General features: G+C 43.7%; 1 protein-coding gene across 1 annotated transcript; it reads right to left on the bottom strand.

The window, feature by feature from the left end:
• Window positions 1-30,690: 30,690 nt before the first annotated feature.
• Window positions 30,691-112,047, bottom strand: LOC117360394. Its single transcript, XM_033944105.1, has 6 exons — window positions 111,880-112,047; window positions 107,762-108,034; window positions 107,534-107,680; window positions 34,946-35,675; window positions 30,938-34,336; window positions 30,691-30,767 (listed from the first exon to the last, which is right to left on the bottom strand). The coding sequence occupies exons 1-6, from the start codon at window positions 112,045-112,047 to the stop codon at window positions 30,691-30,693; spliced, it is 4,794 nt and encodes a 1,597-aa protein (XP_033799996.1).
• Between the last annotated feature and the right edge of the window lie 23,313 nt (window positions 112,048-135,360).

The raw sequence follows: 135,360 nt of genomic DNA, 5'->3' as shown, positions 1-135,360 counted from the left end.
ACTCACTATCCTCTTGCATTCGAGACAGAGTGTCAACATTCACACTTAACTTGCCAGGGCGATGCAAAACCTTGAACCTAAACGTTTGCAGAGCCAAGTACCACCGTGTCAGCCTTGCGTTGTTATTTCGCATCGTGTTCAGCCTATTCAGGGCTGCATGGTCGGTAACTAAGGTAAATTCTCTTTCCTGCAAGTAGTGTTCAAGGGTTTGCATAGCCCATTTGGCTGCCAGACATTCCAACTCCACCGTCGCATAACTCCTCTCATTAGGATGTAACTTGCGGCTGAGGAAGAGGACTGGATGTTCTACCCCTTGAACCTCTTGGCTTAATATCGCCCCCAGCCCCGTTCCAGACGCATCAGTTTGTAAAATTAATGGTTTCTTAAAGTCGATTGCTATGAGCACCGGGTTAGTGCACAAAGCTTCCTTTAATTCTGTTAAGGCCTGCCTTCCCTCATCCTTCCAACGCAAGGTGTCCGGACTATTTTTTTTTAGCATGTCCGTGAGGACTGCGGCCTTGGTAGAGAATGCTGGAATAAACCTGCGGTAGTACCCTAGGAGTCCCAAAAACCCCCTCAACTGTTTTTTTGAGCTAGGGATGGGGTATTCCTTTATACAGTGTACCTTGTCCACTAAAGGCCTAATTTGCCCTCTGCCTACTACATACCCTAGGTATTTCACCTCCTTTTGCCCTAGATAGCATTTTTTTGGATTGATTGTAAACCCTGCCTTTCTTAGGGACTCCAGTATCGCTTGCACATGCACCAGATGTTGGGCCCAATCCTTAGAGAAAATCATGATGTCGTCAAGGTACGCCTCTGCGTAACTATGATGCCCCCTTAGGACCTCCGTGATTCCTCTTTGGCAAGTCGCAGCTGCCCCATGAAGGCCGAAGGGCATGCGCCTGAATTGGTACAGCCCGTGGGGTGTGCTAAAGGCAGTCTTTGGTCTGGCCGATGGGGATAGCGGGATTTGCCAATACCCTTTCGTTAGGTCTAACGTGGAGAGAAATTGGGCCTGACCCAATCGGTCCAAAAGGTCATCCACCCGGGGCATGGGGAAGGCATCAAATTGCGAGACCTCGTTTAACTGACGGAAGTCGATGCAAAATCTGGGTGTGCCATCAGCCTTTGGAACAATAACAATCGGGCTGCTCCAAGGACTTTATGGTTCGATCACCCCCAGTGTTAGCATCTCCTCCACCAGCTTGTGAACCAGTTCTTTCTTTCCCTCTGTGAGTCTATAAGGCTTCACCTGGATTACCTTCCCTGGAGTAGTGACTATCTCATGTGTGACTACTTCGGTCCGCCCCGGGATTGGTGAGAATACATCCCCAAAAGCCTGTACCAAAGTCTCCAGCTGTCTGGCTTGACTGGTGGACAATTCAGTCCCAATATTGACCCCTTCAGTTTGGGCCATGTCCGCTATTTGTGGGCCCAGGTCGTCATCGGATTTCTGCTCTGCCATCATAGTTAACGTTTCCCGATCCCTCCAGGGCTTCAAGAGATTTATGTGGAAAGTCTGAACGCGGTTTGCCTCATCCCTGACTTTATAGTCCACCTCATTCACTCTCTCTATCACCGTGGAGGGCCCCTTCCACTCTGCTAGGAATTTATGAGGGTCTGTGGGTATCAGAACCAGGACCTTATCTCCTATTTCCAAGTGGCGAACCCGAGTCCCCCTATCATAATACCTTTTTTGTTTTTCTTGACACCACTCCAAATTCTGTTTGCCCACCTGGGCCACCTGCTCTAATCTTTTCCTAAGTTGGGCTAAGTAGGACACTACATTCATATCCTCGCTTTCCTGTGAGCCCCACTGGTCCTTAACCACATCCAGTATTCCCCTTGGGACTCTCCCAAACATCATCTCAAAAAGGCTTACCCCCAAGGAATCCTGCACTCTCTCAAGCGCTGCAAACAAAACCAATGGCAGAAAAAGATCCCAATCTCGCTTTTCGGATCCCGCCACTTTTTTAATCATTTGCTTTAATGTTTGATTGAACCTTTCCACCATCCCGTTAGCCTGGGGATGATAAGCAGCCGTTCTAAGGTGGCGGATCCCGAACCCTTGCCAAAACTTCTCCATTTCTTTTGACAGGAAATTACTTCCTTGGTCGGTTAAGACCTCCCGAGGGAACCCCATCGTACAAAAAAGGTTCATTAATTCCCTCATAAGTATCGAGGACGTTGTTTTCCGTAACGGGAAGGCCCAGGGATAACAAGTGGCCACGTCCATCACCACCAAAATGTAGCTATATCCCCTTGGAGTCTTCTCTAATGGACCCACAATATCCATAGCCACCCGGGCCCAAGGTTCTCCTACTCTGGGTATAGGTATTAACGGGGCCTTAGCTGGTCTATTCAATGAGAGCTTTTGACATGTGGGACAAGATTTGCAAAAACTTGCTACATCCTGAACGAGGCCTGGCCAAAAAAATCTTTGGGAGACCTGAGTTTCCGTTGACTCAGTCCCTTTGTGACCAGAAAGCGGATGATCGTGAGCTGTTTCTACTATTATCCTCCGGAAACCCTGAGGAATTACTAGCTGTTCATTGTTGCAATTGGAGTCCTTCCCCAATGTGAGTCTGTATAGTAACCCTTGTTTCACCTTAAAGCCCACTGGGGACCTAGGGGTTTGGGAAGCTTGTTTCCAGAACTCTGCCAGAGAGGCATCCGCTTTCTGCTCTGCTGCGAAGGTAGGAAATACCTGTGTCACCTCCTTGGGTAACCAGGGAATATCCTTGCCTGTGCTAACCTGTTTCAGAGCCTGGCTCCGTTGTTGCCTTTGTCTGCGGTTCTGTGCCCTAGAGCTTCGATTCGGCCTCTGGGTTGCTTCCCTTATTACCTCCCCACTAAAGGGAAATATCTTCCCCAGTTCCTCCTCTCCGGCTGAAGTACGGGGTCCCTGGGATCGAGTGCTCACTAGGCTTTGTTTAGGTTTGAGATACTCCTCTAACCCCTTCCAATCCCGACCCAATATGAGGTCGTAGGGTGCGCCGGGTACTATGGCTATCTTGACCCGGTCTACCCTATCCTTATTCAATATGGTCGTGGTACGAAGAGGATACCTTACCCTGGCTCCATGTACGCACTTAATAACCACCGATTCTCCCTCCTTATGCTCGGCTTCGGAGGGAAACAATTTCCTATAACATGGGGTAGACATCATGGATTGATCCGCTCCTGTGTCTACCAGAGCAGCCACCATTCTCCCTGCAACTGAGACTGTAGCTCTATAAGCTTCCGGAACCTGGGTATGTATTCCTTGAGTTACCATTAGCTCTCTTTTAGAGTTGCAGAACTTCTGGGTATGCCCTATTTTCCCACAACGATAACACCTCGGGGTTTTCTCAGGGACAGGCTCCTTCGCCCTAGGATACCCTGTAGTTCTCCTAGGCAGGTCCTGACCTCGGCTGTCCTTAGCTTTTCCCAGGCCTAGTAGGGTGGTTGTCTTTTCCTCCTCATAGGCGCCCTGGGCGTCCAAATAGGCTTCTGCCACCTCTAAGGTCTGGGCTAGGGTTTTGCAGCCCTGTTTCTGCACCCAGCCCCTCAAATTCTTTGGAGCGGATTGCAGAAACTGCTCCCTGATCAACTCCAATACAATAGCCCGGGCATCCCCAATCCATGGACTAAGCCACCGCTCAGCCAGCTTAGACAGCTTTTGAGCAAGTGCCTTAGGCCTTTCCTTATCCTGCATAAGGGTTGCTCTAAACCGCTGGCGGTAATGTTCCTGGGTGTAGCCTAAGTACTCTAGGATATGTGTTTTCACCATTTGGTAATTGTTAGCTACCTCAGGGGCTAGTGTCTGATAAGCAGACAGGGTTTCTCCTGCAAGGCATGGGAGTAGCCCTACCGCCCACTGACCCTGAGGCCAACCAGCAGCAGTAGCTACCCTCTCGAATGCGGATAGGAACTCATCCGGAGCATCCGCTGGTGTGATCTTGCACAGATTCAGTGTGGCTAGAGGGTTAGCTGCTCCTGAGGGTTGTGGTAAATTACTATGTCCAGGCTCACTGCCTGCAGATGTCGATGGGTTCTGCAAAATTCTAGACAGTACTTGCGTTTGCTCCCCCATCGCCAGCACCATCTCGTCGTGTTGCCGCCGAGATAGCTCCTGGGACCGATACCATAACTCTTGGTTGGTTTTTAACACTGCTTGTAAGTCCTCGCTTTGCTTCTGTCGCTCCGCCGTCAGGAACACTATCAGCTGTTGCTGGTCCATCGTGCCGGGTAACCTACAAGAAACAAAGAGAGAGACCAACCCAAGTGCGGTACCACTATATAAGGGTAGTCAACCTCCCTCACCCCCCTGGTCAAGCCTCTTACCAGAGCGTAAGGTGAGTCTTCGCCTTTTGTTTGTAGGCCTCCTTGGGCCCCAGTCGTATAGCTGCGTTTCTGTCCTCTTATCTTAGCTTCCAGCTCCCCTTGGTCCTCTTCCGACCCCGGTTCACCGTGAGCTAAACAGGCTCCCTCTGGTCACGAGCTTCTTCGGTGCTTCCGGCGGAAGACTCAGGAAGCAGGCCCTCCAGGACAGGAACCAATACAACAAACTAAAATAATAAGCTAAAACAACAAATTAGCTCCAAAGTCCAAACTTTCTTTTTTTTTTTTTTTCCCAAATATATTAATTTTTTTTTTTCCAAAAGTTCCACCAGTGTCCAGCAGGAGGCGCTCTATCCAACTTCTGACACCATATGTGACAGAGCTGGTACCTGTATTTTCCGGAACCCGGTCTCTGCTCACCCGAGCGCAACTCTGGCGTGCTTCCGATGAAGGAAGGAAGTCCTGCTGGTATATCCTCCAGACCTGCCACTTATCCTCACTCCAGGAGCATGTCTTCAGGCAGTCCAAGGTTTTCTCCCCAATCCATGGGTTCAGACAGAGCTGGCTGGTTGGCAAAAGGGTCAGTGTCAGCTTCCTGCATTATCACATCCTCACAGTCAGGAACATAATCAGGAGAGACCCTTCCCTGAGCTGGCTCAGGGCCAACTAACTTTCCTCTCCTCAGAGCAGCCTCTATATTGTTCAACCGAACACACCCTGCTCTCTGAGGGGGAGGAGTTACCTGCACTGTTTGCTTAGTTTGTCTTGGGTTTTTCATTATGGGTCTCAGCTGAGAGTGAACAGGAGGAGGAGGTTCCTCTGAAGCTCTTCTGAGCTGTTCTGCTCCCCTTCCTCTACTCCCTGCAGTTCAGCCTGCTTTAAGTTAAAGGGAAATCCAACTTTTCCCTTGGGACTAGTCACAATCCTATCCCCGTGGTTAGCTCGCTGTATGACTGGATAGGGTTTAGTCACCGGCAGCTCTGGGATGAGCGGAGCCCCAGGGGACGGATTGTGACAACCTGCACTTACTTGGTAGTTCATTGTAAATTAAGTTGCTTTGTAGATCATTTTAAAAGTGTTTGGAGGCATGGGTGTGGCTATAAGGGGAGATGAGGAGGCCACAACAGCTAAATTTATAATGTACAACAAAGTCAATGCATATTTTCCTTATTTCTCTCTAGCTGCTTTGTGGTTCATGTGTACACTTAGCTGCTTTGTAGTAAATGTGTACATTTAGCTTCCATTGTGGTTCAGTTGTATATTTAGCTTTTCTTGTGTTTCAGATGTACATTTTAGGTGTTTTCTGGTTCTTGTGTACGTTTAGGTGCTTTGTGGTTGATGTGTACATTGAGCTGCTTTGTGGTTCAGTTGTTTATTTAGCTTTTTTTGTGTTTCAGATGTACATTTTAGGTGTTTTCTGTTTCTTGTGTACGTTTAGGTTCTTTCTGGTTCTTGTGTATGTTTAGGTGCTTTGTGGTTGATGTGTACATTGAGCTGCTTTGTGGTTGATGTGTACATTGAGCTGCTTTGTGGTTGATGTGTACTTTGAGCTGCTTTGTGGTTCCTTTCTACATTGACCTCTTATTTCTCTCTCTACCTCCTCTCTCTCTTACCTTGCTACTCTCTTGCTTTGCTACTCTCCTACCTCCTCCATTAACAATTCTCCTGCCCTGGCCTAAAAACTGTACTGATTTTTTCAACTTTGTTGTTCATTCGAAATTTAGTTGATTTGTAGTTCATTTTAAAAGTGTTTGGAGGCATGGGTGTGGCTATAAGGGGAGATGAGGAGGCCACAACAGCTAAATTTATAATGTATTACCAAGTCAATGCTTGTTTCCTTATTTCTCTCTCTACCTCCTCCCTCTCTTGTCTTCTTACGCTTCTGCCTTTAAGCATACCCCATTAACAATTCTCCTGCGCTGGCATTATACCTGCACTTACTTGGTAGTTCATTGTAAATTAAGTTGCTTTGTAGATCATTTTAAAAGTGTTTGGAGGCATGGGTGTGGCTATAAGGGGAGATGAGGAGGCCACAACAGCTAAATTTATAATGTACAACAAAGTCAATGCATATTTTCCTTATTTCTCTCTAGCTGCTTTGTGGTTCATGTGTACACTTAGCTGCTTTGTAGTAAATGTGTACATTTAGCTTCCATTGTGGTTCAGTTGTATATTTAGCTTTTCTTGTGTTTCAGATGTACATTTTAGGTGTTTTCTGGTTCTTGTGTACGTTTAGGTGCTTTGTGGTTGATGTGTACATTGAGCTGCTTTGTGGTTCAGTTGTTTATTTAGCTTTTTTTGTGTTTCAGATGTACATTTTAGGTGTTTTCTGTTTCTTGTGTACGTTTAGGTTCTTTCTGGTTCTTGTGTATGTTTAGGTGCTTTGTGGTTGATGTGTACATTGAGCTGCTTTGTGGTTGATGTGTACATTGAGCTGCTTTGTGGTTGATGTGTACTTTGAGCTGCTTTGTGGTTCCTTTCTACATTGACCTCTTATTTCTCTCTCTACCTCCTCTCTCTCTTACCTTGCTACTCTCTTGCTTTGCTACTCTCCTACCTCCTCCATTAACAATTCTCCTGCCCTGGCCTAAAAACTGTACTGATTTTTTCAACTTTGTTGTTCATTCGAAATTTAGTTGATTTGTAGTTCATTTTAAAAGTGTTTGGAGGCATGGGTGTGGCTATAAGGGGAGATGAGGAGGCCACAACAGCTAAATTTATAATGTATTACCAAGTCAATGCTTGTTTCCTTATTTCTCTCTCTACCTCCTCCCTCTCTTGTCTTCTTACGCTTCTGCCTTTAAGCATACCCCATTAACAATTCTCCTGCGCTGGCATTATACCTGCACTTACTTGGTAGTTCATTGTAAATTAAGTTGCTTTGTAGATCATTTTAAAAGTGTTTGGAGGCATGGGTGTGGCTATAAGGGGAGATGAGGAGGCCACAACAGCTAAATTTATAATGTACAACAAAGTCAATGCATATTTTCCTTATTTCTCTCTAGCTGCTTTGTGGTTCATGTGTACACTTAGCTGCTTTGTAGTAAATGTGTACATTTAGCTTCCATTGTGGTTCAGTTGTATATTTAGCTTTTCTTGTGTTTCAGTTGTACATTTTAGGTGTTTTCTGGTTCTTGTGTACGTTTAGGTGCTTTGTGGTTGATGTGTACATTGAGCTGCTTTGTGGTTCAGTTGTTTATTTAGCTTTTTTTGTGTTTCAGATGTACATTTTAGGTGTTTTCTGTTTCTTGTGTACGTTTAGGTTCTTTCTGGTTCTTGTGTATGTTTAGGTGCTTTGTGGTTGATGTGTACATTGAGCTGCTTTGTGGTTGATGTGTACATTGAGCTGCTTTGTGGTTGATGTGTACTTTGAGCTGCTTTGTGGTTCCTTTCTACATTGACCTCTTATTTCTCTCTCTACCTCCTCTCTCTCTTACCTTGCTACTCTCTTGCTTTGCTACTCTCCTACCTCCTCCATTAACAATTCTCCTGCCCTGGCCTAAAAACTGTACTGATTTTTTCAACTTTGTTGTTCATTCGAAATTTAGTTGATTTGTAGTTCATTTTAAAAGTGTTTGGAGGCATGGGTGTGGCTATAAGGGGAGATGAGGAGGCCACAACAGCTAAATTTATAATGTATTACCAAGTCAATGCTTGTTTCCTTATTTCTCTCTCTACCTCCTCCCTCTCTTGTCTTCTTACGCTTCTGCCTTTAAGCATACCCCATTAACAATTCTCCTGCGCTGGCATTATACCTGCACTTACTTGGTAGTTCATTGTAAATTAAGTTGCTTTGTAGATCATTTTAAAAGTGTTTGGAGGCATGGGTGTGGCTATAAGGGGAGATGAGGAGGCCACAACAGCTAAATTTATAATGTACAACAAAGTCAATGCATATTTTCCTTATTTCTCTCTAGCTGCTTTGTGGTTCATGTGTACACTTAGCTGCTTTGTAGTAAATGTGTACATTTAGCTTCCATTGTGGTTCAGTTGTATATTTAGCTTTTCTTGTGTTTCAGATGTACATTTTAGGTGTTTTCTGTTTCTTGTGTACGTTTAGGTTCTTTCTGGTTCTTGTGTATGTTTAGGTGCTTTGTGGTTGATGTGTACATTGAGCTGCTTTGTGGTTGATGTGTACATTGAGCTGCTTTGTGGTTGATGTGTACTTTGAGCTGCTTTGTGGTTCCTTTCTACATTGACCTCTTATTTCTCTCTCTACCTCCTCTCTCTCTTACCTTGCTACTCTCTTGCTTTGCTACTCTCCTACCTCCTCCATTAACAATTCTCCTGCCCTGGCCTAAAAACTGTACTGATTTTTTCAACTTTGTTGTTCATTCGAAATTTAGTTGATTTGTAGTTCATTTTAAAAGTGTTTGGAGGCATGGGTGTGGCTATAAGGGGAGATGAGGAGGCCACAACAGCTAAATTTATAATGTATTACCAAGTCAATGCTTGTTTCCTTATTTCTCTCTCTACCTCCTCCCTCTCTTGTCTTCTTACGCTTCTGCCTTTAAGCATACCCCATTAACAATTCTCCTGCGCTGGCATTATACCTGCACTTACTTGGTAGTTCATTGTAAATTAAGTTGCTTTGTAGATCATTTTAAAAGTGTTTGGAGGCATGGGTGTGGCTATAAGGGGAGATGAGGAGGCCACAACAGCTAAATTTATAATGTACAACAAAGTCAATGCATATTTTCCTTATTTCTCTCTAGCTGCTTTGTGGTTCATGTGTACACTTAGCTGCTTTGTAGTAAATGTGTACATTTAGCTTCCATTGTGGTTCAGTTGTATATTTAGCTTTTCTTGTGTTTCAGATGTACATTTTAGGTGTTTTCTGGTTCTTGTGTACGTTTAGGTGCTTTGTGGTTGATGTGTACATTGAGCTGCTTTGTGGTTCAGTTGTTTATTTAGCTTTTTTTGTGTTTCAGATGTACATTTAGGTGTTTTCTGTTTCTTGTGTACGTTTAGGTTCTTTCTGGTTCTTGTGTATGTTTAGGTGCTTTGTGGTTGATGTGTACATTGAGCTGCTTTGTGGTTGATGTGTACATTGAGCTGCTTTGTGGTTGATGTGTACTTTGAGCTGCTTTGTGGTTCCTTTCTACATTGACCTCTTATTTCTCTCTCTACCTCCTCTCTCTCTTACCTTGCTACTCTCTTGCTTTGCTACTCTCCTACCTCCTCCATTAACAATTCTCCTGCCCTGGCCTAAAAACTGTACTGATTTTTTCAACTTTGTTGTTCATTCGAAATTTAGTTGATTTGTAGTTCATTTTAAAAGTGTTTGGAGGCATGGGTGTGGCTATAAGGGGAGATGAGGAGGCCACAACAGCTAAATTTATAATGTATTACCAAGTCAATGCTTGTTTCCTTATTTCTCTCTCTACCTCCTCCCTCTCTTGTCTTCTTACGCTTCTGCCTTTAAGCATACCCCATTAACAATTCTCCTGCGCTGGCATTATACCTGCACTTACTTGGTAGTTCATTGTAAATTAAGTTGCTTTGTAGATCATTTTAAAAGTGTTTGGAGGCATGGGTGTGGCTATAAGGGGAGATGAGGAGGCCACAACAGCTAAATTTATAATGTACAACAAAGTCAATGCATATTTTCCTTATTTCTCTCTAGCTGCTTTGTGGTTCATGTGTACACTTAGCTGCTTTGTAGTTGATGTGTACATTGAGCTGCTTTGTGGTTCAGTTGTTTATTTAGCTTTTTTTGTGTTTCAGATGTACATTTTAGGTGTTTTCTGTTTCTTGTGTACGTTTAGGTTCTTTCTGGTTCTTGTGTATGTTTAGGTGCTTTGTGGTTGATGTGTACATTGAGCTGCTTTGTGGTTGATGTGTACATTGAGCTGCTTTGTGGTTGATGTGTACTTTGAGCTGCTTTGTGGTTCCTTTCTACATTGACCTCTTATTTCTCTCTCTACCTCCTCTCTCTCTTACCTTGCTACTCTCTTGCTTTGCTACTCTCCTACCTCCTCCATTAACAATTCTCCTGCCCTGGCCTAAAAACTGTACTGATTTTTTCAACTTTGTTGTTCATTCGAAATTTAGTTGATTTGTAGTTCATTTTAAAAGTGTTTGGAGGCATGGGTGTGGCTATAAGGGGAGATGAGGAGGCCACAACAGCTAAATTTATAATGTATTACCAAGTCAATGCTTGTTTCCTTATTTCTCTCTCTACCTCCTCCCTCTCTTGTCTTCTTACGCTTCTGCCTTTAAGCATACCCCATTAACAATTCTCCTGCGCTGGCATTATACCTGCACTTACTTGGTAGTTCATTGTAAATTAAGTTGCTTTGTAGATCATTTTAAAAGTGTTTGGAGGCATGGGTGTGGCTATAAGGGGAGATGAGGAGGCCACAACAGCTAAATTTATAATGTACAACAAAGTCAATGCATATTTTCCTTATTTCTCTCTAGCTGCTTTGTGGTTCATGTGTACACTTAGCTGCTTTGTAGTAAATGTGTACATTTAGCTTCCATTGTGGTTCAGTTGTATATTTAGCTTTTCTTGTGTTTCAGATGTACATTTTAGGTGTTTTCTGGTTCTTGTGTACGTTTAGGTGCTTTGTGGTTGATGTGTACATTGAGCTGCTTTGTGGTTCAGTTGTTTATTTAGCTTTTTTTGTGTTTCAGATGTACATTTTAGGTGTTTTCTGTTTCTTGTGTACGTTTAGGTTCTTTCTGGTTCTTGTGTATGTTTAGGTGCTTTGTGGTTGATGTGTACATTGAGCTGCTTTGTGGTTGATGTGTACATTGAGCTGCTTTGTGGTTGATGTGTACTTTGAGCTGCTTTGTGGTTCCTTTCTACATTGACCTCTTATTTCTCTCTCTACCTCCTCTCTCTCTTACCTTGCTACTCTCTTGCTTTGCTACTCTCCTACCTCCTCCATTAACAATTCTCCTGCCCTGGCCTAAAAACTGTACTGATTTTTTCAACTTTGTTGTTCATTCGAAATTTAGTTGATTTGTAGTTCATTTTAAAAGTGTTTGGAGGCATGGGTGTGGCTATAAGGGGAGATGAGGAGGCCACAACAGCTAAATTTATAATGTATTACCAAGTCAATGCTTGTTTCCTTATTTCTCTCTCTACCTCCTCCCTCTCTTGTCTTCTTACGCTTCTGCCTTTAAGCATACCCCATTAACAATTCTCCTGCGCTGGCATTATACCTGCACTTACTTGGTAGTTCATTGTAAATTAAGTTGCTTTGTAGATCATTTTAAAAGTGTTTGGAGGCATGGGTGTGGCTATAAGGGGAGATGAGGAGGCCACAACAGCTAAATTTATAATGTACAACAAAGTCAATGCATATTTTCCTTATTTCTCTCTAGCTGCTTTGTGGTTCATGTGTACACTTAGCTGCTTTGTAGTAAATGTGTACATTTAGCTTCCATTGTGGTTCAGTTGTATATTTAGCTTTTCTTGTGTTTCAGATGTACATTTTAGGTGTTTTCTGGTTCTTGTGTACGTTTAGGTGCTTTGTGGTTGATGTGTACATTGAGCTGCTTTGTGGTTCAGTTGTTTATTTAGCTTTTTTTGTGTTTCAGATGTACATTTTAGGTGTTTTCTGTTTCTTGTGTACGTTTAGGTTCTTTCTGGTTCTTGTGTATGTTTAGGTGCTTTGTGGTTGATGTGTACATTGAGCTGCTTTGTGGTTGATGTGTACATTGAGCTGCTTTGTGGTTGATGTGTACTTTGAGCTGCTTTGTGGTTCCTTTCTACATTGACCTCTTATTTCTCTCTCTACCTCCTCTCTCTCTTACCTTGCTACTCTCTTGCTTTGCTACTCTCCTACCTCCTCCATTAACAATTCTCCTGCCCTGGCCTAAAAACTGTACTGATTTTTTCAACTTTGTTGTTCATTCGAAATTTAGTTGATTTGTAGTTCATTTTAAAAGTGTTTGGAGGCATGGGTGTGGCTATAAGGGGAGATGAGGAGGCCACAACAGCTAAATTTATAATGTATTACCAAGTCAATGCTTGTTTCCTTATTTCTCTCTCTACCTCCTCCCTCTCTTGTCTTCTTACGCTTCTGCCTTTAAGCATACCCCATTAACAATTCTCCTGCGCTGGCATTATACCTGCACTTACTTGGTAGTTCATTGTAAATTAAGTTGCTTTGTAGATCATTTTAAAAGTGTTTGGAGGCATGGGTGTGGCTATAAGGGGAGATGAGGAGGCCACAACAGCTAAATTTATAATGTACAACAAAGTCAATGCATATTTTCCTTATTTCTCTCTAGCTGCTTTGTGGTTCATGTGTACACTTAGCTGCTTTGTAGTAAATGTGTACATTTAGCTTCCATTGTGGTTCAGTTGTATATTTAGCTTTTCTTGTGTTTCAGTTGTACATTTTAGGTGTTTTCTGGTTCTTGTGTACGTTTAGGTGCTTTGTGGTTGATGTGTACATTGAGCTGCTTTGTGGTTCAGTTGTTTATTTAGCTTTTTTTGTGTTTCAGATGTTCATTTTAGGTGTTTTCTGTTTCTTGTGTACGTTTAGGTTCTTTCTGGTTCTTGTGTATGTTTAGGTGCTTTGTGGTTGATGTGTACATTGAGCTGCTTTGTGGTTGATGTGTACATTGAGCTGCTTTGTGGTTGATGTGTACTTTGAGCTGCTTTGTGGTTCCTTTCTACATTGACCTCTTATTTCTCTCTCTACCTCCTCTCTCTCTTACCTTGCTACTCTCTTGCTTTGCTACTCTCCTACCTCCTCCATTAACAATTCTCCTGCCCTGGCCTAAAAACTGTACTGATTTTTTCAACTTTGTTGTTCATTCGAAATTTAGTTGATTTGTAGTTCATTTTAAAAGTGTTTGGAGGCATGGGTGTGGCTATAAGGGGAGATGAGGAGGCCACAACAGCTAAATTTATAATGTATTACCAAGTCAATGCTTGTTTCCTTATTTCTCTCTCTACCTCCTCCCTCTCTTGTCTTCTTACGCTTCTGCCTTTAAGCATACCCCATTAACAATTCTCCTGCGCTGGCATTATACCTGCACTTACTTGGTAGTTCATTGTAAATTAAGTTGCTTTGTAGATCATTTTAAAAGTGTTTGGAGGCATGGGTGTGGCTATAAGGGGAGATGAGGAGGCCACAACAGCTAAATTTATAATGTACAACAAAGTCAATGCATATTTTCCTTATTTCTCTCTAGCTGCTTTGTGGTTCATGTGTACACTTAGCTGCTTTGTAGTAAATGTGTACATTTAGCTTCCATTGTGGTTCAGTTGTATATTTAGCTTTTCTTGTGTTTCAGATGTACATTTTAGGTGTTTTCTGGTTCTTGTGTACGTTTAGGTGCTTTGTGGTTGATGTGTACATTGAGCTGCTTTGTGGTTCAGTTGTTTATTTAGCTTTTTTTGTGTTTCAGATGTACATTTTAGGTGTTTTCTGTTTCTTGTGTACGTTTAGGTTCTTTCTGGTTCTTGTGTATGTTTAGGTGCTTTGTGGTTGATGTGTACATTGAGCTGCTTTGTGGTTGATGTGTACATTGAGCTGCTTTGTGGTTGATGTGTACTTTGAGCTGCTTTGTGGTTCCTTTCTACATTGACCTCTTATTTCTCTCTCTACCTCCTCTCTCTCTTACCTTGCTACTCTCTTGCTTTGCTACTCTCCTACCTCCTCCATTAACAATTCTCCTGCCCTGGCCTAAAAACTGTACTGATTTTTTCAACTTTGTTGTTCATTCGAAATTTAGTTGATTTGTAGTTCATTTTAAAAGTGTTTGGAGGCATGGGTGTGGCTATAAGGGGAGATGAGGAGGCCACAACAGCTAAATTTATAATGTATTACCAAGTCAATGCTTGTTTCCTTATTTCTCTCTCTACCTCCTCCCTCTCTTGTCTTCTTACGCTTCTGCCTTTAAGCATACCCCATTAACAATTCTCCTGCGCTGGCATTATACCTGCACTTACTTGGTAGTTCATTGTAAATTAAGTTGCTTTGTAGATCATTTTAAAAGTGTTTGGAGGCATGGGTGTGGCTATAAGGGGAGATGAGGAGGCCACAACAGCTAAATTTATAATGTACAACAAAGTCAATGCATATTTTCCTTATTTCTCTCTAGCTGCTTTGTGGTTCATGTGTACACTTAGCTGCTTTGTAGTAAATGTGTACATTTAGCTTCCATTGTGGTTCAGTTGTATATTTAGCTTTTCTTGTGTTTCAGTTGTACATTTTAGGTGTTTTCTGGTTCTTGTGTACGTTTAGGTGCTTTGTGGTTGATGTGTACATTGAGCTGCTTTGTGGTTCAGTTGTTTATTTAGCTTTTTTTGTGTTTCAGATGTACATTTTAGGTGTTTTCTGTTTCTTGTGTACGTTTAGGTTCTTTCTGGTTCTTGTGTATGTTTAGGTGCTTTGTGGTTGATGTGTACATTGAGCTGCTTTGTGGTTGATGTGTACATTGAGCTGCTTTGTGGTTGATGTGTACTTTGAGCTGCTTTGTGGTTCCTTTCTACATTGACCTCTTATTTCTCTCTCTACCTCCTCTCTCTCTTACCTTGCTACTCTCTTGCTTTGCTACTCTCCTACCTCCTCCATTAACAATTCTCCTGCCCTGGCCTAAAAACTGTACTGATTTTTTCAACTTTGTTGTTCATTCGAAATTTAGTTGATTTGTAGTTCATTTTAAACGTGTTTGGAGGCATGGGTGTGGCTATAAGGGGAGATGAGGAGGCCACAACAGCTAAATTTATAATGTATTACCAAGTCAATGCTTGTTTCCTTATTTCTCTCTCTACCTCCTCCCTCTCTTGTCTTCTTACGCTTCTGCCTTTAAGCATACCCCATTAACAATTCTCCTGCGCTGGCATTATACCTGCACTTACTTGGTAGTTCATTGTAAATTAAGTTGCTTTGTAGATCATTTTAAAAGTGTTTGGAGGCATGGGTGTGGCTATAAGGGGAGATGAGGAGGCCACAACAGCTAAATTTATAATGTACAACAAAGTCAATGCATATTTTCCTTATTTCTCTCTAGCTGCTTTGTGGTTCATGTGTACACTTAGCTGCTTTGTAGTAAATGTGTACATTTAGCTTCCATTGTGGTTCAGTTGTATATTTAGCTTTTCTTGTGTTTCAGATTGTACATTTTAGGTGTTTTCTGGTTCTTGTGTACGTTTAGGTGCTTTGTGGTTGATGTGTACATTGAGCTGCTTTGTGGTTCAGTTGTTTATTTAGCTTTTTTTGTGTTTCAGATGTACATTTTAGGTGTTTTCTGTTTCTTGTGTACATTTAGGTTCTTTCTGGTTCTTGTGTATGTTTAGGTGCTTTGTGGTTGATGTGTACATTGAGCTGCTTTGTGGTTGATGTGTACATTGAGCTGCTTTGTGGTTGATGTGTACTTTGAGCTGCTTTGTGGTTCCTTTCTACATTGACCTCTTATTTCTCTCTCTACCTCCTCTCTCTCTTACCTTGCTACTCTCTTGCTTTGCTACTCTCCTACCTCCTCCATTAACAATTCTCCTGCCCTGGCCTAAAAACTGTACTGATTTTTTCAACTTTGTTGTTCATTCGAAATTTAGTTGATTTGTAGTTCATTTTAAAAGTGTTTGGAGGCATGGGTGTGGCTATAAGGGGAGATGAGGAGGCCACAACAGCTAAATTTATAATGTATTACCAAGTCAATGCTTGTTTCCTTATTTCTCTCTCTACCTCCTCCCTCTCTTGTCTTCTTACGCTTCTGCCTTTAAGCATACCCCATTAACAATTCTCCTGCGCTGGCATTATACCTGCACTTACTTGGTAGTTCATTGTAAATTAAGTTGCTTTGTAGATCATTTTAAAAGTGTTTGGAGGCATGGGTGTGGCTATAAGGGGAGATGAGGAGGCCACAACAGCTAAATTTATAATGTACAACAAAGTCAATGCATATTTTCCTTATTTCTCTCTAGCTGCTTTGTGGTTCATGTGTACACTTAGCTGCTTTGTAGTAAATGTGTACATTTAGCTTCCATTGTGGTTCAGTTGTATATTTAGCTTTTCTTGTGTTTCAGTTGTACATTTTAGGTGTTTTCTGGTTCTTGTGTACGTTTAGGTGCTTTGTGGTTGATGTGTACATTGAGCTGCTTTGTGGTTCAGTTGTTTATTTAGCTTTTTTTGTGTTTCAGATGTACATTTTAGGTGTTTTCTGTTTCTTGTGTACGTTTAGGTTCTTTCTGGTTCTTGTGTATGTTTAGGTGCTTTGTGGTTGATGTGTACATTGAGCTGCTTTGTGGTTGATGTGTACATTGAGCTGCTTTGTGGTTGATGTGTACTTTGAGCTGCTTTGTGGTTCCTTTCTACATTGACCTCTTATTTCTCTCTCTACCTCCTCTCTCTCTTACCTTGCTACTCTCTTGCTTTGCTACTCTCCTACCTCCTCCATTAACAATTCTCCTGCCCTGGCCTAAAAACTGTACTGATTTTTTCAACTTTGTTGTTCATTCGAAATTTAGTTGATTTGTAGTTCATTTTAAAAGTGTTTGGAGGCATGGGTGTGGCTATAAGGGGAGATGAGGAGGCCACAACAGCTAAATTTATAATGTATTACCAAGTCAATGCTTGTTTCCTTATTTCTCTCTCTACCTCCTCCCTCTCTTGTCTTCTTACGCTTCTGCCTTTAAGCATACCCCATTAACAATTCTCCTGCGCTGGCATTATACCTGCACTTACTTGGTAGTTCATTGTAAATTAAGTTGCTTTGTAGATCATTTTAAAAGTGTTTGGAGGCATGGGTGTGGCTATAAGGGGAGATGAGGAGGCCACAACAGCTAAATTTATAATGTACAACAAAGTCAATGCATATTTTCCTTATTTCTCTCTAGCTGCTTTGTGGTTCATGTGTACACTTAGCTGCTTTGTAGTAAATGTGTACATTTAGCTTCCATTGTGGTTCAGTTGTATATTTAGCTTTTCTTGTGTTTCAGATGTACATTTTAGGTGTTTTCTGGTTCTTGTGTACGTTTAGGTGCTTTGTGGTTGATGTGTACATTGAGCTGCTTTGTGGTTCAGTTGTTTATTTAGCTTTTTTTGTGTTTCAGATGTACATTTTAGGTGTTTTCTGTTTCTTGTGTACGTTTAGGTTCTTTCTGGTTCTTGTGTATGTTTAGGTGCTTTGTGGTTGATGTGTACATTGAGCTGCTTTGTGGTTGATGTGTACATTGAGCTGCTTTGTGGTTGATGTGTACTTTGAGCTGCTTTGTGGTTCCTTTCTACATTGACCTCTTATTTCTCTCTCTACCTCCTCTCTCTCTTACCTTGCTACTCTCTTGCTTTGCTACTCTCCTACCTCCTCCATTAACAATTCTCCTGCCCTGGCCTAAAAACTGTACTGATTTTTTCAACTTTGTTGTTCATTCGAAATTTAGTTGATTTGTAGTTCATTTTAAAAGTGTTTGGAGGCATGGGTGTGGCTATAAGGGGAGATGAGGAGGCCACAACAGCTAAATTTATAATGTATTACCAAGTCAATGCTTGTTTCCTTATTTCTCTCTCTACCTCCTCCCTCTCTTGTCTTCTTACGCTTCTGCCTTTAAGCATACCCCATTAACAATTCTCCTGCGCTGGCATTATACCTGCACTTACTTGGTAGTTCATTGTAAATTAAGTTGCTTTGTAGATCATTTTAAAAGTGTTTGGAGGCATGGGTGTGGCTATAAGGGGAGATGAGGAGGCCACAACAGCTAAATTTATAATGTACAACAAAGTCAATGCATATTTTCCTTATTTCTCTCTAGCTGCTTTGTGGTTCATGTGTACACTTAGCTGCTTTGTAGTAAATGTGTACATTTAGCTTCCATTGTGGTTCAGTTGTATATTTAGCTTTTCTTGTGTTTCAGATGTACATTTTAGGTGTTTTCTGTTTCTTGTGTACGTTTAGGTTCTTTCTGGTTCTTGTGTATGTTTAGGTGCTTTGTGGTTGATGTGTACATTGAGCTGCTTTGTGGTTGATGTGTACATTGAGCTGCTTTGTGGTTGATGTGTACTTTGAGCTGCTTTGTGGTTCCTTTCTACATTGACCTCTTATTTCTCTCTCTACCTCCTCTCTCTCTTACCTTGCTACTCTCTTGCTTTGCTACTCTCCTACCTCCTCCATTAACAATTCTCCTGCCCTGGCCTAAAAACTGTACTGATTTTTTCAACTTTGTTGTTCATTCGAAATTTAGTTGATTTGTAGTTCATTTTAAAAGTGTTTGGAGGCATGGGTGTGGCTATAAGGGGAGATGAGGAGGCCACAACAGCTAAATTTATAATGTATTACCAAGTCAATGCTTGTTTCCTTATTTCTCTCTCTACCTCCTCCCTCTCTTGTCTTCTTACACTTCTGCCTTTAAGCATACCCCATTAACAATTCTCCTGCGCTGGCATTATACCTGCACTTACTTGGTAGTTCATTGTAAATTAAGTTGCTTTGTAGATCATTTTAAAAGTGTTTGGAGGCATGGGTGTGGCTATAAGGGGAGATGAGGAGGCCACAACAGCTAAATTTATAATGTACAACAAAGTCAATGCATATTTTCCTTATTTCTCTCTAGCTGCTTTGTGGTTCATGTGTACACTTAGCTGCTTTGTAGTAAATGTGTACATTTAGCTTCCATTGTGGTTCAGTTGTATATTTAGCTTTTCTTGTGTTTCAGATTGTACATTTTAGGTGTTTTCTGGTTCTTGTGTACGTTTAGGTGCTTTGTGGTTGATGTGTACATTGAGCTGCTTTGTGGTTCAGTTGTTTATTTAGCTTTTTTTGTGTTTCAGATGTACATTTTAGGTGTTTTCTGTTTCTTGTGTACGTTTAGGTTCTTTCTGGTTCTTGTGTATGTTTAGGTGCTTTGTGGTTGATGTGTACATTGAGCTGCTTTGTGGTTGATGTGTACATTGAGCTGCTTTGTGGTTGATGTGTACTTTGAGCTGCTTTGTGGTTCCTTTCTACATTGACCTCTTATTTCTCTCTCTACCTCCTCTCTCTCTTACCTTGCTACTCTCTTGCTTTGCTACTCTCCTACCTCCTCCATTAACAATTCTCCTGCCCTGGCCTAAAAACTGTACTGATTTTTTCAACTTTGTTGTTCATTCGAAATTTAGTTGATTTGTAGTTCATTTTAAAAGTGTTTGGAGGCATGGGTGTGGCTATAAGGGGAGATGAGGAGGCCACAACAGCTAAATTTATAATGTATTACCAAGTCAATGCTTGTTTCCTTATTTCTCTCTCTACCTCCTCCCTCTCTTGTCTTCTTACGCTTCTGCCTTTAAGCATACCCCATTAACAATTCTCCTGCGCTGGCATTATACCTGCACTTACTTGGTAGTTCATTGTAAATTAAGTTGCTTTGTAGATCATTTTAAAAGTGTTTGGAGGCATGGGTGTGGCTATAAGGGGAGATGAGGAGGCCACAACAGCTAAATTTATAATGTACAACAAAGTCAATGCATATTTTCCTTATTTCTCTCTAGCTGCTTTGTGGTTCATGTGTACACTTAGCTGCTTTGTAGTAAATGTCTACATTTAGCTTCCATTGTGGTTCAGTTGTATATTTAGCTTTTCTTGTGTTTCAGTTGTACATTTTAGGTGTTTTCTGGTTCTTGTGTACGTTTAGGTGCTTTGTGGTTGATGTGTACATTGAGCTGCTTTGTGGTTCAGTTGTTTATTTAGCTTTTTTTGTGTTTCAGATGTACATTTTAGGTGTTTTCTGTTTCTTGTGTACGTTTAGGTTCTTTCTGGTTCTTGTGTATGTTTAGGTGCTTTGTGGTTGATGTGTACATTGAGCTGCTTTGTGGTTGATGTGTACATTGAGCTGCTTTGTGGTTGATGTGTACTTTGAGCTGCTTTGTGGTTCCTTTCTACATTGACCTCTTATTTCTCTCTCTACCTCCTCTCTCTCTTACCTTGCTACTCTCTTGCTTTGCTACTCTCCTACCTCCTCCATTAACAATTCTCCTGCCCTGGCCTAAAAACTGTACTGATTTTTTCAACTTTGTTGTTCATTCGAAATTTAGTTGATTTGTAGTTCATTTTAAAAGTGTTTGGAGGCATGGGTGTGGCTATAAGGGGAGATGAGGAGGCCACAACAGCTAAATTTATAATGTATTACCAAGTCAATGCTTGTTTCCTTATTTCTCTCTCTACCTCCTCCCTCTCTTGTCTTCTTACGCTTCTGCCTTTAAGCATACCCCATTAACAATTCTCCTGCGCTGGCATTATACCTGCACTTACTTGGTAGTTCATTGTAAATTAAGTTGCTTTGTAGATCATTTTAAAAGTGTTTGGAGGCATGGGTGTGGCTATAAGGGGAGATGAGGAGGCCACAACAGCTAAATTTATAATGTACAACAAAGTCAATGCATATTTTCCTTATTTCTCTCTAGCTGCTTTGTGGTTCATGTGTACACTTAGCTGCTTTGTAGTAAATGTGTACATTTAGCTTCCATTGTGGTTCAGTTGTATATTTAGCTTTTCTTGTGTTTCAGATGTACATTTTAGGTGTTTTCTGGTTCTTGTGTACGTTTAGGTTCTTTCTGGTTCTTGTGTATGTTTAGGTGCTTTGTGGTTGATGTGTACATTGAGCTGCTTTGTGGTTGATGTGTACATTGAGCTGCTTTGTGGTTGATGTGTACTTTGAGCTGCTTTGTGGTTCCTTTCTACATTGACCTCTTATTTCTCTCTCTACCTCCTCTCTCTCTTACCTTGCTACTCTCTTGCTTTGCTACTCTCCTACCTCCTCCATTAACAATTCTCCTGCCCTGGCCTAAAAACTGTACTGATTTTTTCAACTTTGTTGTTCATTCGAAATTTAGTTGATTTGTAGTTCATTTTAAAAGTGTTTGGAGGCATGGGTGTGGCTATAAGGGGAGATGAGGAGGCCACAACAGCTAAATTTATAATGTATTACCAAGTCAATGCTTGTTTCCTTATTTCTCTCTCTACCTCCTCCCTCTCTTGTCTTCTTACGCTTCTGCCTTTAAGCATACCCCATTAACAATTCTCCTGCGCTGGCATTATACCTGCACTTACTTGGTAGTTCATTGTAAATTAAGTTGCTTTGTAGATCATTTTAAAAGTGTTTGGAGGCATGGGTGTGGCTATAAGGGGAGATGAGGAGGCCACAACAGCTAAATTTATAATGTACAACAAAGTCAATGCATATTTTCCTTATTTCTCTCTAGCTGCTTTGTGGTTCATGTGTACACTTAGCTGCTTTGTAGTAAATGTGTACATTTAGCTTCCATTGTGGTTCAGTTGTATATTTAGCTTTTCTTGTGTTTCAGTTGTACATTTTAGGTGTTTTCTGGTTCTTGTGTACGTTTAGGTGCTTTGTGGTTGATGTGTACATTGAGCTGCTTTGTGGTTCAGTTGTTTATTTAGCTTTTTTTGTGTTTCAGATGTACATTTTAGGTGTTTTCTGTTTCTTGTGTACGTTTAGGTTCTTTCTGGTTCTTGTGTATGTTTAGGTGCTTTGTGGTTGATGTGTACATTGAGCTGCTTTGTGGTTGATGTGTACATTGAGCTGCTTTGTGGTTGATGTGTACTTTGAGCTGCTTTGTGGTTCCTTTCTACATTGACCTCTTATTTCTCTCTCTACCTCCTCTCTCTCTTACCTTGCTACTCTCTTGCTTTGCTACTCTCCTACCTCCTCCATTAACAATTCTCCTGCCCTGGCCTAAAAACTGTACTGATTTTTTCAACTTTGTTGTTCATTCGAAATTTAGTTGATTTGTAGTTCATTTTAAAAGTGTTTGGAGGCATGGGTGTGGCTATAAGGGGAGATGAGGAGGCCACAACAGCTAAATTTATAATGTATTACCAAGTCAATGCTTGTTTCCTTATTTCTCTCTCTACCTCCTCCCTCTCTTGTCTTCTTACGCTTCTGCCTTTAAGCATACCCCATTAACAATTCTCCTGCGCTGGCATTATACCTGCACTTACTTGGTAGTTCATTGTAAATTAAGTTGCTTTGTAGATCATTTTAAAAGTGTTTGGAGGCATGGGTGTGGCTATAAGGGGAGATGAGGAGGCCACAACAGCTAAATTTATAATGTACAACAAAGTCAATGCATATTTTCCTTATTTCTCTCTAGCTGCTTTGTGGTTCATGTGTACACTTAGCTGCTTTGTAGTAAATGTGTACATTTAGCTTCCATTGTGGTTCAGTTGTATATTTAGCTTTTCTTGTGTTTCAGATGTACATTTTAGGTGTTTTCTGGTTCTTGTGTACGTTTAGGTGCTTTGTGGTTGATGTGTACATTGAGCTGCTTTGTGGTTCAGTTGTTTATTTAGCTTTTTTTGTGTTTCAGATGTACATTTTAGGTGTTTTCTGTTTCTTGTGTACGTTTAGGTTCTTTCTGGTTCTTGTGTATGTTTAGGTGCTTTGTGGTTGATGTGTACATTGAGCTGCTTTGTGGTTGATGTGTACTTTGAGCTGCTTTGTGGTTCCTTTCTACATTGACCTCTTATTTCTCTCTCTACCTCCTCTCTCTCTTACCTTGCTACTCTCTTGCTTTGCTACTCTCCTACCTCCTCCATTAACAATTCTCCTGCCCTGGCCTAAAAACTGTACTGATTTTTTCAACTTTGTTGTTCATTCGAAATTTAGTTGATTTGTAGTTCATTTTAAAAGTGTTTGGAGGCATGGGTGTGGCTATAAGGGGAGATGAGGAGGCCACAACAGCTAAATTTATAATGTATTACCAAGTCAATGCTTGTTTCCTTATTTCTCTCTCTACCTCCTCCCTCTCTTGTCTTCTTACACTTCTGCCTTTAAGCATACCCCATTAACAATTCTCCTGCGCTGGCATTATACCTGCACTTACTTGGTAGTTCATTGTAAATTAAGTTGCTTTGTAGATCATTTTAAAAGTGTTTGGAGGCATGGGTGTGGCTATAAGGGGAGATGAGGAGGCCACAACAGCTAAATTTATAATGTACAACAAAGTCAATGCATATTTTCCTTATTTCTCTCTAGCTGCTTTGTGGTTCATGTGTACACTTAGCTGCTTTGTAGTAAATGTGTACATTTAGCTTCCATTGTGGTTCAGTTGTATATTTAGCTTTTCTTGTGTTTCAGTTGTACATTTTAGGTGTTTTCTGGTTCTTGTGTACGTTTAGGTGCTTTGTGGTTGATGTGTACATTGAGCTGCTTTGTGGTTCAGTTGTTTATTTAGCTTTTTTTGTGTTTCAGATGTACATTTTAGGTGTTTTCTGTTTCTTGTGTACGTTTAGGTTCTTTCTGGTTCTTGTGTATGTTTAGGTGCTTTGTGGTTGATGTGTACATTGAGCTGCTTTGTGGTTGATGTGTACATTGAGCTGCTTTGTGGTTGATGTGTACTTTGAGCTGCTTTGTGGTTCCTTTCTACATTGACCTCTTATTTCTCTCTCTACCTCCTCTCTCTCTTACCTTGCTACTCTCTTGCTTTGCTACTCTCCTACCTCCTCCATTAACAATTCTCCTGCCCTGGCCTAAAAACTGTACTGATTTTTTCAACTTTGTTGTTCATTCGAAATTTAGTTGATTTGTAGTTCATTTTAAAAGTGTTTGGAGGCATGGGTGTGGCTATAAGGGGAGATGAGGAGGCCACAACAGCTAAATTTATAATGTATTACCAAGTCAATGCTTGTTTCCTTATTTCTCTCTCTACCTCCTCCCTCTCTTGTCTTCTTACACTTCTGCCTTTAAGCATACCCCATTAACAATTCTCCTGCGCTGGCATTATACCTGCACTTACTTGGTAGTTCATTGTAAATTAAGTTGCTTTGTAGATCATTTTAAAAGTGTTTGGAGGCATGGGTGTGGCTATAAGGGGAGATGAGGAGGCCACAACAGCTAAATTTATAATGTACAACAAAGTCAATGCATATTTTCCTTATTTCTCTCTAGCTGCTTTGTGGTTCATGTGTACACTTAGCTGCTTTGTAGTAAATGTGTACATTTAGCTTCCATTGTGGTTCAGTTGTATATTTAGCTTTTCTTGTGTTTCAGATGTACATTTTAGGTGTTTTCTGGTTCTTGTGTACGTTTAGGTTCTTTCTGGTTCTTGTGTATGTTTAGGTGCTTTGTGGTTGATGTGTACATTGAGCTGCTTTGTGGTTGATGTGTACATTGAGCTGCTTTGTGGTTGATGTGTACTTTGAGCTGCTTTGTGGTTCCTTTCTACATTGACCTCTTATTTCTCTCTCTACCTCCTCTCTCTCTTACCTTGCTACTCTCTTGCTTTGCTACTCTCCTACCTCCTCCATTAACAATTCTCCTGCCCTGGCCTAAAAACTGTACTGATTTTTTCAACTTTGTTGTTCATTCGAAATTTAGTTGATTTGTAGTTCATTTTAAAAGTGTTTGGAGGCATGGGTGTGGCTATAAGGGGAGATGAGGAGGCCACAACAGCTAAATTTATAATGTATTACCAAGTCAATGCTTGTTTCCTTATTTCTCTCTCTACCTCCTCCCTCTCTTGTCTTCTTACGCTTCTGCCTTTAAGCATACCCCATTAACAATTCTCCTGCGCTGGCATTATACCTGCACTTACTTGGTAGTTCATTGTAAATTAAGTTGCTTTGTAGTTCATTTTAAAAGTGTTTGGAGGCATGGGTGTGGCTATAAGGGGAGATGAGGAGGCCACAACAGCTAAATTTATAATGTACAACAAAGTCAATGCATATTTTCCTTATTTCTCTCTAGCTGCTTTGTGGTTCATGTGTACACTTAGCTGCTTTGTAGTAAATGTGTACATTTAGCTTCCATTGTGGTTCAGTTGTATATTTAGCTTTTCTTGTGTTTCAGATGTACATTTTAGGTGTTTTCTGGTTCTTGTGTACGTTTAGGTGCTTTGTGGTTGATGTGTACATTGAGCTGCTTTGTGGTTCAGTTGTTTATTTAGCTTTTTTTGTGTTTCAGATGTACATTTTAGGTGTTTTCTGTTTCTTGTGTACGTTTAGGTTCTTTCTGGTTCTTGTGTATGTTTAGGTGCTTTGTGGTTGATGTGTACATTGAGCTGCTTTGTGGTTGATGTGTACATTGAGCTGCTTTGTGGTTGATGTGTACTTGAGCTGCTTTGTGGTTCCTTTCTACATTGACCTCTTATTTCTCTCTCTACCTCCTCTCTCTCTTACCTTGCTACTCTCTTGCTTTGCTACTCTCCTACCTCCTCCATTAACAATTCTCCTGCCCTGGCCTAAAAACTGTACTGATTTTTTCAACTTTGTTGTTCATTCGAAATTTAGTTGATTTGTAGTTCATTTTAAAAGTGTTTGGAGGCATGGGTGTGGCTATAAGGGGAGATGAGGAGGCCACAACAGCTAAATTTATAATGTATTACCAAGTCAATGCTTGTTTCCTTATTTCTCTCTCTACCTCCTCCCTCTCTTGTCTTCTTACGCTTCTGCCTTTAAGCATACCCCATTAACAATTCTCCTGCGCTGGCATTATACCTGCACTTACTTGGTAGTTCATTGTAAATTAAGTTGCTTTGTAGATCATTTTAAAAGTGTTTGGAGGCATGGGTGTGGCTATAAGGGGAGATGAGGAGGCCACAACAGCTAAATTTATAATGTATTACCAAGTCAATGCTTGTTTCCTTATTTCTCTCTCTATCTCCTCCCTCTCTTGTCCTTGCTACACTCTTGCCTTTAAGCAGACCCCATTAATCATTCTCCTGCAGTGGTATAAAACCCGCTCTGATTTGATCTCACTTTGTAGCTCATTTGTACACTTAGCTGCTTTGTGGTTCATGTATACATTTAGCTTTCTTTGTGGTTCAGTTGTATATTTAGCTTGTTTTGTGGTTCAGATGTACATTTTAGGTGTGTTCTGGTTCTTGTGTACGTTTAGGTGCTTTGTGGTTATTGTGTACATTGAGCTGCTTTGTGGTTGATGTGTACATTGAGCTGCTTTGTGGTTCATTTCTACATTGACCTCTTATTTCTCTCTCTACCTCCTCCCTCTCTTGCCTTGCTACTGTCTTACCTCCTTCATTAACAATTCTCCTGCCTGGCCTAAAAACTGTACTGATTTTTTACAACTTTGGTGTTTATTCTAAATTTAGTTGCTTTGTAGTTTATTCTAAAAGATTTGGAGGTGTGGGTGTGGCTATAAGGGGAGATGAGGAGGCCACAACAGCTAAATTTATAATGTATTACCAAGTCAATGCTTGTTTCCTTATTTCTCTCTCTACCTCCTCCCTCTCTTGTCTTCTTACGCTTCTGCCTTTAAGCATACCCCATTAACAATTCTCCTGCGCTGGCATTATACCTGCACTTACTTGGTAGTTCATTGTAAATTAAGTTGCTTTGTAGATCATTTTAAAAGTGTTTGGAGGCATGGGTGTGGCTATAAGGGGAGATGAGGAGGCCACAACAGCTAAATTTATAATGTACAACAAAGTCAATGCATATTTTCCTTATTTCTCTCTAGCTGCTTTGTGGTTCATGTGTACACTTAGCTGCTTTGTAGTAAATGTGTACATTTAGCTTCCATTGTGGTTCAGTTGTATATTTAGCTTTTCTTGTGTTTCAGATGTACATTTTAGGTGTTTTCTGGTTCTTGTGTACGTTTAGGTGCTTTGTGGTTGATGTGTACATTGAGCTGCTTTGTGGTTCATTTGTATATTTAGCTTTTTTGTGGTTCAAGTGTACATATTAGGTGTTTTCTGGTTCTTGTGTACGTTTAGGTGCTTTGTGGTTGTACATTGAGCTGCTTTGTGGTTAATGTGTACATTGATCTGCTTGGTGGTTCCTTTCTGCATTGATCTCTTATTTCTCTCTCTATCTCCTCCCTCTCTTGTCCTGCTACTCTCCTGCCTTTAAGCACACCAATTAACAGTGGTTGAGGTCGCAGGCTGTATGATTGTATTTTTTGTAGAGTTTGTCTTGGTTGTGCCATTGTGTGTCTGGGAAATCTGGCCAGTTTCTGTCTGCTCCCTTGGTCTCATTTTCTTTAGGTATTATTGAGATTTCGTTGAGGTGGTTTGGGGGTCCCAGTGAAGGTGTTTCTGGCTGTTGATATTTTGTTTCTGAAGAATTCAGCCGATTAATTGGCTGTGGGGGGAGGGGCATTTTTGGTGGCCAGGTAGGGTTTGATGTCTGTGAGTTCCTTTAGTAGTTGAAAAGTTTTTTGGTGTCTTGGACTTCTATGACTATTTGATTAGTGTAGTATGCCTTTCTTTTTTTCTTTTAGATTTTGTTTGCATTGTTTGTTCAGTATTCTCCAGGTTGTTTTAGTGTGTTCTCAGTTGATTTTTCTCCATTCTCTTTCAAGACGTTTGCATTGTCGTTTGAGTTTCAATAGTTCATTGTCAATCCATTTATCTGAGCGTCTGCAGATTCTGGTCTTTTTCTGCGGTTGTGTCGTGTCTTCAAGGATGGATGTGCTTAGGGTGCACCAGTGGTTAATGATGTCCTTGGGGTTTCCATCTTGTATCATAGTGTTTACTTTGTTCTAGAATTTAGGTGGGTCACTCTTTTTGTGTGCTTCGTATGTTCAGCTTTGGTTATTTTGTTTGGTTTTGCCCTGTGTCCAGTTGAGTTTGAAGGTGTGCATGTATACGTATTTTATTGATGTGAATTCAGTTTTAGTGTTGTGTGAAATTTTTGGGTAGATTAGGGTATCTGTTTGGGGGTTGGGTTTGATCCTGGGATGGTTTTGGGAGGCGTTTGTGAGTCTTCACCCCCAGAATCTGGGGGATTCTGTGGTGCATGAAGGTGGAGCAGTCAACCACGTTTATTACTTTACTTAAGGAATAGTTTGAACATTTTCTGGTTTGCTAATGAGTAGTTGGTATTGCAGGAGGAGTTCGGAGTATGTTTGGTGTTCTGTCACTTATTTCTGCCCAATGGGATGATCAGTAACCCTCAGAAAGGCACCCAGACAATATAAAGCTTAAACAATAACACTTTATTACATGCATAGATAAATATTAAAATAGAATAACATCACCGTATTTCCGGACATCACTATCCCTCACAATCTGGAACCCAAAGCGATTGATAGGAAAGGAGAACCGAACCCGGGCTGTCCCTTGTTGCAACGTAACTGGATTCAAATTCTATGGGCTGAGTTTTTCTCTTTTATAGAGAAAAACTGCTGCCCTCTTAGTAAGACAGCCGGTTCTGTTCTTTTGTTATCTGTTTTGACAACACCCAGGTCAAAAGAGGTCAAGATAGCAGATACTTGTCACTGTCTTTTTGATGTAGTTTCCCATCTGTCTTTACTGATGATCATCTGGTTTTACTGTCCTTTGAAGATCAATGAGGTCAGGATGTTAGCTCCTGTGGAGATCAAAGAGGTCAGGATCTCAAATAAGCAAGGTTATTGCAGAGACCATCTGGTCTTACTGTCCTGTGGAGATCAAAGAGGTCAGGACGCAAGGAGGTGTTGTAGTTTTATTGTCTCTTTGATGCTATCCAGTTGACACTTAGACAAAGGAAGTCAGGATCTCAAATAAGCAAGGTTATTGCAGAGACCATTTGGTCTTACTGTTCTTTGGAGGTCAGGATGTCAGGTAAGCAGACTTGAGGATTCATATCAGTAATATGTTCTGAACATGTCAGTAATATGCTGAGGCATAACAGTCCACCCCTGGATCCTTAAGTCTGTATCTCCGAATAAGAAGTCATCCGAATAGAGGGATAGAGTGTTCGTTTGTATACACAATAGGTAAATCCACAATTAAGAAATGTTAACATAAAGATAACTAAACAAATATAGATTAAGGGATGAAGAAACACTTTTCTTGCTGTAGCACTCCACCCGGTAAAAGCATCCCACCAATGGTGTGCAGTAGTAGCTTCAATATGATCTGCCACTGAATGCAAGTTAGTATTTAAAAATTCAGTATCTATTTTATGCTGTAGCAAGGTAAGGTTACGTTGCTGGTTTGCTTTATTTAGAATTCCTATATTTTGCATAGCTTTCTTTACAGAGGGTAATAAAATAATTGGAGTAATTACATCGGCAAAAGAAAGATTAACATTTACATTTGATATCCAGGGTTCATAAAAATGATAAGTTGCATTATTTGCCCACTGCAACACACTAACATTCTGTAAACATACTGAAAAGGGAGCTTGAATAGCAGGAATCACAAGTTCAACAGTACTGCTAGCAACACAGACATATTTATGTAATATTTCTTGTATAAAAGTGTAACCTTGAGGTTGAACAGTCCATTGGCACAGATTGTAGGTATGTTGTAGAGAACATGGTTCATAGATCGCATAAGAAGATGGACAAACTTGTCCATGTTGAATTTGTTTACAATTTTTAACACGTATGTTTTGTTCTGTTCATCTATTTGTTGCCCATAGTAAGTAGGAAACCATAATTGGGGTCCTAATACCAAAGGCATCACAGTGAAAGGACACATTATGGTAGAGTTCCTTACATCAAATAACGTAAGCAACCCTTCACAGGAGAAATCAGAACATTGTTTTATATCAAAATTCCACCATGTTCTATCTAAGGGCGTGGTTTTATTAAATAATACAAAAATCAATGAGGTATTTCGTAATTGTAACTGCTGGATAAAATTAATTCTTTGTTGTATAAAAGACAAAACACGAATCTCACAAATAGTCCAATGTAAGGCTGAAGAAACATTACTATCTAAAGTATATTGCTGTATTATAGTATCATTAACAACATGTAACATTAACTGATCATATCGTAGGGTTAGTTCATGATTATGTACAGTATTTGGCATCCATTTACCTTCCCATCTAAATACATCCGCTACTCCGGAGCCAAAAGATGCTTGTTTGCCAGCCAGTATTTCAGAATCAATAGTATTTACAATACCTAATGTAGTTCCCGCCCCCCCTAATAGTTGATCCAGCCAACTTCGGGTCCTACATTTGGGTAGAATAGGAAAATTAATTTTCCATTCATATATCATTTCCTTATGTTCTAAACTGGTATTTTTGCATTCTCTAATATTTCTTACTAAAGAGGCATTTAATGAAATAGGATTAGTATGGATAAATGTCATAATAATTACCATGTCAGTGCGGTTTTCAATTTTGGTTGCATTCCTACAAATTAGTCCCTGTGCCCTGTTAATGGGTAAGGATAAATTCCAAAATGTAGTGCTAGTAAATTTTTGTGTTTGTATGATATCTCGAGCCACTTGTTTACTAACTATATTTTGGGGGAAAGTATAGTTAGTACATTGGATCCCAGTGTGATTTCGAATGGTAATGCTAATTACAGAGGCATTCATCACCCAAAAAGGAGTTTTATAATATTTAGTGAACCCGGTATCTGTGTCATATCGAATGACAGGAGAAGGAGAAAATGTAAAATTCCAAATGTTACACAGGGAGTTTTCGCTGCATGTGAAATTATCTTGTTTTCTCATTGAAGTAGCATTTTTCCACTGAATCATGACGACAGTGGTTGGACGGTCACTCTTCACTGGCATTATTGCAGTTTGTCCGTACCATACCAAAGATAGAATGGTGATACACTTCCATGTTAGATCCTGTGGAAAGAAAAAGAATCTTTATTCTCTCCTAAAACATTGGTCTCGAGGAGCGAAGATTGGACGTTCATAACCATCCACTAGTATTTGTACAATACTATCTTTCCCTGCAGCTATTACGGTGGCTCCTACTATTGGTTGGAGTGGTTTCTTCCACCAGATTCTCATACCAGCTTTAATTACATTAGCTGCCCCAAAGCCTGGTTCACTTCGGCCATAATGGTGCAGGGGTTTATCAATTAACTGTGGAGCTTCCATTTTAATTGCAATAGTTATCAATTGTGCAACACGATCCCCCTTTTGGAGAATGATAGCTTCTTTTCCAAGGTTTAATAACAATATTCCAATTTCGCCCCGATAGTCTGAATCAATGACACCCCCCATTATAGTTACACCTTTAAGAGCCAAACTTGATTGCGGACAAATCTGTCCATAATATCCCTTTGGAATTAGCACCCCCAAACCAGTTTGAATAGGTTTCACTATTTGTGGATCTAATTTGCATTCATTAGGGCAATATACATCTAGTCCAGCAGATCCATCAGTGGCCCTTATAGGAAGCTGTACTCCAGGTCTAACAGTCCAAAACTGGAGGGTACAAATTTTGTCACTTGCTTCAAGTGTGGAATACAGCATCCTATTCAGGGGTGTAGTATGTGAAGCTATGGGTCTATTGTTCAAAATTTGTAAGGCTTCAGTTAAATTTTCCCTCCACCTACGCAATGACTGATATCCTAATCTCTTTAATTGGGTTTTTAATAATCCATTCATTCTTTCTATCAGTCCTGAGGCTTGTGGATGATAGGCTACATGTAGTCTCCATTGAACATTGTTATCATTGATCCAATCCCTAATCATATTACCTGTAAAATGAGTCCCCCTGTCTGACTGTATTTCTAGAGGGTGTCCGTAATATAAGGTAATTAATCCTAATGCTCTAATTGTGTTTTCTTGATTGGCTTTCCGGCAAGGATAAGCCACTAACAACCCTGAATAGGTATCTACCATGGTACACACATATTGACACCCTTTAGACAATGGTAGAGGGCCTATATAATCTATTTGCCAAATCTGACCTGGTAGCCTGCCTCTGGCTATTTTCCCAAAAATTGGGGGCATCTGCTGCGCTGATGTGAGAGCTAGTTTACATAAATGACAATTACTGATTACTGTCTTTACCATATCTACAGTACAATGTATTCCTCTATCATGTGCCCACCTAATAGTTCCCTTCTCTCCAAGGTGTCCGGACTTTTGATGTGCCCATGTTGCCATGGCCATTTCGGAAGCAACATCTGTTTCCATGACCACAACGTGCGGGGTGGAAGAGTTTTGTTCTTCTGCCAACTCTGTTTCAGTGAGTTTGGATGCGCTATCTGCAATAGAGTTGAAAACAGTGTCAAGCGTATCTTTCACCACATGTGCATCTACATGGTACACTGTTATTACGGTAGTATTGGCCCATTCCAGAATATCTTGCCAAAGTCTGGCTCCCCAGACTTCTTTATTATGAATTGTCCAATTGTCCTTTTTCCATTTCATCATCCAAGTTGTCATTCCATTTGCTACTGCCCATGAATCAGTAAAGATATGGCATTGTTGTCCTTGTTCTAGCCGTATGGCCTGCCACACTGCATATAGTTCAGCATATTGTGAGCTCTCTCCTTTTCCAGTGGTTGTTAGCAGTTGCTTTGTGACTGGATTAAAGGACACGCCCTTCCAATGTCTCAGTTGACCCTGGTATTTGGAGGAACCATCTGTAAACCAGGTATGCTTTTGTTGTGTCTCAGTTAGTTCTTGATATGTCCTTCCCCACCGAATGGGACTTTCACATATGTCGTCCACTTGCATTGGGGTATCTTCTGTGGGCACATTAAATACTTTTTCATGCAGCATCGTTACTCCATGTAGGCCTGACTTAGCCCTCTGTTGGATGTACCATTTCCATTTTATGATACTCTGTTCCTGGGCATGTCCAATACGATGAGTTTTTGGGTCACTCATGATCCATGTCATAATGGGTATTTCTGGTCGTATCATTACTTCGTGTCCTATGGTCAACTGTTCTGTTGCTACCAAAGCCCAGTAGCATGCTAGCAGCTGTCTTTCAAAGGGTGTGTATCGGGTCCCAGTTTCTGGGAGAGTCCTATTCCAGAATCCCAAAGGCACTCGTCGTCCAGCTTGCTTTTGCCATAGGCTCCAATTAGCATATCGCTCCTGTACACTCACTTGCAATTCTACTGGACCCTCCTTTAATGGCCACAAATTCATGGCTTGCTGAATAGCTTCCTTTGCTCTCTGGAAAGCCTGCTCTTCGTGTTCAGTCCAGACAAAATCATATTTTTTTCTTGTGATTTTGTACAGAGGAGACAGGATTTGCCCCAAGTGTGGAATATGTTGCCTCCAGAATCCAAAAAGGCCAATAAAGGCCTGGGTTTGTTTCTTACTTTGGGGAGAAGGGAAGTTTACAATTTTCTGTTTAACTTTCTCTATCACTTCTCGACACCCTTTTGACCATTTAATTCCTAAAAATACCACTGTTTGTGCTGGTCCCTGTACTTTCTTTGGATTTATTTCCCACCCAGCCTGTCTCATTGTTTCTACTACCAATGCCAAAGCATCTGCAACTTCCTTTTCTGTATTACCCTGGATCAAAATGTCATCAATATAGTGTGATAGTTCTACTCCTTCAGGTAAGGTACAGTTATCTAAATGCTCTGCTATAATCTTGTGACAGAAAGTGGGACTATGTAAATACCCTTGTGGTAGTCTGGTAAATGTATATTGTCTCCCTTGCCAAGTGAATGCAAATTGTTCCTGACATTGCTCCACTATAGGAATAGAGAAAAATGCATTGGCTAAATCAATAACTGCATACCAAGTACCAGTTCGTGATTGAATTTGTTCAACCAGTGTTATCATATCGGGAACAGCGGCACTTAAAGGTGGCGTGTGTTTATTCAATTCTCGGTAATCTACTGTCATTCTCCAACTTCCATCTGCCTTATGGACGGGCCATACAGGATTATTGAAGGCGGAGGTAACTGTTTTTATTACTCCCGCTTTCACCAAATCCTGTATTGTATTGGTAATTTCTTCGTGCCCTCCCGGAATGCGATATTGTTTCATGTTTACAATTTTTGTGGAGATTGGTACTACTATTGGAACAGGTAATTTTCCCACCACTACTGATCTTATAGGAATGGCTGGTGATTTGCCAAAACTATAAATTCCATCAGAAAGCTGTAAGGTTAGCCCTTTCAGAATATCTATCCCTATTATATACTCAGGAATCTCGGTGATCAGTACAGTATACTCCCAGATTGGTAATTGTCCAATTTTTAATCTCAGTTTTGTCTGTACTGCTTGAATAATTTTCCCCCCCAATCCTGCTATTTGTATTCTAGGGCCCCGAAATTTTTTAGGGTTCCCATATATAATAGATGCCTCCGCCCCAGTGTCCACTAGAGCTTGTACCTTTTGCTCCCCAGATTTCCAATAGATATTTACCTCGACATGTGGACGCTGTTCTAATTTGGTCCAAGCTAACACTGAGGCTTGGCATTCACATCATTGATCCTCCCACCACTTCCACCCTTTTAAATCAGGATAAAGAGTGGAAGCAGTTTCCGCAGGAGGAGCAGTTGGCACCGGCACATCCTCACTCTTGTTTACTTGGGCTTGAGACATAGATTTATTTCCTAATCCTCTACTTTTGTACATTTTCCATAAAGTCTCTGTATCTTTCCCATCTATTTCTTCCTTCTTTACCCCATCTTTTATTAATGCCAAAAACATATCCCTTCGGGATACTCGATTAGCCCTGTTGGAATTGGATTGTCCTTCTCTCTTTTTATCAAAAGTAGTTTGAGGTCCCCAGTCTCCCAGATCTCCTAACTGTCGGACCGCTTCCAAGACTTCCAAAATAGACCTGTCTGTTTGATTGATCAACAGAGTCATAATTACCTGTTTGTATGCCGGTGCAGCATACCTGATAATTTTATTTCTCATGGATACAGTAAAAGGTAATGACATATATGTGTCAGCGTGACCTATTACTAAAGCTACCTTCATAGCCTCTTCCTTAATTCTCATTTGTGCATCTTTCAATGTATACCAAACTTTATCATTGGAAGGCCAGTCAGATTCAAGGGGATATCGCCTCGTGACACCCTTACCAATTACCTCTAATAAAGACCATTGGTTGTAATTTGTCGGATCGGGATCCTCCCGTAGCGCATCTTGTACTGCTGCTTCTTGACTAATTCGAACAAATTTAGGGGCATCTGTGGCATCTAACATAATCCCTGCTGTGCCCAACTCCTGTACCCGAATTACCCATTGTATTAGTGGCTCCCCGGGCCGCTGTGTAAAGCGTGCCATAATATCCATGACTTCTTGCTGAGTAAAGTCCTCCATAACATCATTTCTAGTTAGATTTTCTCCTGTCTGCAGATTTCCCTGTAATCTTCGTCTTCTTACTGGTTTTGCTTCTAAGCTTTCTGCCTGCTTTCCTTCATTACATATATCCTCCTCACTGGTATTAGAATTGGAATCCCAAATATCCCCATCCCATTTATCTGGATCCCAATCATCCGGAGGATGGGAAAGCAAAGTCCTAACCTTTTTGGCACTCACTTTCCCCCTCCGTTTTTTGTATTTATATTGAGCACAACGCACAGCTGCCTTTTCGGCTACATTTTGATAGGTGTTCACCTTATCCATTAACAATTTATTTTGACATTGTAGCATTGTGATGGCATTCTGTTGCTCACACATTTTCTTTTCCAGCTCCCCTAACTTTGATTGTAACTCATGTTTAGCTTCATGCAACTTCCTCCATGCTGCTAAAATCATCCATCCTCGTCTAGAAATTCCCTCTCGCTCTTTTCCTTTTGTAATTTTTACCTTTTGTAAAGAGGCACATAATTCATGTGGATCCCCACTTCCAAAAGTCCAGGATTCACATAATCCTGCCTCGACAGACCACTCAGTGGCTACTAATTTATAAATGCTGTCATCCCAACCCGGAATGGAGAGGTTGGGGGCCTGCCCCTCAACCCCATGTTTCATCTGGTGCCTTTTTGACCACATCGATCAACCCCACTCCCTGGTACCAATTTGTTCTGTCACTTATTTCTGCCCAATGGGATGATCAGTAACCCTCAGAAAGGCACCCAGACAATATAAAGCTTAAACAATAACACTTTATTACATGCATAGATAAATATTAAAATAGAATAACATCACCGTATTTCCGGACATCACTATCCCTCACAATCTGGAACCCAAAGCGATTGATAGGAAAGGAGAACCGAACCCGGGCTGTCCCTTGTTGCAACGTAACTGGATTCAAATTCTATGGGCTGAGTTTTTCTCTTTTATAGAGAAAAACTGCTGCCCTCTTAGTAAGACAGCCGGTTCTGTTCTTTTGTTATCTGTTTTGACAACACCCAGGTCAAAAGAGGTCAAGATAGCAGATACTTGTCACTGTCTTTTTGATGTAGTTTCCCATCTGTCTTTACTGATGATCATCTGGTTTTACTGTCCTTTGAAGATCAATGAGGTCAGGATGTTAGCTCCTGTGGAGATCAAAGAGGTCAGGATCTCAAATAAGCAAGGTTATTGCAGAGACCATCTGGTCTTACTGTCCTGTGGAGATCAAAGAGGTCAGGACGCAAGGAGGTGTTGTAGTTTTATTGTCTCTTTGATGCTATCCAGTTGACACTTAGACAAAGGAAGTCAGGATCTCAAATAAGCAAGGTTATTGCAGAGACCATCTGGTCTTACTGTCCTGTGGAGATTAAAGAGGTCAGGATCTCAAATACGCAAGGAGGTGTTGCAGTTTTATTGTCTCTTTGATGCTATCCAGTTGACACTTAGACAAAGGAAGTCAGGATCTCAAATAAGCAAGGTTATTGCAGAGACCATTTGGTCTTACTGTTCTTTGGAGGTCAGGATGTCAGGTAAGCAGACTTGAGGATTCATATCAGTAATATGTTCTGAACATGTCAGTAATATGCTGAGGCATAACAGTTGGTTGTGTTATATTGGTTTTATGTATTTTTTTGAAGAGTAGGGTTTTTGTTTCTTTTTTGAAGGTTTTGTAGTCTGTGGTCGAAGTCAGCAAATTGGTGAGTTGTCGGTCCAGTTTTGCTGCTCTGGTGGCCAGTAGGTTGTCATACATTTTTCTTCGTTTGACATTTTTGGTTGGTGGGTGGGTGAATATTGTATGGGTTCTGCTGTATCTGGTTGAGGTGAATTGAGTTAGTCTATTGTTCCAGTAGGTAAGGCTGTCTCCGTTTATAGCTTTGAATAGTAGGCAGTGGAATTTGAAGTGCACTCTGGCTTATATTGGGAGTCAGTGTGAGTCGTGGTACGCTTCTGTGATGTGGTCGTATTTTTTCAGTGAATAGATAAGTCTTAGGGCTGTGTTTTGTATTGTTTGAAGTTGTTTTATCGCGGTTGCTGGGCAGGGGAGATATAGTATGTTTTAGGAGTCAATTAGGCCAAAGATCAGTGATTGAACCACGCGTTGAAATTGTTTTCTGTCGAAGAATTTTCGGACTTGTCTTAGATTTCTCATAGTTGCGAATGATATTTTTATTATTTGTTGATTGGTGGTTGCATGGTACAGCCTCTGTCTATCAACACTCTGAGGAGTTTTAGCATGGGGTGAATGGGGTATGAGATCGAGTTTATTACTAGGTTAGTCAAGGTTGAGGCTTTGCTGTTTTCTAGGAGGATAAAGTTTGTTTTGTCAGGTTTAAGTTTTAGTTTGTGTACTTTCATCCATGTTGCTATTGTTTCAAGTGTTCTGTGTATTGTGACTACCATAGAGGGCTCAAGTTGATCAAAGAGGAGGAGTATGGTGATGTCATCTGCTTAGGAGGTAATGCCTAGTTTGTCTAGGTATGAGCTTAGGGAGGCAATGTTTAGGTTGAAGAGTGTGGGAGGCAGGGGTCATCCTTGGGGAACTCCACATGGGTTGGACCATGGTTCAGATTTTTCTTTCTGTGTTGTCTCGCGATGTCCATGAGTGTTCCTAGTCGGGTCTCCGTGCTATAGTTGGTTATGAAGCCAGACTGTGTGGGGTAGAGTAGGTTGTGGTTTTCTAGGTATACATTTAGGGCTTTGGCTACGAGGCCTTCCATTAGCCTAACGTAAAGTGGGATTGAGGCTATGGGTCTGTAGTTGGATGGTTGGTCCGTTGCTCCTTTGGGGTCTTTTAGGATCGGAATTATGATGATTTCACTGAGGTCTTGTGGGAACTGTCCATCTGTGAGTAGAATTTGTATCCATTGTAGGAGTAGAGTACGGAATAGCGTGCTGGAGGTTTTCAATAGGTATGGTGGGCAATGGTTAAAGTCACAGGCTGCGTGACTGTATTTGTTGTATAGTTTGTTGAGGTCTGACCATTGTATAGGTGAGAAATGGGACTAGGTTCTGTCTGCTGCTACTGATTCTTTCTCTGTGGGGGGAGTTGAGATCCCTTCTAGGTGAGTAGGTGTTCCATTAAACGTGGCTCTAATATTTGCAATCTTATTTTTGAAGAATGTGGCTAATAAGGTGGCTGAGGGAGGGGGGAGTTGTTATTGGTTAGATGTGGTGTGGTGTCTGTGAGTTCTTTTAGTAACTGGAATAGCTTTTTTGTGTTTTGAGGTCCTTCTATTTGCTTTGTGTAGTATGTCTTTCTTTTTTCTTTCAGCTTTTGTTTGTATTTTTGGTGTAGTGTTCTCCATGTTTTTTTGTGGAATCTTGGCTACTTTTTCTCCATTTTCTTTCTAGTTGTCTGCATTGCCTTTTGAGTTGGAGCAGTTCATTGTCGAACCATTTGTCTGATTTTCTATGGATTCTGGTTTTGGATTGTTCTGGGGCTAGCTCATCTAGGATTGCTGTACTCAGCTGGCTCCATTGTGAGATGAAGTCTTTGGGGTTGTAGTCTTGGATTATGGTGTCTGTTTTTATCCAGAATTCGGTGGGGTCAATGTGTTGATGTGAGTTGTAAGTTATTTTTTTGTGTAATTGGTTTGCTTTTGTTTATGGTCCAGTTGATTTTGAAGGAGTACGTATAATGGTCAGACCAGAGAGAGCAGTACCAGTTTGATGTATGGATTTCTGGTTGAGAGGGCTGTTGGGACATGTAGGCTGCAATGTCAAGTTGGTATCCTTTTTCATGTGTGGCTTGAGGGTCTAGTATCTTGCATGTTAAGGCCTTGAGGCATGATAATAAGTTTTCAACTTGTTTGTAGGATTGGTTTTCGAGGTGGAGGTTTAGGTCTTCTAGAATTAAGTTGTAGGTTGTCGTTAATGAGTTTTGGTATATGAAATCTTCGAATTTTGGTTTTGCTGTGTTCCAGTTTCCTGGAGTTATGTAGCAGAGCATGCATGTTAGTGTTCCTTTGAGTGATTTGCTTGAGAGTTGACAAGCTAGCAGATCCATGTATGGGGTTGTTGTTTTGTCTTGTATTTTTAATTCTAAGGTGGTTTTGGCTATGATGGCAATTCCTCCTCCTTTTTTATTCTCTCTGCAGACCACTATTATTTTGTATTTTTTAGGGCAGACTTCTGTTATTCTGGGGTCTGAATCTGAGGTAAGCCAAGTTTCTGTGAGGAAAAGGCAATCTATGTTTTTTTCTTCTATCCAATTTTTTATGTGTTCTGTCTTGGGGCCTATGGCTCTGATGTTCACGTATGCACATGTGAGAGTGGTGTAGTCTGTTTGTGTAATTTGAGTAATTTTCAGGCAGATGAGTGATCTTTGGTGAGGTTGCGTTTTGGTCTTGTAAGGGTTTGTCGGTCTTCTTCTTGTAGTTTGTTTGGTGGGTTGGTAAGTATAGGTCTGATAGTTTGTGTTTCTGTCTATTGTGAGCCATCTGGTTGGGTGGGTGATTCCCTTGGAGTTTAATATAGTTGGTATTGGGGAGATGTTGTTTGCTGTTGCCTTCCAGTTGGTTAGGATTAGGGTGATCAGTAAGATAGCTTGATATTTTTGTGGTGTCGTTTTCATTGTGGCGCAGAGAGTGGTGGGTATTGTAGTTGAGGGAAATGGTGGGGAGGATTTTTTCCTTCCTATCTTTGTTGAGAGTCGTTTTCTGGTGTTCTGTGGTGTTGTAGATGGATAGTGTTGGAGTGTGGCTTCGTGAGGGCTGGTTAGGCAGGCTTGAGAGGGTTGTGTTTTGGTTGCTTCTTGGTCGCTTCGCAAAGGTGCTCGTTAAGGTGCCTTTGACGTGCGCCTTAGACAGTGCGCCATTAGGGGCTGAACTTTTTATTGGCTCAGCGGTGGAACGTCGGGGGAAGGGGCAGAGTACGCTCCCACGCTTTCAGGGTTCCTTCTTCTGCTCCTGGTGAGTTGGCAGGTCCAAAAGGAAAAAAATATATATATATTAACTTTTTCCTATCGTGTGTCCCAGATGACGAGACATTCCAAAAAATGTCATTGCCATCGTATGTCCCATGGCATGGGACATACAGTACACCTTCTACCTATCATTTGTCCCATCTATAGAAATTGCCACGAAGAGAAGGTAAGGTGAAGGGAGGGAGATGCAAAGCTGCACAGCCGGCGGGAGAGAGGGGGACTACGGTCATTGCGCATGCTCACTCCTTTAACTGCGGAGACAAGACCATTCACCGCTCCATGGGGCAGTGAATGGCCTTGTCCCCGTACTCACGTTGACCTTTTTTTGTCACTGTTTCGGCGGGTTACCCACAGCTAACCGTGGGTAACAACCACCTTGTCATTCTCTAGCCAGAACCTGTCAGGAGAGCAAGTTCCTTTAGAAAGTTCAGTCAGCTCTCAAGCTGCTATACGCCCAGTGAACTGATAGGGAGCCAGATAGCATGCAAACCTGTGCCTCCACCCCCACCCCCCAATCTGGCACCCATCTTCTTCCCTCTGCTCCTCCCATAGTCTGGCATCTGTCTTCTTCCCTTCCATCCTTCCTTCCCTCCCCAAGGTGGTTTTTAGCATCTCTCTCCTCCTTTCCTCCCCTCAGATCTGGTATCTGTCTCCCCAATCCAGCATGTACCCTTTTTTAATTTACCCTCTCCTTCCATCCAGTATGTGCTCCCTTCTCTCCTCCCCACTTCCCTTCAGTGTCTGTTCCACTATCCCCCCTCTCCACTTTCCTTCATCTTCTCCCCTGTCTCTCCTACCCACTACCATGCAGCGACTACTCCTCCCTCATCTCCTCCTCTCTCCACCCTTTCAGGGTGTTCCCCTCTCTCCTACACACTTCCATGAAGTATCTGCTCCCCACTCTTTCTTCTCCATTTCCCTTCAGCGTCTGTTCCTCTCTCCCCTCCCCCTCTCTCTCCACTTCACTTCAGTGCCCTTTGCACAGTCCAGCAGCCCCCTCCCTCCCAATTGCCGCAGTCCGGGCATCTCCTTCCCTCCTTCCCTTCACCTTCGCTGGCAAATTTTTTTTTTCTGTCTCCGAGCAGCCCGAGCATTTCCTCAAGTCGCATGTGGCTGTCCTGAAACTTCTCCTCTGATGCAACTTCATGTTTCCATTATTGTGATGGCTTGGGAAAATCCACTACTTATTCCTAGGATAAACAGCATAAAATCTGTTTTACTACTTGGGATCTAGCTAGGTTCTTGGGACCTGGGTTGGCCACTGTTGGAAACAGGATACTAGGCTTGATGGACCTTCGGTCTGTCCCAGTATGGCAATTCTTATGTTCTTATCAATTTCTTTCACTGGGTGACCTAAGAGCTGGATCAGGAAAGGGCACTATTGGCCAGATTCAGTAAATGGTGGCAGGAAAAATTCACACTCAGTGTTGTTCTATAACGCTTATACCTACTGAAACCTGGTATAAATCCTGGTGCTCAACCTGAGCACACAGCTCCCATATTATATAACAGTGCGTGCAATTCCTTGGAATGTCCCTGACCCACCAATGCCTCTCTTATAGCCATGCCCCCTTTTGGGTAGCACATGAGAGGATTTGGGCATGAATCTTTATAGAATCATACACAGCTAAATCCACATGCAAATCCAAATTAGAGTCAATTAAAGTCAATAATTGATTTTAATGGCTTTTTAATTTATTTGCACACAGATCTCAAAACTGCACCCAATTTGGGGTGCTGTTTATAAAATCCACGGGTATATGTGATTAATTTTGAAATTCTTAAGGCCTTTGATGTGAATCCACACAGATAAGACATAAATAAAATGATGCGCTTTGTAGGGGCCCAAAAATGGCTGGCTGATAACTGATTAAGAAACAAGTGACAAAGTAGAGTAACGAAGGGAGTTCACTTTGAGGAAAAGGGTGTTACCAGTGGTGTGCCACAAAGATCTGCCCTTTATCTGATTCTTTTCCTATTTTGCACATGATATTGTGGAAGGAAAAGGTTTGCCTTTTAGCTGTTGATACAAAGATATTCCACAGACTAGAGACACTGTGGGCTGGATTTTGTAATTGGCACTTAACAAAAAAAGGTGCTTAAAGTTAGGCGCCTATTGCACATTAATCACACTTAGGCACCCATTATTGAATCATGCTTAGCGGTGCCTAACTTAAAAAAACTTAGGCACCTGTAATATAGGCTGGGGTTTTAAAGGGCTACAGTAAGCACCTAAGGTAATTCAATAACAGGGTGCCTAGTTAGAGCTTATTCTATAAAGGAATGTAGGAACCTACTTCATTTTATATAATACTAGCCTAATCGAGTATATATGTATCTAAAATATACTTTAGGTACGGATACTTAAACCAGCTATAGAGCTGGCGTAACTGTGAACGCTTAAATACTAAAATTATGCATGTGCTTTATAGTAGTCTATAAGGTACACCCATAAATGGGCATCCCATCCATGCCCTGCCCAGGCTCTGTTCATAGGAAAAGATTTACAGAAGGATGCTTAGGCAGAAATTTGGTGTACATAGGCACATATGTGCACACATTCACATATGCAAGTATATGCTAGCATTCTAAACATTTATTTGCATAAAGCATGCAAAAAATGTTAGCGTCTTTTATAGACTTGCCCACTAAATTACATATGGTTAAAAAATTCAGGGACAGCTTTAAGACTGCGTAACCCAGTGAATCACAAACTGTGTGCCACGGCACAATAGTGTGCCGCAGCAAGAATTTGGGGTGTGCTGTGGTGAGATGGGAGCTCTCACTGCCCTCCTCTCTAACCCCCCCCCCCCCCCGGCAATGGAAGGATTTCCAAAACCTGGCAGTTTGAGGGCCGCGTCTGGAGGGCCTCTGAGCATGCACGGACATTGACGTGATGTCACGCACATGTGGTGACATCACCAGTTAACATCCATGCATGCTCAGAAGTCCTTTAGATATGACCGTGGGTTTGAGATGCCGCGGTGGCAAAAGTTTGCGACACACTGGTGTAACCAGTGCTGATAGCCACTATGTTTAAAGAAAAGGCCAAAATGACTCCAGTCTAGGTAAGGGGAATGATGGTGCCTGGGAAGGAGAGAAAGGAGGCACCTGGAAAACTGAATGCCTCAAGAGCTAAGGTACAATAAGTTTTTGCCTGAGAGAGCTTACAACCCTTTACAGCCTATTTGAGCGCCTCAGTAACTTAAGAACATAAGAAATGCCTTCACCGAATCATCCAGTCCGGTGACCCTCACACGCGGAGGCCAATCTAGATGTTCCCTGATGAAGATCTTATTTTCTCATATCCCTCAATGTGATTTGCAAGGAGGTGTGCATCCAACTTGCATATGAATCCCATAATGGAGGTTTCTGTCACTACCTCCTCCGGGAGAGCATTCCAAGCGTCCACCACTCGCTGTGTAAAACTGAATTTTCTGACATTTGTCCTGGGCCTGTTGCCCCTCAATTTCAGTCTATGACCTCTCGTCCAAGTCACATTTGACAACGTCAATAATGATGCTTCTTGCTCTATTTTGTCGAAACCTTTTAGTATTTTAAAAGTCTCTATCATATCCCCTCTCAGTCTTCTCTTCTCAAGGGTGAACAAGCTTAGTTTTCTGAGGTGTTCTTTGTAGCTCAAATTTCCCATACCTTTTACTAGCTTTGTGGCTCACCTCTGCACCCTCTCCAGCAGGGTTATATCCTTCTTTAGGTAAGGAGACCAGTGTTGGACACAGTATTCCAGGTGTGGTCTGACCATTGCTCTGTAAAGCGGCATGACGTCCGCCGATCTACTCATAATACCCTTCCCTATCATGCCCAACATCCTGTTCGCTTTCTTTGCCGCCGCTGCACATTGCGCCGATGGCTTCAGGGTCCCTAAGGTCTCAAGAAGCATCAGTACAGAAGCAAGATTTGAATGCAGATCTTCTGAATCTCAGCCAAAGGCAGCAGCAAGGGATGGGCCATTAGGACCAGGACCCAAACAATTCTTTATTCCAAGCAGTAATACTCATCAAGGAGCTTTAAGGGTTGTGCCAAAGGCTGGTTTCTTTGGCCCCATTCAAAAAGGTGTTCTGCTGCCTTTGGTCTCAACCACTAAGTCACCTATTCTCTCCTTATCCCTAGCCTCTGGAATAGAAAATCATTCTAGCTGGTCATTTCCTACATTAATTGTCAAGTAGAATTTGATGTGTATCATGGACTTGCATTTGCCCATTTGTTTTAGTAGAATAAAAATGTCAAAGGAGCCTGTCTTCTGATTTATATTTGCTACTTAGTAAGTAAAAATGAGAAAAATGTTCTTAACAGCAAATTGAAAGCTCAAGAAAAGTATTAGAAACTCATTTAAACTGCATGTCTGAGAAGATGTGGGTAATTTGTCTATTTGAGCAAACTATTGCTCTGATACCTTTTAGTTTAGATGAAGCGCTTCACATCTTCATCTAAGTGTCAGCATCCAAAATGCTTCCACACGCACAGTGAAGGTTATGCAAATACGTCAATTTTCGATTTGACAATGAATTTGCATGAGTCACAACAGTATGAACAATTTACATTAACTCAAAATCCATCAGATCCATCTCATTGCCATGAAAGCTGAGTGAATCGGTGGAAATCTAAAATGGCAACTCGTGCCTCCTGTTGCAATACTGTTTAAAGTCGCCAGTGAACAAGATCCACAAGCCAGAATCGCTACACATAATGAGACCTATTTTCAAAATAATTTGTCTGAGTGAAACTGTTTGAAAATTGCTCTTCTAAATGCAGTGAGTAATGTGAGTATATTTTTTGTCACAGTGAAAGGACATATTCCTGGGGGTTTGGATTGAAAGAGGAAATGTACATGTACAGATTTACATTTTAAAATATTTATATGTACTTTTCTAGTACAATTCTAGAAATAACAGAGCAATTTACAAAATTACAATTAAAAGGAAAAGAAGAAAAAATAAACAAGATTAAAAATGTTCTGCAGATTGCTTTGTTAGTAAACCCTCACAAGACCAGGTTCACCTAACTGAAAAGAAAAGGCTTTATCAAAGAGAAAAGAGACTTCTAAATTTCAAATAAGTCGATTCAAAACGTACTGTATTTGGAAGAGAATTCCAGAGAGAATGGTGAAACACAGAAAAAATCTTTCTCTAGTTAATTTATAATGAACTGCATAAACAGAAGGAATTTGAAGATGCTGATCATTCCAAGAATGCAAAAGTCTCAATTGACAATAAGAACTAATAAGAGAAGAGAGATAAACTGAACTATTATTATAATGAATTGTTTTAAAAGTTAAAACATGAATTTTAATTTGAATATGAAAAGGAATTGGAAGCCAATGATGTTGAAGATACAATGGTGTAAGACGAGCAAATCGAGAAGCATTAGAAAAAAGACAGCCATATTTTGAATCATTTACAATCTATGAATCTGAATCTTTAAAAGACCTGCATAAGTACTATTGCAATAATCCAATTTTGATAAAATAAGAGAATAAATAATGATCTTTTGTGAATCTAAATTAAGAAAAGAATGAATCGAACAAAATTGTCTTAAAGAATAAAAACAAGAATAAAAACAGCTGAAATATGATGTTCAAAAGATAATCTCTGATCCAATATTACACTTATATATTTAGATTGTGTAACTAAACAAAGAGGTTTATTGAAGACAGAAAGACTTAGGGCTCCTTTTTATCAAGCCGCGCTAGTGGGGTTAGCACGCGTGACTTTTAATCACGCGCTAACCCCCGCACTGGTCAAAAAACTACCGCCTGCTCAAGGCAGGCGTTAGCGGCTAGCGTGGCCGGCGGTTTAACGCGCGCTATTACACGCGTTAAACTGCTAGCGCGGTTTGATAAAAGGAGCCCTTAATTTCGAAGCAGGATTCTTACCAGTAATCCAACAAGCCAATGATTTTGATAAATTAAGAAGTCTATTATTATTTTACCAAACAGAAATCTGGTCTAAAACTAAAATTAGCAGTAAAATGTCAGGTCTGACAATATAATGACAGAGAGCAAGGTTAGTGAGTAAATGGAAATGGAAGGGGATTGAGAGGTGGAGAGACAGGTAGGAGAGATGGGGATGTGGGATTAATAGCATTGTAAGGGGAGAGGTTCGCCCCGGGCATCGTCTTGTTAGGGGTGTCTGCACCCGTCCTCCTCTCCGTCCCCCTGCTCCTTCCTGCCCCCCTCCCTGCCACGTGCATGCACCACTTCCCTTCCCTCACACCTCTTTAATTTTCCCAGCACAAGCAGCATCATGAACTTGCAGCCTGTGTTGGTGTCGGCTCTCTCTGTCATTTCCAGGTCCCGTACCTATGAAGTGACATCGGAGGGAGAGCAGATATGATACGGACTGCAAGTTCGTAATGCTGCTCACACTGGGAAAATTAAATATATGGGGGAAGGGAAGGGGATGCGTGCACAGCAGGGGGGTCAGGAAGGAGCGGGGGGCAGAGAAGAGGGTGGGGCAGGGGCGCCATCACCCCAGGCACCACTCACCCTTGCTATGCCACTGCGTGGGTTGGCAGGGGCCTGCAAGGTATGGGCGTGGGGTGAGAAATAGGTTAGTCAGAGAAGGAGGGCAGATTAGGTTAAGGTAGAGACAGGGACACAGACAAGTAATCGAGCACTCAGTAACTGCAGTTATTCAGACAAACGCTTGGCTCTAGCTCTCCAACTCAACCAGATTGCTAGTGGGTCAAAAGACTCACCTTATGCACTTTTAAAATGGGTGTAACTGTAGGCATCTTTGAGCATGCTCAAATAAATCATCTTGGTATCCAGTTTCTAAGCACGTTCACACCATGGTCACGTCATGCCCACGTAACACCCATGTCTTGGACATCTTTCGCTGGGCATCCAGCACTCCTGGATGTATGTTTGTTTTTTTAAAAATATTTGATTATGCGACTTAGATGTTTCCTGCTTGCCTGGATATCTAAACTCTTTCTGTGACAGTTTAGGACGTATTTATGTTTTGAAAATAAGCCCCATAGTGCTTTCACATACAGATTGCAAAACTAACACAGAACACTTTAGCATATCCTGAATTAAGCCTTTTTTCCTACATTAACTTGTATACAGCTTAGATAAAGGGCCCCTAAAAGTCAAAATATTTTTTAATGAATATTTGAAACAAAACAAACAAAAAAAAAAAACTCAGAAAAATCAAAAAACAATCTGAAAAAATTTTGCCAATATATATTTTTTTTTATCTGGCACAAACTGCAATTCATCTGGTTCAAAGGGCTGTCACTACAATAGGTGGCAAAGCATGAAGAAAGCCAGAATTACATGGGAGGGTGGCTTCATAGGATTATTGCCCCATGTTGGACAGGGTCCAGTTCAGTTCAGCAGAAAGCCCACAGGGAACAGAAAAGCCGTACTGAAATACCTATGAAAAGACCCTTTTACTAAGTGACCAGCATTAGCCCCAACACAGTCTGCAAAAACCTGAGGGAACGGCACAGATTAGGGAGTGAAGAGCTTATGTGCATGACAGAAGAGCGGGACTTGGGTATGATGGTATTTGATGAACTTAAGTTGGCCAAACAGGTTAAAAAGGTGATGGCGAAAACTAGAAGGATGCTAGGTTGCATCGAGAGAAGTATGGCCAGTAGGAAAAAGGAGGTATTGATGCCCCTGTATAAGACTTTGGTGAGACCTCATTTAGAATATTGTGTACAATTCTGGAGGCCGCACCTTCAAAAAGATATAAAAAGGATGGAGTCGGTCCAGAGGAAGGCTACTAAAATGGGTTGTGGTCTTCATCATAAGGTGTATGGGGACAGACTTAAATATCTCACTCTGTATACTTTAGAGGAAAGTTGGGAAAGCGGAGATAATGATAGAGACGTTTAAATACCTACATAATGTAAATGCACATGAGTTGAATCTCTTTCATTTGAAAGGAAACTCTGCAATGAGAGGGCATAGGATGAAATTAAGAGGAGATAGGCTCCGGAGTAATCTACGGAAAAAATATTTTACAGAAAGGGTGGTAGATGTATGGAACAGCATATTTTTTGTTCTTTGCCATACAATTACATTAAACTATTTTTCTTTTTCTGTTTTTATAATCCCTTTGACTGTAAGACTTTTTTTGCAATAATATATCCATAAAGGATTTTAGGAAGGTTTTGGTTTTTTTAATTTCTGAGACCCTTTTCCTTCACATATATTTGTGTGCAGTGTTATAGTGGCATGCGCTTTCAAGGGATAAACTTCTAGTTGCTTGATCATTTCATATTCCCTCTTTATCTCAATTATCGCAAATGCTTTCTAAAGTACAGGTTACTTCTTGGCATGGCAGGATTTACCAATAGGCCAAGTAGGCACGTGCCTAGGGCCTGAAATGGTCAGGGGGGCCCGATGAAGGAGGGCATCAACATTGTTTTTTTTCCAAACGGCGATGGGCCCCTCCAGAATCGATTGGCAATGCAGGCCCCCTCCCGATCAGCAAAGGTGGCCCCACCCCGATCAGCAACGCGGCACCCCCATCGTCGGAAAGTAAGATAAGCAAGCAACGCGGGTAAGAAAGGCAACAAGAACTGTAATTGTGCAAGTGGTGCTGCTTGCCCAAAGCTTCCCTCTGATGCAGCTTCCTGTTTCCGCCTGGGCGCATGGTGGGGTGGGGTGGGGCAGGGGGCCTAGTGTACTTGTGAGCCTAGGGGCCCTCGACAAATTAATCCTGCCCTGCTTCTTGGTTAGATCCTTTTCCTTTTAACTGGTTGAAAATACCAAGGCATGGACTACTACTGCTCATCTTACACTAAAGCCCTTTTCTATTAAACTGCGCTAGCAGTTTGTAGCGCAGATAGCCGCACTGAATGGCCCGTGCTGCTCTCGACGCTCATAGAGTTCCTATGAGCGTCGGGAGCAGTGCGGGCCATTTAGCGTGGCTTTCTGCGTTACAAACTGCTAGCGCAGTTTAATAGAAGAGGGGGTTAATTAATATGAGCCTTTCTACAGGTTATGCACCTTTGGAATAGAAAAGCTGTACATCCAGTCAGTGGCCACATGCACCCCCCACTCCTCTTTCCCTGTACCTTTTTGGCTTCTTCAGGGTGCCTTTTGAAGTCACTTCCTAGGCGGGTCCCAGAAGTTACTTCAGAAAGCACCGACGCTGGCAGCTACCTCGCGCCGGGGGAAGGCAAGGGGTGTGTGCGGGGAACGAGTGAGCAGGGAGGGCAGGGCAGAGAGGAGGAGGGGTGCTGCCGCTGCTGCACCCTTAGGAAGACTACTCCTGGGGCGGCCTGTACCCCTGGCACCCTCCCCTTACTATGCTAGTGCATCCAGTTATTAAAAACTCAGCTTTATCATCCACTCAGCTTGATAATTATCATCCTATATCTAATCTTTGCATTATTTCAAAAATAGTTGAAATATGTGGTATTTGAACAGCTTGTGAAATTTGTTGAAGATACTTTAGTATTACATCCATGTCGGACAGGGTTTCAAAATACCCATTGTACAGAGATCACTATAACAGCTTTGAACAGTGCACTGCATGCTTCACTAGATGCTGGAAATTTAATTCTTTTGGCCTTAGACCTTTCTGCGGCTTTGATTTGATTGACTATGAACTTCTTATTAAATAACTTAAATAACTGGAATAAAGGTTTGCTATTAAAATGGTTTGAATCATTTTTGAAAGAACATTTAAGGGTTTTACTTCATCTACATCTATTTCACCTCCGTTTAAGTTGACCTGTGGAGTTCCTCAGGACTCTGTTCTATCTCCGTTATTATTTACTATCTTTTTAAGTCCACTATTGACTATAATCCAAGAAAAGTATATTAAGGCATTTGTATATGCAGATGACATCCTACTGATCTTTCCGGTTGCCCTGCGTAATATAGATTTAGCCCCTCTTCAATCCTCTGTGTCTATTGTTGCAGATTGGTTGGCATCTCATGGTCTAATTATTAACTCCCCCCCCTTTAAAATAACCCCACTACTTGTTGGATTAATAGAATGGTAAGATCCTATTAAATTAAATTTCGCTATTTAGGAATCCTTTTTGATAATAAACTTTCCTTTGAACAGCAGATTGGCCAAGTATTTAAAAAAGGTAATTATTGGCTTAGATGTATTCGTTCAATCAGTAAGACCGTAGACTTTGACTATTCATACATTAATTCATGCCTTTGTAATATCAAGATTAGATTATTGTAACTCAATATATTGCAGAATCAATGCAGCATTTTTACGTAGCTTACAGACATTACAAAATTCAGCAGCTAGGCTTATATTCAAGGCTAAAGTATATATCATATTATTCCTCTGTTCATAAGTTTATATTGGTTGCCAATATATTATAGATCTAAATTTAAAATTCTTTGTATCACTTTTAAAGCTTTACATTATTCAGCTCCACCATGCTTGGCTGCTGTAACCATTCCATATACTCCAACACGTACTTCACAGTCAGTTGACTCTCAGAGACTAGTACTCCCTTCACCGAAAATGGCTCATTCTGAATCAACTCGTGATTCTGGGTTTTTTTCTTTTTATCTCCATTTCTTTGGACTGACCTCCCACAAGTTATTCAAAATGAACTTTCATTTCCAAAATTTAAGTCTATGGGCTCCTTTTACAAAGCCGCACTAGCGGTTTTAACGCACGCACCAGATTAGCGTGCGCTATAGCGCAAGCTAGCTCAAAATCTACCACCTGCTCAAAAGGAGGAGGTAGCAGCTAGCCTGCGCAGCAATTTAGCGCGCACTATTCTACTCGTTAAGGCCCTAGCACGGCTTTGTAAAAGGAGCCCTATGTTGAAAACTCATTTTTTAAATTGGCATAATTTTTAGATTGTTAGTGGACATGGGAAGATTACATTCTGAAGATCACATCCCCCTTTTACAAAACCGTAGCATAGATTTTAGCAATAGCAGCTCTGATGCTGATAGGAATTCTATAAGCATTGGAGCTTGTTACCACCGCAGCCAGTCCTAAAAATCAAGTTACGATTTTGTAAAAGTGGCAGGTTGGAGGTGGGGGGGGTTAATATTTACCGTATTTTCACGCATATAACGCGCGCGTTATACGCGTTTTTACCTACAGCGCATACCCCTCGCGCGTTATATGCGTGAGCGCGGTATACAAAAGTTTTTAAACATAGTTCCCACCCCGCCCGACGCCCGATTCACCCCCCCAGCAGGACCGCTCGCACCCCCACCCCGAACGACCGCTCGCACGCGCTCCCACCCGCACCCGCATCCACGATCGGAGCAAGAGGGAGCCCAAGCCCTCTTGCCCGGCCGACTCCCCGACGTCCGATAAATCCCCCCCCCCGGCAGGACCACTCGCACCCCCACCCCGAAGGACCGCCGACTTCCCGACAATATCGGGCCAGAAGGGAGCCCAAACCCTCCTGGCCACGGCGACCCCCTACCCCCACCCCGCCCGACGCCCGATTCACCCCCCCCCCCAGCAGGACCGCTCGCACCCCCACCCCGAACGACCGCTCGCACGCGCTCCCACCCGCACCCGCGATCGGAGCAAGAGGGAGCCCAAGCCCTCTTGCCCGGCCGACTCCCCGACAATATCGGGCCAGGAGGGAGCCCAAACCCTCCTGGCCACGGCGACCCCCTACCCCCACCCCGCACTACATTACGGGCAGGAGGGATCCCAGGCCCTCCTGCCCTCGACACAAACCCCCCTCCCTCCCTCCAACGACCGCCCCCCCCAAGAACCTCCGACCGCCCCACCAGCCGACCCGCGACCCCCCTGGCCGACCCCCACGACACCCCCACCCCCCTTCCCCGTACCTTTGCTAGTTGGCCGGACAGACGGGAGCCAAACCCGCCTGTCCGGCAGGCAGCCAACGACGGAATGAGGCCGGATTGGCCCATCCGTCCCAAAGCTCCGCCTACTGGTGGGGCCTAAGGCGCGTGGGCCAATCAGAATAGGCCCTGGAGCCTTAGGTCCCACCTGGGGGCGCGGCCTGAGGCACATGGTCGGGTTGGGCCCATGTGCCTCAGGCCACGCCCCCAGGTGGGACCTAAGGCTCCAGGGCCTATTCTGATTGGCCCACGCGCCTTAGGCCCCACCAGTAGGCGGAGCTTTGGGACGGATGGGCCAATCCGGCCTCATTCCATCGTTGGCTGCCTGCCGGACAGGCGGGTTTGGCTCCCGTCTGTCCGGCCAACTAGCAAAGGTACGGGGAAGGGGGGTGGGGGTGTCGTGGGGGTCGGCCAGGGGGGTCGCGGGTCGGCTGGTGGGGCGGTCGGAGGTTCTTGGGGGGGGCGGTCGTTGGAGGGAGGGAGGGGGGTTTGCGTCGAGGGCAGGAGGGCCTGGGATCCCTCCTGCCCGTAATGTAGTGCCGGGTGGGGTTAGGGGGTCGCCGTGGCCAGGAGGGTTTGGGCTCCCTTCTGGCCCGAACAACTAGCGGGGGGGGGTTCGCAAGAGCCAGGAGGACTTGGGCTCCCTCCTGGCCCAATATTGTCGGGGAGTTGGGGAGTCGGGGGGGCAAGAGGGCTTGAGCTCCCTCTTGCCCCGATCGTGTCGGGGGTGCCGCGGTTGGCTGGGGCAAGAGGGCTTGAGCTCCCTCTTGCCCCGCTCGTGTCGGGGGTGCCGCGGTTGGCTGGGGCAAGAGGGCTTGAGCTCCCTCTTGCCCCGATCGTGTCGGGGGTGCCGCGGTTGGCTGGGGCAAGAGGGCTTGAGCTCCCTCTTGCCCCGATCGTGTCGGGGAGTCGGGACCGCTAAGAGGAAGCAGCAGGACTTCTACATGATGGGGGGGTCAGGAGGCTGTGGGGGTGCGAGCGGTCCTTCAGGGTGGGGGTGCGGGTGCGGGTGGGAGTGCGTGCGAGCGGTCCTTCGGGGTGGGGGTGCGAGCGGTCCTGGGGGGGTGAAGGGGGAGAGGAGAGTCGGGCGGGCGAAAGGAGAGTCGGGGTGGCCAGAGGAGAGTCGGGGCGGGCGAAAGGAGAGTCAGGCGGCGACGGGAGAGTCGGGCAGCATGCGCGGTATATGGGTGTGCGCGGTATATAAAAATTTCTGTACATAAATGTGTGTTTTTTGCGCGCTATACCCGTGTGCGGGTTTTACACGGGTGCGCGTTATCTATATGAAAATACGGTAGTTTAGGTCTTTCCTTTTGATAATGGCATTCTTTTCTTGTTTAATTGTTTTTATTCACTTTTGTAAGCCACATTGATCTGTTGTAAATTGCAGGAGATCAAATATTAATAAATATATAAAGTCATGTGAAATAATTAGGACACTCCATGAAATATTCAGTTCTTTCTTAAGAAATGTTCACATATCAATTTCAAATCTCTTTTTATTAATTTATTTTTGGAAAAGAAAGTGATGTAATTGCAGGTAAACAACAAATATTTTCCTTGATTTACTCATGAAACAAAATCTATTCACAAAAATGTGTATTCTAACTGAGGAATAAATTAGGACATTCTCACTTATCCCCCTACTTAAAGTGGGGCAAATCACATGCAGGTGTATCACATCAGGTGCACAAGATTAGAACATCGTTACTCAGCATTTTGATGGAGGTTTGCCCTACTTAAACCTCAGGCATTTAGTTTGGTGTGCTCATGACTGCTGTGGTGAGAGTGAATACCATGGTGAGATCAAGAGCTGTCTGAGGTCTTCAGAAAGAAGATTGGATCAGCTTATAAGTCTGGTAAAGGATTTAAAAAGATCTCGAAAGAATTTGACATTAGTCATTCCCCAGTTTGGAAAATAGTGTACAAGTGGAGGACTTTCCAAACAACTGCCAACATGCCCAGGTCTGGCTGTCCAAGCAAGATGACCTCCAGAGCAGACTGCAAAATGCTAAAAGAAGTCGCCAAAAGCCCTAAAATGTCATCATGGGAGGTGTGCATGGAGGAAACCTTTGCTCTCTAAGAGAAACATCAAGGCCAGACTGAAGTTTGCCAGAGAAAACGTAGACAAATACCAGGACTTCTGGAATAGTGTACTATGGACAAATGAGTCTAAAATTTAATTATTTAGACACTAGAAGAGGGCTTGTTTGGCGTACACCAAATACAACATTCCAGGAAAAGAACCTCATGCCAACTGTGAAGCATGGAGGTGGAAATATCATGGTTTGGGGATGCTTTGCTGCAGAGGACCTGGCCAGCTTACCATCATAGAATCCACCATGAATTCTACCGTGTATCAGAGGGTGCTTGAGGAACGTGTGAGGGGAGGTCCACCGATGGATCAAAAACTGGCTGGCGGACAGGAAACAGAGGGTTGGAGTAAAGGGCCATTACTCAGATTGGCAAAGGGTCACGAGCGGAGTTCCACAGGGGTCGGTGCTGGGACCACTCCTGTTCAATATATTTATTAACGACCTGGAGGCGGGAACAAAATGTGAGGTTATTAAATTTGCAGATGACACTAAATTATACAGCAGGGTCATAACCATGGAGGACTGCGAAGACCTCCAAAAAGATCTGACAACACTAGAAGAATGGGCCAAAAAGTGGCAAATGAGCTTCAACATAAGGAAATGCAAGGTCATGCATATTGGGAAAAAGAACCCGATGTTCACTTACAAGATGGGGGGATCACCGCTAGGGGTGAGCAACCTTGAAAGAGACCTGGGAGTGATGGTGGACGCAACATTGAAGGCGTCACTCTGCTCTCAAACATGCCCCCAGTACAAAAAAATTATATTTATTTTTTTAGTGTGTGGGAAGCATGTGCCATCCCCTAAACAACCATGGAATGCTTAAGCATACCCCAGGGTTGTGATTTTTAACCTGTGGTAGGCATGCATTAGTGCTTACTGCAGCTTAGTAAAAGGACTCTCAAATTTAAATAAAAAATATTGAATTAGAAGTCTAGTTGATTTTTATTTTCTTGGGATTTTTTTCAATATTACATAAAGACATAATATACGCATAATTAGCCAATAAACCCGAAACAGAGCAATATAAAGTAAGAAATCTCAACAAATATCAACCTAATTAGTTGTGTAGGCTTTTAAGTAATCAGCAACTGGAAGTGAACTGTTCTATGTATAGGGGAAAATGTTTTCACATTTAAAATAAATGACTAAACGATACTGAAATATCAAACAAATCATATTTAATGTGCTACAGCCCATCTGTCTGTGCTAGAAATTGAATAATTTAGTAGATTATAAAAAGAAATCTACTGAGCTGTTATCGTGAGGATTAAGGCTTCTCTTACAGAATGTGTCAACTAATTATGTTCCTTTTCTAATCAATCTATGTCTAACTTCAAATATCAAGATGTAGAGTAGAAATATGCTTTTGTTTGGACTGAAAAGGACAATGTTAATGACATTTCCTGTTTTGTTTCAATTTGCTTTAAAAAGAAAAATGGCATTTTGTTTGGTTTTGCTCATTTTGTTTTAAAATATTCAATGATAACCTGCTACAAAAGAAAGAAAGAAAGAAATCAGAAGAAAACGTCAAAAAGCTTTCACAGGTTCCTCCTCATCTCTCTCTCCAAGCTTCTCTTACATAGCATATGTGATCCTATTTTTCTCATTAAATTATCCATACAAATCATAAGAAAATGCATGTGGGTAGTTTTTCTGAAATTATATTTTGTGCTTTTTAGGAGAGGACTGTTTTTCCTTTTAGTGGCAAGATCCAGCTATTTTGCTATTTTTTGGGGTTTTTCTTTCTAAATTAATTCATTTTAAATGAATAAAATGAAACATCAACAACCCGAAAATGAAATGAAAATATCAACATTTACAAGTGCATATTTATACGTAAAGGGAATATATCTGTATGACCTAATATTTCAAAAGACAAACAGGAGAAACTGCCTTCACAGCAGTGAGGGGCACGAAAACAACAATGAAGGTGACCAGATGGTGCTCAATCCTTTTTATTATAAAACAGACTCAGCACATAGTAACATAACACAGTAGATGACGGCAGATAAAGACCCGAATGGTCCATCACTTGATTCAATTTAAATTTTTTTAATTTTTTCTTCTTAGCTATTTCTGGGCAAGAATCCAAAGCTCTACCCAGTACTGTGCTTGAGTTCCAACTGCTGAAATCTCCGTCAAAACCTACTCCATCCCATCTAAAACCTCCCAGCCATTGAAGCCCTCTCCAGCCCATCCTCCCCCAAACGGCCATATACGATCATGTTTCGGCCCAATAAGACCTGCCTCAGGAATCTAAGAAATGAGACGTGTATTAAAATTATACAATTATATCAAGAAATCTCCACATAAACAAAACACACACATATACATAAATGAATCCATAACATACAAATGGCAATAATTACATAAATATACAGTGTATATATCAAAATACACATCTCATTTTTAAATATTTAGACATTCATGAATGTATGTTATGGATTCATTTATGTGTGTGTTTCATGTGGAGGTTTCTTGATATAATTGTATAATTTTAATACACATCTCATTTCTTAGACTCCTGAGGCAGGCCTTCTTGGGCCAAAACACGATCATGTCAAGTCTGTTTTATAATAAAAAGGATTGAGCACCATCTGACCTAATATTTCAACATCAACTTTTATAACTGTTCTATTCCATACATACGTTTATTTAACGTGCTCATCTAGCTCAGCATTTTACAAAAGGGATTAAGGGAATGCACCCCTTAATCTTCCACTGCTTATGTTTCCCTCCCAAAAGAAAATTAATAAAGATTATAGCCTCTTTTGGCAAGTGTTGGCTATTTTTCCTATGATATGAAACATTGGAAACTCGCTGGACTAAGGGCTCCTTTTACTAAGGTGCGCTAGCGTTTTTACCGCGCTGCTGCATTGCCGTGCATGCTAACCCCACTCTACATGCCAAGAACTAATGCCAGCTCAATGCTGGCATTAGTGTCTAGTGTGTACGGCAATGCAGCGCTCGCTAAAACCGCTAGCACAGCTTAGTATAAGGAGCCCTAAGGGGTAAATTCTCTATTAGTACGTCTAACATAGGCGTGCTTTAGACGTCCGGGAAATGCAAGTGAAACGGAAACGGTACTTAGGCGTGCGGTAGACGCCCCTACAACCTCTTCGCGCAAAATAGATGCAGGTTTCTGAAACGTCATTAAGACGTCTCCAATGGACCCGTGATAGATGTGGGTACGGTTTTGTTTTTTGTTTTTTAAATTATACTTTATTTATACTCTTTATTATCACTCATTCAGCATTGTAAGTATAAGATGATGAAAAAGATAACTAAAACACAGTATACCATTTTGTAAACTATATATTAGTTGATCTAGCAATATCAGTGAGGTAGGGAATGGCAGACAGAGAACACTGCTGTGTTGTATCTTTTTCCTCTAGGATATCAGAATTGTACAGTTTACCATTAATACAAGGAAAAAAAATATGTTATGTTTCAAAGGAGAACTAGAAGATGAAACGTACCGAGTGGGTGTTGAACTTACATTATCAGTATGGAAGGTGGGAATCCGGTAGATGTATGCTACACAGAAAGCTGTACAGAAATGTCATACTCACCTCCTATTAGAAGTGGAAAGGATAGGACTTTGAATACCATATAAACTTCGTTTAAGTTCCACAAAGACTGGCAGGAAAGGCACCCTAAGTCATCCAATAAGCTTTCTCTCGATTTCCCAGAGACATTATTTCAGAGAGGATAGTTTAGAAGTGATATCTTGCTCGAAAGAACACTCTCCTGGTCTTAAAACATTGCAACAATCAGCTCATTCTTCAGAACAAAGGTAAATCCCATAACTTACACTGGCCCAACTTAGAAACAGAATCAAAACACGGATTAGACTTGAATGTGGCTTCTAGTTCACAGGAAGAGAAAGTAGCAAGCAGCACAATGCTGATCTCATTGTGACATCATCAAGGTGCACCTGGAAGGTAGATATGCCACAAGTAAAAGACAAGCCGGGAGTTGAACTCACAACCTACAGATGATCGATATAGTGCTTTTACTCACTGACCTACACCTGTGTCTCTGGTTCCCCTGTCATAGCATACCTTAGTGATGTGCTAAAGTATACTCTACTTAGCTATCATATCACAGTCAGTTGAGGCAAAAGACTGGTAGCTCAATGGTGTAAAGCACCGTTGTCACGGATGCAACACCCATATTCTTAAGTATGGTTCAATAAATGTAATACAGAGTCAAAATTATGCTGTTTATTTTATCAAACCCAAGCTCAACTTTGTAATGTATTGTGTATAGTCTCGCTAATGTGTTTGTGATGAAAATAAGATGCGATAGGTGTATATCCTATATAATAAAATCCTAGCCGCGCATGCGCACATACCTGCGTGCTTCTGTGATCTCTGCTCTGTGATCAGTAGGTCTGTGGCCAGCAGGAGTGCAGATGCAGCAGCCAGGCGACTCCCCCCTCCCGCCCTCACTCACCACCAAAACCACCACCGCCAAAGCCTCCTCCTTCTGCCCAGCCGGGAGGAGGGCTCCGAGTCGCTGAAGACTGTCCCAGATCAGCTTACACGGTCCCTAAAAAATGAACCTTTTCATCTGAGGCGCAAGGCTGCGGTGACCTCCCTCCCCCGGCTCACTAAGGTTTCGTCTTAAGAAATTCAAATGCGTTGTTGAAAATGCAAATGACTGTGCTCTGTCATCCTAGACACCCCTGCAACACCCCAACAACACACTCCTGCAGCATAAACCCCTCATGTTATAATCAAGTAAAAGACAAGCCGGGAGTTGAATTCACAACCTATGGATGATTGGTACAGCGCGTTTTACTCACTGAGCTACTGAGCTACTTAACTCTAGCCCTAACCCTAACCATAAAGTAGCGTCTGACGTCATAGAAGCCGTTAGAATTTTGAAATCGTTTTGGACGTTCATTGGGTGTTCTCAGATCAAATACACCTGTAGATACTTGCAATGATTATCCCTTGTCAAAGCTTGTACGTAAAGCCATTTCTGGAGACTCCCATTCCCAAATCCCCAACATAGCTCAGTGCTTAAAAGCACTGCATGTATCTTCCAAAGGTCAGGAGTTCAAGTCCTGACTAAGGTTACTAAAGACATAATATTATTTTTTTTTCCACCCACCCAAACATGCATAGCTAAGCTAAACTATGTGAACCTCACTTCCCAATCTTCATTTATTTAATTTATAACTTGTCGTGTTTGGGGGAGGTGAAGTTTCATTAGGTTTACATGGTAAGCATCTAAGCGTTCTGCTATACTTTTTTGTATAACAGCGATATCAGCATGGTTTAGGATGTAATCAACAGTGTTGATGTAGTGCAGATCGGCCGCTGCAAGCACGCCCAAGCGGCACAAAAACGTCATCGCGTTGTTTTGCGTTGTGATGTCATAGAATCGCCTGTTCTTCATACTCAGTTATTTCTCATAAAATGGCTGCCAGGAGACAGCCCAACTTCAGCACTGCTGACAGTAAACTCCTGGCAAGGCTGTTTTTGGTGCGCGAGCACCATTATTTTGTGATGCCGGGACATCGCAGGACATACCTGCAATATAGAGAGTCCTGGACCCGCCTGACCCGGCGGTACAATCGAAGAGCCTCATGTGCCAGGGAAGTAAGTATTCCAAGTCAGGCCCTCACAAATAATCATGTCAAATGTAATGATGATGGAAACCTGTCTCAATCAAATTGTCATGTTTTTGTGGGTAAATCTTGATTCCTTTTAAAAACTACAATTGTGCATAATAAATCTTTTACATTGAATACTGAAATTAAAGCACATCCCAAAGGAGCAGTAGTAGGATTTCAAATGACAAATTCAGCTCCTAGAAGGCATCTATTCCATTCACAACATGCACACAACTAATTTTTGGGTCACGAGCTTCGCATTTGTAATAGAAACATCTTGAAATCAACTTTGCCAAAGGAAAACAAATATATTAAAGTGCTTCTATGTCATTTCAAATACCTTCACCTTTCCTGTATCAATCTGCTGGTCTAGGGAGATAGTGGCATGATGTTTAAAGTGACAGCATCAGTACCCTGACGTCAGGGGTTTCAAGCCACGCTGCTCCTTCTGACCAAACTATTTTAATGCCCCTGCTGCATGATTGTAAGCTCACCAGGACATGCTGTAATGTGGGGCAGTGCTGATAGGCTACAGCCTCAGCACCCTGGGGTTGTGAGTTCAATCCCACACTCCTCCTTGTGATGCTGGCCATGTCACCTCACCCCCCCCCCCCCCCCACTGTCCCAGGTACAGTAGAGAGATAGCGATGCCTCCAGCACAGAAAGGGGAAAATGCTGGAGTACATGAATACATTCATGTAAAACATGTGGCAGAAGGGGGTGGAGGCAGGCAGCAAAGCGGATAGGGGCTCTTGGAGGGCAGCATACTCCATTTATATGTGCTTATAGAGGTCAATACTTAAGTAAACATGTTATGCCACAGTGCTAGATGGCACTCATCATATTCCCTCCCTCTCTGTTCTTTCTCTCTCTCTCTATTATCCAGGTTGAGGATCTCAGGAAAAGGGGGCGGCTGCTGAGGGGCCAGGAGTGGGCCTTCCTTGAGGGGGTGATGGAGGAATTGCGCGCTGAAGCCGGTGAGTAATGAGTCCAGCGTGTGTTTCTTTGTGATCAGCCTACCAGAATAAATAGATGAAAATGCTTGAGTAGCTGTAAACCATTCTTAATCATAAAATCTGCAGTAAAGCTGCTATTGTGATATCATGTCACAATGGCTTTATGGTGTTCTACTTGCCTCACTTACTTACGCTACATTTTGATGTTAACAGTGGAGTAGGTGCTTTGCATCCTGTTATTAGCATTTGAAGAAAATAACGTAGTAAAGAATGTCATGTTCAAAAGTGTTGTGGACATATCTGACTGTATCCTATTTCTCTCTTGTCAAGCAGCAGCGCAGGCACCCCCTCAGGAGGCACCGCAACTAATGGAGGGAGCCCCACCCTGGTCCTCTGCGGAGGAGGAGGAGGAGGAGGAGGGGGGATTATTCTCCCTGGCAGCCCTCAGGACCACCCACACCGCCTGCCCCACCACTGCCCCCTGGACCTCCACCGCCTGCCCCACCACTGCCCCCTGGACTGCCTGCCCCACCACTGCCCCCTGGACCCCCACCGCCTGCCCCACCACTACCTCTAGGAACCCCACCACCATCCCCTGTTGGACCTTCCCCTTCCCCCACCCATAGCCCTTCCCCTCACTCTCCTGCCCTTCCTGTTCCTGATCCCATCCCACCCCCTTTCCTTGCTGTTCCCCCCCAGGAGCAGCCCGACCAGCCTCAGGAGGGGGCGGGCAGGGAGATGGAGCCCTACTCTGCCCTCTTGGAGGAGGTGCAGGTATTGAGAGGGTGTGTTGAGAGGATGGAACATGCCCTCTTGCGGCTGCTAGCCGAAAGAGGGCATGGTGCCAGCAGCCATACACCCTCTCAATAACTGCACCTCTTCTGCCCCCCTCGCCTGAGGTAGCTCAAGCTGCTCTTGGGGGGCACCCACCCTCTTTCCCTGCGTTATGTGTTATGTAAATAGTTATTTTTTTCAAAAGTTTAAATTTTTTATATTTGAATTAAAAAAATTGTTTATAGTTTAAACTTTCCTGTGTGGTTTTAACCTTGTAGCATCAGCAGTTTAGTGGACAGAGTCCAAGGTAGATAGGGGTTCAGGTGGGACTGCTGAATGGGCCCTTTTCAATATAACAACAAGGTGACATATAGAAAGTTTGACAATCTTTATTGGGGTCTGTCATTCATTCTATTACCTGCTAGCCACTCTGATTTCAAATCATTGCAGAATCTAGGAAAGAAGCAAGTGAATGCAAGGGTATATGACGACATCTCAGCTATGATGTGCAAAGTAAGCCAGTCCCTGTTCCAAAGTAAATGGCTACATAAGGAAGAGAATATAAGTCACTGTGGTAGATTTGTTGTTGAGGAATAGGGTTACTGCTAGTAAGAGTTGGCTCCACACCAGGAGAATCCAAATGAGACATGTGGGTTTTTCTTCCTTTCACAGAAGGTGATGGAAGTAAAGGCCAGATACCTCAATCTATCCTCCTGGTTCTTGAGCTGCACTATTTTGGTTAAGCAGGTGTGGAAACCACAAAGATGCTCACAGCTGCACTGCTCTCAGTAATACAAAACTCCATCTGACAATACTGCAATTGCCTGTCTAAGACACCTGAAAAGAGGAGAAGCTGATTTACACAAGGTTCACAAACAGGGGGTTCAACCCCCAAGGTCCATATCTGTCCTCCCTTCCCTGAAGCAATGTGTTAACCTCATTTATGTTGAGCTGCTTAGATGTCACCGTGGTATAGTTGTTAAAGCAATAGCCTTAACTCGCTGATGGTGTGGGTTAATATCACCTGTAATCCTCCACTGCTACTGTTTAGAACTCATGTGAGGGAATAGACTAACTGAAAACAAAAAGTTTGTGTGCATATAACAGCAGGAATGCGTGCCATGGTGTTCTATGAGGCCAACATTATCAATTTACTATTGTTCCTGAAAGTCATCAAGGATACCTGTGTGAAGAGAACAATAGAAGTGTGAAACATGTTAGCTTTGTGAACATTTATTTCACTCATCAGAAGAGTGACTCAAGTGAAGAATAGTAGAGTAAGCAAATAAAGGTTACCATATATCATTCTCACCTACAACTGTTTGGCTAGGTGCAAGCTGGTGTGCTGAGCTGCTTGTCTGGTTTTCTGTCTGGCAAACACATAGGTGATGAGCAGAGTTAACCTGAAATGAAGAATAGAGAGAAACTGTTAACAAAGACCTATGTCTCCAAAATTAAACACTGAAGTTGTGGCAGAACACACACCTAGAAGTAACAGAGGTGCTAGCATACCTTTAGACTCCTTATTAAAAATGGCAGCCATTAGGCACTCATTAGAAGTTTTCCACCTGAACCATGTACACTGATTGGATGTCCACTGAATGGCAGTGTTTCCCCCCCCCCCCAACACACCCAACCTATTCTTATCAATGAGTTAGTACACAGAACCATTCCTCACCTGATTTTAACTTGCCTGTAATTTGACTCTACAAAGAATTAACTTTAGCTCTATGAGTAAACCCTCTCAGATGTATGAACACATCCATTTTACTTACATATCCATATTTCTACCAGCAAAATTTCTACCAGCATGGTCTTTATCAGTCTTCTCAGTCATTTTTGTCAGCCCTGTGGAATGAAGAGTAAGAGTGGGCGCCGTTCGGGTGCGGTTCCTTGGCCTGCTTCCTAACCACGCCCATCACACCTCATTGGCTGTCCTATGGGGGGGTGTTTGAACGTGTTCTACAACTAGCCTGAAAAGATGTCTTCACCTTACAACATGGCTCCAAAACGGAAATCGAATTTCTTGCATGGAGAGTTGCAGATATGGAAAATGGAGGTGGGGCAGACCATGACATTATGAAAGCAGGGAGTGGTGGGTGTGGGCATCTGTGTGTAACCTGACCTGGCCCCTTCTTTTCCCTAACAATTGATTCCCCTCCACACTTAACACAAAACCTAAGTCCTCAACAATCCCTCACACCAACACCCAGAAAAATCCTTAAACTAAAGAAATACAGTTAATGGGGATGGGGAGGAGTGTCAAAGGCAGAAGGGAGTATAAAGGAGAACAGGCAAGTCATAGCACAAAGTTTCATCATTGAGGAAACGGAACACCACAAACACCAACTCACATGAGGGGGTCTTACATAGGAAAAATGGCTGTGCCAAAGCTTTCTATATACTAAAGCACGCCTAATTAGCATCTGACGTCATAGGAACCGTTAGAATTCAAATCTAATTGGATGTGCATTGGATGTCATTTTGCAATATACAGCTGTAGTGACGTTGTAGTCATTTCCTTCACATCTCTAAGCTTTGATACGAAGCTCTATGTTCTAAACAAAGTTACCTCTATAGCTCTATGCCTTAAGGCATTGCTTTTCATCTTCCATACATCAGGGGGTTCAAGTCTTGAGTAAGGTTAGCAAATAGGTTATATTCATTTCTCAGCCAGGACACCTGGTAACTCTTTAGCCTTGCCTTTACATATCAATATTTTGCTTCAGCTTTTATTATGTGCAGTCCATTGTCTAATATTTAATGCAACCTGTTCTCTCTCATGCTGAACACCCTCCCCCAATAAACAATAATATACAACTGCAGTGTTTTGTCTCACCAAACTGCTATAAGCACAAGAAAGCATTTGTAGCTCAACACGGTAATGCTGTTCCAAGCTCTGACCTCTGAAACTCCCTGGTTTGACTCCCACCTTTGCTCATTTTAATAAGGTCCTAGTTTTTTCCTATTAGCTCTTATAACAGGGTCTACATGGTGGACTTTGCCATTTGTAAGGTGCACATTTCCCTTTCCAGGCAAACCTATTTTCAACTTACCATGGCTCGGACATCCTAAGCAGTGATGAGAGGAAACCTTTCCTCTGACAGCAAGATGACATTTGTGGATCGCCTGGTTAATGTGCTCTTCACCATTTCAGAAATGTATACTTTACCATGATAAAAACTAACAAAGTATGCCATGTTTAAAAGGAGAAATATAAGATGAGTTGAACTCAAATTCTTAGCATGGAAGGGGGAAAAGTTTATTTTTCTGCTACACAGCAAAGTTGTACAGTAATGTTATATTCAACTCCTATAAGAGTGGAAAGCATCATCAAAGTGCACCTGGAAGGTAGATATGCCACAAGTAAAATACAGGCTGGGATTTGAACCCTCAAAGCCCGGAAGATTGGTAGAGAGTGCCTTTCCTCACTGAGCTACAGCAACTTTTGCTCCAATGTCTCTGGCTCCCTTGTTATATCATATCTTAGTGAAGTGCTAAGGGAAAAGGAGTTTAGCTATAATGTCATAGTAGGCTGAGACAAAAGAGTGGTAGCTCAATGGTTAAAAGCGCTGATTTCACTGAGCCCCAAACCCATATTCCCAAGTGTGCTTGAATGCATGTGAGGTGAAGCTCCATTTTTCTCACACGCTAATCTTCATTCTAAGCACTGTACTAATGCATATATGACTGTAAGTAATCTGTTCTGTTTAGGCGTCATACCGGAAAAGTGGTGTTTTTTTTGCCCTTACCGATCAGCGTCATTTGTGCTGCAATTCTTTAATACATAGTTGATATTTGTTTTCTACTTGAAAACCTTCCAAATCTTTAGGCATTCCTTTGGTTAAACTTATTTGAGTTCATCCTGATATGATAGCTAATGAGCATAGACAGCTCAGTCAAGTATGATATGAACGGGTGGTGAGATGGACCTTAGTAGAAGCAGCTGTAGCTCTATGTGTTAGGCGCCACCTGTGCTCCTAACATCCAGAGGTTGTGAGTTCTACACCCAGCACATCTTTTAATTGTGGCATACTACTTTGAAGGTGCAGATTGATGAGGTCACAATGAGGTCAGTTTTGTGCAACTGAAGACCTCCATTTTGCAATGAGGGAAGCTTGAATGTTAAGGTGTGTATCTGTTTATTCTCTTTTTAAGTGCTGATAATGTGTGCTGTTTTTTCTTTGCTTTCAAAAGAGAGCCGATTGCAGTGCTGTTTGTTGAGAAAAAAAGGGGGTTGTAAAAGCCATGTGTAAATTATATTATTGTTTGGGCAGAAATGTGGTTTGTTATCCATGCAATATAATGTGTTCCATTGTTATGGTGTCATTATATTTATTAGGACAGAGAAAAGATGAAAATTACCTATTCAAACTCACTATTGGAATTATTGATGAAAAAACACAGCAGACGTCTGCCTCGCGTCTAACAAAGAGCCGCAATTACGATAGTTGAAACGGCATTGAAATCTAAGTTAGACCAGGGTTTCTTACGTCTACATAATACACGATATTTGGACGCAGTTGCTCGCTCAGGTAGCGCTCATCTAGCGTCCCCATTTGGCACGCCCACGGAACGCCCACGGAACGCCCACGTCCAGAGCTGGAGACGGGACTATGCTTTCTATAGACGTCAGTTCGTCAACTACGTCTTAGGGACGTCTATGTGTCGTTTATTTCCCAATTAACATTAATTAAGACCCTTAACTCCGTAATTATTCACTTACATCGGACGCCTAAAGCACGCCTAAAATAAACGCAGTAATAGAGAATTTACCCCTAAGTGTATAGTCCTTGATGGAGACTATATTGTTTAACTTGTGTTTTTTTACCAAACTTTTCAAACCACCATATATGTTATATATGTACCATAGGCAGTGGAATGCTGTTTTTTTTGGGGGAGGCCAAAAATTCCTCCCTAGCCAGCAGAATCCTGCGGCACAGCCTATCAGCTCACAACTCTCCCACCCACATCATTTGAGTGTGCCCTACTTTTAAATAAACCCTCTCCACATGTATCTTACTATTGAACCACATCATCCAGTGATCATTGGTTGCAAGAAAATCAACCACTGTAACATCAAAACCACTCCCCCCATTTGTAACCACTAAGTCCAGTATGGCCCTGTCTCGCATGGGTTCCATTACCAATTTCTAGAACAGTTCTCCCTATAGAGAATCCAGGATTTTCCTACATCTAGTTAATCTTCCAACTGGGATGATCTAATCAACATTTAATAGCAATATCTGTACTTTTCCCAAAAGAACTCACACTGAAGCAACATCACACATCACTAGAATCTTCAGAATGCGAATAGGGTAGCATAACCTATCTTGGTAGCAAACATCATAGATCCCACATTTTCTTTTTACTAGTGAATGTAGAATATTCTGAAGATCCTAGTGATGTGTGATGTTGCTTTAGTGTGAGTTGTCTTGGGAAGAGTACAAATATAGCTATTAGCAGTGAGAAGTGACTAATCAACATCTGACATATGGAAACCACCTATTAGTAGTACTTCCCCTTTCATAGCTATATTTTGAATGTCTTCCATTAAATCTTTGTCCATTTCTGATTATGAATGAAGCCTCTATATCAGAACAATGTAAATAGATTTTTCCATTTCCTCTTTCCAGATTAACCCACAGTGCCTCTTTACCCTTATAATTCAGTTTCTTTAATATTACCTTTAACATGTAATGATTCTACTTCCTTCCTTTTCTTCCTAACATTCCCTTCCTTGATGTGCTACAGTATATTATAGCCCAGTGTAACCATTCCCCATTTTTCTGTGAACCATGTCTCACTGTCCACCACTAAATCCAAGTCAACCTCTTCCCTCATAGCCTCTAGACCCAGAATCTGTTTTCTCATGTTACAGACATAACAGTTTTCCAGATGTTGCCCTTTTTTCTTTCTTTTTTTTAAAGCTATTTAATGTTTTACTTACCCAGAGCCATCCCCTATGATTCTAGTTTAAAGCCAGTTTACTGTGGAATGCACTTCATTATTTCTTTGATGGATGTACACTATTTCCAGTCAGAAGGCATTGGAAAATCATCCTAGGGTACAGGAAATTGAAATACTTTCAATGATATCATCTTCATAGCCATTCATTCATCTCCAGGATGCAATTTTCTGAGCCTTGGTCTTTACCCTTTTTAGGCAAAATCGATGGTAAATGTGTGGAATAGTCTCCCGGTAGAGGTATTGGAGACAAAGACTATCTGAATTCAAGAAAGCATGGGACAAGCACGTGGGATCTCTTAGGGATAGGAGGAGATAGTGAATGTTGTGGATGGCTAGACTGGATGAACCATTTGGCCTTTATCTGCCATCATGTTTCTACCTGTTCACCTCCCTCTCTCCCTGAGCCAAAAAGTCACACTTGATATGTTTGTTGGGATACCTAGCAGTATCATTTATACCAACAAGGATGAGCAGCATCAAATAGTAGTAGATATGTTGAGTCTTGGCAAGCTGTCCATAATGTTTCAGATCTTGGCACCAAGGAAATAACACACCTCCTGGGACATCAGAGTAGGGTCTTAATCTTGTTCCAGAGGGTTGAGAGGGAGGGAGGATCAGTGGGGGCTCGTCATGTTTTGGAGAGGAGTGGGAGGAAGGGAAGGAGGGTCAGAGGAAAGGCTTCATCTACTACTATTTGGATTTCTGCCAGATACTTGTGACCTGGATTGGCCACAGTTGGAAATGGGATACTGGGCACTAATGACCATTGGTCTGACCCAGTTTGGCTATTCTTATGTTCTTCCAAGGGACTGAGATGGTAAGATCAAAATCATAAGAGCAGAGGGCAGCTGTATCCTTAATGCAGATACTAGCCAATATTCAGCCAAATACCGCAAAAATATCTTATATGAATCACCAATGGCATACCTAGGGTATGTGGCACCCGGGGCCCATCATTTTTTGACACCCCCCCCCCCCCCATGTAAAAAAATATTTTTTGTAATGACCATGAAATGGAATAAATGGTCAGAATAGAAATAGGCAGTGAAAATTTTCTTATATTCCAAACATAACATAACATAAATTATGTCTGAATTGTCATGACATCAGAAGTACATATGGAGTAGTTGCAGGTGATGCTTGGGACAGTTCTGATTGTGTTAGTTCGGTTTTATGTGTTTTTTTGAATAGAAGGGTTTTTATTTCTTTTTGAAGGTTTTGCAGTATGTGGTCGATGTCAATTGGTTGTAGGGTTGGGGGTCGAATGTTGCAGCTCGAATGGCTAGGAGGTTGTCGAACAGTTTTTTTCTTTTGACGTTTTTGGTTGGAGGGTGTGTGAATGGTGCGCGAGTTCTCCTTTGTCTGTTTGAAGTGGATTGAATTATTTAGCTGAAGAAATTAGTTACCCCCTCATCCCACACACATTAATTCTCTTCCATTTTTGTTCCCATTATAAAAAACACTGATAAGTTCCCAGAAAAAAAATACATTAAAATAAGAAGTGAAAACAAAGGCCCCTACAGATGAGAACATAACATAAGAATAGCCTAACTGGGTCAGACCAATGGTCCATCATGCCCAGTAGCCCATTCTCATGGTAGCCAATCCAGGATACTAATACCTGGTCAAAACCCAAAGAGTAGCAACATTCCATGCTACCGATCCAGGGCAAGCAGACACTTCCCTCAAGTCTTAATAACAGATTATGGACTTTTCCTCCAGGAATTTGTCCAAATCTTTCTTAAAACCAGCTACACTATCTGCTTTTACCATAACTTCTGGCCACTTCATTTTTAAGTTTAGATCTTTCCTTTCAAACAGAGACCTTGCTAGATGTCAAATACAGCACAAGGTAACTTCACATGGACTTAGCTGTGCAGGAAATGTGAATCTCCTCATACACCTACCATATAGTGCAAAAATGTGCAAAGGTCTGTTTTTTTCTTTCGATCACTACATAGCCTAATGCCACACAAGCAGCGCTGTTACAAACATATTCTGTAGGTCAATGCTAAGGATAACAAAGTTTCCTTCCTTGGACCAGAAGGAGATACTGATAAACCACTGGAAGAGATCCCAACACAACACCCAAAGACCCACTCAGTGTGTGAACCAGTTGAGTGGAGTGGACTAACTGGGGGGTGGAAATGGGCCCGGAGTTTGCTCAGCAGAATTTCCCAGACCACCTCTTCCTCTCAACACATTGACACGCTGCCACACCACCACTAGAAACACCTCACTGGGTAGGCCAGCTCTGCTATAAACTTTATAAAACACATTATTATATTATAAAGCACATATTTTAACTGAACTCGCTGACATCCTCAGCCTTTCCATTCACAAAAATAGAAGGAAGAAAAGTTCCCATTTCCTGCTGTTTCATGTCCCCGGCCTATACAATATTTTTTTTCTGCAGACCCTTCAAAAGTCTGACCAAATCCTCGTCTCACTTGCATTATAAAGTACTGAGGATGCCATCTCTCCCCAATCCCAGGTCCTAAAGTCTAAGACAGTAGCGCAAACTAATGCTGCCAGATTCAGGAAAAAAAATTTCGATTTGATTCAGCCTATTGAATTGGTTTTTCAATTCGATTTTCCTGCCCAGTTGGGTGATTTTTTTCAAAACTCCTGGTGGGTTTTATAGCTTTTTCACCCCTTTGACTTCTCCTAACCACACTGGCGCTGTGGTGTAAATAAAATAAAGAAACAAAAAGGACTTTTCCTCTCTCTGTTAAATCCTAGCTCACGTTTGCAGTCCAACACCAGCTCTGGCAGGATACACATTTCAAATCTGACATATTATAATCACAAAACAGAAAATAAAATTAATTTTTCTACCTTTTGTTGTCTGGTTATATTTCAAATCTTGTTGGTCCAAGGCGCTGGTTTTCTTCTGATAACTTGGTTGCCAGGGTCTCCTTCTTTCTTCTTTCTGCGTGCTAACCATCCATCTGCCAACTCTGTCCTCCCTTTCCATTTCCCTTCCCTCCCCAGGAAGTCTGGTATCTTTCCTTTTTTTCATCTCCCTCCACAGATCCACCTTTTCTTAACTACCCTTTCATCCGGCATCTCTCCCTCCTTCCCCACCACCCCAGAGTCCACCATCTCTCCCTTTCTTTTCCCAATTACCCTCCTATCCAGTATCTCTATCCCTCCTCCACACCATCCCTTGTGTCCAATTTCTCTCCCTTTCAGTTCCTTCCCTCCCTAAGTCCCATGGTCTATCATTTCTCTCCCTCTCCTCTATTTTCAGACCCATTATTTCTTCATCCCCCCCAAAGTTTGGCATATGCACGTCTCTTTGAACACCCCCTTCCCTCCGTGTACTTCTAAACCAGGGTCCCCCCCCAAAGGCCTGTCCCCCCTTAAAGGTCTGCCTGTCCCCCCTTGAAGGCCTGCACCCCCCCTTGAAGGCCTGTCCCACTCCCTTGTAGGCCTGTCCCCCCCCTTGAAGGCCTGTCCCCCCCCTTGAAGGTCTGCACCCCCCTGAAGGCCTGCACCCCCCTGAAGACCTGTCCCCCCCTTGAAGGTCTGTCCCAGCCCCTTGTAGGCCTGTCCCCCCCTTGTAGGCCTGTCCCCCCCTTGAAGGCCAGTCCCCCCTCTTGAAGGCCTGTCCCCCCCTTGAAGGCCTGTCCCCCCCTTGAAGGCCTGCCTGCCTGTTACCCCCCTCCCCCTTGAATGCCTGCCTGCCTGCCCACTCGCCCCACCCCGAAGGACCGCTCGTCCCCCTGGCCTCCCCGCACCACCTATGAAGCAGCACTACCTATGCTCCCGGCCTTGCCGTTCAGTCCCCACCACCACCACCACCCCCGAAGGACCGCTCGCCCCACTGACCTTCCTGCACCACCTATGAAGCAGCCGCAGCAGGATCGCGACGTCAGCTATCCCTGCGCTGCTTAGGCGCTGCTTCCTGCGCCGCGTTCCCGCCCCTCCTCTGATGTCAGAGGAGGGGCGGGACCGCAGCGCAGGAAGCAGCGCCCAAGCAGCTCAGGGATAGCTGACCTCGCGATCCTGCTGCTTGCTGCTTCACAGGTGGTGCAGGAAGGTCAGTGGGGCGAGCGGTCCTTCGGGGGTGTGGGGGGACTGAACGGCCAGGCCGGGAGCACCCCTTCAGGGCTGGCACCCGGGGCGGACCGCCCCCCCCCCCCCCCCCTTGGTATGCCACTGTGAATCACAACTGAATATCGCTGGGACCCAAATAAGCCTGTGCAGCCAACCTATAAAAATTTAGTCTAAATATTCAGTGCCAGTACCCAGATATGGCCCAGCACTGAATATACACACACACTATAATGGGAGTATTAATTATTTATATCTTTAAAAAAATTCTAAACATTCTCCAAAGAAAAAGAATTATTAATCTTCAAACCAATTATTTAATTTTAACTCAAACATTTTCTTGGAAGAGAAACACGTATGGTGTCAAACAACTACCGGAGACTGCATACTGTGTTGAGGAAGTCTGTGATATTGGATTTTTGAATTACAGTGGTACCTTGGATTACGAGCATAATCCGTTCCAGGTTGGAGCGATTGCGTCAGAGGGAACATGCTACCATATGGAGAGTGGCCTGCGAGGTTCACTACAGCCATTCGTGAACCTAAGCAGGCCGTTTTGAACAGGAGCGGCAGCGGCGGAAGCAACCATGGGTGGATGGAGGAAGGGGAAGAACGGGAGGGGAAGCGAAAAAGAAGGGCTATGGAGCAGGCAGGAAAGAGGGCTGCTATGGGGGGAGGGGTGTGCTGGGCCAGACAGCAATCGGGGGGAGGGAGGAACAGATGGGGGGCCATGAAGCAGACAAGCATTGCACAACAGGGGGAGAGGTGAAAGGGGGCTGCTTTGGCAAGCAGGGGGGGCCAGGGAGACAGACAGAAAGAAAGACGCACAGACAGGGGACCTGGGAGAGACACAGACACAAAGAATGACAGACAGACAGCGTCCAGGGAGACAGACAAATAAAAAAAAACAACAACACACCATACATACAGACATCTACTCTAGCACCCGTTAATGTAACGGGCTTAAAGACTAGTAAGGTAAGAAAAGTACAGACCCAAAACAGGGACTAAAGAAATACATGCTGCCACACACAAAAGCAATCAAAAACAAATCCACAGAAAGTCCAAAGCAAATGTATACTGCCACATAGCGAGAGTCATTGGCTTACATAGATTTTAGCTGAACCACTGTATTGAATCCAGTTAGGGATGTTATAGCGTAATAGTTTACACCTTCTCACTGTGGTCCTACCGGCAGGAACATACTGGGCTAGTAAGGATCTCAAAGGAATCCTTAGCAGTGGATTCAGTAAATGGCATCCAGCGTTAGGTGCTGGGATGATGCACATCAAGTGCAAATTCTATAAAGGCAGCTCTACATGGAACTGTCTTTATACGAATACTAGCTTAAGTCATTTTCACAACTATCTTTAGTCATAAGCATTTATTTTCACCAAGGGCTGGTGAAAATGTACATGCCTAAATACTAAAATGATTAGTGCACATAATTCAAGAAAGTAGAAAACTAATAAATGCATACTTCAACACTTCTACTGAATTAAAAAAAACATATGTTAATCAATGTATCATGTCTCTTATCTCAGTGTAGACATAGCCTTAAACATAAACAATAGCCACCAAAAATTAAAGTGTGGAGGAAAAAGCCACAGAGCGCCACCAACACCCTACATGGGCCGGGTGGTAGGAATCATGAGGTAAGAAACCTCATAGGCATAAACAACCTCCTTTACTGACATTAAATTGGTAGCTCTGTGCAATGCAAAAAAGCCCAGAAGTAATTTTAAAAAAATCACAGTGCTTATCTTGTGCAGAAGATCCGTCATGCCGATGGCCACCTTGAGGCAGATACAAAGGTGAAACGCCATCAGCGTGACGATGTTCTATACAAGAGAAGCACTGTGATTTTTTTTAAATTACTTCTGGGCTATTTTGCATTGCACAGAGCTACCAATTTAATGTCAGTAGGGGAGGTCGTTTACGCCTATGAGGTTTCTTATCCCATGATTCCTACCACTCAGTCCTTGTAGGGTGTTGGTGGCGCTCTGTGGCTTTTTCCTCCACACTTTAATTTTTGGTGGCTATTGTTTATGTTTAAGGCTATGTCTACACTGAGATAAGAGACGTGATACATTGATTAACATTTGTTTTTTTTTATTCAGTAGAAGTGTTGAAGTATGCATTTATTAGGGTGGCGGTGGCACTCTGTGGCTTTTTCCTCCACACATTAATTTTTGGTGGCTATTTGTTTTAGGTTTTGTCTTCACTACAATAAGAGATGTGATACACGCCTAACTACTGTCAGTTAGGTACAGAAATGGAAGTATGCCATAACTCAATGCCAAAATCCTGGAAATGCCCAAAAGCCAACCATACTCCTATCGTAGCCACAAAACATAAAAGGAATTGACCCAAGATATCCACAGAGAAGAAAATCCAGAGAAAACCAAAAAAACTCTGTGGAGTGATGATGTTTCTAAATGGACTTTATTTGAAAGAGTCAAGGTTCCAAAGGTACACCAAAATCATCCACATAAAATAATTTCATCCACATAAAAATAAATTCATCCACATAAAAATAGGTTATCCACATAAAAGCCTTAAAGGACCTAGTTCGCTAGAGATACAGGACCCAACATGGTCCACGTTTCAACAAAAAGTCTTCTTCAGGGGTCCCTGGGGGTCCTATAAAGGTGAATGCGTGGGAAACAATAATGTGGTGAACCGGAAGTGAGACACTACTTGCATTTGCAATAGAAAGGCCTATTGTAGCCATGCCTCCTTTAGAGTTGCACATGAGAGAAATTAGGTGCTCAGTTTACAGAATAGAGATATAAATCAGTTACATGCACAACTGCTAATTAATGCCAATTAGTAGTGCTTGTTAATGCCAGATATTGGTACTAATCTCCAAATAAGTGCCAATTATATTATGCGTGTAACTGCTAGGCACCATTATATAGAATTTGGAGGTCAATCTGCCCTATATTCAGTGCTATTTAACCAGCCAGGAATTGTTCCTGGCTGGTTAAATAGCACTAAGATGGCTAAGTGCTAATATTAGCACTTAGCAGCTAGCCAGCTGTGTCATGTGACTTAGCCAGCTATCTGCAAAAGTTAAAGGCCTATCCAGCTATATTTAGTGGCCAAATCATTCCACTTAAATAGCTGGTCTATCCTTGGCCACTATAAACTTAGTGAACTACTACTGTAGGACAAACTTAGCCATCCAGCGCTAAATATCGACTTAACCAGCTAAGTTTATACTGGCCAAAAATAAACTGGATGGTCATAAGAACATAAGAATTGCCGCTGCTGGAAATGGCCCGACATTGAATATCTGGTCTCAGTGCAGACCACAGGAGTCAGCCTGTCTAATTCCTGCGGTTTGGAAATAAGAACATGAACATAAGAACATAAGAATTACCATACTGGGACAAAGCGAAGGTCCGTCAAGCCCAGTATTCTGTTTCCAACGGAAGCCAACCCAGGTCACAGGTACCTGGAAAGATACCAAGGAGCAAAATAGATTTTAAGCTGCTTATCTTAGGAATAAGCAGTGGATTTCCCCAAGCCATCACAATGATGGCCTATGGACTTCTCTTTTAGGAAATTATCCAAACCTTTTTAAACCCTGATAACCTAACTGATTTCACCACATTCTCCATGTCATCATGCCGCTGTATCGAGCGATGGTGCGCCCACATCTGGAATACTGCGTTCAATATTGGTCGCCGCACCTCAAGAAGGACATGGCAGTTCTTGAGAGAGTCCAAAGGAGGGCAACGAAACTGGTAAGAGGGCTGGAAAACTGCCCATATGCTGAGAGGCTGGATAAACTGGGGCTCTTCTCTCTGGAAAAGAGGAGGCTCAGGGGGGATATGATAGAGACCTTCAAAATACTTAGGGGCATAAAGAGGGTGGACAGGGACAGGTTCTTCAGACTAAAAGGGACGACAGGTACAAGGGGGCACTCAGAGAAACTGAAGGGAGATAGGTTCAAATCAAATGCAAGGAAGTTTTTCTTCACCCAAAGGGTCGTGGACAAATGGAATGCGCTCCCGGAGGAAGTGATCCGGCAGAGTACAGTACAGGGATTCAAACAGGGATTGGACAGATTCCTGAGGGAAAAGGGGATCGTGGGGTACTGAGGGAGGTGCTGGGGTGTTGCATAAGTATAGACAGCTCACCAGGTCGTGCAGGTGCAAGGCCGGAGGGTTAGGACATTGATGGGAAGATAGGACTTCGATGAGAAACCTAGGGGGCAAGGGGGCCCCTTCTGGTGATTAAGGCAGGTCATGACCTGTTGGGCCGCCGCGGGGGCGGACTGCTGGGCGGGATGGACCTCTGGTCTGACCCGGCAGAGGCACTACTTATGTTCTTATGTCCAGCAACGAATTCCAAAGTTTAATTACATGTTGTGTGAAGAAATATTTTCTCCAATTTGTTTTAAATCTACTACTTAGTAGCTTCATTACATGCCCCCTAGTCCTAGTATTTTTGGAAAGAGCAAACAAGTGTTTCACATCTACCCTTTCCACTCATTTCAGTATTTTATCATATCACACCTGAGCCATCTCTTCTCCAAGCTGAAGAGCCCCAGTTGCTTTAGTCTTTCCTCATAAGGATGGCATCCCATCCCTTTTATCATTTTCATCGCCCTTCTTTGTATCATTTCTAATTCCACTACAGGACTTCCCCGATATTCATGGTTTTTAGCGGGGGGGGGGGGGAGATAGGAGAGGTCAACTGGAGTGCCAGCAAGTGAAGGAAATCACTCGCGTTATGCTCCTACCGTTCTTCCTGCACTAAAATCGGGCCTCACCAATCAGGAGCTGCTTTGACACGCAGCTCCTGATTGGTGAGGCCCGACTTTAGTGCAGGAAGAGGCAGTCGAAGCATACCGCGAGTGATTTCCTTCACTCGCAGGCACTCTGGCTGCTCTCTCCTGCTCGGTCATTCACGGTCGGAAAATTCGCTAATGACCGGGACCGTGAACAGCAAACCGCGAATGACCGGGAGAACACTGTATATCTTTTTTGAGATATGTTGACTAGAATTGGACCCAGAATCTTTATGCCACATTTTATACTCATATATAACTATTATACTCTTTTAAACTTTAGTACAGATAGCAGAGGTGTCCAGCAACAAAATAATATTTATGCCTCCATGTCTGGTTTTTCCTGATGCTATTTTTGCTTCACTTTTAACGTTCTGAATTAGAAAATGACACGGTGGCGGTTACCCGCGGCTAGCTGCGTTTTGTCGCGGGTAACCCGCCAAAATGGGGAAAGAAAACTAGCAGTCGCTGCGGGGACGGGGACAAGGCCATTCATCGCCCTGTGGAGCGGTGAATGGTCTTGTCTCCGCAGGGAGGCATGAAGGATCGCACGGTCCCTGCAGCCTCCGCCCGCCCAATCGATCGTTTAACCAGCTTCCTCTCTCCACCTCACCTTAGTTTGCAGGCTTTCTTTTTCGGCGACCCGCACATGCGGCTGCTCAGTATTCAATCTTCTGCTCTGATGCAACCGGAAACAGGAAGTTGCAGCAGAGCAGAAGATTGAACTCTGAGCAGCCGCGCATGCGAGTCGCCGAAAAAGAAAGCCGGCAAACTAAGGTGAGGTGGAGGGAGAGAGCTGGCTAAACGCTGTGATCGGGCGGGTGGGCGCGTGTTCCATAGCCAGATCTTCCCACTCTCTTTGCTGCCCACGTCGGTGGTCTGCATACTGGCAGCAGCCTGGGGTTATTCACTTCTGTCGCTCGCCACGAACGCCGAGCCACGCTCTTCCGTCCTCCCAAGCCCGCCACCAAACAGCGGAAAATTCAAACGGTCATTTAAGAACATAAGAAGTTGCCTCCGCTGAGGCAGACCAGAGGTCCATCTCGCCCAGCGGTCCGCTCCTGCGGCGGCCCATCAGGCCTATTGCCTGTGCAGTGGTCCCTGACTATTCCTATAACCTACCTCTATTGCTATCCCTATAACCTACCTCTACTCCTATCTGTACCCCTCAATCCCTTTGTCCTCTAGGAACCTATCCAAACCTTCTTTGAAGCCCTGTAACATGCTCCTGCCTATCACAGCCTCCGGAAGCACGTTCCATGTAGCCACCACTCTCTGGGTGAAAAAGAACTTCCTAGCGTTTGTTCTAAACCTATCCCCTTTTAATTTCTCTGAGTGCCCCCTTGTACTTGTGGTTCCCCATAATTTGAAAAATCTGTCCCTGTCTACCTTTTCTATGCCCTTCAGGATCTTGAAGGTTTCTATCATGTCTCCTCTAAGTTTCCGCTTTTCCAGCCCCAGCTTTTTCAGTCTGTCAGTATATGAGAGGTTTTCCATACCCTTTATCAGTTTAGTTGCTCTTCTCTGGACTCCCTCAAGTACTGCCATGTCCTTCTTGAGGTACGGCGACCAGTACTGGACACAGTACTCCAAATGCGGGCGCACCATTGCACAATACAGTGGTAGGATGACTTCCTTCGTCCTGGTCATGATACCCTTCTTAATGATACCCAACATTTTGTTTGCTTTCCTTGAGGCTGTGGCGCATTGTGCCGACGCCTTCAATGTTGTGTCTACCATCACTCCAAGGTCTCTTTCAAGGTTACTTACCCCTAGCAGTGATCCCCCCATTTTGTAGGTGAACATCGGGTTCTTTTTCCCTACATGCATGACCTTGCATTTCCCTATGTTAAAGCTCATTTGCCACTTTTTGGCCCACTCTTCCAGTGTCGTTAGGTCTCTTTGGAGATCTTCGCAGTCTTCCGTGGTTTTAACCTGCTGTAGAGTTTGGTGTCATCCGCAAATTTAATGACCTCACATTTTGTTCCTGCCTCCAGGTTGTTAATAAATATATTGAACAGGAGTGGTCCCAGCACCGACCCCTGCTGAACTCCGCTCGTGACCCATTGCCAGTCTGAGTAATGGCCCTTTACTCCAACCCTCTGTTTTCTGCCTGCCAGCCAGTTTTTGATCCATCGGTGGACCTCCCCTTGCACCCCATGGTTCCATAGCTTCTTAAGCAGTCGTTCGTGTAGTACCTTGTCGATGGCTTTTTGGAAGTCAAGGTAAATGATGTCTATGGATTCCCCTTTATCCACCTGGCTGTTTACCCCCTCAAAGAAGTACAATAAGTTTGTGAGGCATGACCTACCCTTGCAGAAGCCGTGCTGACTCGACTTTAGCTGTCCATTGTTTTCGATGTGTTCACAGATGCTGTCCTTAATCAGTGCTTCCATCATCTTTTCGGGACCGAGGTCAAGCTCACCGGCCTGTAGTTTCCCGGGTCACCCCTTGAACTCTTCTTGAAGATGGGCGTGACATTTGCTATTTTCCAGTCCTCCGGGATCTCTCCAGTTTTTAAGGATAGGTTGCATATTTAGAACATAAGAACATAAGAAGTTGCCTCCACTGGGTCAGACCGAGGTCCATCTCGCCCAGCGGTCCGCTCCCGCGGCGGCCCATCAGGTCTGCGACCTGTGAAGTGGTTTCTGACCACTTTTATAACCTACCTCAAGTTCTATCTGTACCCCTCTATCCCTTTATCCTCCAGGAACCTATCCAAACCCTTCTTGAACCCCTGTACAGAGTTCTGGCCTATCACTTCCTCCGGAAGCGCGTTCCATGTGTCCACCACCCTCTGCGTAAAAAAGAACTTTCTAGCATTTGTTCTAAACCTGTCCCCTTTCAATTTTTCTGAGTGACCCCTAGTGCTTGTGGCTCCCCTCAGTTTGAAGAATCTGTCCTTATTTACTCTCTCTATGCCCTTAAGGATTTTGAAGGTTTCTATCATGTCCCCTCTAAGTCTCCTCTTCTCCAGGGAGAACAGCCCCAGCATTTTTAACCTGTCAGCGTATGGAAAATTTTCCATACCTTTTATCAGCTTAGTCGCCCTCCTCTGCACTCTCTCGAGTACCGCCATGTCCTTCTTGAGGTACGGCGACCAGTATTGAACACAGTACTCCAGGTGCGGGTGCACCATTGCGCGATACAGCGGCATGATGACTTCCTTCGTCCGGGTTGTGATACCCTTTTTGATGATGCCCAGCATTCTGTTTGCTTTCTTTGAGGCTGTCGCACATTGCGCCGATGGTTTCAGTGATGAGTCGACCATCACCCCCAAGTCCCTTTCCAGGTTACTCACCCCTAGCAGTGTTCCCCCCATTTTGTAGTTGAACATCGGGTTCTTTTTCCCTACATGCATGACCTTGCATTTCTCCACGTTAAAACTCATTTGCCACTTTTTTGCCCAGTCTTCCAGTCTCGTTAGGTCCTTTTGTAGGTCTTCACAGTCTTCCGTGTTTCTAACCCTGCTGCAGAGTTTGGTGTCATCAGCAAATTTGATAACCTCACATTTTGTCCCCGTTTCCAGATCGTTAATAAATATATTGAATAGTAGAGGTCCCAGCACCGACCCCTGCGGAACTCCGCTCGTGACCCATTGCCAATCTGAGTATTGGCCCTTGACTCCAACCCTCTGTTTCCTGCCCGCTAGCCAGTGTTTGATCCATCGGTAGATATCCCCTTGCACCCCGTGGTTCCACAGTTTTTTAAGTAGCCGTTCATGTGGTACCTTGTCGAAGGCTTTTTGGAAGTCAAGGTAAATGATGTCTATGGATTCACCCTTATCCATCTGACTGTTTATTCCCTCAAAGAAGTACAGCAAGTTCGTGAGGCATGACTTTCCCTTGCAGAAGCCATGCTGGCTCGCATTCAGTTGTCCATTGTTTTCTATGTGTTCGCAGATTGTGTCCTTTACCATTGCTTCCAGCATCTTTCCAGGAACCGAGGTCAAGCTCACAGGCCTGTAGTTTCCCGGGTCACCCCTTGATCCCTTCTTAAAGATGGGCGTGACATTTGCTATTTTCCAGTCCTCTGGGATCTCCCCAGTTTTTAGGGAGAGGTTACATATTTGGCGAAGTGTCTCTGCTATTTCGTTTCTCAGTTCTTTTAGTACCCTTGGGTGGATGCCGTCCGGGCCTGGTGATTTGTCGCTCTTTAGTCTGTCTATCTGTCTGAGGACATCCTCTTTGCTTACCTCTAGTTGTACCAGCCTTTCGTCGTGTTCTCCGTTTATAATCACCTCGGGTTCTGGGATATTGGATGTGTCCTCTCTGGTGAAGACTGACGAGAAGAATTTGTTTAACCTTTCAGCTATCTCTTTTTCCTCCTTTATCGCTCCTTTCCTGTCTCCGTCGTCCAGTGGTCCCACTTCCTCTCTGGCTGGTTGTTTCCCTTTCACATACCTGAAGAAGGGTTTGAAGTTTCTTGCTTCTCCTGCCAGTCTTTCCTCATATTCTCTCTTTGCCTTCCTGACCTCTCGATGACATTCTTTCTGGTGTCTTTTGTGCTCTTCCTGATTTTCTTTTGTTGGATCCTTTTTCCATTTCTTGAAGGATGATTTCTTGTCGCTTATCGCCTTTTTAACTGCAGATGTTATCCATGCTGGGTTTCTAGTTCGATTTTTTTTGCACCCTTTCCTAAACCTTGGGACGCACAGGTCTTGTGCCTCGAGCACTGTGCCTTTAAGCAGTGTCCAGGCTTCCTTTACGGTCTTCACCTTCCCTGAGTTGCTGTTGAGCTTTTTTCCTACCATTTTCCTCATGTCCTTGTAGTTTCCCTTTCTGAAGTTGAGTGCTGTCGTTTTGGTTCTTTTCACCTTTGATGTTCCCATGTTTAATTTGTACTGGATCATGTTGTGATCACTGTTCCCTAATGGTGCTATTACCACCACTTCCTTTGCGGGTCCTTCTAGCTCGTTGAGGATTAGGTCTAGCGTGGCATCCCCTCGCGTTGGTTCCGTGACCAGCTGCTCCATGAAACAGTCCCTTATCGCCTCTAGGAATTTAGTTTCTCTCGTGCAATTTGAGTGCCCAATGTCCCAGTCTATTCCCGGATAGTTGAAATCCCCCATAACCACCACCCTTCCACTTTTGCACTCCTGCCTCAGTTCGGCCTCCAGTTCCAGGTCGTTTGCTTCTGACTGTCCTGGCGGGCGATAGTACAATCCCAATTTGATGTCAGCTCCTTCCCCTCCTGTCAGCTTAACCCATAGTGACTCCAGACTGTCCGCCCTTATTGTTGTTTCTGTTCTGGATGAGGGAATGGAGTCCTTTATATACAGTGCTATTCCTCCCCCCTTTTTGTGTGCTCTGTCCTTCCTGTAGAGTTTATACCCTGGAAGGGCCACATCCCATTTGTTGTCCTCTGTCCACCATGTCTCTGTGATTCCTATTATGTCTATGTCCTTATTTCCGGCTATAACTTCTAGCTCCCCCATTTTAGTCCTTAGGCTCCTAGCATTTGCCGAAGTGGCTCTGCTATTTCGTTCCTTAGTTCCTTGAGTACCCTTGGGTGAATGCCGTCCGGACCTGGCGATTTTTCGATCTTTAGCCTGTCTATCTGTCTGAGGACATCCTCTTGGCTTATTTCTAGTTTGACCAGCTTATCATCCTGATCCCCATTTACAATCTCCTCGGGTTCCGGAATATTGGATGTGTCCTTCCTCGTGAAGACTGACGTGAAGAACTCATTCAACTTGTCAGCTATCTCTTTTTCTTCCTTTTACCACTCCCTTTTTGTCTCCATCATCCAAGGGCCCCACTTCCTCCCTTGCCGGTTGCTTCCCCTTTACGTACCTGAAGAACGATTTGAAATTGGTTGCTTCCCCCGCCAGTCTCTCCTCATATTGTCTTTTTGCTTTCTTAACCACTCGGTGACACTCCCTTTGGTGTTCTTTGTGCTCCTGTAGGTTGTCCTTTGTTTGGTCCTTTTTCCATTTTTTGAACGATGCTTTCTTGTCACTTATCATCTTTTTCACTGCATTTGTTATCCACACTGGGTTTTTTTGTTCGATTTTTTTTGCACCCTTTTCTGAACTTGGGTACAGGTTCTGTGCATCGTGCACTGTGCCCTTGAGTAGGGTCCAGGCTTTTTTTATGGATTCCATCTTCCTTGCATTGCCATTGAGTTTCTTTCACACCATTTTCCTCATGGCATCATAATTCCCTTTTATGAAGTTGAGTGCTGTCGTTGTGGCTCTTTTCACCTTTGATGTTCCAATTTCTAGCCTGCACTGGATCATGTTGTGATCGCTGTTTCCTAGTGGTGCTAGTACTGCCACCTCCTTTGCGGGTCCCCCTAGCCCGTTGAGGATTAGGTCAAGAGTGGCATTTCCCCATGTTGGCTCCATGACCAGTTGTTCCATGAAACAGTCCCTCATGGCCTCCAGGAATTTGGTCTCCCTCGTGCAGTTTGAGTGTCCAATACTCCAGTCTATCCCAGGGTAGTTGAAGTCCCCCATCACCACCACACTTCCACTTTTGCATACCTGCCTCAGTTCAGCCTCCAGGTCCTGGTCAATTGCTTCCAGTTGTCCAGGTGGGCAATAGTACAGACTCAATTTTATGTCTGCTCCAGTTCCTCCTGGTAGCTTAACCTATAGTGATTCCAAGTCGTCCGCCCTTACTGCTGTTTCCATCCTGGTTGAGGGTATGGAGTCTTTTATATATAGCGCTATTCCTCCACCCTTCTTGTGTGTCCTGTCTCTCCTGTAGAGTTTGTACCCTGGTATGGCCACATCCCATTTATTGTCATCAGTCCACCACGTTTCTGTGATTCCGATTATGTCTAGGTCCATCTTACTGGCTATGACTTCCAGCTCTCCCATTTTGGCCCTTAGGCTCCTAGCATTAGTGTATAGGCAATGTAAGTCCCGGTTGTTTGCCTTCCCTGCTGGTTTTCCTCGTGGTTTGGCGCTCCTGCCGGCCCCCTCATGGGTTGCCAGTCTCCGAGCCTCATCTCGTTCATCCTCCTCCTGCGATGTGTGTGTTTCGTCCTCAGCCTGTTTCCCCATTTTTGGTTGCCCCTCTGGCTCCTGTTGTTCTCTCTTAAACCTGCATGTTAGCTTCATTTGTGCCTTGGGCCCCTACATTGCGTCCTTGGATCCTTTTTCCAAAAATTCCCACTCAGTCCTGAGCCCTCTTTTACAATGTCCTTGCTCAGTATCCTTATTTGATACTTTTGTCCGATGTGTCGAGGTCAGATCGACTATCGGCTTTCCCCTACTCCTCAGTTTAAAGCCAAGTCTATGCTGCTCTGGATGTTGCATGCCAGCATCCTTGTCTCAGCCGTGCTCAGGTGCAGTCCGTCCCTCCTGTAGAGCTTGTTCTTTACCAAGAAAGTTGTCCAGTTCCGTACAAAGTGGAAACCCTCCTCTTCGCACCATCTCCTCAGCCAACCGTTTATTGCTTGCAGTTCGGTCTGCCTCCTTGCATCCACCCTCGGTACTGGCAGGATCTCTGAGAAGGCTATCTTCCTTGTCCTCAGCTTCAGTTTCCTCCCTAGGATCCTGAACTGCTCAGTTAGTGTGGTCCTGTTGTAGTTCCTCCTGCTGACGTCGTTGGTTCCAATGTGGATTACAACTGCTGTCTCCTCCGTCTCGGCTCCCTCCAGGATTCTCTCGATTCTGTCGATGACATCCTTCGTTCTTGCCCCCGGGAAACATGTCACTAGTCGGTCCTCTCTCCCTCCGTCTATGTGACTGTCCACTTCTCTCAGGATTGAGTCTCCCACTATGCATGCAGATCTCCCCTTCCTCAGCTGTCTCTCCGGTCTCAAGTCTGTATCAGTGACGCAGTCCGCTAATCCTTCCTCCGGGCTCTGTTGGGTCTCCACCTCATCTGCCTGTTCAGATCCTCCGCAAGGTCCTGCTCCCATGGCGTCTGGTGGATCCTGTCCTCCAACTGTTGGTTCCCTTCTAATATGCTGGTGGTCCTGTGCCTCCACCATCCTGCAGGCCTCCTCGATGAATTTCTCAAGCTCTCTGACTTGCTCCGTGATGTGGCTCTCTTTTGTGGTATCCTCAGTTGCCCAGCACTGTTCCTCTATGGTGCAGAGTCCCTCCAGCTCCTGGACTCTAACCTGCAGTCTCCCGACCTCCTTCTTCAGGCTATCCAGTTCCTGGCATTGACCGCATATGTACGCCGGACTCGGTGGGTAGCTCTGCTGGGTTCCTTCAGCCTCCATTACTCTTTTCTCGTTTCTATGTCCCACGGTGTGTATGAGTGGTGCCCGGCGTGCAGCTAGCTGAAAGAGTAGAGAGAGAAGAGAAGAATGAGTAGAGAAGAATGTACCTGTGGTTTATTTTTTAAAAGTTAGATTTCGCTGCTGGGATGCCTGGGCTCCTGGCTCCTTCTCAAGGCTCCTTCGCAAAGGCGCTCTCGCTAAGGCAAGCGCCTTTGCCGCTCGCCTTCGCCGCGCACCGAACGGCTGAGCGCCATTTGCTCCTCCCCTTTTATGGGGGAGTTCGGTTGATGACGTCGGGGGGTGGGCAGAGATATCTCTCGCCTCTTCCCCTCAACTCCGCTTTGGCTGATTTTTTACCTGCACTGAGCGCCCTCGCAATAGCCAAGACTCCTCACCCTACCGCTCCACGGGGCAGAAATAGAAACTACCCATACTGAAATGGTGCACGGCTGCGCAGCAGCGCCGAAACCGTATCACCCCTCCCACAGTAAGAATCAGACCCAGGAAAACAATCATGGTCACCCTTTGCATCATGGGAAATGCAGTTTTGTGTGTTGGATCCTTCGTCCTCCTTCCGACCACAGGGGAGACGGGCCTTTAGGCGATGTTAAAGGGAGCTGTGGGGGAAGGTACTCACCTAAGCCTGCCAAGAGGTCGCACTGACTAATGTGTGTGTTTTATCACGTGAACAAGAAAGACATTACTTCCTTGATCTGTCTAGATAAGCTGTTTGTTTTGTTTCTGTTGTTTTCTCTTTTGTTGATACTATTTTTCCCCCCATAAAGTAATTTATTGATGTTTTAAAAGATACAGAAACAAACAACAAAACAGAATACAAATAACAACAATACTAATGATACAAGATATTATAAGTACAATTAGTCCTGTAATGTTACAAAATATCAGAGGGCTCCTTTTATCAAGCCGCGCTAGCAAGGTTAACGCGCATAATTTTTCATCACGCATTAACCTCCGCATGCTTGAGAAGGCGGTAGCAGCTAGCGCCTCCTGCGGTTTAGCGTGAGCTATTACCCATGTTAAACCGCTAGCACGGCTTGATAAAAGGAGCCCAGAATGTTTTGCACATATTGTGAAATTTTTTAATATTCAACTACCATAATTACAAAAAGGATTCCATGTTATGAAATTTCTTCGTTTCCACACCTAATAGCAAACATTTTTTTCTTATTTGACATATAAGCACAATATATTCCACCAATTAATCTAATCTAATTTTGTTGATATTTATTTATTATTTAGATTTATATCCTGTCCTCTCCAGAGAGCTCAGAAGGGGTTACAGATTAGCATTCAATATCACAATATCACATTACAGTTACAGTTAAGGTAGAAAAAAAAATTCTATTTATTTATTTATTTTTTGCTTTAGGATAAAGTAGTATATTAGTTGTGTTGATAAAAATTTATAAACAAAGCTCTGCCAGCTGAACATCTCTTTCTCTAGTTCAGCAGCCAGAACTTTGATTTATAAGAAAGGAATAATCTAAATATTGCAGTACTAAGGCTTATATGGATGCTGCGGGGACGGTGACAGGGTGGTGAATGGGATGGCAGTGGCGGTGACGGGGCGGTGAAAGGGATGGCAGTGATGGTGATGGGGCGGTGAAGGGAACGGCGGTGACGGGGCGGTGCAGAGGATGGTGGGCCGGGGACGGTGCAGTGACGGGGACAGATTTATTTCCTGTGTCATTCTCTATTCTGAATCTGCAACCCAGCAGCACAGATACACTATTTCACTCAAATACCACAAAATGCTCTAGAAGTTATCATTTTTCCTTATTCTATATTTATTTAAATTTTAAAAGCAAAAAAATCAAGGCAGACACAGCAATCTTGACAAAAACTCTGAGTAGCCACAAAAGTGTAATAGCAATAAGAATAAATAGCGAAGTTCAATCAACAGTTAAACAATGTCAGTTCACAAAAAGCAGAGAACCAAATCCAATCAACATTTAGTTTTGGAGGTCATAAGAACATTACGAGAACAGAAGTTGTTCAGATACAGTATGGTCTACTAAAGCAATGCAACATGTCAGGTTCTTGCCTGGATCACTGAAAGTATGTTTATTTTGGAAACTGCCCAGGATTTATTCTTTACAGCAGGGTTAATGTCACCCTCATAGCTTCTAAACGTAAAGACACAAACCTAGGATTCTATATATTGTGCCAAAATTTAGGCACACTCTTGAGATGTGTATACAAATTTATTGGCTAATGAGGCAATCAATGTCAGTAATTGGGTGCTAATAGCCAGCTTTTGACTTTATTTGGCACCTGTTACATTTTGCAGATGCATCTAGCTCCACACCATTCCTTAAGGCATGCACTTAACTTTAATAGCAAACCACAGAGAGGGTCTTCAGATCTGCACCAGCAGCAGGGATGTAGCCACAGCAGGGCTTGCGTGGGCCTGGGCCTATCCAGTTTGAGCTCAGGCCCAGCCAGCAGTGATATACTTAAATCCAGTGCCAGCACGGTTAGCAACTGGCTGGGTTCTTGTGTCACTCTTTTCATGGGTCAGATGCAGCGATTTCCATACGCTGAATGCTGCTAACCCGGAAGCCTCCCCTCTGCCGCATCCCACATCCTCTGTTACAACTTCCTGGGTGGGACATGGCAGAGGAGAGGCTTCCAGGTTAGCAGCAGGCGGTGTGTAGAAAACACTGATATTTATCAATTAAGAGTGTGATATGGATGCCTAGCTGGCAAGAGGAGAGTTGTGGGTGAAGTAGGATGAGGGAGGGAAGATGAAATGCTGAGTGAGGGGAGAGAGGGGCAAGAGAGAGAGAATTGCTGTACATGGGATGGAGGAGACTGGGGGGAAGGGAGAGAGGCAGCAAAGAGGTGTAAAGGGGCTAGAAAGAGATAAATGTTGGGGATGGGGTTGAGGGAGGGTCAAGAGAGGGAAAAAATGTTGGATATGGGGCTGGAGGGGAGGGAGAAAAGGTTCAGGGGTGAGAGAGAGAGAAATATTGGACATGATAGAGGGGGAGAAGGTATGTTGCATAGAGGGAGTAGGAAGAGATGTTGGACCCAGGACATATGGAAGGGAGAGATGTTGGAAATGGGAGTGAATGAGGGGGATGGAGCGATACATAGGAAATGTCAAGGGGAAAAAGAGGAAAATGTTGGATCCAGAAACAGAGGGACTGATGGAGAGATATAATGGAGGGAGGGAAGAAAAGGAGAATGCTGGACCATGGGGGAGAGGTCAGGAAAGAAGGGACAGGGAGATGAAAGGGTATGAGGACAAGGAGAAGAAAATAGGGAGCAGATGCTGGGCCAGAAAGTTAGAGGGAGGAAGAACTAGGAATTGTGGAGCTATGTGGAAGAGGCCAGGAGGAGGAGGAGGAGGGGATGACAAGGAAATGAATGAGAGGATAGTGATTACAGTGGGTAGAAATATGATAAAAGGGAGTAGATTAAAGATGAAAGGGAATAGAGAAGGCTAGGGAAAGAGTGAGATGGAGAATGGGAGAGCTAATGTGTGAGAGAAGATGGAAATTTTATAGGTGACTGAGAAGATAAAAGGAGGAGAAGGGTGAGAAAGAGAGAGTGAAATTTGAGTTGACGGGCAGAAAAGAAAGACAAGAGGAAAGAGCTAAACTGGAACAATCAGAGGCAGATATAGTGAGGGAATAGAGAGGATAAAAGTCAAATGACAGCAGCCTCTTAAAAGAGAATTAGCACATGAAAGGAAAGCAGAAAAGAGAACTGGAACAAAAGTGATGGAAATAAAAAAAACTCCAGGAAAGAAAGGTAGCAAATTTAGAATGTTTTAAATGGAATATGTTAGTTTTAGAAAATATGCATAGCAAATATCTATTGTGTTCAGTTGAGAAGGAGATGCTTTTCTGTTTTTATTTCTTGTGTTGCAGTACCTGCTAAGTTTAACTTTTTGGGTTCCCAGTTCATTTTGTGTCTAAATATTTTTATTTCTTATTTGTGAACCCCTGCTCTATATTTGGTCTGTCAGTTTGATAGTAATGTCACTATGAAATAATCACTCAGGTGTTTATAATCACATACTTACAGCTGTATACAACTGTTAATGAGTTTGTATGCTCAGAGAAATGGAGGTGATAACAGGGAGAACCCCAACACTACCAACTCACTGCCCAATCATTGCATATTCAAAAACTAGTTGTAAAACTTGTCACTGTTGAAAATGCTTACATTAGTGCTCAAGGCTACACTTTTATGATCTTTTTGGTCTTATAGATGTTATGTTATTGTTCTGAACAGCAAACTTATCTTATAGCTTGCAGGTTCCGATGGGACACGTTTCGTTTCTGCCTCGGGGAACCAACAGAGTGTTTGAAAGTTTTCAAAGCATATGGGCGCAATAGACTCAAAAAACTGAACGCTTCTAGCATATATCAGCTCATTTGTAAGCCACATCATATTGTAAGTATGTGATTATAAACACCTGATTATTTCATAGTGATTTTACCTATTATTTTTAATCACTCCACTCTCGATTATTTAGAAAGGTTTTTTGCCCTATTTTTGTTCAGTTTGATAGTAATGGCAGGTGGGGAAATTGGAGGGGAGACAGGGAGGAAAGGAGAGAGAAGATTGGTGAGGGGGAGCTTCCTTTATTTTCTGATCTGGGCCCTAACATATATAACACTGGTTTGACCCTTGCTGTATAGCTGGTGAGGGATCCCAAGCATCCCCAACTGAGGACTTCCTTCAAGAATGACCCTTCTACCAAACTCTGTAGTCAGCAACAGCATCCTTGGGCCTCTGACGACTAGGCATTCATTGATTGCCAGCACTGGTGACTTAGGGATGTTGCTGCTGCCTGCCAAGCTTGATAAAAGTGATTTCCAGCCACCTTCAGAGAAAGTATTCAGCTGGGGATTCTCATTTGGGGATCCCCATTAGATAAAGTATTTATATTTTGAGCTGGGTATAGGGTGTGGCAGAGAAACTCTTGTGCCCACCTACCTTGGGCTCAAGCCCACCCCAAATTGGCTGTCTGACTATGCCACTTACCAGCAATGATGCAAAAGAAACAGATCCCAGATGGATTGCTCCAAAACAAAATTTCTGTATTAAAACAGTCATCCAACATGGTGTTGGCAGTGAGAACAGTCTGAGCTATATTCTATAAAGGACACCTACACTAGACTCCACTAGGCACCCTAATTGTGGCCGCCTAGCAATGCCTAACTTTGGAATCTTCCCCTAAATTCTTTTAATAATTGGTTTAATCAGCATGGTTATTGACTGCACCATTTTCCAACCAATCAAAAAACACACACAAAAAAAACCCACATTAAACAATTTAAAAGTTAGGCACCAAATTCATAGGACACCTAAGTGATGGCTCCCTCCTATACCTAAGAATACTTAATGATACCTACCTTAAACAGTAGGCATGGTTAGGGCTTGGTTGACTTGGACAATGTTAGGCATCTGAGATATGCGCCTGTAAATTAGGCAAGTGAAAAGCTGGCCTAATGTAGTGGCGCCTACCTATATGACACCTAGTGACGCCCAAGTCCACTTAAGCACCATTAAGCGTGATTCTATAAATGTTGATTGACAACTGTGCCAAGTGGCTCCTACAATGTAGGTGCCATGAGTTGCCATTTATAGAATATGGTCCTCTGTGTCTATGCTGCTCTGAGCATTGAATATTGTTGAATATTTTTGTGCATTTTAGTTGGGATCACAAATCCTTTACCCTTCCCATTTTTTACAACCCTGAAGTAGCTCAAGAGTGGGCGAAACATGGGCCATGTCGGGTGATTGTTAAATAAAGAGATTTTGTTTTGAAGCAGTCCATCTGGGATCTGTACCCAATAGTACAATAATCAAGAAGGAGTTGCCACACACTATACAGCTTCAGAATAGCTACAATCACGGAGCTACAATCTTTGAATTAGCAGACACTTTTCAGCTTTCTGGAGGTTTTTTGTGCCTATGATGTCTGGGAATCTGAGCTAACTTTGTGGCTCTCTTTAATCCTGAGGCTTTTTTCTCTGTTAAGAACATAAGAATAGCCTTACTGGGTCATATCAATGGTCCATCAAGCTGATCTGAGCTGATACTGGGAGTGATGTTGCAAAAGAATTCTACTGTAGAGGCATTTAATTTTCAAAAGGGTGACTATGATAAAATGAGGAAAATGGTTAAAAAGAAGCTAAAAAGATCGGTTGCAAAAGTTAGGACCATAAACCAGGTGTGGATGTTATTTAAAAATACCATTGTGGAAGCCCAGACCAGATATATTCCACGTATTAGCAAAGGTGGAAACAAGAGGAAACAAGAGTCGGCATGGTTAAAGGTGAAATGAAAGAGGCTATTATAGCCAGAAAACATCCTTTAAAGATTGTCTATAGTGCTGTTATAGTGGAGCCTTACTCTAATAGTACATAACTCAAAAAGAGGTCTTGGGCATGGGCTTGTCAGGGGCAATCCAAAATGTTACACACATTCTTACAGAATACTGCCTCAGTGCACCTACATTTACACCAGGTTTCAGCAGGCGTATATCAGATGCCCAAAGTTAGGCACAGAAATCGGTGCTAAGCACGCCTCTATAAAAGGTGTGTGCCCACTACAGAATCATGCTTAGCACTAGTTTTTTTTCCAGCCCGAACTTTCAATGCCATTTATAGAATTCCTCCTACAGTCCCTTAAGAGCAGGAACAAGAGCAATCCAGACACTTCAAGGCATAATTGATTTGCAGCTATTCACACTACATGCAGCCCAAGGTCTTCCAGATGGATTTTCAGCAGCAGTCAGCCTGGTAGTATAAATGCTGGCTGCAGTGTTTAAATGAATACATATATTCAGCATAGAGTTTTGCAATGTTGAATATATACATTCACCGCTGACCCCCCACTACAGTATATAAATATTCTATATAGTGGATGAATACTACCCTTACAAACATCCTTTGAAAATTGTCCCCAGTGTTTCTAACTGCTTCCAAAACAACAATCACATTTAATCCTCAGAGAAGCAAGAAGCAAGTGTGGCCTTGCAACGGCAAACTCAGTTTTGGTAACCGGCTCTATTTCAAATAACTTGATCCTTCACCATTCAAAGCTCAATAAGTCAAACTATAAATCTTAAATATTGATTGTTGAGTGATTGACAGCCAGGGCAAGGCTTCCAGCACCAGAGTAATCCATTTATGCATACAGCTGCAATTTAATAGTCACACTGGGGAATTTGAACAATCTGCAGTGCTCTTAAAGAAGAGGGAAGGAGACCAGAAAACAAAATGTTGCAATAGTCTGATCAACAAAGTACTAAAGCCTGAAGATTAGTACAAAAATTAAAGGAAGAAACATATTGATCAATATTCAAAGGATTTATGTGTTTACTTTTAGCTGGTAAATGTATAAATCCTTTAGATGCCAATATTCAAAGCGCTATAGGTATAACAGGTACTTAGGATAAGAGCAGGACCAATTTTAGACATGCTGGGGCCCAGGGAAGAAATTAAGGAGGGGCCCTCATCCCCTCTCATCTCTGCACCTTCACCCCAATATCCCCAACTCCCATTACTACCACATATAAAACAACTTTAAATGACTTCTTTACACACAAAACACAGACAGACCTTTGCCAAATACAGAACAAGGGATCATAAATAGAAATTAAACTGGGAACCCCAATAAATTAAACTCAGCAAGTATTACAACACGAGAAAAATAAAAACAGATATGTATAGTGTTCCCCCACGAATTAGTGGTTCGTGAATCGCGGACTCAGTCATTCGTGGTATTTTCTGACTGCCTCTTCCGGTCAGAAAAAACAGGGAATGAATCCTCCTCCTCTCTCCCCCCCCCCCAGTCAGTCAATCAGCCTTCTGCACAGCCGATTCCTCCTCCTCTCCCACCCCCACCCTCCGGTGCCCTAGCTGCCCTCTCCTGCCTTTTTACAGACTCAAAACTGCATTTGTGGTTTTTCAAAATTTGCAGGGGTTCCTGGAACAGAACCCCTGCGAATTTCGGGGGAGTACTGTTCTTCTTTCTGTACTGAACACCCAGGGATCCCAGACCCAGATCCATCAAAAATTAACTACCTCCCTTCCTGTGGCTGGTGGGGATCCTTAAACCCTGCCAGTTGAAGACCACATCCTCCAGTCTGGCAGCCAGTAATCTCCAAGTTCTGCAGCTAGATCTTCAGCCAGCAGGGCTTTGGGAAGCTTGGGTATTTATATTTTGCAACTGAGTAGGAGGCAAGGGACATGGCAGGAAGAAAATTTAATGCCCACCATTTTATTGGACTAATACATTTCTCAATTAGCTTTCAGAGGTCAAAACCTTTTTCTTCAGGTCAATAAAGTATACTGATGTAAAGTATCCTGTCCTAACCTGAGGAAGGGGTTTTGAATTAGTCAAAAATGTATTAAAATTAATCCAATAAAAGGATCACCTTATTTCCATTTTCTATTTATAAACATTTATCAACATAGCTACAATACTACTTTATCCTGTCTGCCCTCTCTCTGCCTCTTCCATATGGCATCTTTATGGAGATGATGCGGTATACAAACTTAAGGTTTAGTTTATTTTAGTTTGGCATCTGCTCTCTTTCTATGTCTCTTCCAGAAACTGTCTGCCTCTACCTTCCTTCTCTCCCTCTGCCCCCCCCCTTTGGCATCCATAATCTTCCCGCCTCCCTCCCCTTCCAATAGTCTGGCATCTGTCTTCTTCACTTCCATCTCTCCCTCCATCCCCCAGTAGTTTATAACATATCTCTCTCCTCCTTTCCTTCCCTCAGATCTGAATTTATCTCCTCCCTCCTTTCCTCCCCCCCAGATCTAGTATCTGTCTCCTCCCCTCCATGCTCTAGCATTTCTATCTCCATTCCTTCCCCTTCCTTTTCTGTTCTTCCCTGGCCTTCCTTCTCAATTTATTTTCTGCCTCTGTCTAGATTAAATTCTTTCTTACTATCCAGTCCTCAATTTCTCTTTTTTCATTGTATCTACCTACAACTTGCCACCTCTTTCCCTCACCCCTTCTAGCATCTCACTAACTTAATGATGACCTTTAATTAGCTCATAATTGGGAGATCGACTCCTATCTCAGGCACGATTCAACAAAAGATAGACGCCTTTCGGCTCTTAACACCAAAGTAGGTGTACTTTGGGTTGGAGAAAGACTTAGGCACAATTCTCTAAAAGACATAGGCGCCTATAATGCAAGTCTTTAAAACCTTGGCCTATATTACAGGTGCCTCTTTAGGCATGATTCTGTAATGGGCCCCTAAGTGTGATTGACATGTGATTTGAATAGATATTAATGAGCAGATGGTGGCCCACACTTGTTGCTAATAATTTTGTAATTGTACTGTATACATGAGAAGAGTCGATGAGGTAGTGTACCTGTCGCTTTTTTATATGACCAACAAATACTCGATTCTATACTTTTAATTTTAGAAAGTTTATAGGGTGTCCAAATGACATTATGCAAGACAAAAAATATTGATTGTCTAATTGCCGCTGATTTTAAAGTTTTATGTATTGTACTCCAAATTTGCTCCCATTGTTTATTATTGAGCTCAACTTTAAGTTCAAACGACCAGGTTGATTCTGTTCCATGAGGTCGCTGATATTGTGGAGTTTGTAGCAATTTTTACCAGTTACAGCTCCTTTCTTAGAAGTTATTATATTAGCCATAACTACCAGGCTCTAAGTGATAGACGGCAGTGATTCATGTTTAAGGAGAGTCGTAAGGCAATGTTGGAGTTGAATCCACTTGAAAAATAGTTCATTTAAAAAAATATGGGATCCACTGATAAATCTTAATAGGGCATAATACTATATTCTAAGTGTCAGAAGACCACATATATATGTTTTTTTCACGCTGAATGTCTGTACATCCATGCCGTTGTTTGTTGTTTGCTATTATTATTACTTGTGTAAATGATAACCGTACTGTCCATGAATTTGTTAATGGACAATGTTTTTCTGGATGATACCATTTGTTTTGGAACTATTATCATGACCTATGTTATACGTTCTGTCATCTTTTGAAAACTTTAATAAAAACTTATTGAACTAAAACAAAATTAGATTTATTTATTTATTGAGACTGACTAACCACCATAATGAAGAGACTCACCCAAGGCTGTGTACATGAGGTACAGTTTAATGTAAGACAATTTTGTTAACAGCATAACAATAATACAATGACCAAATATAAGCATAAATGCAATCAATGAGATGAACTTGGAAACAGCAAAATGAAACCTAGTAATAGGACTAACATGACAGTATAAAATGCATACTTAAGAAAACAATCAAATAACAGTACAATATAATACAATACAATATTGTCAGTACAATACAAGCATTGCCATAACAAGCTAATTTTCATAGTCAATTTAACTGTTCATTTGCAAAAGTTAGATAGATGCTGGCACTGTCATCTTGAAATAGGGACACTAGATCACCTGTTGTACTATTGTCCCTTAGTACTCAACTTTTGGAAGTCTATATGGGTTACAATTAATAAGATACTGGAAACTTCCATTCCAATGTCATATGACATTGTTCTGTTAATGTAAGCAAGAATAGATTACTTCTTGTCATAACAGGGATTGCTATACAGATGATTTACAAAAAATTGGAAAAACTGGGATAGACTGAATTATATCTTTTGCTGGGAATCCCTATGCCTATTGTATCGATATGAACAAATGAATTCGGAACTAAATGGTCACTGTAAAAATTTTTTATGAGATTTGGGGCCCATTAGCACATTTTGTAACAACCAATCACTAATGTAAGCCTTCAATTTTTTTATGGAATTTTGCACACATCTGGGGTGGGTGGAGGGATAAAGGTATTTCTATTATTATATGTTAGTGATAAGTGCTATTTCATTGTATTATTTATTTGCATATGTTATTGCACTTTGTGTATGTCTTTAAAATGAATAAAGAATTAAAAAAACAAACAAACATGATTTTGCAACATCTTCTAAAATATGGTCTTGCAGAGACTCTTTGGCAATAAGACAGACTAATCCAGTGTTTCAGTTTTATAGCCATTCAACACTAATTTGTTCTGCAGCATTAAGGATTGAATTAACGAAAAACAAGCATTCAATGCCAAAGTGTTTTCAGACAGATTATCTGCTGGTAGAATCAATGACATATTGTCTGCATATATCCAAAAATCATGACTATGGAAGCAGAGAAGAGCAAATGGAAGGAGCTAGAAATTGAATAAAAATCCTATCTGGAGTGTTTTTACTAGGCGCTAACACATGCCTAATGCAGCAATAACTGGCCTAACATGAAAAGAGCTAAAGCTCGTTAGTTTTGTCATATGCGTGCACTAACCACATGCTAAATATTTTTTGCATTTATTCTAAGAGGGATTGTTGGACTAGAGAGTGAGTGTTTTTGCACTAACCAGTTAGTGCATCTTCATTACAGCACACAGATAACATGGGAGCTATACTGCCCTCAAAATAGGTGTCTGCTAGTGCTCCTTCAGTAATTTAAAACAAATGGCCAAGTGCTGATGGTAACTTTAGCACAACGCATTAATTGAAAATCATGGTTTGCACAACAATGATAAATATGGCCTTAGCTCACAGGAAAGACCCACGTAAGGGCACGCTAAGGACAATTTCTACCACAGATTAGTAAAAGGACTCCTGCATTTGTAGCCAGAAATGATACCCTACATCAGGTCTCCCACTAAATCATCTCGCTCCCCTTCAATGTGTACAAACTTTTGATGCATGACTTACCTTCTGTCAGTGTCACTACACAGTTCTTAAATCACATCATTGTTTCCACAACCACAACCTCTGGCAATACGTTCCAGAGCTTAATTATTCTCTGAATGAAAAAATACAGTATTTCCTCCTATTGGTTTTAAAAGTATTTCCCTGTAACTTCATGGAGTGGACGTGGAATACATCTGGTCTGGGCTTCCATGATGGTATTTTTTAATAACATCCATGCCTGGTTTACAGTCCTAACCTTTGCAACTGATCCTTTTAGCTTCTTTTTTAACCATTTTCCTAATTTTATCATAGTCACTCTTTTGAAAATTAAATGCCTCTACAGTAGATTTCTTTTGCGGTCACTCCTGGTATCAGCTCAAATCTGATCACATTATGATCATTGTTTCCCAGCGGACCCAACACACTTAACTCCTGTACTATGCCTTGCATTCCACTAAGGTCCAAATCTAAGATAGCTCCCCCTCTTGTCAGTTCCTGGACCAGTTAATCCAAGAAGCAGTCATTTATGACATCTAGGAATTTTACCTCTCTAGCACTCCCTGATTTAATCAGTCAATGTTGGAATGTTGGGGTATTTGAAATCAACAATTAATACAATCTTTGCTCATATATAAAGAAAAATTTTCTTTAAGAACATAAGCAATGCCTCCGCTGGGTCAAATCTGAGGTCCATCACACCCAGCAGCCCGCTCATACGACGGCCCAACAGGTCCAGGACCTGTGTAGTAATCCTCTATCTATACCCTTCTATCCCCTTTTCCAGGAGGAAATTGGCCAATCCTTTCAGTACCGTACTCTGCCCTATTACGTCCTCTGGAAGCGCATTCCAGGTGTCCACCACACGTTGGGTAAAGAACTTCCTAGCATTTGTTTTGAATCTGTCCCCTTTCAACTTTTCCGAATGCCCTCTTATTTTTTTATTTTTTGAAAGTTTGAAGAATCTGTCCCTCTCTACTCTCTCTATGCCCTTCATGATCTTGTAAGTTTCTATAATATCCCCTCTTAATCTCCTCTTCTCCAGGGAAAAGAGTCCCAGTTTCTCCAATCTCTCAGCATATGAAAGGTTTTCCATCCCTTTTATTAGATGTGTCGCTCTCCTCTGAATCCTCTCGAGTAACGCCATATCCTTCTTAAGGTATGGTGACCAATATTGGATGCAGTACTCCAGATGCGGACGCACCATCGCCCGATACAACGGCAGGATAACTTCTTTCATTCTGGTAGTAATACCCTTCTTGATTATACCTAGCATTCTATTCGTTCGCTTAGCGGCTGCTGCGCACTGTGCGGTCAGCTTCATTGTCATGTCCACCATTATCCCCAAATCCCTTTGTTAGGTAACAGTTTCCTCCTTTCTTTATATATGAATAAGATTATATTAATTGTTGGTATTGAGAACTGATTCATTCTCCAATTAAATTGGGGGTGATTAAAATCACTAAATTAACAAAACTTATTCTCTAAAGAAACAAATATATATAGCCCCCTATAATCAACTACAGACCTATAATCTATATATATAAAATCGGAGGTATGTATGTGTGTGTGTATGTGCCGCGATCACGCAAAAACGACTTGACCGATTTGAACGAAACTTGGTATGCAGATCCCTCACTACCTGGGGTGATATGTTCTGGGGATCTCACGGCCCACCTGCACACGTGGGCGGAGCTACAAACAGAAAATCAGATTTCACCCATTCATGTCAATGGAAAAAATGTAAAAAGCTGCCATTCTCACAGTACCGTATTTTCGCGGATATAACGCGCACCATTGTAAAACGCGCACAGGGGTATAGCGCGCAGAAATCACGATGATATGTACAAAAACTTTTCTATACCGCGCTCAGGCATATAACGCGCATGCTGCCCGACTCTCCTTTCGCCCGCCCTGACTTTCCGTGCGCTGTCCCGACTCTCCGTTCACCCCCCCTGACTTCCGTGCACTGTCCTCCCTTGAAGTCCTGTCCCCCCTTGAAGGTCTGTCCCCATCCTGAAAGCCTGATGCCCCCCCTGACGTCCGATACATCCCCCCCCCCCGGCAGGACCACTCGCACCCTCACCCCGAAGGACCGCCGACTCCCCAACAATATCGGGCCAGGAGGGAGCCCAAACCCTCCTGGCCACGGCGACCCCCTAACCCCACCCCGCACTACATTACGGGCAGGAGGGATCCCAGGCCCTCCTGCCCTCGACGCAAACCCCCTCCCCCCAACGACCGCCCCCCCCAAGAACCTCCGCCCGTCCCCCAGCCGACCCGCGACCCCCCTGGCCGACCCCCACGACACCCCCACCCGCCTTCCCCGTACCTTTGTGTAGTTGGGCCAGAAGGGAGCCCAAACCCTCCTGGCCACGGCGACCCCCTAACCCCACCCCGCACTACATTACGGGCAGGAGGGATCCCAGGCCCTCCTGCCCTCGACGCAAACCCCCCTCCCCCCCAGCCGACCCGCGACCCCCCTGGCCGACCCCCACGACCCCCCCACCCCCCTTCCCCGTACCTTTGGAAGTTGGCCGGACAGACGGGAGCCAAACCCGCCTGTCCGGCAGGCAGCCAACGAAGGAATGAGGCCGGATTGGCCCATCCGTCCTAAAGCTCCGCCTACTGGTGGGGCCTAAGGCGCGTGGGCCAATCAGAATAGGCCCTGGAGCCTTAGGTCCCACCTGGGGGCGCGGCCTGAGACACATGGTCGGGTTTGGCCCATGTGCCTCAGGCCGCGCCCCCAGGTGGGAACTAAGGCTCCAGGGCCTATTCTGATTGGCCCACGCACCTTAGGCCCCACCAGTAGGCGGAGCTTTAGGACGGATGGGCCAATCCGGCCTCATTCCTTCGTTGGCTGCCTGCCGGACAGGCGAGTTTGGCTCCCGTCTGTCCGGCCAACTTCCAAAGGTATGGGGAAGGGGGGTGGGGGGGTCGTGGGGGTCGGCCAGGGGGGTCGCGGGTCGGCTGGGGGGGCGGTCGGAGGTTCTTGGGGGGGGCGGTCGTTGGAGGGAGGGGGGTTTGCGTCGAGGGCAGGAAGGCCTGGGATCCCTCCTGCCCGTAATGTAGTGCGGGGTGGGGTTAGGGGGTCGCCGTGGCCAGGAGGGTTTGGGCTCCCTCCTGGCCCGATATTGTTGGGGAGTCGGCGGTCCTTCGGGGTGAGGGTGCGAGTGGTCCTGCCGGGGGGGGATGTATCGGACGTCGGGGAGTCGGCCGGGCAAGAGGGCTTGGGCTCCCTCTTGCTCCGATCGTGGATGCGGGTGCGGGTGGGAGCGCGTGCGAGCGGTCGTTCGGGGTGGGGGTGCGAGCGGTCCTGCTGGGGGGGTGAATCGGGCGTCGGGCGGGGTGGGAACTATGTTTAAAAACTTTTGTATACCGCGCTCAGGCATATAACGCGCGAGGGGTATGCGCGGTACGTAAAATCACGTATAACGCGCACGTTATATCCGCGAAAATACGGTAATTCAAAAACGGTTTGACCGATTTTAACGAAACTTGGTATGCAGATCCCTCACTACCTGGGGTGATATGTTCTGGGGGTCTCGCGGCCCACCTGCACACGTGGGCACAGCTACAAACAGAAAATCATATTTCACCCATTCATGTCAATTGAAAAAATGTAAAAAGCTGCCATTCTCACTGTAATTCAAAAATGGCTTGACCGATTTGAACGAAACTTTGTATGCAGGTCCCTCACTACCTGGGCTGATATGTTCTGGGGGTCTCGCGGCCCACCTGCACACGTGGGCGGAGCTACAAACAGAAAATCATATTTCACCCATTCATGTCAATTGAAAAAATGTAAAAAGCTGCCATTCTCACAGTAAATCAAAAACGGCTTGACCGATTTGAACGAAACTTGGTATGCAGATCCCTCACTACCTGGGGTGATATGTTCTGGGGGTCTCTCGGCCCACAACTCTATGTTGCTTGCTCAAGGGTGGGTTCACCCAACAATTTATATGTTCTTGCTCCTGGAGGTGACACTAAAAATGTTGTTTATAATCACGTTTTGCGTTAGTTGTATTGTATTCATTTTGTTAAATATTTCACATTATAATTTGAATATTGTACTTTTTATTAAGCTGTAAAACAATAATTTCATTCACCACTATAAAGTATCTTTATTTGAATCCATTTACAGTGTAATTGCTATAATTAAATATAATAAAGAGCTAGCCGCGCATGCTCACTCCTATTTGCGTGTTCTGTGCGCTGTAGGTCTGTGGCCGAAGGAGTGCGCATGCGCGCTAATACGTCAACAGCCTATCGCCTCCACAAGCCGGACCACAGCCAGACGACGATCTCCGTTCCTCCTGCTGCCGCCGATCTCCGTTCCTCCTTTGTCGCCCACCCCCTTCTCTTCCCACGGGAATGGCGATTCCAGCAGCATGTGCATCAGTCTTCACACGCTGCTTCGGGCCCTTCTACTGCCCTGATTTGCTCTGCCGCGTCTCTGATGATGTCATCAGGGATGTGCCAGAGTAAATCAGGGCAGTAGAAGGGCCCGAAGCAGCGTGTGGAGACTGATGCAAGCGCTGCTGGAATCACCACCTTTGTAGTCCGAACCGCGGGAAGGGAAAGGGGGGGTAGAGGAAACGCTAATGCTGCTGCACAGGGAACTGGTGGGGGGAGGGGGAGGGAATGCTGTTTTGCACAGACAGACAGAGAGAGGAAGGGAAACACAAAGAAAATAAGAAAGACACAGGGGCAGGGAGATACACAGAAAGACAGACAGGCAAAGGGGGCCAGGGACAGAGACAGACAGAAAGGACAGCGGAAGCCGCGTCAGGAGGAGTGCGGGATGCGGCAGTGGGAACTTTTCCAATGGGTGCAACTGGGCGGCTGTCGGGAACCTCTGATCAGGGGCAGAGCAAGGTAAGAGTATCATAGGGATAAGAAGGAGGAGGGGGATAAAAAAGGAAGGGATGCCTACTGCTGGACAGGGGGAGAAGGAAAGAGATGCTGATGGATAGGGGAGGTGAAAAAAAGGAACGGAGGACTAATGTTGGACGGGGGAGAAGGAAAGAGGTGCTGCTGGACAGGGGGGAGGTAAAACAAAGGGAGAAGGGCTGCTGCTGCATAAGGAGAGCAGTGAAGGGGTGGTGGTGGACACAGTGGAGGTAAAAGGAAGGGAAAATGGACAGGGGGAGCAGGCAAGGGGTGGTGATGGACAGCCAAGGAAAAAGAAAGGCAGAAAGAAAGAAAGCGGCTAAGGAGAGAGAGAGAAAGAAAGAAAGACAGACACACACACATATGTTCTAGCACCTGTTAATGTAACGGGCTTAAAGACTAGTCATCTATATAATATTTAAAGGAACATCATTTCGCAGCACATTCACACATCAAGGAAAGCAAAAAGACATGAAAAAGAGAAGAAAATGAGAAAAGGCCTCAGTTCGACTTCATGGGCTCAAAAAACTCCACTTCCACTAATCATATCAAGGCAATCAATCAAGCTTCTGTCCGTGGCAGCAATCTTTACTCAAAGAATGTAAAGACAGATTTTAAAAGTCAGTCACTCAAAGTTATTGCATTAGTAGTGACACTATATGGATGTGGCAAAGTAAGACCCCTGATGCTGCTTCGGTGAAACAAGGATGTTCCCTGTCGGATCCTGTACTGAAGATAACTGTATAACACTACGCATGTTCTGTGTGTGCTGTTTTTCATGAGGATTACGGCACAAGCGGCATTTTTTGACTAGCAGCTAATTTTTTTGCCTTTATGTGCGCTTTGTTGGATCTGTGGTTTTTTGAACTTGCCCTGCAATTTGAAAATCTTATATATTTATATATAATTGTGTAATTGAACACAAGATAAAAAATATTACTGTAAAAGTAGACTAGGGTATTGCTATTTATAACTGTTGTGGAAGGGCAGTTGCTATATAAATCCTATTCTGCATGTCTTTCTGTTATGGAGCTACCTCATTCAATCTTACAGATAAACATAAATTCTAGTTCTCAATCAATACTCTGGGATCCTTACATTCCACTAAAATTTTCTCAATAGGTCATTTTTCAAATGAAACAACTGGCAACCAATTTTCTGGATAAAAGCATTAGCATACTGCCTACTTTGCAATTGCACGCCATTAATAAATCTTCACTGAACTTGCATAAAATTGTGATCAGTCCAAAGAACAAGCTCTATAAAAAGTCACTGTATGATAATAAGAGCACTTCATTGAATTTAAAGGAAAAGCAGATCCAGAATATGGACAGCATTATGTGCTTGCTTCTCCATTTTGCAGTGGCTTAGCTGGCTTGGTGCCACCAGGAGTGGAACATCCTCTTCTCCAGCTGGAGCAACCCCAGTACATGGTGAGATGCATGGATTGGTCACAGGGCTATGGTCTACATATGCATGGCCTTCAGTTCTGCCGGTCCCCTGCCCTAGGAAAGGAAATTGACATCAAGGTACAGGAGCCAGCAGAGCAAACAGCCATGTGCATTCAGACCACAGCCCCGTGACCACTGCCTGCACTTATGGCAGCCCGCCCTTAGTACAGTAGAGCCACTTTGTAAGAAAATCTTAACACACACATTGCAAACAGAGATCCCACAACTACTGACCATTGCCTTCAATGGAGGAAAACCTGGATGTATCAATCTGTCCTCCCTTTTTTGGAGTCATATGGTAACCCTAACCTTCCCTCCCTCTCCTGTGGTCTGCCATCTCTCTCTCTCTCTTCACCCTTCCCTTTGTAAATGAGAGCAACAAGAAATTAGAATGGCAGGTTTAGCAGACTAGAAGTCTAGCTGGTCAGAATAGCCACCATTGGGGCAACGTCATGATCATGTGCCATTTGTAATGTGGAAAAGCTGAGCTTTCACACTGGATATGAACCTCGGTTGATATTCAAATCAAGTTAGAACAGCTATGAATATTGGCAGTATGCAGACAGGTTCCAGTGCCTGCTTTGTATGCAATATTCAGTGCCCCTATACAAAGCACAGCCCATTGATTTATATTTAGACATAACTTTAAAAGCCCCAGTCGACTATGATGTACAAGGATGCAAAATGAAGAGCCACTAATCTCAGAAGGAGTAAATGACAGGACAATGCCACTGAATATACAAATCAATTTTGGAAGAGATCAAACCGGCTATGTCACTTGAAGTCCAAATGATGAAGTTATGATTGTCTTATTTTGGTCACACCATCCAAAGAGAGATCACTGGAGAAGGACATCATGTTTGAGAAAATTGAAGGAACCAGGCAAAGAGGGTGACCTGCTGGACACATTAAAAACAACCATGGGGATGACAATTCATCAAGTCGCTAGGACTCGAGCACGAATCGGCACCTATCAATCAATCTCTCTCTCTCTCTCTTTCTATTTCTTTCTCTCTCTCTCTCTCTTTCTATTTATTTCTCTCATTCTTTCTCACTCTCTTTTTTCTCTCTCTCTCTCTTTCCATTTCTCTCTCTCTCTCTCTCTCTTTCTCTTTCCATTTCTCTCTCTACATATACGAGGCCGTTCAAAAAGTATCGGACCTTTACTCATAAAAAATACTTGTATTCAGATACAACAATCTTATACTAATCTCTTTCAAAGTAGTCCCCTTGGGCTGCCACATACTTCTTCCAATGGTTCTGCTCCTATCAGAAACAGCCTTGGAACGCCTCTTTTGAGATTGCTCACAACTGGTCAGTCACATTTTGCATTATGTCTCAGTGGCGTACCTAGGGTATGTGGCATCATTTTTTGACACCCCCCTCATCTATATGAAAAATATGATTTTTAGTAACAATCCACATATCGCACAACAAGAATGTACCTAGGAAAAAGCAGCATCTTAAACACTGCAGTGAGCACAAGAACACCAACACATACATTGTAAAACTAAACAAGCCAGATCTCGCACAGTCAATTGATCCTGTATAGAAACATAGAAACATAGAATATGACGGCAGAAAAGGGCTGTAGCCCATCAAGTCTGCCCACCTTAATGACCCACCCCCAGACTTCACCCGGCTAGAGATCCCACATACATATCCCATTTCTTTTTGAAATCGAGCACGTTGCTGGCGTTAATCACCTGCAATGGAAGTTCATTCCAATGATCGACCACCCTTTCGGTGAAGAAATACTTCCTGGCGTCGCCATGAAATTGCCCACCTTTGATTTTCAGCGGATGACCTCTTGTGGTTGAAGGTCCTTTAAGAAAGAATATATCGTCTTCCACCTCGATGCGGCCCGTGATATATTTAAAAGTCTCAATCATGTCCCCCCTCTCTCTACGTTCCTCGAGCGAGTATAGTTGTAGTCTATTCAGTCTTTCCTCATATGGGAGGTTCTTGAGTCCCGAGACCATCCTGGTAGTCATTCGCTGAACCGACTCGATTCTCCGCACATCTTTTTGATAATGTGGTCTCCAGAATTGAACACAATATTCAAGATGAGGTCTCACCATGGTTCTGTACAGGGGCATTATAACTTCGGGCCTCCGGCTGACGAAACCTCTTCGGATGCATCCCACCATTTGTCTAGCCTTGGATGCAGCTTTCTCCACCTGCTTGGCAGTTTTCATGTCTTCACTAATGATTACTCCCAAATCACGTTCTGCCCCAGTCCTAGCTAAGGTCTCACCATTCAGAGTGTAAGTTCTGCATGGGTTTTTGCTGCCTAGGTGCATGACCTTACATTTTTTGGCATTAAAGCCCAGCTGCCAAGTCGAGGACCAATGTTCCAATAAGAGCAGGTCCTGCTCCATACTGTCGGGTAAGGTGCTGTTATCTACTATGTTGCATAGTTTGGCGTCATCGGCGAATAGTGTTATTTTACCTTGAAGCCCTTGAGTCAGGTCTCTTATGTATATGTTGAAAAGGATCGGTCCCAAGACCGATCCCTGTGGCACTCCACTGGTCACCTCCGATGTATTGGAGGGGGTACCGTTAACCACCACCCTCTGGATTCTACCGCTTAACCAGTCATTGACCCATGTCGTCAATATCACTCCCAATCCCATCGAAGTCATCTTGCTCAACAATCTGCGGTGTGGGACGCTATCAAAAGCTTTGCTGAAGTCCAAGTACACGACGTCTAGAGACTTCCCCATATCCAGTTTCCTTGTAACCCAGTCAAAGAAGCTGATCAGATTGGATTGACAGGACCTTCCCTTTGTGAATCCATGCTGCTGGGGATCCTGTAGATTCTCCTCGGTCAGGATCGTATCTAATTCTTGTTTAATAAGTCTTTCCATGAGTTTGCTCACTATTGAGGTGAGACTGACCGGTCTGTAATTTGCAGCTTCCGTTCTGCAACCTTTTTTGTGCAATGGAATGACGTTAGCTGTTTTCCAGTCCATGGGGACTTTTCCGGTACTTAGGGAAAGATTGAACAGCACGGATAGCGGCTCTGCCAGGACATCACACAACTCCCTAAGAATCCTGGGGTGTAGATTGTCCGGTCCCATGGCTTTGTTCACCTTGAGTTTTGATAGTTCGCCATGGACGCTGCTGGGTGTAAACTTGAAGTTTTGAAACGGGTCTTCCGATGTTTGCCTTGCTTGCAATTGTGGACCGGTCCCCAGCGCTTCACAAGTAAAGACTGAGCAAAAGTATTCATTTAGTAGTTTGGCTTTATCAGAATCCGTTTCTGCATAGGTCCCGTCTGTTTTCCTGAGACGTACTATTCCATCTGTGTTTCGTTTCCTGTCGCTAATGTATCTGAAGAAGGATTTATCCCCTTTTTTAATGTTTTTAGCTAGTTGTTCTTCTGTTTGAATCTTGGCCTCTCTTACTGCCGCTTTGACTGCTTTAGACCTGGTCAGATAGTCTTCTTTTGTCACCCTGTTTCCTGTATGCTTGTAGGAAATAAAAGCTTTTTTTTTTTCCTTAACAAGATCTGAGATCTCTGCAGAGAACCACTGGGGCTTGTTCTTCCTCCGTCGTTTGCTTACTGTTTTTATATAGCGGTTTGTTGCCTCATGCAAGGTGCATTTCAGGATTGACCACATAGCCTCTACATTATTGGTTTCAGCTTGGTTTTGTAGCGCCTGATGGACGAAGTCTCCCATGCGTTTAAAGTCAGTGCCCCGAAAGTCGAGGACCTTTGTTGCTGTGTTTGATCTAGTGAAGCCTATCTTGATGTTGAACCATACCATGTTGTGGTCGCTGGAGGCTAGTGTATCGCCTACCGAAACTTCTGAAACGCTTTCTCCGTTGGTGAGTATCAGGTCTAGTGTCGCCTGATCTCTGGTGGGTTCCAGCACCATTTGTTTGAGTCGCGCCCCTTTTATGGAGGTTAAAAGTCTTCTGCTGCTGCTGGTAGTAGCAGAAAGTGTCTTCCAATCAGCATCGGGCATATTGAAGTCCCCTAGCAGAATCGTGTCCCCGCGTAAAGTAAGGTTCTCAATGTCTTTGATTAGTTCCATATCCCTGTCTTCATGCTGTTTTGGGGGCCTGTATACTACACCCAGATACAAGCATTTTTCGTTTCCTCTGGCCAGGTTCACCCAGAGTGATTCCCCGGAGTAGTTGACATCTGTGATTCTGGTGACTTTGATGTTATCTCTAGTGTATAGTGCTACCCCACCCCCTATCCTTCCCTCTCTGTCCCGACGAAGTAAGTTGTATCCTGGTATAGCCATGTCCCACCCATGTGAGTCTGTGAACCAAGTTTCAGATATCGCTATTACATCGAGGTCGGCGTTCGTTATCTCTGTCTCTAATTCTAGAATTTTATTGCCTAAGCTGTGTGCATTAACATACATAGCCCTCCATACTTTATGATTGCTAAGACCCTGTGTAGAATTTCCCGCCTGAGTTTGAGTGGCTTTTGCATGATTGTTTTTACTGTGTGAACTTACCTCGGTCTCAGAAATGGAGTGTCGATTCACCTCTCCTGGAAGATTACTTACTGCGCTAGTACATGAGTGGGTACCCTCCCCCAACTTACCTAGTTTAAAGCCCTTCGGAGGAGGTGGGCTAGTCGATGTCCGAAGACGTTCTTGCCTCTCTTTGTCAGGTGGAGTCCATCTGGTCCCTGCAGTCCCTTTAGTGCCTCTCCATGGTCCAGGAAGCCGAAGTTCATGTCCCTGCACCAGTCATGTAGCCACTCGTTCGTCCTCTGGATACGCTCCTCCCTGGCTCTTCCCTTGTCTCTTACAGGTAGGATCAAGGAGAAGACCACCTGCGCTCCCATCTGCCTCAGCCTCTCACCCAGGGCTCCAAAGTCCTTAGGTATGTTCTCTGGGGTGTTCCTGGCAGTGTCGTTCGTACCCACGTGAATAAGGAGCATGGGGAAGTAGTCCTCGGGCCTGATGAGTCGGTCTAGGCAGGCGGTCACGTCCCGGATCCTGGCCCCTGGCAGGCAGCAAACCTCTCTCGACTGCATATCCGGTCTGCAGATTGGTCCCTCGGTGCCCCTCAGCAGGGAGTCCCCAATGACCACTACTCTGCGCTTCTTTGAGGGGAGCTGATCAGTTGTCTCTGGAACTGGGGCTGTCTGAATGTTGACCTCCTGTGCCTCGCTCGCGGGTCCTTCCTGTAGTATCTGGAATCTGTTCCTCAAGGTTATTAGTGGGGTTGATGTAGGGCTGCCCTGTGTGCAAGAGAAGGAGACAGAAGATGAAAAAGAAGAATTAGAAGAATGTTTTCCGTGTTTTCTTGTGGAGGAGGTTACCAGCTGCCAAGAGTCAGCATCCCCATCCTCCTCCTGCACCCCAGTCGTTGGTGCCAAGGTTGTAGGTTTGGTCAGTTTGGGCGTCTTGAGGATGATCTTGCCTGGCTCCTGCTCGGTGATCTGGGACAGCTCTTGGATAACCTCGTCTATGAATGTCTCGTCCTCTCTGATGCTCCTCAAGCGCTTCACCTCCTCTCTTAGGCTCATCAGCTCTCGCAAGCTGTCTCCGTCTAGTTGGTCTATCTCGTCCGTCTGTGTGGAGGCTGTAGTTGTCTGCTTGGGGATGGGGATGGGGAGGGCCTCGGTCTGTACAGAGACCTCTGCTCTCTGCCCTGGTTTTCCCTCTGTCTGCACGTGAACCAAGGCCATCCCCTGGATTCCTTCTGTGACTGGGCTGTCGGTCTTGATTGTAGTCTTTGCATTCCTCGTTCTTCCTGCCATTTCTAAGAAAAAAAGAAAACTTTTTTTTTTTTTTTTAAGATAGTTTTTTTTTTTTGTAAGATAGTTTCAAAGTGTGAGAGGGAGAGTGGAAGGGATAGAAAGACTGGTAGGGTCTGGTATGAGAGGACTGTCTGCTTGTTTACTAGCTAGAAGGGTATGAGAGTTGAATAGAAAGGATAGAAGGGAATGAGTTAAGTAGAAAAGATAGTCTAAATGTTAAGTAATTAGTTGTATGTGCCTGGTGTGTGTGGAGTTTTTCCTTGGTGGTTGTTCCGGATCCCTCCCTTGAGGCCCTTCTCAAGGCCCTTCGCAAAGGCGCTCTCGCTAAGGCGAGCGCCTTTGCCGCTCGCCTTCGCCGCGCGCCGAACGGCTGTGCGCCGTTGGCTCCTCCCCTTTTATGGGGGGAGTTCAGCTGGTGACGTCGGGGGGTAGGCGGAGTTATCTCACGCCTCTTCCCCTCGACTCCGCTCTCTCTGTTCTGCTTCCCCTCTGCTCGTTCTGCTCTTTCCTGTCCGCTGTTGGCCCTCTGTTCAAACTGCCTCTCTCGACTGCTATCTGCTTCCTTCTGCCTCTCTCCGCTGCTATCTGCCTCTCTCCGATGCTTCCTTCAGTCTCTCTCCGCTGCTAACTGCCTCTCTCTGCTGCTATCTGTCTCTCTCCGATGCTTCTTTCAGTCTCTCTCTGCTGCTATCTGTCTCTCTCCGCTGCTATTTGCTATCGCAGCTCAACTCCGTAGTCAATGCCAACTGAAAACTATGTTCTTTTCATACACACAGAACAGAGATACACCTTCACCCAATATGGAATAATCACAAACTAAAAATAGAAATATGTAAACAAAAGTTAAACTGAACCGCCAAGAAACCAGACCCTGGATACAATGCAACACCACAAAAAAAGTAACACATGTCCTCTAATACAGTGCAAAATATAAAGACAGTAGATGTAAATTTGAAAAAACTGATATATAACAATCACCACTTTACAAATTAACAAATAAAAATAAAACAAATAATGAGAAATAAAAAAATACCATTTTATTAGACTAATCCCCGTAAGCTCGGTCCCCATCCCCGCAAACCACCTGATTCCATCCACACGAGCCTTGAATTGTTTATATTAAAGTATAAAAAGAAACAATATTCTGTACAATTGTCAATTTATAAATCAGCGTCTTCTCCCCACTCTTCCCCATTTCCCTTCAGCATCCTCAGCCAACTCTCTCTCCACTTTCCTTCAGCGCACGCACATAAAAACAAGCAAGTAATTTTTATATCATTTTCATTCTATTCATTCATAGAAATTAAAATCTAGATAATGCCAGTCACATAACAAAACATGATTTTACAAAAATAATTCCCTGCACAGTCAAGCCTGCAAGGATTACTAAATGTCTTTCAGCAGCTCCCCTCCCTCCCTCTCCCTTACCTTTGTGGCCAAGTCAAAATGGTCTACCAACAATAAAATTTTAAAAACACAAAGCACGCTGTACGCAGAGAAAATGTTAATTATCATTTATATTCCACGGGTTTTCTAAGAGGTCAAGGCAGATGACTTTATGCAATGTCACCTCAGTAACAACTATACAAAAATACTAAACCGCTATAGCAGTTTTTAGTGCAGGGAGCCCCACGCTGCTCTCGACGCTCATAGGCTCCCTGCACTAAAAAACGCTATTGCGGTTTAGTAAAAGGGGCCATAGTGCAAAATATAGACAGCAGATATAAATTCTCAAAACGGACACATTTTGATCACTAAGTTGAAAATAAAATCATTTTTCCTACCTTTTTGTCTGGTGATTTAATGAGTCTCTGGTCCTTCTTCTGGTCCTTCTTCTTTCTTCTTCTGCCCCCCCCCCCTCTTTCTTTCTCTCTCTCCCTGGCTCCCCTCTTTATTTCTACCTTTCTTTCTCTCTCCCCCTGACCCCCCTCTCTATTTCTGCCTTTCTTTCTCTCTCCCCCTGGCCCCCCTCTTTATTTTTGCCTTTCTTTCTCTCTCCCCCTAGCCCCCACAAAGCCATTGTGCCAATTTCTCCATTTCCACAATTCTTTCCCTACCCTCACCCCCAAGCCAGCAGCCGATTTCTCCCTGCTCCTTCCCCGAGCCAGGCCCGTCACGTACAAGCGTCGGGCCCACAAAAGTCTTCACTTCCGCCGTCAGTTCTAATGGGGAGGAAGTTGCCGTCCAGCCAGACAGCGATTGGCTGGCCCAGAACTTACCCTCCGATGTTAGAATTGATACCAGAGGTGAAGTCTTGTGGGCCCTGCACTTTTTCTCCACCCACCAGCCCGCCTCACCTTTTGTCTCCACCTACCACGCAGTTGCTGGCCGGCTGGGTAAAGGAGTGACTCTGCGGGGGAGCCGGTGCCAGGATGCGGTGGTGAGATGGAGCAGTGGCAGAATAGGGAGTGTGGCCAGCTGTGCACCAGACCTCCCCTCCCGCCCCCCCCCCCTTGGTATACCACTGCGGTCTAACATCATCCCTTCCCTAATTCCCGGCATCTCTCTCCTTTCCTTTTCTTCCATCTCTCCCTCCCCTACCATGCTCTGACATCTCCTCCTTCCTTTCCCCCATTCCTTTTCCCTTGATCTGGTATACCTTCCTCCTTCCCTCCATGCCCTGGCGTCTCTTCTTCCCTCCAAGCCCTGGCATCTCCTTTCATTCCCTCTAGTTGGCTACAGCCACACTCTCCCCAATTCTCTCCCCCTCTGCTCCCTTTCCTCCTTCTGTCACCCAAGGCCTGATGTCCTGAACTTCATCGGGCAGCAGCAGCATTCACAATTCACTGCTGTTGCCCGCTTCAGGCCTTTCTCTCTATCGGGTTCTGTCTTCATGAAAACAGGAAGTAGGCAGGACCCGGCAGAGAGGAAGGCCTGAAGCCGGCAACAGCAGTGAATTGTAAAAGCTGCTGCTGCCCAAAGAAGGTAATGGCGCCAGGCCTTGGAGCACCGAGGCAGACCGCTTCTCCCCCCCCTCCCAGCCGAACCCCCGCTGACCCTCCTATCACCCTCCTCCCTGCAAAGTGAATCTTTCCGACCCTCCCAGCCAGAGCAGCAAACCTCCTTCCAGTAGCATCGGCTGCTTCGCGGCTTTCTCCTGCTAGTGAAGCGTCACTGATGACATCATCAGTGATGCGGCAGAGGGATGAGAAAGCCGCAAAGCAGCCAACACTACTGGAGGAGGTTTGCTGCTTTCGCTGGGAGGGTCGGAAAGGTTCACTTGGGGGGGAGAGATAGGAGGGTCAGCGGGGGTTCGGCTGAGAGGGGGGAGAAGCGGTCTGCCTCGGTGCTACAAGGCCTGGCGCTATTACCTTTTTCAGTAATGGCGCCGATGCTGCTTTCGCTGGGAGTGTGGGAGCATGATAGGGACCGGGCCAGCTGTGCACCCCCCCCTAAGGCTGCATCCGAGACAGACCGCCCCCCAAACCCCCTCCTTGGTATGCTACTGTTATGTCGTCTTTTGACTGAAATCTGGTCCCTTTCAGGGGCATTTTCAGCTTGTGGAAAAGCCAGAAGTCACACGGAGCCATGTCGGGAGAGTAGGGAACCTGAGGAATCATAGGTGTGTTGTGTTTGGCCAGGAAACTCCATATCAAATGTGAAGAATGGGCAGGTGCATTATTGTGATGGAGCTGTTAATTGCTCGCTGCCCAAAGGTCCGTCCGGTTGCGTCTCACAGTGTTACGAAGGTAATGCAGGAACTCTTGGTAGTACCCCTTGGTGATGGTTGTGCCATGTTGTGCGTACTCGTGATGAACCACACTACTGGAGTCAAAGAAGACGGACTGACATTGCTGCAGACCTGCCTTGCTTTCTTTGGCCTCGGGGATGTTGAATGCTTCCATTGCGATGATATCAACTTGGTTTATGGGTCATACCCATCAACCCAGTACTCACCGCCAGTGACCTCTGTGCTGAGAAAGTTGGGATCACCGTGCACAGCCTCCAGCATGTCCTGTGCAATCTCCAAACAGAATTGCTTCTTCTCGATTGTTAGCAGCTTTGGCACGAACTTCGCTGAAATTCTCCTGAAGCCCAAATCCCCAGTCAAAAAGGAATGAACGGATCCAACGCTGATGCTCGCCTCATCTGCAAGTTCTCTGATTGTGATTTGACAATCCTGCATCACCAGGGTCCACACTTGGTCAATGACAATCTCATTTCTGGATGTTGAGGACATACCAGAACGTGCTTCACTCTCCACTGATGTGCGGCCATCTCTGAAGCAGTTGTACTACTCCTTTATCTGTATGGTGCCCATTGCTTCGTCCCCAAAGGCCTGTTGAATCTTGTGGATCATTTCCACTTGGGAATCGCCAAGCTTTACACAAAATTTAATGCAGCAGCGTTGTTCAACTTTTTCTGTCAAAAACGAAAATCCGCCGGCGGTCTGCCAGCGACTGACACTTTCTGTAGGTGGGAAAAAATTCAAGCATGTGCATTAGGGTCGCCTACATATGTGCACCATACCACGCTTCCCTAGCTTGATACTTTTTAAAATAGCCCTAGTATCTATATATATCTTGTGGTAAGGAAACCTCTGAAAGCATAACATTACCCAAGGCAGAGCAGATTAAGAAGGAGGTAGTGTCTGCCCCAATTTTAAGAGTCAGAAGTAATCAGTCAGTACCTTAGCTCAGATCCTACAATTCTGTTTTTCCCCAAACCAGAACCTCAAGAGAATATGATTACTAAAAACAAGACCTATTTATCCTTCCAAAAAGAACCTTCACATATGTTGAGGAAAGGTTTAGAAACTCAGGTTCACCCAGAAGGTTCCAAGCCTAGAGCCAATGGCATACCAAGGGCAGGGCGGGGGTGCGGACTGCCCCGGGTGCCAGCCCTAGGGGGGTGCATAGCCAGTCGGGTCCGGAACCTCTCGCGCTGCTCTAAATGGCACCAACACCTCAGCGCGGCTGCTGTACTTATTCCAAAGCAGAGTCGGCAGCCGGCTGAAGTGCAGGAAATTCCCGAAATGACTGCGTCTGCCAGCTCTGCTCCGGAAGAGGTAAGTGACGTCAGAGAGGATGGACCGGCAGCCGCAGTCATTGCGAGACCTTGCCGCAACTCCCTGCATCTGCCGGCCCATCCCCTCTGACGTCACTTACATCTTTCGGAGCAGAGGCAGTCATCGTGGGACCTTGCTGGTTTGGAGGGAGAAAGGAGCATAGAAGAGTGGTGGAGAGAGAGAAAGAGGGTCAGGGTGGTATGGAAGGCTGGTGGAAGGAGAGAAAAGGGGTCAGGGCGGTATGGAAGGGTGGTGGAGAGAGAGAAAGGAGATCAGGGTGGTATGGAAGGATGGTGGAAGGAGAGAAATGGGACAGATGCTGATGGAATTGGTGTGCAGGGAAAGGGGAGAGAGACATAAGGGGGAAGAATACGGATGGAATTGGGTTGGAGGGAAAGAAAAGGGGCAGATGCTGATGGATGTGGGGTGAAGGGAGAGGAGAGAGTGAAAAGCCAGACATTGGGAGTGTAGGAGAGGGAAAGGAAGAAGAGGAGAGAGATGCCAGACCATTGGAGGAGGGAAGGGAAGAAGATGGATGCCAGATCAATGGGGGTGAAGAAAGAGATGGAAGGGAGAGACAAAGTTTCTGGAAGGGGAATAGAAGAAGAGAAGATGCCATATAGAAGGGTCAGAGAGAGGGTAGACAGTGGATGAAACGAAGAGAATGACAATTAGATGAGGAAAGCAAAATCCAGAGAAGACAAGGTAGAAAAAAATTTATATTTATTTATTTATTTGCTCTAGGGGAGATGCATCGCTGTTTCTGTGGTGTTGCATTGTATGCAGAGTCCAGCTTCTTGGTGGTTCAATTTAATCTTTGTCTGCGTATTTCTATTTTATCCCCCCTTTTACAAAACTGTAGAGCGTCTTTTAGTGCCGGTGGTGGTGGTAACAGCTCTGATGCTCAGAATTCTATGAGCATCTAAGCTGTTGCCACCAAGGCTAAAAACCACACTACAGTTTTGTAAAAGGGGGAGGGGTTAGTTTGCGATTACATATTCCATACTAGGCGAAGGTGTGTTCTATGTGTTTGAAAGACATGGTTTTCTGTTAGGATTGACTGTGCAGTATTGATCTGTGTTAGTCTGGCTTGTTTAGATTTACAATGGGAGTATTGATGTTGTACTGCTCACTGCAGTATGAAAGATGCTGCATTTTCCTAGGTACACTCTTGTGTGACGTGTGGATTGTTACTAAAAATCATGTATTTCATACAGATGGGGGGGTCAAAAAATGATGGGCCCCAGGTGTCACATAGGCTAGGTATGCCACTGCCTAGAGCTAGTGTGAGAAAAGGGAAACATTCTAGCGTTCAGAGTCAGGGAAAATGCCAAGATCCCCTCAGCCAATCAGAGAACCCATCTCATCTGGCAGAGTAGTTCAAAAGCAGGAGGGCGGAGAAAGCTATACAGACCAGAGTAATGGGAGGAAGCCAAGGCCAGTTCACCTGGAGAAGCTAGCTGAGTCCAGGTACCTGATGAAACAAGGGGTAAATTATTCAGCAAAAGCAGATATAGGGATTTGTTTATCCACTTATACTGAAAGCTTGTCCAATGCAGATGAGGAAGTAGAAGCTATGGACTATGAAGAGATGTACCCAGAGGGCCTGGAAACAGATGACATGGTTTAAGAGACAAATGCTTGATGAAATTGCTATGTTCTACTGCTGTGAGTAATGAGCTTCTGAAGATAAGTCTGTGTTTTGAAGCAAAGATTACGCTATTATAAATGTGGTATAAGGGTTTGATAGCATGGAGAAAGGATACAAGTAGACTGCCTTTAAAGGACTGTGGTGAGAAGACTTTGCCAAAACTGTGAACTGTTTGTGTTGAAAACACCTGTGCTTCCAAGTGAACCTATGGAGAAATAGCAGCCAAGTTTTGATTTGAAATCAGAGCAGAGTTGGGAGCCACACAATCCCTTGAAGTGGGAGTTATTTGGGGTGGGATTGCAACAACCAATCTATAGGGTGGTTAGTCCCCTCCCTCTGGCCTCAGCTATTTTGTGAGTCCAGTGGAGATGAATTCAAGGTGACAGTGGCATTGCTTGGCTTTATGTGAAAATAATCAATAAAAAAGACTGTGTGATTGTAAAAAGGTTATTGATTGAACTGAAGTTGCACATGCCGAATGGGAAGTGTTTTTAAACTTTTGTTCAAGAAAGTCAGAGGATATTATTTTTGGGTTTTCGAATGCCTGCTGAGTGCATTTAGGCTGAGAACTGTACAATTTGGAACTGGTGAAGCTTTTAACCAGGAATAAATCCTTTCTTTTAGGTTTACTTGTGAACATTAACCTTTATTTTAGGGTTTTACTTCTTTACTGCTCCAATTACCACTTTGTTGGGTGCATGGACTAGTAAAAAGGGTCTGGTTCCCAGGTGGGCCAAAACCTGTTGGTCACAATATATATATCTATATCTCAAGGGATATTTGACTGACTTGCTAAGATTTTTGCATACCTTTAAAATTTGTTGAATTGAAATCATAGAAAGTGTGTGTGTGGGGGGGGGGATTTAATCTAATAGAGGAGATGTAAGCCTTAAACTTTTGATGTAATTGCTTCTAATATTTCTTTGCAGTGATTTTCCAAATTGCCAGATTTTTCGTTGAAGGTGCAAATCTTGTCAGATGATGTAATCTCTGGCATCCAGTAAGCAATGAAAGTATATTACTAACCAAAGCTTAGCTGTTTTCACTCACTGCTGCTTCTGGAATCACACAGCATTTCATTTCAGTTCAATACCTATGCAAGAATAAAGGTCTTTCCTTCGGTATACTTTAGATGCAGTTGCACGAAGATAGATATTGCTTTGATGAAACACTTAGGCAGTGATTAACATCAGTCATAATTCACTGTGATGTAACAGTCTCAGCATTCTCTTCTATTCAAAGTGATGCCTAATTACTTGCTATTGATCAGTTTCTTCATTGCACCAAAAATGGAATGCTGCCATCATGTCAACTTCTTGAATGGCATCCAATATCGGCTTACATTGGACATATTTCTCCCAAAATGTTTATCTGCCTTCAGGGAGTTAAATAACACATTTGCTATTTTAATGCTCTCTTTGTGGGGAAAAAAAAATTCTGTGCGAGATTAACAAATATTGCGTCTGAATTTGCTCCTCTATTATGACCTTGAGAACGAGAGAAATAGAAAGTTAATAATGGCTTCCCTCCTTCACATGTTTTATATGATGATGAATGGTATTGTGATGTTTATGCATTATTGATAGGACATGCTGCATTGCAGAAATGAGAGAGAAATTCCTGTTGGAAATCTTTGATAAGTTACAGCACAACACCAGTATATTTCGCTGTAGCTTGGGAAGTAAGGGTAGTGTCAGGCAGACTTCTATGAGGGGGTGGTGAAAAGTTCTCTAACCAACCAAGTTCCTAAATTCTGAGCATTATTTTGTCACTGTAGCTGAAAGAAGTGTTATCGTATTCCATTAAGTGCTAATTTGCAGAAATGAAATTCTCTGTTTTGACATTGTTTCAGATCATTGATTGAACCATATCCACGTCATTCTCTTCTTGGCTGAGCTGAGAACTTTTCAGTACCTCCTCATATGTTCCTCGTATGGCTAGATCTATCTAGCTGAGCTGGAACAGGCTTTATGATAGCAGCTCCAATAACTGAAAATTAAGCCAGGACTAGGCATACATCTACGTCTATGTCCTGATCATGACAAAGACAGCTCAAGATCAAGTATGAGGGGCCACTGAAAAGTTAGCTCACCTAAGAAGAAAATGGTGTGGAGCCATGAAATTTACAAGTTATTCCATACTTTTTGTTTCATTTCATATATAGTAAAACCTTGGACTGCGAGTAACTTGGTGTGCGAGTGTTTTGCAAGATAAGCAAAATCTTTTATTAAATTTTAACTTGCTAAACGAGCGATTGTCTTGCAATACGAGCACAAATACGTGCAGCACGTCATCACAACTAAGCCGAAGACGCTGCGAGGTCTTGCAGTACAAGTACGCACTGTATACGCGCATCACAACTGAGCCGATGGTTCTTCTCTCTCTAACGCAGCCCGGTCTTGCAATACAAGTACGCACTGTATACGCGCGTCACAACTGAGCCGATGGTTCTTCTCTCTCTGATGCGGGAGTGTAGTGACTATTTGAAAATGTACTACAGTACAGTATTTTCTATTAAAGTTTTTGGGTTGTGGAACAAATCGTCTGAGTTTCAATTATTTCTTATGGGGAAATTCACTTTGATATACCAGTGCTTTGGATTACAAGCATGTTTCCAGAACGAATTATGCTCGGAAACCAGGGTTTTACTATTCTTAAAATGAAAAGTGTCAAGAAAAGTGTGGAATAACTTATAAGTTTCATGGCTCCATATCATTCTCTTCTTGGTTGCACTGAGAACTTCTCAGCGGCCCGTCATATGCATATGTTATCATATCATATTCTAGGAGTTTATCTTGTCAGGCAGATTGGATGGACTATGCAGGTCGTGATCTGCCATCATCTACTATGGCAGGTCGTGATCTGCCATCATCTACTATGGGTTGATATTCAAAGTGATTTAAATGGCCAGGAGGTGTTAATAGAGTCTGATGCAAAATGTTCATTACACCTCAAAGAGGCAATTTAAGATTTTATGTTACCAAAGGATTAATGTAGATTACAATGCCTACTTCAATTTACATGATCCCTGTTTTAATATTAACGTGCCATTTAGCTTGGGTTTACATGCAAAGCAGCTCATTAATACTTTTAACGTGTGAGTCCCCATTAATTCCTTGGTCTAACATATGGCCATTATTTTAGAAACTCTATGTTCAATTTCCTTGTGGAAATACAGGCTTTTACATGTGTAAGCACATCCACATGAAAAGTTATTTTGGGACACATGCATAGCCATATTTAGAAGAGAGATGTATTTTTTTATTTTATTTATTCAATTTTCTATACCATTCTCCCAAGGGAGCTCAGAACTATTTACATTAATTTATTCAGGCACCGAAGCATTTTTCCCTCTCTGTCCTGGTGGGCTCACAATCTGTCTAATGTACCTGGGGCATTGGGGGGATTAAGTGACTTGCCCAGGGTCACAAGGAGCAGCGTGGGTTTGAACCCACAACCTCAGGGTGCTGAGGCTGTAGCTTTAACCACTGCACCACACACTCCCTGTGACAAACATAGCATGATGATGCATTCCACAAAGCCTGTGGATATCAGGGACAGTACATCTAAAAATCAGCATCTGTACCTGCTTTAAATCACATGCAATTGACCTCATTTGAATTTTGAACCTGGAGATCTGAGAGTTTTTTCATTGTCCGAGTTGTCTGGGTGTTGTCACAGTGAGTATCTCAGAGTGTATCAGTGTGTGGGGGCTGCCATTGTGCAGCATACCTGGGTCCTGGTGGTGGAGAGCCACATAGGATGCTAATGATGGAGCAAAGGAGTCAGCATGACAGACTTGAAAAGTTGGGCTGTACAGGCCATGCTGAAGCAGCACACATAGCACAGAGAAGGGCCAAGAGGAGGTAGCCTTATATATACAGTATAGACCCAGGATCCTATTTCTGGATTTCAAAAATGTGCAGTGCCTTAGCAGGTTCAGTTTGATAAGGCTCTCCACTATCTCTTCCAGGAACTTGCTTTCCTCTCCCATTCCACCAAACAAAAGCAATAGCCCATGACAGTCTATTTATAAGTAGGGTTACCACATGGCTCCAGAAAAAAAGGAGGACGGATCGAGACATCTGGGTTTTACTTCCATTGCTTTCAATGGAAGTAAAACCCAGATGTCTCAATCCATCCTCCTTCTCCTGGAGCCATATGGTAACCCTACTTATAGGTCACCTGAGCTCTTTCCATTCTTGCCACTGACAGCTTTCAGTCTGTACTGGAAATCACTGCAAGCCTCAGACAAACTGCATCCTCACTCTGCATCAGTTTCTCAAGGCTTTTCTCACCCACACATCTGACTATATAACTTCCCATACACTGTAGCTGAGACAGAAAAGTGTGACCAAATTTTAGAAATGGTTCTATTTGTCATCTGTGCTAGAGGTCAAAGATTGCACACATGTGGCCATCCAGCTGCAATGAAGGAAAGAGGGGACCTGTCACAACAGAAAGGCCTTTCACTTCCTCAACATACAAGTGGTTTGCAATGACCAAGTGTATATCTCAGATGTCTCCCCAAGATTCTCAGGCTCCTGTATGAGGGGCGTTCAATCATTTATCTACCTGAGAATGAAAAAAAAAAAAAAAAGTAGCAAGTGTGGAGCTGCTATCAAAAGAAGTTGAAACAAGTCTGTGCATGTTGTGACATGTCTAAAGGTTACTCATGCACAGTTGCAGTTCAATACAAGTCTAACATTCCAAGAGACAGAATGTCAGGAGAGTCCTCATGCAAATCAAGTAAGAAACTGCTAGATTTGGAGCACCGTTAAGTGATAAAATATCTCACAAAAGAAGGGGAAAAAGCCAAAGGAGATCAATGAACCCATAACTGTTGTTTGTGTTGAACTGTTCCAGCAGTTTAAGTGGGGTAGAAAGTCCATTGAAGATAGCCCTCACACTGGACAGCCTGTGGAAGCAACTTCCACAGGAATGTGCAAGAAAGTTGAGGATTAATTTTGTCAGACAGACAAATTAAGGTTTCTTGAATAGCTGAAGAAATGGGCACTTGGCAGGCACAGTTTGGAAAATAATTCATGAAAAGTTGGACATGTCCAAGGTTAGTCCAAGAAAGCTGAAGCCATATTAGGCCACGAGGCTCCAATGCTGTCAAGAAAACTTGGAGAAGCTCCGTGAAGATAAAGTGATCTTTTTTTTTTGTCATTATTTTTGGTGACTGGAAATGAAACATGAGTCTATCACAGAGATCCTGAGTCCAAAATGGAGTCAATGCACTGGAAGCACACATCATCCCCATCCCAAAAAAGTTCTAGACAGAAAAATCTGCAGGCAAAGTCATGGCAGCTGTCTTCTGGGATGATGAAGGGCTTTTGTTTCTGGAGTTCATGCCACACAAGACAACTATAACTGGGGAGAGTTATGCCAACATAATAATCACTTTGCAGGAGTTAATCAAAGAGAAAAGACAAGGAAAACTGAAAGCACCGGTGCACATGTCACAACAGTCGCAGCAACTGATCCAGCCATCCTACAGTCCTGACTTGGCTCCTTCACATTATTTCCTATTCCATATTTTGAAGAAATCTCTCCAAGGTCGACAGTTTTCAAGTGATGACGATGGTAAGGAAGCTGTGATGTCCTGATTTGAAGGTCAAACAGATGAATTATTTTCAAAGAGGTTAAAGTCATTGCAGGAAAAGTGGATGAAGTGTAGGGAGCTATCGAGGAACTATATTGAAAAATAAAATATAAAATTTTTGAAAAATCTTTTCTTTCTTACTGAGGTAGATAAAATTATTGAACTCCCCTCATGTGCTATTATAAACCTCCCAACACATTTTCTGATGTCATCACAACTCTCAGTCTGCCTATCAGTGCATAGCTATCTTCTTTTGTCACGACTCCCACACAGGTGATTGGCGCTGCCCACAATAAGGTAGTTTAGAGTCCCCATGCTGGCACCCCAGACAGATGCAGAAGAATGGAACAAGAGTGCTCACTGCCAAATCAGGGTAATAATAGAGAGGATCTTTGACGTCCTTAAAACCCATTTCTGGTGTCTGGATAAATCAGAAAGGAACTACTATATCATCCCCAAGGTGTTTGACACCTTCCTAACATGTCACACATTCCACAATCTAATCCTAATCTGCAAACTACTCAGGCTGCCCAGTGGTATAAATTAATATCTGGTTATATGACTAAGAAACCCAAAACTAGTTTTAGAGACATTTGGAGCATTGGGATAAAACAGCAGATTTCTGCATCTCAATGGTCACGAATTTGGACTTGGAGGATGCGTCAGCATCTATGAGACAAACTTGGTTTTTCTTGTTGCATAGAAGTTTTTGGACCCCTGTTCAGTTGCAGTAATTAGATAATTCTAAGTCAAATAGATGCTGGCACTGTCATCTCAATATAGGGACAATGGATCATCTGCTCTTCTTTTGTCCCTTGATACTTAACTTTTGGTGATCCATTTGGAGTCAAATCAATAGAATACTGGAAGCTCCAGTGGGATTGACATATGATACAGTGCTATTTGGCATGTTAATGAGGGCTAAAAGCCCAATATCTTCCCATAATAATAAACTTCTCTTTATTATGACAGGAGTTGCCTTACAACTCATTTTGAAGAGCTGGAAAAACTGTGATCGGTTAAATTATAACTTCTGGTGGGAATCTGTATGCCACATTTTTAAAATGGAATGTATATTGCCATACAGCAGGGACATTATAAGAAATTTAAGGAGGTTTGGAAGACATTGACAAGATTCTGTAAGGACTGGAGTGATTGTTGATTTTGCCCTTTGAACATACATGTCCAGGGTGGATGGGAGGGGGATGGGGAAATAATTTTAATTTGAATGCAATTGTTGGATATGTAGAAGGGGGGGTGATATATGTATTTGTCATGAAATATAAGTTGATAGAATTTAAGTGCTGTTAAAGTGTAAAATATCTGTATAATATGTTGCACTTATTTTTAGCTTTAAAATGAATAAAGATAAAAACAAAACAAAACTGCAAACTACTCATTACATAAAATGGCATGGTGACATAGGCAGACATTGAGGAGGATAAAGAAATGGAAGCAGAGGAGAAGCTAGCTGACCACCAGTAGCAGGGTCTGACATCATGAAACAAATTTATTCACATACATTTCTAGTAATCCATTAGATTCCACACCCCAACCCCTCCCTCCCCCCCCCTCACACAACCTTACAGTCTACCAGTGGCGTACCTAGGGTATGTGGCACCCGGGGCCCATCATTTTTTGACACCCCCCCTCCCCCCATGTAAAAAAAATTTTTTTTTTTTTTTTTGCAATAACCATGAAATGGAATAAATGGTCAGAATAGAAACAGGCAGTGAAAATTTTCTTTTATTGAACCTCATATATGTAACCATTATTCCAAACATAACATAACATAAATTATGTCTAAATTGTCATGACATTAGAAGTACATATGGAGTAGTTGCAGGTGATGCTTGGGACAGTTCTGATTGTGTTAGTTCGGTTTTATGTGTTTTTTGAATAGAAGGGTTTTTATTTCTTTTTGAAGGTTTTGCAGTCTGTGGTTGATATCAATTGGTTGTAGAGTTGGGGGTCGAGTGTTGCAGCTCGAATGGCTAGGAGGTTGTCGAACAGTTTTTTTCTTTTGACGTTTTTGGTTGGAGGGTGTGTGAATGGTGCACAAGTTCTCCTATGTCTGTTTGAAGTGGATTGAATTATTTAGCTGAAGAAATTAGTTACCCCCCATTCCACACACATTAATTGTCTTCCATTTTTGTTCCCATTATAAAAAACACTGATAAGTTCCCAGAAAAAAAATACATTAAAATAAGAAGTGAAAACAAAGGCCCCTACAGATGAGAACATAACATAAGAATAGCCTAACTGGGTCAGACCAATGGTCCATCATGCCCAGTAGCCCATTCTCATGGTAGCCAATCCAGGACACTAATACCTGGTCAAAACCCAAAGAGTAGCAACATTCCATGCTACCGATCCAGGGCAAGCAGACACTTCCCCCATGTCTTAATAACAGATTATGGACTTTTCCTCCAGGAATTTGTCCAAATCTTTCTTAAAACCAGCTACACTATCTGCTTTTACCATAACTTCTGGCCACTTCATTTTTAAGTTTAGATCTTTCCTTTCAAACAGAGACCTTGCTAGATGTCAAATACAGCACAAGGTAACTTCACATGGACTTAGCTGTGCAGGAAATGTGAATCTCCTCATACACCCACCATATAGTGCAAAAATGTGCAAAGGTCTGTTTTTTTCTTTCGATCACTACATAGCCTAATGCCACAAAAGCAGCGCTGTTACAAACATATTCTGTAGTTCAATGCTAAGGATAACAAAGTTTCCTTCCTTGGACCAGAAGGAGATAAACCACTGGAAGAGATCCCAAAACAACACCCAAAGACCCACTCAGTGTGTGAATCAGTTGAGTGGAGTGGACTAACTGGGGGGTGGAAATGGGCCCGGAGTTTGCTCAGCAGAATTTCCCAGACCACCTCTTCCTCTCAACACATTGACACGCTGCCACCATCACCACTAGGAACACCTCACTGGGTAGGCCAGCTATGCTATAAACTTTATAAAACACATTATTATATTTTCTTATAAAGCACATATTTTAACTGACCTCTCTGACATCCTCAGCCTTTCCATTCACAAAAATAGAAGGAAGAAAAGTTCCCATTTCCTGCTGTCTCATGTCCCCGGCCTATACAATATTTTTTTTCTGCAGACCCTTCAAAAGTCTGACCAAATCCTCGTTTCACTTGCATTATAAAGTACTGAGGATGCCATCTCTCCCCAATCCCAGGTCCTAAAGTCTAAGACAGTAGCGCAAACTAATGCTGCCAGATACAGGAAAAAAAAATTTTGATTCGATTCAGCCCTATTGAATTGGTTTTTCAATTCGATTTTCCTGCCCAGTTGGGTGATTTTTTTCAAAACTCCTGGTGGGTTTTATAGCTTTTTCACCCCCTTTGGCTTCTCCTAACCACACTGGCGCTGTGGTGTAAATAAAATAAAGAAACAAAAAGGACTTTTCCTCTTTCTGTTAAATCCTAGCTCACGTTTGCAGTCCAACACCAGCTCTGGCAGGATACACATTTCAAATCTGACATGTTATAATCACAAAACAGAAAATAAAATTAATTTTTCTACCTTTTGTTGTCTGGTTATATTTCAAATCTTGTTGGTCCAAGGCTCTGGTTTTCTTCTGATAACTTGCTTGCCAGGGTCTCCTTCTTTCTGCATGCTAACCATCCATCTGCCAACTCTGTCCTCCCTTTCCATTTCCCTTCCCTTCCCAGGAAGTCTGGTATCTTTCCTTTTTTTCATCTCCCTCCACAGATCCACCTTTTCTTAAATACCCTTTCATCCGGCATCTCTCCCTCCTTCCCCACCATCCCAGAGTCCACCATCTCTCCGTTTCTTTTCCTAATTACTCTCCTATCCAGTATCTCTATCCCTCCTCCACACCATCCCTTGTGTCCAATTTCTCTCCCTTTCTGTTCCTTCCCTCCCTAAATCCCATGGTCCATCATCTCTCTCCCTCTCCTCTATTTTCAGACCCATTATTTCTTCCCCCCCCCCCCAAAGTTTGGCATATGCATGTCTCTTTGAACACCCCCTTCCCTCCGTGTACTTCTAAATCATGGTCCCCCCCCAAAGGCCTGTCCCCCCTTAAAGGTCTGCCTGTCCCACCTTGAAGGCCTGCACCCCCCTTGAAGGTCTGTCCCTTCCCCTTGTAGGCCTGTCCCCCCCTTGAAGGCCTGCCTGCCTGTCCCCCCCTTGAAGGTCTGCACACCCCGAAGGCCTGCACCCCCCCGAAGGCCTGTCCCCCACTTGAAGGCCTGTCCCACCCCCTTATAGCTTCTCCCCCCCCCCCTTGTAGGCCTGTCCCCCCTTGAAGGCCTGCCTGCCTGCCTTTCCCCCCTTGAAGGCCTGTCCCCCCCTTGAAGGCCTGCACCCCCTTGAAGGCCTGCACCACCCCCCTCGAAGGCCTGCACTCCCTTGAAGGTCTGCACCCCCCCCGAAGGCCTGTCCCCCACTTGAAGGCTTGTACCACCCCCTTGTAGCTTCTCCCCCCCCTTGTAGGCCTGTCCCCCCCTTGAAGGCCTGCCTGCCTGCCTTTCCCCCCCTTGAAGGCCTGCACCCCCTTGAAGGACTGCACCCCCCCCCCGAAGGCCTGCACTCCCTTGAAGGACTGCACCCCCCCGAAGGCCTGTCCCCCCCTTGAAGGCCTGTCCCACCCCCTTGTAGGCCTGTCCCCCCCTTGTAGGCCTGTCCCCCCTTTAAGGCCTGCCTGCCTGCCTTTCCCCCCCTGGAAGGCCTGTCTCCCCCTTGAAGGCCTGCACCCCCCTTGAAGGCCTGCACCCCCCCTTGAAGGCCTGTTCCCCCCCTTGTAGGCCTGTCCCCCCCTTGTAGGCCTGTCCCCCCCTTGTAGGCCTTTCCCCCCCTTGAAGGCCTGTCTCCCCCTTGAAGGCCTGCACCCCCCTTGAAGGCCTGCACCCCCCCTTGAAGGCCTGTCCCCCCCTTGTAGGCCTGTCCCCCCCCCTTGTAGGCCTGTCCCCCCTTTAAGGCCTGCCTGCCTGCCTTTCCCCCCCTTGAAGGCCTGTCTCCCCCTTGAAGGCCTGCACCCCCCTTGAAGGCCTGCACCCCCCCTTGAAGGCCTGTCCCCCCCCTTGTAGGCCTGTCCCCCCCCCCTTGTAGGCCTGTCCCCCCCCTTGTAGGCCTTTCCCCCCCCTTGTAGGCCTGTCCCCCCTTTAAGGCCTGCCTGCCTGCCTTTCCCCCCCTTGAAGGCCTGTCTCCCCCTTGAAGGCCTGCACCCCCCTTGAAGGCCTGCACCCCCCCTTGAAGGCCTGTCCCCCCCCTTGTAGGCCTGTCCCCCCCCCTTGTAGGCCTGTCCCCCCTTTAAGGCCTGCCTGCCTGCCTTTCCCCCCCTTGAAGGCCTGTCTCCCCCTTGAAGGCCTGCACCCCCCTTGAAGGCCTGCACCCCCCTTGAAGGCCTGCACCCCCCCTTGAAGGCCTGCCTGCCTTTCCCCCCTTGAAGGCCTGTTCCCCCCCTTGAAGGCCTGCACCCCCTTGAAGGTCTGCACCCCCCCAAAGGCCTACACCCCCCCCGAAGGCCTGCACCCCCCTGAAGGCCTGCCTGCCCCCCTTGAAGGCCTGCACCCCCCCCGAAGGCCTGTCCCCCCTTGAAGGCCTGCCTGCCTGCCTGTCACCCCCTCCCCCTTGAAAGCCTGCTTGCCTGCCCGCCCGCCCCACCCTGAAGGCCTGATGCCCCGACCCACCCCGAAGGACCGCTCGCCCCCCTGGCCTCCCCGCACCACCTATGAACAGCCGCAGCAGGATCGCGAAGTCAGCGTCAGCGATCCCTGCGCTGCTTCCTGCGCCACGGTCCCGCCCCTCCTCTGACGTCAGAGGAGGGGCGGGATCGCGGCGCAGGAAGCAGCGCAGGGATGCTGACGCTGACTTCGCGATCCTGCTGCGGGCTGCTTCACAGGTGGTGCAGGAAGGTCAGTGGGGCGAGCGGTCCTTCGGGGGTGGCGGGGGACTGAACGGCAAGGCCGGGAACACCCCCTTAGGGCTGGTACCCGGGGCGGCCCGCCCCCCCCTAGGTACGCCACTGCAGTCTACACATCAGCACAGTACAAGGGGACACTCAGAGAAATTGAAAGGGGGAAGGTTTAGAACAAACGCCAGGAAGTTCTTTTTCACCCAGAGGGTGGTGGATACATGGAACGCGCTGCCGGAAGATGTGATTAACAGGAGCACGCTACAGAGCTTCAAAGAAGGTTTGGATAGATACCTGGAGGACAAAGGGATTGAGGAGTATAGATAGGAGTAGAGGCAGGTTATAGGGATAGGATTAGAGGATTAGTGGCAGTTACAAAGTTAGTCAAGGGCACTGTTCAGGCAAATAGGCCTGATGGGCCGCCGCGGGTGCGGACCGCTGGGCAAGATGGACCTCTGGTCTGCCCCAGCGGAGGCAACTTCTTATGTTCTTATGTTCTTATGGCTGTCAAAGCCCTGCAAGCTTTGTTGTCATTGGTATGTATATAGATGCCTGTTAGAGAAAATTAGTAAACCAATGGTGGTCTGGCTTGGCCTTTGCTGTATAACAGTGATATCTCTATTTATTAACAGTGTCTAGTAAATCATTTTAATAATATTGTAATTCCCTTTCCATAATTACAACTTTTCCCCCTTTTTCACCCCTTCCTCCCATTTTCCTGCTTCTCTTCTTGGCAACATGGCTGCTATTAAGTACAGGGATGCAAGATGAAGAGCCACTAATCTCAAAAGGAGTAACTGACAGGACAGTGCCACTGAATATCGGCACTTATTGCCCATGTCCAAGGTAGGCAGAATAGGGGCTTTACAAGAGGTGGAACTGAGGAGGAGTTGGGAATTATAAGGGTGCCAGCAGTATTCAGTGCTGGCACCCACATAGCTATCTCGGCATGTAGGATAACAAAAAATGTAGTCCTAACTACTTGGTTAGCTATGCAGCTGTTAGTACCGAATATTAGCTAGCACTCGCATGCATTCTGGTATCAGTCAGTGCATGGCTTGTGCCTGTTCCACTCAGTGAGGTCTTTTTTCCTCCTTTTGTCATTTACTTGTTATAGCTGTATAAGTTGGTCTGGTTCCACTATATGGTCCATATTAATAATATTCTTTGTGGCAGGAACCCTGCACTGCTCAGACAGGACCCAGAGTTCCACACTGATCATTGGCCCAGACCTATCACTGAACCCAGCTTTAAACCTCGGGCTGTCCAAAAGGAAAGCAAGAAACAGCCCAGAGTAAGACGCTTTAATACCGGCCCTTTAAGAAACCCCACAGCAGAGCCAAGGGAAGAAAGGGTAGTCCACATTAGAGAATGACACGGGGAAAAAATCTGTCCCCGTCACCGCCCCGTCACCGGCCCACCATCCTCTGCACCACCCCATCACCGCCGTTCCCTTCACCGCCCCGTCACCGCCACTGCCATCCCATTCACCGCCCCGTCACCGTCCCCGCTGCATCCATAGTACTGTAATATTTAGCTTATTCCTTTCTTATAAATCAAAGTTCCTGCTGCTGAACTAGAGAAAGAGATGTTCAGCTGGCAGGGCTTTGTTTATAAATTTTTATCAACACAACTAATATACTATTTTATCCTAAAGCAAAAAATAAATAAATAAATATAATTTTTTTTTCTACCTTTGTTGTCTGGTTTCTGCTTTCCACATCTTCTCATTGAATTCCTTCCATCCACTGTGTGTCTTCTCTCTGCGTCTTCCATTTGCTGTTACTGTGCCTCTCCCTTAACCCCCCCCCCCAATTGGTCTAGCACCCATCTTCTTCCCTCCGCTCCCGCATAGTCTGGCATCTGTCTTCTTCCCACTCTGTCTTCCACATTTCCCTTCGGGGTCTGTTCCTCTCCACCCTCCTTCAATGTCTGTCCTATTCCTTTCCACCACCACCCTTCCCTCCCTCCTTTACCATCTGTTCCTTTCTACTACCCTTCAGCTCCTCTCACGTGGCTTATCTATCTACCTTCCTCCCTCTTATTTTCATGGCACGTTACAATGTAATTTGTGCAAGCCACTGGAGCCTGCGAGCTCGGTCCCTGTCCCATCCCCACAAACCATCTCGCTTCTGTGCTCCTATTTTCTCCATTTCTAATATCTCCCCTATGTATCTGTCATTGCCCCCCCTGTGTCCATATACCATCCCCATGGCATGTCCCCTTTATGTCTCTGTCCCTATGCCCCATGCACATAATTTCCCCTCTTTCTGTTACCTTCCTGTGTCCAGATTTCCCTTATCTTCCTCTTCCATACCAGTGTGTCTCTTCTTTTCAACCCCATCTAGCTTTTTTCCCTCTTTCTTCCCCCCCCCCCCCCTGCTTCTAGCATCTGGCTCACCTGCCTGTCCTTCCCTTTCTTTCCTGCTGTGGGTTTTTCTTTCCGACTTCATCCCCTTGGCCCAGAATCCTTTTCCCTTTCACTCCCTCCTTCCAATTTGAGCCGGGAACACTAGCGATCGCGCGGTCCCCGCAGCTCACACCCGCCTGCCCAATCGATTCTAGTGTTTAGCCAGCTCTCTCCCTTCTCCTCACCTTAGTTTGTAGATTTTCTTTTTCGGCGACCCGCACGCTATCAGAGAGCCGCGCACGCGCGGCTGCTCAGTGTTCAATCTTCTGCTCTGCTGCAACTTCCTGTTTCCGGTTGCGTCAGAGCAGAAGATCGAAACTGAGCAGCAGCGGCTCTCTGATAGCGTGCGGGTCGCCGAAAAAGAAAATCTACAAACTAAGGTGAGGAGAAGGGAGAGAGCTGGCTAAACACTAGAATCGATTGGGCAGGCGGGTGTGAGCTGCGGGGACCGCGCAATCCTTCATGCCTCACTGCGGGGACAAGACCATTCACCGCCCCGCGGGCGGTGAATGGCCTTATCCCCGTCGCCACAGCGACTGCTAGTTTTCTTCCCCGTTTTCGGCGGGTGACCCGCGGCTAAAATGCGGTGGCCGCGGGTAAACCGCCACCGTGTCATTCTCTAGTCCACATTAAGGACCCAGCTGAGGTAATCGGGGGAGGGGGGGATAGACAAAGCCTTGTAGAGACCTTTTTGAGAAGGGGGAGGAGGAGCCAGGTACAAGCAGTTCTAGTTTGACCAGAAACCAGCCATGATCTAAGGCACAGGTGTCAAACTCAAGGCCCATGAGCTGAATCTGGCTCGACTAACCATTTTATGCGGCCCGCAGTTCAATGCACCTAGTGTTATCTTGTGGCTGGCTCCCTCCTCCTCACAGCCACAGTGTGCATGAAGCCACATGCAGCAGCTCCTCGTATGTCCCATGCCTTATCCAAAAGCATTCCCTCTGACGTTGTGATGTCAGAGAGAAGGCATCCGGTTCAGGCGAAGGACACACGAGGAGCCGCTGCATGCAGCTTTGAGGAGGAGGGAGAAGATAACACCAGGGGCATCGGACAGCAGGCTACATAAAACAGCCAGGTGGGAGCCGTCCAGAAGGTAAGACACATGCCAGAGGGAGGCTCAGCATGGAAGGAGGGAGACAACAAAGGTAGGTGGAATTAATTTATTTTCAATTTGGTGTTTGAATTGTGTTAATTTTGAGAATTTTGATCTGCTGTTTATATTTTCCACTGCTCAGGAAAAAATACATTTGTTTCTTTTTCGCTGGGGGTTATACTGCATGCAGAGTCTTGAATCTTAGAGTTTCGTTTGTATATATTAGTACTTTTAGTTTTTGGTCCCGTATTTGCATAGGGGTTATCTGTGTTCTGGTAGGAATGAAAGTTGAGAAGCATACAGTGTGCTTTGTGTAGTTTAATTTTGTGGTTAACCATTATGTGTTAATAAGATTATATTGTGTCTGCATATATGAAAAATGAATTGAAAAAAATGGTATTATAATTAGTACTATTATGGGGGTGGGATCTGGGGCAGAGATTGGGCGGAGTCTAGCCCACGACTTAGTCTGTGTTTTGGATTTCTGCCCCTTAATATGATTGCGTTTGACACCCCTGCTCTAGGGAATGGGAGATGAGTGAAGATATTGTACCAGAGAACAGAATCCTGGAAGAAAACTTGGAGAGAGACCAGGAAATGGAATGGGAAAATGCCTCCAGTTTTGAGCTGCCAGTAGAGGAGAACATGAATTTCAGTTAAACACCTGGAACAGGTCAGAATGTTTAAACCCTAAAGTGGCTGCAATATTGTTTTTGCCTAGAGACTGTAGGTTACAGTTTTTGTTTGCTACAGGGGAAGTTTTGAAAAGGTTTTTGATTTTCCTTTTTGTCAAGTTTAAGTTTAGAGTTTATTAAAATTTTTGTTTAATCGTCTGTTGTGTTTTCTAGGCGATGTACAGTAAAATGGAAATATATTTCATCATTAAAAAACATATAAACAGTTGACAAAAATAATAGACTCAGTGTTATACAAAAGGGAGATGGTAGAACTATAATAAATTCTGAAAAGTAAACATAAAAAGGTTAAAACAAAATGAAGGGGAGGTTATTTGAGCTCAAATGCAGGAGAGAGAACACGGCTCAAAAGCTCAAATGAAATATAGGGTCTGAGTTTGGCTGAGGGAGAAAGAGTGATGACTCATGAGTGCTGAGTGCTGGTCATGGAGGTGTTTAATGGTCTGGTTTGTTTTACTTGGTTTATTGATGTCTGTTATTGAGGCATCTTGTATGACTTATGGAATTTTATATTTTGATGTATGTGTGAATTTGGCCAGTTTTGGCCTTAAAAGATATCCGTCTTTGATGCGACATGTATGTTATATATAATTTGATTTGATATGTAAGTATGTAATTTGTTATAGTGTGTCTCTGAAGTGTTTTGTAAGATAAATGTAAATCTTTTATTTTATATGTTAATATGTAACTCACCCTGGATAAGGGCGGATGAAAAATAAACAAACAAATGCATCTTTGAAAAGGTAACTTTTTAATGCCCCTTTAAATTTGTCTGTTTTTCCCTCCCTAAGATGAGAGGGTAAAGAATTCCATACAAAAGGTGCCGTCACCGAGAAAATAGTTGTACGATAAGTATTGATGATCTTTAGAGAGGGAACAAACAGTAAATGTTGAGTAGTTGATCTAAGTGGTCTGGATGGCACATGGGGGATAAGAAGTTTGTCAATAAAGCTAGGGACTTTTGTTGTTTGAGTTTTGAATGTTAACAAAGCAATTTTATAAATGATTCGGTGAGGGATAGAAAGCCAATGGGCTTTTTTTCAAGAGTGGGGTGACATGATCAAATTTCTTAGATTTAGTAACAATTTTAATAGTGGTATTTTGGATTAATTATAGTCGCCTAATCTCTTTTTGCACAATTGCAATAACAATTGCAATATATACAAATGACACACAGGAAAAATCACATTGTCAGATCAAATAAGAACTCCAAAATATTTAAAAATTTTTAAATGTGTTGGGCTTTTTTGTTTGTAGATAATTATAGAAATAAAACAAAACTGCAAAGGAAATAAATTGATACCTTTTTATTGGACTAATTTGCTTTTTTAAAAAATATATTTAAAAAAAGGTTGTCAAGGTTGCATCCATCTATCCATCCATATGGGCAACTGAACCTATCACATGCGAATCAAAAGGAAAGCAGAATGCCTTTATATAGAGAGTTGCAATAATCAATTTTATTAAGGTTCCTGGTCTGTGAAACACTTATGAAGAGAAATGCTAAATCCTTGGACCCTGAACACTATTGGTTAGTAGCTGCACTGTTTTGTTGAATAGCAAAGACAATGCTGTTTGGCAGGCCTGAGGAGAGCTGGTACATTGCTCCAGGGCCAATGAAGCTCAAGGGGGCCCATTGAAGCCCAATAAACATCAAGAAAACCGAAACATATTATTGTCTCAAGAAGGAGACATCCTTACAAACTAAGACAAAGAACTGCACGAGAACTTTTGCGTACAAGATGTGAAGCGTTGAATGAGCGCGAAGCAATAGAAAGCAGTGACAATAATAAAATACTTTTGAATGACATAATATGATGCATTCAAGATTCAACAAACAAAAACTTGTGAAAGTGACTATCAACCTATCAACGAGTGTTCTTAAGTGTTCATTCTTAGCTTCAAACTTATTGCTCGGATTACTCCTCCTTGCTTTCCCAATGAATCCTGGGAGGAAGAAGAAAACAGGACATGAGCCATGCTGATTCATCGTGGACTGCAAAGAAGACTTTACAGGACAGTGAAGGAAGAAATAATTCCACAGGTAAAGTTCTTTGTAAATACTGTAAAAAATTTTCTAAGATCCACTATGTTACAAGCGCGATTAGTAGATTTGGCTAGACTCAGTATTGAGTCTGATCTAGCAAAACAGATTAATTTTGATTATGTAATTCAGTTTCACTAGGGAAAAGGCCAGGAAAGCACCTATGTTTGGCAGACAATAAATGCTATTATAAACATCTTTTACTATTATACATATATTACTTTATTATTACATTTATACCTATACATACTTATCCAAATGTATGAATGTAATCTATGATTGTTAGTAATAAATAATAATATACACACATATGTGTGTAGAATTTTGTATAAGGTCCCACACACCTTCTTTGTACCAGGGCCCAGATTTTCTCTCAATGGCCCTGCCATTTGGGGGGAAGGGGGTTGGTAACAACTGTGGGACCAGCAATACCCTCCAGGCTGTCTGGTAAATTTGGGCTCAATACCAGTCCACCTAATGTAAGAGCCTAGTTAGCTGTGAAGGGAGCAAAAGAAAAAAAATGTTTGTTTGGGGATTTTTCCTTTTGATCTGGAGGAGGATAATCCAGATGGACTAGGACCGTGCTTACTACTGGTGGATTATAAATTAGACTCTTTTCTGTTTGAGGAGGGTTTTTTTTCCTGGTGTGCTTATTATAATGTTTTTGTTTTTTTTTTAAATATCATGTTTATTAAGACAAGAAACACATGGACAACCATTGCTCTCTGCAGTATAAAGCAATATCAAAAACAGCTCAAAAACAGAGTCAAAGACAATAGCAAAAGCAGTATCAAAAAGCAGTAAACAGTAAACATTAAACAATGAACAATACAGGGGTCAAAGTGGAAGAGAATAACGCAGTGCAGTGAGGTACAAACTGTGCAGCTGAGCCACTGCATAACCATGCAAGTAGCAGACAAAAGAAACACAAGCAGGGAGGTATGTATAGGAATGGCTCTTAACCCCCCGCGGGTAAGAGATAACTAGCAACATAAGGTATCAGCATGCCGGTCTGCATCCCTCGTCTTTATTTTCTAATGAGAGAGAAATACTACCTTAATATCCCCCATACGTTTAATCACATCCGCACCACAGACACACCTCATACATAACTTGCAAACCCGCACACACACTTCAAACATTCTGACTGACCCACACTTATACTGTTGTATTCCAATGTGCAAACGGTACTATAGCCCTAAATAAGCATGTAAATACGCAAACTGGCTAGGCGCAGCTGGTTGATAGAGGGAAAAGTACTTGAATGTGAAGATGAAAATGGGGTACCAGAAAGACAGAATTATGCACAGTCACAGAATAGGTCCAAGGCCCACATTGGGCATGTCATCTAAGTCAAGGAGTTCTTCCAAAGGGAGCAGTAAATTTTCCAATGAGGCTGGGGTCGGGACTCATAGGTGTCCAACTCAAATCTCGCTTGAAGTCTCATGCGCTCCAACCACATACCATAAGTCGGCGCTTCTGCAGTAGTCCAATAGTTTAAAATGAGTTGTTTGCCCACAAGGATCGCGTGGAGGAGGTACTTTTGAGCAGAGAAATCCAGACCTTGCTGAGTGAAGTCCGTGACATCGCCCATTAGCAGGGCGGGGGGGTTCCAGGGCACAGTACATTTCAGGACCCTCGCCAGGAACAATTGCACTGAAGCCCAGAAGCTCAGTGCGGAGCAAGTAAAGAAAGAGTGGACATAGTCGCCTCTGTGTGTCTTACATTTAGAGCAAGTGTCATCGCGCCAAAGACCCATGTGAGAGCCTCTAACTTTAGTGATATAAGAGCGATGCAGTATTTTAAATTGGGTTTCCTGTAGACCTGCAGCTTTCACATGGGAGTAAAGTGTTTGAAATAAGAGTCCCAAATCATCCTCGGAGACTCGTATACCAAGCTCCGAGGACCATTCCCCCCCCAGAACTCTGAGGCATCCCTCTCCTGAGTGGTCCCTACTAGCCTTATACCATGTGGAAATTCTGTTGGATTCAGTGGGGGTGGTAAGGAAGATCAAATCCAGAGGGCCACATTTCCAATCATCCCCGTGGGTTCGCATTAAAGAGTGAAAATAGTGATGAATTTGTAAATAAGTGTACATATGTGTTGGATGTAGGTGCCATGCCGCTCGTATTTGGGCAAAAGAAGGGAATTCCCCCCCTCCCAGGGCCAGAACATCACCCACAGTCGTGGTTTGGGCAGATCGATCCCCCAATCCCGCCAAGCCCCCCACTCCGGAAGCGAAGCTAGGGTTCCGTAGAAGAGAGAGAAATGGAGATACTGTATGTGTTTTGTGTTGCAGTCGTCGCCACCAGCACCACGCCCTTCGGAAAGGAAGGAGAAAGGGAAAGACAGCGGCGTGTGGCAGCACGGGCTTCCCTCCCACACCATGAATAAAGGAGGAGAAGGATCGCGGTAAGCAGCAATCTTCCAGTAAAGACTTGGGTGAATAGCGCCGAGAGGATACCAGTTGCTCATGAATCCATCTAAGAAGCGCAGCAACATTGTAGATGCGCAGGGATGGTAAGCCCAAGCCCCCCCGATCACGACTTTGGGATAATTTTATCGCGTTAATGCGAGGTCTACTCCCCCTCCACACAAAAGAACTGATGGTGGACTGATAGGCGCGCTCGTCCGCACGGGAGATCCAGACAGGTATAGTTTGCAAAGGGTAGAGTAATTTCGGGAACATCACCATTTTCACCAAGGCCACACGTCCCAGAAGCGATAGTGGCAACGAT

Source organism: Geotrypetes seraphini, chromosome 5 (assembly GCF_902459505.1).
Source record: "Geotrypetes seraphini chromosome 5, aGeoSer1.1, whole genome shotgun sequence".
Lineage (NCBI taxonomy): Eukaryota > Metazoa > Chordata > Amphibia > Gymnophiona > Dermophiidae > Geotrypetes > Geotrypetes seraphini.
This window is presented reverse-complemented; position numbering and strand designations above follow the sequence as displayed.

Excerpts from the sequence above, each read along its gene's own strand:
- LOC117360394 (XM_033944105.1), bottom strand. The coding sequence starts at position 112,047 with ATGGAAGCATTCAACATCCCCGAGGCCAAAGAAAGCAAGGCAGGTCTG. Across the intron at positions 35,676-107,533 it reads TCCCCTCAAAGAAGCGCAGA|GTAAAAATTACAAAAGGAAA; the intron begins GTAGTGGTCATT and ends TCTTTACAAAAG. Across the intron at positions 34,337-34,945 it reads GTCTTTATTAGAGGTAATTG|GTGAATGCCAAGCCTCAGTG; the intron begins GTAAGGGTGTCA and ends AGGATCAATGAT.